The sequence below is a fragment of the Corvus cornix genome, chromosome Z (assembly GCF_000738735.6).
Source record: "Corvus cornix cornix isolate S_Up_H32 chromosome Z, ASM73873v5, whole genome shotgun sequence".
Taxonomy (NCBI): domain Eukaryota; kingdom Metazoa; phylum Chordata; class Aves; order Passeriformes; family Corvidae; genus Corvus; species Corvus cornix.
The window spans coordinates 19568730-19712908 of NC_046357.1; the positions used below are offsets into that span (position 1 = coordinate 19568730).

The following is a 144179-nucleotide window of genomic DNA, read 5'->3' on the forward strand; positions in this document are numbered from 1 at the left end:
AAGAATACCTGAACTCAAACCTCTGCCTGGAGATCTTTGAACTGAAATGAGTGAGAACAGCATACAAGGAAAAGAAAAACGGTGAGAGGAGAAAGTGCATTTTACCACCTTAAAGCATTGGTTATTTTCTCCTGTTTAGTTGGGTGGGCCAAACTAAGTTCTCAGAATCAGAGAGCCAAGATAAATTTTGAAAATATCAAACCAGACTGCAGTGAGAGAGTTGAAGACGGAGAAAGAAAAAGTCTGGCAAATTAAACATCCTGTAAACCTGGCCAGTGTGGAACGAGTTGCTGTTTCCACTACAAACACCACTTTATCCAGCAATATCTCAGCATTAATCTACTTGAGAGACCTACTGGAGTTCAGACTTATAAAAAAGACATCTATTAGGATGCACTGAAATATATACATGGAGTGTATGTGGTAAAGGAGGTACTGTAAAGACACAGTGATGTTCAAAGAGGATGTTTCAAAATTGCACGTAGGTGTTCCCAGCACTCTCTGTCCAGAGGACAGCTGCACCCAGATATGCAATTTATCTGCACCTATCTGCATTTTCATCATTTTTCTTTAACTTGAAAACTATTTGTTCCCATGAGGAAAGATAATTATACAGGAATACTATTACTCTCCAGCCTTGGTCTTGCCCCTTTTTTTTTGAAAGTCCAATCTCTTTTAATGTCTCCACATAAAATAAGTTCTATATTCCCCTATTAATTTTAATAGTTCTTCTCTGTAGCCACTCCATTTTGAATTTGTCTTTTTGTAGCCATTAGTGCCTGTAAGTTACTGTTAGATTTTTTTTGTACTTGCCTTTCCTGTAGTTGCATCACTGTAATGATTCACAGACATCACACAACTTCTATGAAGCACAGGTTTTTCCCCTCCCTCAATAATAACTGATGATCTCTCTTTTTAAATCAGAAGTTGCTAAGTTACAATTCCTCCTAAGCTCATGAGTGATACCACAGAACTGGTTCAAAAGGAATCCTACCAGCAACCTTGACGGAAAGCCCACACTCGACACAAAGTTTTTATAAACTCCATTTACATCTTGGTTATCTCACCCTTGGCCATGCTGAGATGGATTACTTTCTATTTAATAAATATTCTCTTAAATCATTCCCTTAATTACCACTTGAAACATAGAAATTCTATATTACAATTTTCTGAATTGTGTGTTACTTAATCACCAACCTACAAAGAGCAGATGCCTTACTAGATACATCACAAGGACCTCAAGGAGATGAGGTCAGGGAGAAGTAAAACCACACACAGCGCACAGAACACAACTGCCCCAATAGCTCTAACTCATAGAGGGGTATCCATGGACACAGGGTGCTTCACTGACATACTCAATTCCCAAAAATGCCATTAAAACTTCTGTTTAAAGGCTAGACCACCTAATAGTAAAGCTAACACAACTGTCACTTAGATTTTCCCATCAAAAAGCTTCTAAAGCCTTAGATTTTTTTTGTTTCCAGCTCTTGACATAAGGGATATTTTTTAATCTTTTACTGCATTTTCAATTGAAGGTTTTCATAAAATGGCAGAAAAAAAGCCACAGTGAATCCTTTTCCTAATTACCATTAACACTAACATTATCATTGTCATTATCTGATGCAGAAGTGAGTTCTTTAGCTTTTTACTAAGGCTTCTTGCCTCTCTATATCTGTGAATGACATAGGACAGGCTTTTATTGGAGGTCCTGAACAGACTCAGAGAAACATTTTTGTATCAGGGTGCTAGGCACATTTACTCAGTGAGTTCCAGGGATCCATCTTTAAAATAACTGTGTCTTTATAGTACTAAAATTCTGCTGTTTCATTACTGACATAGCTTAATTGCTTCACAATCAGGGGAAAAAAATTAGAAATAAGAAGAAGAAAGAAAGAAGAAAAGCAGGAAATACCTGCCTGACTTAACTACTTTAAGCAGCATGGTGCAGAATATAACTTAACAGTCCAGTGAACTGTCAGTGGCAGAAGTAATTGCAAATTGGTGGGATAGTTCTCTATGTGATGGGGATAGGAGTTTTTCATGCCTGTTTTTAATGGGCAAACAGCTCTCAGGGCAGCTTCATATTCTGTCATTAATTTGTAAAGATCCTTTATAACGTAGAAAAGTTAAGATAGCAAAAAAAAAAAAAAAATCCAATTACATGTTTAATGACTTGGCATTTGTGGTAATGCTATCTAGCACAAATTCACCTGTTAGAAAACAGTCTATCTTTTAGTCCCTGGGGTTAATAGAGTGCAAAAGCCTAGTCTTATCTGAGGGTGGGAGAAAAGTGAGTAATTTTTTCCTACCAATAAGAAAGAAAAGCAATGACAAAATTGATTATGAATCTTCAACCTGCTTTTTTTGAGCTTAGCACTTCTATTTATTATTAAATACTTTCTAAAAGAAAATAACAGGTTTCTAATTGCTGGTGTCTGACTCTTCCCCAGGATTTTGCAGAGGCACATGGGACTTTTTTCCCTTTGTAGCCAACATGAGCACCCACTGGAGTGAGGCTTATACCCGTATCATGTCACGGGGCTGTAGTGGCAAGGCTGCAGAGCCTGCCCTTGAGATCAAGGCCTGCTTCACTTCCATATGGAAATGGGATCCATAATAAATATGGTTCGATCACTCAATAGATAGATGTAAGGATTTATCCTGGCCTCAGCTGCATGCTCATAACTACACTCAAATCAGCAGTGGATGCTTAAATGGGACTAAGAGCAGAATTTGTTCCACAACAGCAAAGAAATACAGCTTATGCAAACATACATATTCATTTTCATGTCTCCCTTTATCAGTCACTGCTTTATTTGCATCTCACCCTGAATAAAAGGTTAGAGAAGGCATTAGTAATGAACGCTCCCATTTTAAAACATTTAAATAGCCTGCAGTATAAATTGCATATTCTAACTGACTGCTCTGGTGTCAATTTCTGAGTCCAGTGAAAGGAAGAGAGGCAGAATTTGGTGTGTTTATGCAACAACTTCTTTGCTTAATACCAGATTTGTCTGTGTCACAGCTAAACCAGGATTAGCAGCAGAAATACTAAATTATGTTACAATTCATACACTTCATCTAGCCCATGTAAAACATGGAAATACTGTAATGTCAAAGCAGCAAACAAATAAACAAACCAACCAACCAACCAACAAACAAAAAACCCCCCAATTCTCATCAGTCCAGTGTCTAAAACCAGGAGTTTAAAGGTAAGTTCTGTCTAATGCTGGAACACAAGCCCTGCAATCAAGACTTACCACCCCTGTTCCTAAATCAGCTTGCAGTTCGTCTGGCTGGAGATGGCTAATGAAGGCCAAATACTGAGCATCCAGACTAATGAAATCCAGTGACTTCTGTAACCTTGGGTTTTCTGAGCAAGAACCCCCACAACTTGTACATGAACACTTTAGGGTCAATTATGGTTTTTTCCTTAATGTTGGTTGGAGAGGAAAACATTGAACTTCCCAGTTCCCCAGCATCTTTCCTCTGTGGCACAGAAGCTACAAAATCCAACACACCCTGAAAAATCTGGACATGTCTGGTGCTTGAAGAATTAACACTTCCAGCATGCCCTTTAGTGATGTGGAGGTTACAGAAGAAATACATAAATTTCAGCTAAAGGAGGGGATTCACCCCATTTAATATTAGCTTATAAAAGCAAGGTTTAATACAAGTATGTCATCTAGGTTCCCTTTACAAGCTTTTTGAGAAAAGCAGGACTGCAGTGGGGGTACATCCTGACCTCACACAATTATTGAAGGTGAGTGTCGCTGTCTTGCTCTTGAATATTACTGTCTCCTTCCCTTGACTCTAATGCAAGGGGAGACCAGCCCAGACTAGGGAAAATTACATATTCCAACATGGCAATTTAATTTAAAAGAAAATAACAATCTTTTTTTTTATGACCTGAATCCTTATTTGTATTTAGATGCTATGAAAATGGAGTCTTCTGTAACTGCATGGATGGATGGATGCATGGATGGACTTAATTTTATCTTTACTGTATGGTCAAAACGTATGTTTGTGGGTTTTACGTTTATGGAGGTTGTTTTGTTTCATTTTGCTGGTTTGTTTTTGGGTTTTTTTGTAAAGTTGTTATTATTGTTGATTCTTATTTGGAACAACCTAAAAGAGATGTTCAGCTACTTTGGGGAAGCATGGGGTGCAGAGTCAAACTTGTTTTCCCCAAGTGAGTTGAAAGTGATGTGCCCTCATTCCCATGGCAAGGAACATTTCCTTTAGCGCATCTGACAAGTTTTTCAAGGTGTTTCTGCACATTCTGTAGGGAAAGCAAATTGTCATCAAAATTGAAAATTCAGAATATGGGGGGGTTTTTTTGCTTTTTTTTTTTTCCCCCCTGAAGGTCCTTAGGGCTCTTGAAATGCTAAGTAGAAAACTGAGCTCAATGCATATGGAGGAGATTTTCATATTTTAAAAGTCAGACAGAGTGTCAGCCAGCAGACACAGCAACTCCAAGAATCTTCAAAAAGGCAGAAGCAGGAAAGTTTACTGCTTGTTCGGCGGACACATTATTTTAGCCTGTGTTCTGCAGATTGAGAGGCAGATTGCCTAGGGTCAGAGGGTGACCCTGCCCTGCAGCATGAGTATTTTTCCTTCTTTTTTTTTTTTAAGTGCAAATTTACATTTGGCTGCAACCTGCCTCCTTAATGATGGATCAGCCTTTTGTGCAGGTATAAGCTCTGATTGATGGGGCACGGGGATAGGAGAGGAGAATGGAGAAAACAAGTTTATAAATTTGACATAAGATTTGAATCGCAGCAGGAACTCTGCCAGTCTCCTTAGGCATAAAATTGAACTGGCTGGAGGTATGTACTGCATGTGTGATGTTTCAGCACTTATTGCTTTCATTATATCTTTACTTACTCAGTTAACAGACTACTAAACTTGCAAAATCTAGCAGACTGGGTTTTTTTTGAAAAACAAATTTTATGATGGGGGGCAGGGGAGAAAGAACTGAAAAACCTAAAATTATGTAACTACATGCTAGGACTTGATCTGAGGTAATGGAATACAATTTACTTGATTTCACTGAAGTTTCACTGATTTTCTCTAGGTGATGACCTGACTCAGTATTCTTGTTCAGCTTCCGCTTTTTCTTTTTTTTCCCTTCTGAATTGGCTGTGCTGTCATTTCATGTTTCCTATTATTATTATTCCTTCCCCTTCTTTGTTTTGGGAATTATATGGCTTATTGACTAAACAGCATTAGAAAACTAAAGTTAATGGGCCAAACTCTTCCCTAGTGCAACTTTATTGAGTTCAAGTTATATAGAGATGAATGAGTTCAGGGACTCTTCCAAAGAGAGTTATTGCAGAGGCTCATCCTATAACAAAAGGAAAGTCAGGAGCTTTGCTGTCATTTCAACAACTTCAGTGTTTAAAGAAATCCAGTGCTTCATATTCAGCTGATGTGATGAAACCTGAGCATACTAAGAGCAAAAAGGTAAAATCATACCTTGTTTTAATGGATTAGAACAAATATTTCATCATTATCAAGAATTCATTTAATAATACTCTTGTTCATGTCTACCTATTCCCTGGAGAACTCAAGTTGTAAGGCCAACCAGAGTGCCCATCTTCTCCATAATTTCATTATTCTTGGAGGGATTTTCAAGACATGGAGATGTGGAACATGGGGACATAGGTTAGGAGAGAGTTTGGCAGTGCTGGGTTAATATTTGGACTTGATGATCTCAAAGGTCTTTTCCAACCTAAATGATTCTTTGATTTTTATGTTCTATCAATGACAACTGAGGGCTGGGCTGACTGACTGGTATGACAAATGTCCCAGGAGCAAGTGGAGACTGTGAGGATCTGGTTCCTTAAATTAGCAAAAATGCAGCACTAATCTGTATTGGGCTCAGAAAAAACAGACCTCTATGTCTGTGTCAAAATAAAAAAGGTTGTTTCTAACCAGGAGTTAGCACACCCATCTCATGGTCTTAGTGGAGCTTGTAAAGTGGAACTTGCTGCGACAGACTGAGCAGCTGGTGCTGGTAACAGCAAAAGATGGGACTGAGTAGGTGAAAAGACACCAGCAAGTCCTGGGTTCATCTGAGCACAAGGAATGATGCTGTTGTTTTTGGACACAAGGATGGGGAAACAAGAACTTAAGAAGGTTTGTTTACTCATAGGGTGACTTAATGAGAATAGGCTGAGCATACACTAGGACTGTACTACTTAGCCATGGAAAAATAGAAAAATATAAAATCAGGTGGAAAGTGAATCTTGTTAGGTAAATATCATTCCACAAACCAAAGCAATTGGTGCTCCAAGTCTTCAATTAGAACTTTACACATTAATTTGTGTTTTCTGGATCAGGATCCACAGAGCCACCTTATGTGAGAGCCCCAGCTCTCTGCAGGGGCATATACTGCTGGCTGAACACTCTCTGTTAGACCTTGGACATCTACTCCCAGCTCCCTATCATCTACATCTGAATTTGTCTGAACACATTACAAGGACAGCTTTGTTCCAAGGCTAGAACTGAGAAGAATCAGTTTTTGGGCCCAAGTGGTAAAATGAGGTTTGAATTTAACTCCAAAAGAACTGTTTCTTACATACACTTAAAATCACTCAGCATCTACAGTATAAGAATCAACGACCTTTTAATGTACTTACAAATAAATGTAAAACATACATTTGGGGAAGGGAAGGGAAGGGAAGGGAAGGGAAGGGAAGGGAAGGGAAGGGAAGGGAAGGGAAGGGAAGGGAAGGGAAGGGAAGGGAAGGGAAGGGAAGGGAAGGGAAGGGATCTTTTCTAAAACTCCATTCTTATCCACTTTTAAATGAAATACAATAACCATGGCTACCCACCTCTCCATTGTGGTTCTGAAAACCTGACCATCACTATTTGAATAGCAGAAGCTCTCTCTGCTGTACATCCAGCATGAAAAGTCTTTCTCAGGATATTACTAGAGGGAAAAAAGGCAGTTGCCAAGTCAGTTTTGTTCCAGTTCATTAGTGACTGAAAGTCATTATCATCTGACAGATGCACTAAGGGTTATGTATACTTCCTAGTTGTCTCAGTCCAGTTTTTACTGGACAGATGTCCACATTCAGGAAAGACAAAATGAGTCTGACAACACAGCTACTTTCAGCAACTTTGCTGAAAGTCTTTACAAGGAACGTGGGACCTGGCTGAACATCTGATCAGTCCCCTTGCCTATTGTGGTAGCCCCTCTAGCAGAAAGTAGATGGTATATGAGGAATCAGCATTGTCCTCTGGAAGATTGCATATTTTTCTTGGTGGGATTGAGAGGTTACATATTTCTCTGTGTCTATCAGTCGAATGTGAACTGCGAGTGACACTTCTGCTTCACAACAAGAAAAATAGCTCCATTCCCTCCAAAGAGAATCGTGTCAGCAGCAGACCTCTCTATTGCTCCCACTGTTTTCTTGACGCTTCACCTCATCAGACTTTTGGGAGCTGACAAACTATCAGACTGAAAACCAGAAGAGGGGTGGGGGAGATTCTAATGCATGAGCAGAGCAATGAAGAGTGTCAATCTCATGCTTGCTATATTTTTTCCAATGACAAGAATGGCATAATAGCAGCAAGTAACTAAACGTAGGTGTAGCTAGCCAGTTACTTATAGTCTTCAGGAGAAAAAAATCGATTTCTCTTGATATACTTTTTTCCAAAGAACTTGTAAACACTTACATATGCTGAGTTACATTGGTGTTTCAAGATCAAACATTCAGGTAAATGTTAGAGCACTACAGCAACATGTGTCTGGGCTGTCCTGGGGGAGAAAGCCAGGACCTATCCCACTGCATCCACCTGAAAAAAGGGAAGACTTGCAGTGCCACCAGGGCAGGTCCAGACTGGGACATCAGGCACCTCTGTGGGGATGGGACATTAGTCTAAGAGTGGGAATTGGCTTAGTGGAGTCCATGGCTGGGCCAGGCAGGGCTGTTTTGGAGCAGGAGACTGATTTCTATGGCATTGCTGGAACACAGAACTCCTTGAAATGGGGTTGTGGGCCATAAGCAGGAGGAACTGGCCACCAATAAGTCCTCAAAGTCCCTCATGTCTCTCTCAGCTTCACCCCAAGCCTAGAAGGGACACATGCCCCTTCTTCTGGTGGCACAATGAAGGTCAGAATTGGCTTCACAATGCAGGTGGAGCACCAGGAATCTTGACACTCTGGTTTGCTTCCAGAACTTGTTCCTGCTATCGACATATATGCAGTTGCCTGTACAGTGTGCCCACCAGCTCACTCCCAGATTCCCTTGTGGGATGTATCTATTAGTCTCCTCAAGGAAGAAACCCAGAGATGCCAGGAGAGTTTGCTTGTGGGTGTGCTGCAGATCAGCAACAGGAGAACAGATGCATCTTGTTTGAAACACAACACTTGGAACAATCCTGCCCTACTTCAAGAGGCCAAAAACAGAAACATTGCAACCACCACAAAGTGCCCTCATGATGTGCCCTAGATATTACACTATAAAAAACCTTCCCACAGGCAGTAAAACAACCCTTATATCACATGCAATCATATAACCAGAGGATGGTTGGGATTGGAAGGGACCTTAAGGATCCTCTAGTTCCAACCTCCTGCTCCCCTGCCATGGGCAAGGACACCATCCACTAGATCAGGTTGCTCCGTCCAACCTGGCCTTGAACATTTCCATGGATGGGGCATCCAAAACTTCTCTGGGAAACCTGAGCCAGAGCCTCACACAGTGTCTGCTACGACATCAGGCACTTTGAGCTGGAAAACGCACACATAAATAATCATGTATTTTGGCCACAGGAGTGGTCACTGAAGCTTAGAAGAAAGAAGAGATGGACCACTTGGGATATGGATGGACCACTCTGCAGGGGGCAAATCAAGAGAGGGTAGCTGTGAGTCATATGAACTACTCAACTCAGGGGCAACAGCCCACCGTGGCTGCTTTTTATCATTTAGTACGGATGTGGCCACAAATGTCAAGTGCCCCGAAGGACATACAGAAGTGGCAGCAGAGAGTAAAACAGGATAATGTCCTTATCTAGCTCTGCATGTGCTCCACAGGGAAGGGCCCCATTCAGCTCTACTTGCTGCAGGTGTGTGGCACTACAGACACCCATCACCTCCAGCCAGAGCTGTCAGAGCATAGGCAATGGTTCTGGATGTTCATTACCGCCTCTTCCAGGTGCGTCAGGACCCTTCAAGGTGAAAAATACTCTTTCTATCTGCCTTTGTGGCAGTATTTGAGAACCTAGAAATGTAAGGTTATTAATATGAGAAAGTAGTATAAAGTGACATTTCTGATTGAAATAGAATCTTTCTTCAATTTTATTGTCAAAAATGTCTCTCCTAAACATTTTTCTCTTCTTTTGCTTCACCTAATTTGCTTATCTAGTTAGACACACTGGAATCTGAAAAAGCTGGGAGATAAACCACTTCAAAAACTTTTTTTAATGTTGATTTCAGAGGCCTGCTATAATTTTTTTCCCCTTATATTTTTCCCTTTTTTTTTTTTAACAAAGCTTCAATAATGACCCAAAAATGCCTGCAGTGGTGAAAAATAGACTGTGACTGATACTACTAATTCCATTGAGAAAAATTCTAATTTTTCCTGACAAAAAAATCATACCAAAACAGGTACACACAAATGAATATACTTGCTGTTTGTGCACACAGACATACATTGCTTAGCCTTAAAACTGTGAGATTTATTTGTCTTTTAAATTTTTACAGTTTTATGTTTTACTTTTTCTTCACACCCAAGAAGAAAAATATGCTTGTTTATTCCTATTAGGGAAAGCAGAGATTTTATGTAACAAAAAATAGGGCTGGACCCAAAGGAACAAACAAACAAAAGCCATCAAAAATTATAAGGCAAGCAACAAATGAATGGCAACTGCCAAGGCTGTTGAAACTGTAAATATGATCAGAAAGGAGAGAATGAAGATAGAAAAATATGGATAAAAGATCACCTTTACTGCGAGGAATTTGTTAACTTCATTATATTTAAGTTATGTTTTGCACTCATGATACATGCCAGTGTGGTAGTGCCGGAAAGCAAAGACTTCGTTTTAGTGATACATGGTTTTGGGTCAGGAACTTCTCTAGTTTCCTGTTTGTTTTGTAGAAAAAGGAAGGAAAGACTTTCTGGTCACAGCACCTGAGAGGGAAAAAAAAGTCCTCTTTCTCTTAAAAGAAGTGTTCACTCCCCTGCTTTGGCCTCTTCCCTCATAGCTGCTTGCAGGAGAAGAGGACTAGCTGAGATGTCCTTCCACATCCACCTGTTAACCCTGTCCTGATGTGAAAATGGAAGAGAAAATGCTGTTTCCAGGTGATAATTATCTTTTTTTTTTTTTTTTTTAAAGTCTGAGCTATGCTGGGAGAGAGACCTCTGTCTGGGTCCTTCCTCAGGACCAGTACTGCTCTAAGTATAGTGAACTAGACCAAAATAGCACATTTTTATACTTTTGTTCAGCAGTCCTGAGAAGTTCAGCAGCTGTGATGGATCAAAACACAAAACTGTTTGTCAGTGCTAGCTGCTTTGCCTACATAGACAGAGCAAGTATAGCATAATAATGACTATATGCACATAGTATCTATATTTTTGTCACTTAAAAGTGCCCACAGTCTGTATTAATTCTCAAAACACTAAATAATTTTTGAAATCATATCGTTATTTACAATATTTTAGTTGTGGGCAGTTTCTGGTTGTGTCTGCCAGATGTAGAATCATTGTGTGACCCCTGCCCTGGTGAAGACCCTTTCCTTGAGCTGAGATTATTGAACACGTATGTAAACTACTTAATTAATCATAATAGATGAGCTTTACTAGAAAAGTTACTACCTCTGAACTTCTGTTCATAAATAATGGCACAGTTGGATAGAGCTCTGAGCTCCGGGGGGAGCCCTGGTCTAGGGGATGGAGCCCTGGGCTAGGGGGAGGTGTCCCTGCCCATGGCAGGAGGCTGGAAATCAAGGAGCTTTAGGTTCCCTTCCAACCCAAACTATTCTATGAGGGTCCAAAGGAGCCCACAAGGATGGTGAAAGGTCTGGAGGTGAAGTTTTAAGAGCAGTAGCAGAGGTCACTTGGTTTGTTCAGCCTGGAGGAGACTAAGGGGAGACCTCACTGTGGTCTTCAAGATCCTCATGAGGGGAAGAGGATGGGCAGGTACCGATCTCCTCACGCTTGTGACCAGCAATAGGACCTGGAGGAATGGCATGAAGCTGAGTCAGGGGAGGTTTAGGTTGGATTACAGGAAAAAGTTTTTCTGCCAGAGGGTGGTTGGGCACTGGAACAGGCTCCCCAGGGATGTGGTCACAGCACCAAGCCTGTCTGAGTTCAAGAAGCCCTGGGGCAATGCTCTCAAACACACGGTTCCTACCACACAGTTGAGGTATCCTGTTCAGGGTCAGGAGCTGGACTCGATCCTTGTGGGTCCCTTCAAACTCAGCATACTCTGTGATTCTATGAGGCTGTTGCCAGGCGCCATCCCTCTCCGCCCTCAGGCGGCACAGGAGCCATCCCGCGCGCAGCCGGAGCCGCAGCCATCTCGCTACTGAAGGCTGCCGCCGCCATGTTACGCTCCGCGCACCCGCGGTGGTGGGGGCGGTGGGGGGACCCCGCGGGCCGGCGGCCATTTTGGTCAAGGGCCGGCACTGCTCCTTCCTCCCTTACTCAAGATGGCGTCAGCGGCGCATGCTCGGAGCGGGGCCGGGGAGGCCGGCTGTGCTGCCCGCGAGCGCTGAGGGGGCGGGCGGGGAGCAGCGGCGGCGGCAGCCATGGGCGAGACTGAGAGGCTTTATTATGTGTACAGCTGCGACCTGGACATCAACGTGCAGCTGAAGATGTGAGTGAGCTGCGTCGGGGCTTAGTGGGAAGCGGTCGCTGCCGCTGGGGGGGAAGAGGGGAGGTACCGGGCCGCCCAACCCCTCGGCGGGGTGCGCTTGTGCCGCAGCCCGGTGGTGCCTGGGGACAGGCGGTGCTGGCTCAGCTCCGGGTGCCGCGTCCCTGCCAGCGTCCCGGCCCGCGGGGAGACGGCGGGACGGGGCGGGCGAGGGACCGGGCTGGGGCTGTGCTGCGACCGCGTGTCAGATGTCCCGTGTCCTCAGGTGCTGTAAGACAGCAATTGTCAGTGCAGGCTCCCATAGCTTCTCACCTGTCATAGAATCACAGATTGGTTTGCGTTACAAGGGACCGTTAAAGCCTGTCCTGTTACACCCCTTTGCATGGGCAGGGACACCTTCCACTATCCCAGGTTGCTCCAAGCCCTGTCCAACCTGGCCTTGAACGCTCCCAGAGATGGGGCAGCCACAGCTTCTCCGGCCAACCTGTGCCAGTGCATCACCACCCTCATAGTAAAGAATTTTTTTCTAATTAATCTAGAGCTATTCCGTCTGAAGCCATCCCCCCTTGTCCTGTCACTACATGCTGTTGTAAATATTCTCGCCCGTTCTTTCCGATGAGTTTCCTTCAGGAAGTGAAAGGCCAGCACGGCGTCAGAGCTCGCTCCTCAGTGTTAAGGGAAGGAGACAAACTGGTGACACTCTTGCTGCTTGCTTCCATGCTCCTGTGAGAGCACGGTGCTCTTAGTGGGGTGCCTTATTGTAGGAAGATCCAGGTGGTGCAGCACATAAATATGTTCCTACCTGGGCATGCGGAAGCACTTTTGTTGAAGCTGGAGTTACCACACAGTGGTGTAATTTTTGGTTTGTTTTTTAAGCTACTTTTGTTCATCACAGCAATGGGAAGTTTTGTGTAGGAGGGATGCTGATTCTAAAATGTAGTGCACCCAATGGTGCTGTGTTAAAGTATGTTCCACTTTTCTGTCAAACTAACTTGGAGAAGCTTATTCAGGGTTGTTTGACTTCTGAACAGGTGATGGTAGTGGAAAGTGGCCCTGCTCATCACAGGGGTTGGGACTGGATCGTCTTTAAATTCCCTGCCAGCCCAGATCGTTCTGTGCCATCAGGAGCCAGATTCATGTGACCTCTTTGACAGTTCGTTCCACCAAGCAAAATTATAACTAACGTTTTTTTATTTTAGCACAGAGAAGTGTATGTCATCCTTAGAATGTGCAGTGCCAGTTCCTTGCAAGTAACTTGTTTGTTTACTCTGAAGTAGTTTTGTGAAACAAATAGATTTTTTTTTGGTGGAAGATTGATCTTACATGTTTTCCCATCACCACCACTACAGTTCCGTGTTTTTTTGTTTAAGATGTGCATCCACAGTCAGATATCTAATGTGCATGATTGTTTTCATTGTGGTATAGCTGAAGCCTGAGAAATTCCATCAGTTCCTGTTAACAGTAGCAAAGTGTTGCAAGGCATTAACCAGATTTTATTTTAACAATCTGCTTAAGTGAACTTTATTTTGTTGTAGGTTGGAGAGATGATTGACTCCCAAATTCAGTCATACATTTCATAGATATTAAAAATTAAGATTTACTTACCCTAGCTGTTTTGTTTTATTTTTCCCGAATAGTGTTCAGAGCACATGTAATCTGATGTTTATTTTGTCTTTTTTAATAGTAGCAGCACATGTAATCTCATTTATTGTTGCCCTACTTAAGGGCTGTCTGAAAATCCACAGGTTGTACTAGAAGTTACCTCCATTTAAAAGACAAACAAGTAATTCTTGCCTTCCCTGCTCTTCCCCCCACCCCTGCCTAAATCAGTACAGCAATAATACAGTTTGTGTTTGCTCAGCATTTTACATCCCAAGTTCCTCTCTGGTGTTTGGATTTCACTACCAGCAAGTAATGCAAAGTGAAAATAGCCTCAGAACTGGGTAATTTAAATATAAGCTACGGAAATGCAATAGGATTTCCACTATGGATAGAATAAATTTGGGTTTATTTGTGTTTTCTCTTTTTTCCTCTTCCTCCCTTGCCCTCTTCCCCATAGAGGAAGTCTGGAAGGGAAAAGAGAACAGAAAAGCTACAAAGCTCTCTTAGAAGATCCAATGCTGAAGTTCTCGGGACTGTACCAGGAGACCTGTTCTGACTTGTATGTAACTTGCCAGGTGTTTGCAGAAGGGAAGCCTCTTGCTCTTCCAGTTAGAACTTCCTACAAAGCTTTTAGCACTAGATGGAAGTAAGTGACTTGCCTTTTATTTCATATTCCTCCTAGTTACTGGGGCATCAAGTTTTTGTTTCTATCACAAAGATTTGTTTTCTCTTGTGTTCTACAAAATGGCTTATATTTCTTCAAGTGTCTGTATGGTTAGTGTTATACTGACAGCACAAAACCAACCTTTTTGTGTAAAGGGTAAGCGATAAAATTGCTACTTGTGTGCTTGGGCATGTCTTGCTGCTTAAGTAACTTCTGGGGCCTGGAGTGGCACATTTTCATGCTGTTTGCTGACAGCCTGATCCTTGCTACACAGTCATCAAGCCAGAGTATGTTTCTTTTGGTCTGTAGCCTTTTACTCATGCTTCAGACAGGTGTTTGTATGGTTAAAGCCCACAGGAAGACAGTCCATCTGCCTTAAGAAATTTTTACTCTGAGGAGAATCTGGGTTGTGTAAATTAACAGAGAGTAAGTTGAATTCTAAAGTTTTGTGACTAATAAATAGTGTTTCTCTGCAGCTGGAACGAGTGGCTGAAACTGCCTGTGAAGTATCCAGACTTGCCTCGCAATGCTCAGGTGGCTCTGACCATCTGGGATGTGTATGGACCTGGTAAAGCCATTCCTGTGGGAGGAACAACGGTCTCGCTCTTCGGAAAATATGGGTATACTGCTTTTTCTTCTCTGGTGCACATCTGAAGCTCACCTGTGAATAGTAAGGTAGCAGGGGTTATGAGGGATTAAGTTTTTGAATCCTTTGTAAACTAGGTTAACAATTCCACGTTTGAAAAATCAAGATACGTAGGTGATTTGCTCCATTTATTCCTGAGTGTAATTTCACACTTGCTGCAGTGTTGTATGAAATAAGTCTTCTCTTGTAAAACACCAAATTTAGGCTTTGTTTTTTTTTTGTGGTTTTTTTGTTGTTTTTTTTTTTTACGATCTACAAGCTTGGATTTTAAGATGGCAAGTGCTGAAATCACATCTACACCCTTGTAATGCATGGATGCCAGTACTGATTACTTAAAACAGTTTATTTAATTGGCTTGCAATTAGTCTGTGAAAGCAGTGTTATTTATAGGGAATAAAATGTCACTCAGTAAATCAGCACCTTTCAAAGCTGTGATCCAATAGAGGGTGTGTTCAGTAAATTTGTGGATGGTAAGACTAAGGTGGGAATGATTATAAGTGTGCTGGAAGGTGAACAGTACCTTGAAAGGATCTTGCCTAAGTGCAAAGGTGACTGAAAAATAGGTTGTGGTCTAAGGAAGATTATGCGGCACAGGTACTTTCTTTTTGCAATTGATTGTTATCACATACAGAGTGGGGAGCAGCTGCTGAGGAAAACAGAGGAAGAGACTTGTAGTTTAGAGTGATTCTTTAGCTTTGTGTGGTTCAGCATCGTCGTGCTCTTGTAAAATGTGCAAACAACATTGACTACATGAACAGTTTACAAGTATGTGCATCAGAGACACTGCTGTATCCTTTTTCCTTTCTTATCCTTTCTTTTTCCACTCAGCTGGGGTATGTTCTGTTCTTTGCAACCAACTCAAGCTTAAGTTTCTGACTACTGGGAGTCTGTATCATTGAATATCTAGCAAACAGGTGTGATGGAGGAGGTGTTGAACCTAGTGAGGCTGAAAAAAAGAATGTAGGAACATTTTTCTAATATGTACTTAGTGTTGGAAAATGGGGAGAAATAGCCTGTTTTGTCTTGCCGGTGGATGAGAAGTAATAAGGTTATACTGAAGTGCAGGAAAAGTTTAGATAATCATTAGGAAAGCTGCTCTAATGATGCCTGAATGCAGAAAGTGACTGTAGAGAGAGGTTGTATCTCTCTCATTGAGAATGCTGCTTAGACAAAAAAGAATGACATTGCCTTAGGGCAAAAAACTGAACTGGATCAATTGGACTGTGCCCCAAAGACTGCTGGGAGCTTTTAAAGCATTAGAGCACAGTACCTGGAAAAAGATAAAAATAAATTTCATTTATAAGTCTTACTTCCATCATGTGGGACTTGGATGAAGTAGATGGAGAAAAACCAACAAAACTGTTTTGAATTTTGTAGTTTGTAAATGAAAACCTTTGCAGTAGTATTCCACAAAGTGTAAATTCAAGATCAGATAGTCTTTCTAATTGTTATTTCTCATTTTTAATGGTTTACTTTTTAAAATGTTCCTATCAGTTGTATTTACCTGAACTTGTTAGAGTTAGGTGATCAGCTCTTGTTGGCAAAGGTAATGCACTTTATTTCTTGGGGCATCTTTTATGGGTGGATCAGCTCAAATATGCAAGAGAAGCAGCGTTTTGCACAGAAAAGATATGGTCAGTTACCCTGCAAATTTCTATTCACTGCATGCTTTCAATTATCAATTCAAGTTCAAGCATTGGTGGAGAAAGTGGTGTGTGGACGGTTGTGGCTTTTTTTGCTTGGTATATATATTTTTTTTTGTTTGGCAGCTCAGAAGGCTGCTTTATTTTTATTGATCTTCAAATGCAACTAAGGTAGTTTTTTAGTTGATTATTTTCATAGTGGCTGACATAGAGTTACTATTATAATTTGCAAGTCAAGAGGAATACTTTCATTATACAAGAATACAAGAGGAACACTTCATTACAAATAATAAAACTGTGAAGGTTGAGTTTTCTCCTCAATTTGCATTTGTACCACCCCACTGACTTTGGGAGTGACCTATTTTACTTCCACTTGCCAAGTAAGTTATCTCAGGCTTCACAACTTTCTTCTAAACTCCATGTTCCAGTAAAATAAAGGCTGTAGAGGGCACAAGGTGCAAGGCACTTTTGCAGTAGAGTTCAATTATGCAATTTTGTAGTTTTGGCAAAAGAAGCCCCTTCATTTTCTTGCAGCTGCTGCTGAACTTTGATTACTGACAGCTGTATTATTTTGAATTTACTGAAGTGATTCTGCATTTTTCCCTGCAGTATGTTTCGACAAGGAATGCATGACTTGAAAGTCTGGCCCAACGTAGAAGCTGATGGCTCAGAGCCCACCAAAACTCCTGGGAGAACCAGCAGTACAGTCTCTGAAGATCAAATGAGCCGCTTGGCAAAGGTAATGGAATAGCAAGTAACCTTTAAAATGTATGTGACAAGCGTGCATTTCACTGGAGTGAAGTGAAGACAGCTTCCTTTCTGCTTTCTCACATGAGAGCTCTCTTCCTTTGGTTATTTAGGTGTTTCAAAGGATTTATACAAAGGAGTAAAGCAGGTCATATTTAATTGCTTCTGAAGTGTTTTTTAAAAGGGGACATTTAAGTACCTTCTAATACACACAGCATTCTGTTGGAACAACTTAAGATTTGAATTCTTTGTAAAGAATTAAAACATGAATATGCCTTGAGGATGCTTAAAGCTAAAATTCATCAGGTTTAATAAGAACATCTCCTAACAGTAACTTGTGAGGACAGTCTGGTTTCTTTCAGAAGCCATCCATTAACTTTGAGGCTGTCTGGTGTAGTGTTCAGAAATGTGTGACATACCTCTACATTAGAAAGAGCTTGAATAAAACTGAAAAAATTAACCCAAGTTTCAGTCATTTAAGCTCATGAATATTTATGTTAGTATTTTTGCCTCCAAGCTTTTGATGGCAGAGTATATTCTTGCCATCAAAACTACTGGAATTGATCAGAGTGTGCTAGTTACTGGATGGTTTTACTAGCTGATCTCTGATTATTCAGGTAAGCTTACCCTAAGCTTTCCAAACTACTCAGTCCACTTACTCAGTGAGCTTTCTTCTTAATTTTGGCTCCCAGGTTTTATCCAGACCTTTGTGCAACTCCCAGTGAAAGATAGAACCATTTTCTCATTTAGAGATTTATGACAGCAGTAAACTAACTTTCATTAGGGTCCCTGTTTTATTAGTGTAGCTTTCATTGAATTTATAATGGGAAGCTTATTAAAGCCAGTGGTTCCCCATTTCTTGATCATAGTAGAAGAAATGTCCTCTGGCCTAAGGAATCTCTGTAGACAGACACTAAAGATCAAGTCTTGTTTACAGTTCATCACATGGTAATATGATGGATGCAGTGGGTTTCTGAGAAAGGCTTTGACAGTGTACGCCATCCCTTTCATGTTAGTTGTTACGCAAACATTACCACTCACACTCTCTAGCTCAAAAAGCACAAATAAAGTAGACTACTTCAGTTTTAAAATAGGTCATTCTGTTTTAGCCTGTTATTTTTGCATTTGGAAGATGATGGCTCAAGGCCTCTGAGGAATAGGAGGGAATTCTCTCACATCCCATTTGAGAGTTGTAGTTAATGGCTAACAGAAAGCTAATAACATCACTGCCCCCATTCTTCTGAAAGCTGTTTTGGGAGATGCTAATTTCTGAAGGATGAGTGTTTCCACTGATATTTTGTTGTGCTCCTTTTTATAAAAACATTTTACCGTCAGACACTAGGGAAATTAGTAGGGTTTCTGGGTAGTGTGTCTATGGGAGCTTTCATTTGCACAGCTGTTTACACAGCAGATGAGGTTCTTGTGATGTGTCATTCCTAAGTAGCCATTGTTCAAACACAATCAGCTTCAGTTTTTCTGTGTCTTACTCATCAGTTGCTAAATGACTCCTCATACTACTCTCTGTGAAGGTATATTTAAATACAGGTAAAAGAACTAGGACTAGGTACGTACAGGGTGAGTTTGTGTGGACTTTGTTGTTCTTGGTTTGGTTTTTTTTCTGTTTATTGAACAGACTCGTCCAGTGTTGTGCTATTGATTGATATCTGGTACCAGAGCCCAAACTAGACTCCTCCAGATAACAGGTAACTTTTGAGAAGAGCTTGTAAAAGATCTTTTCTCCATCTAAAAGATAACTCTTCTCTTGACATGCTTCTGAGTTTATGTCTGTATGTGTTTTTTATAATTACGCAGAATTTATATAAAACCAGTGTCTGGCTGGTCAAGGAGTTGCATCCTTTTGCCTTAAATAATTGATATTGTGGCAAGTCTCTCCTTTCATGTTGAGGTGCTATATGGTTGTGCTCTCACAGAACACATGAACGTTGCTAGTAAAATTGCTACTGATGAAAAAGCCATGGCTTTGCATTCTGGAAGCATTGTGAATGCAGATTTTTTGTATAGTAAGGAATATTAATGGGAAGAGAGTGGAATATTTTATCATGCTCCAACATTAATGACATTAAGATATTTCTCCTGTGAGTGGTGTGTTAATTTATTCTACTTATGCTTAAAGTACTCTTAAGTTCTTTCTGATCCATTCATTTCCCTCACACCTTCTGCTGGGTGAATGAAATTAGATAATGTTGAGATACTATCTAAGGGGATGCATCTTACTTAGTAGCAGATGATGAATGCTTCTTTCCCTCATGGGGATACACTAGCTTTTCTCTTATTTTAAGCTTTAAATATTAATCCAAGACAACAGTTTTTCATGTGTATCTTTATGCCCACAGATCTTCCAGGTCTTGTATGCAGACCTAATAAATTGTTGTATTATGACTTTTTTCCTCTATAAGGCAGGTTTAGAGGTTTAAAATATTAATCAATTTCTTCTGAAACATACAATATTACTTCTATTTTCTTTGTTCTCTAGTGCAGTGAACAAGAAAATGAACTAAGAATTTGTGACCAAATTTTTTTCCCCAAGACTTTGGTTAGATAGACTTCAGCCCAACATAGTTGTGCTTGTACTGTTAAGACATCAGTTTAGTGGGTATTTGAGAGAGAATAACGAAGCAGTACAATTGGTGCAAACTCTTTACTTCTCTATTTTCTTTATGTTTACTAAAATAGTAAATTTTATTTTTGGTGTACCTCTAGTGTTGAGCTGTGAAATGTCTAGTGCACATATCTGACAGACTGCAACCTGGACATCTCCCAGTGTATGCCAAGTCTTAAATCTTCTTTGTTGTTTTTTTGTACTAATACCATCTCCAGTTCTGTGTGGAAGCAGCAGGCTGCTGTTGTGTTCTCCTGTGTCCAATACCTTCCATTCCTACTCTCTGAGGTCTCTGTATATTGCCTGTCCCACAGCTGGGCAAGAAGTGACAGTGGGTGTGACTGTATGGCCTGTTCCCATTTAGATACTCACGGGTGGGCAGGCTGGCCACAGAACAAAGTTATAATGCAATAATGGTTGTAAACTTTACCCTAAGAAGAATAAATTTGAGGGGTCTCTTTGCTAGCTATTTTCTAGGCAGATACTGATTTCTCTGAGAGATGAAGGAACTTCATGTCTTCTAGTCCCTCTGCATCTTTTGCATTCTGCAATAATTACTGATTTCTTTTGAAGAACACGTGATTTCTTAGGAGTTGAAGGGATGATCTTCTCATTTGTGTGGTTTGCTGCTGGATGTTTCATAAACAATTGTGTTAGTGTATCTGAAACTGCAAGTAGTATGCTCTCATCTTATCTTCCATTCTTAATGAGTCCTTTAAACAACTTCCTTGCTGTTGCTACAGCAATTTGTAAACTTAGCAATAAAACTTGAGCTACTTATCAGATGACTGAAAGAAAGAGAGAGCAAACTGTCTGTGACTTGCTCTAAGATCTTCAGTTGATGCAGTTATAGACCCAGTCTGGAAACCTGTTTAGGTAAGGCTGACAAGGGCAGAATTATTCAATATGGATAGTTTTTGAAATACTTTAGTTTTGTTTGGCTTGGTGAGTTTTACTGTATGAAATATAGTAATACAAAAAATGGAATGTCTTTCTCACATGACTTTAGTTTAAAAATATGTTCCTGTTTTTGCTATGTTAAAAATGCAAAGGTGATCTGCTTGGATAATTATTATGGTCTTTGCTGGGATTGGTATTTTAGATAGTAGACTTATTTTTATGTTGTGGTTTGTCCGTTTACAAGGTGTGTACTATGTTACTATGTGTATGCTGTACAAGGTGAGGTTTTTTTCAGTTCCTTTATTTTTTTCCTCTGATTTCATATTAGTGTCTCTGTTGCAATTTTTGTGTTCTTTTTGTTGCACTGAGCAATTTAGCTGTTATCATGTTTTTTTCATGCAGCTCACCAAGTCTCATCGGCAAGGTCACATGGTGAAGGTGGACTGGCTGGACCGACTCACCTTTAGAGAAATAGAAATGATCAATGAGGTAAGTCATTGTACATCAGATTTGGAATTTTGGAGGGTTTTATCTTGCTAATATGAACCTTCAGTTGTTCAGGAGACTAACTCTTAACTGCTTGTCCTACTTTTCTTCAAACGCTAGTGCATATGATAAAGGAAAAAGTAATTCTTTGGAAGCCTGAAGTTGATTTTACTTTAGCACCAATGAGAATCACAGAATAGTTTGGTTTGGAAGGGACCTTTAAAAGCCATCTAGTCCAACCCCTCTGCAGTGAGCAGGGACATCTTCAATTGGATCAGGATTCTCTGAGCCCCGTCCACGCTGACATTAAATATTTCCGGAGATGAGGTTTCTACCATCTTTCTGGACAATCTGTGCCAGTGCCTCAGCACCCTCACAGTAAAGTCCTCTCACTCCATGCCCTTGTCTGAAGTGCCTCTCCAGCTCTCTTGCAGGTCCCTTTTAGGAACTGGAAGGGTCTCTAAAGGCCCTGGAGCCTCCTCTTGTCCAGGCTGAACAACCCCAGTTCTCCCAGCCTGTCTCCACAGCAGGGGCACTCCAGGCAGTGGAGCATCTTAGTAGCCTCCTGGACTCCCTCCATCAGGTCCACGTCTTTTTGTGTTGAGGTCCCAGAAGTGGATGCAGCTCTGCATGTGGGGTCTCACAGCACAGAGGGGCAGAGTCCCCTCTCATGACCTGCTGCCCGCCCTGCTGAAGAGCAGCACAGCACAGAGTTGGTTTTGGGGCAGCCTGTGCACGTGGCCAGTTTACGTCCAGTGTTTCATCCACCATGGTACATAGCTGTCTTACCTGTTTTCAGCTTCAAGTGAACTTGATCATGGAAGACAGACTTTATTAATAATTTGGAACAGCTTGGAACAAACACTGTTAGGCATGACTAACTTAGCTCTAGGATTTAGATTGTGATGGGAAGCTTTTTAGACATATGACCTGTTCCTTGGCTTCAGACTTGTTCAACTTTATTTTTTTTAACTTTGAGTGCTGAGAAAAGACATTTGTAAGATTTGAATGGATATTTTAAAAAAAGAGAATAATCTGATAATTTAATGCCTGAATGAGATTTTAACCCTCATTGGGCACAATCAGCTCAAACTGTTTAATTTGTTATACTCATCTTGCAGCAAAGAACTCTTTTTTGTTTTTGCTGAGATTTTTGTTGTCTTATCTGTAATTAAAGCTTTGGAAATCAGATTCTTTTTTTAACTGAAATCTGTGTTTTTATAAATGTCACAAATACTTTGATGTTTTTTAGAAATAAGCTTCTCCTCTTTTTTTTTCTTTTTTTTTCCTCTTCACTGACAGTAAAAGTACAGCAAAACAAAAATTCCTAGACTTGTGCTTTAAATAGAGAACCGCTTTGCCTATGGTGGAAAGTCAAGCCATTGTGAATGCATTAAATGAACTGAAATTACTCATTGTTAAACTTTTTCTTGTTTCCCATCTAGATTTTAAAATTCTAAGCTCAAATTTTTCTAGGTAAAGCTTTTAAAAATGCATACACGAGCAAATCTTCCTGTGAAAGTCAATAAGCTGGAAATATAATCTTGTAGTCCAAGTTTGATTTTTGTCTCTTTTATGGTGTTGGTTTAAAAAAATTGCTTTTTCCATGTCTTCTGTTTTTTTCTTTGGTGTGCATAATTATGGGTAATGATTTAGTTTAAAAAAAAAAGCAAACACCAACTACCCAGTGGTCATCTGATTATTCCGGATTGCATTTTTTAATACCTTTAGCCCACAGCTGGAAACTGCTGATGAAAATAGGTTTTCGTCTGTTAAATGTGAATGTGTATTATGAAGTGGGAATGTGAGGTAGTAAGAATGTCAGGAAGGAGGCGATATGGTCTCAAGTAGTTCTATGAAATGATTAACTAAATAATTGCTACAACAGCTGATAACCTAATTAATCAGTTACAGCACAAAGGAAGTAGGGCAATTGCTGTATTGAGAATGCTTATGATTGATGCCCTGCAATAAATGATACGCATCTGTGGTGGCTCTTTCCTCAGAGGGAAAAACGAAGCTCCAATTTTATGTACCTGATGATTGAATTCCGTTGCGTCAAGTGCGATGATAAAGAATATGGAATAGTTTACTATGAAAAGGTATGTGCTCTGCAGGCTTTATGGTTGTCTTTAAAAAGCAGCATATGCACCTAAAATGAATGGGTTTTTCTGCTGAGATGAAATATTCTGCTGCAGTGTAGCAGCAGACAGCTGTCAGTGGCAACTATTTATGTACATACAAATCAAACAGTGTAGATGCAACAAGATTGCAGATGTCAGTCATTTATGTAATAGAGTTCCAGATTACAGAATTTAACAAGTGTGAATGATTAAAAACTTTCTGATTTATAGCTCCTTCAGTCATCCAGCAGTACTTTCAGGGTAGCGGTATGTAAAATTATGACTTAGATCAGGAAGAAATGTACCTGTATTGAGTGGTAACTTTATAAAAGATGAGTTATTAAAACTTTGCACAGAAGCTCTGCTGGTGAACATTTTCTGTAAAATGAACAAATACAGAAGTTTAGTCTTCCATAATGAAAATGCGGTGGAGTAATTAAGTAAAACACTTCTGGATTGGAATGTCTTGTATCTTTTCTTGCTCTTTATGAAACAGATCTGAAAAGCAATGCCCTCATTATTTTTCGTAAGTTAAAATTTAATGGGATGGAGGATTATCAGTGAGCTTCGCAGACATCAGTGTGGTACTGGAAGGCATTATCAGTACTCTTTAAGGACCTGTGTATGACGAAAGACTCACTGAGATGGAAAAAGCAGTGTATCTATAATCTGGTTTCAAAGAAAAGAGTTTCTTAATTTTTTCAGCGTGTTTAGATTCATAAAAAGTCAGAAAATTACTTAATAGTACAGCTTTATGGGAGAGAGAAAGAAGGTGGAAAAAGAAACTGGAGTGCTCTTGAGACCAGAGGCACTAACTTTTAGCAGCATTTATTCTAAGAATTTTAAAAAGCTTAATTCAGTACACAAAATGTTAATATAATGGAAAATGGATTACAAGTATTTCTGTGTATGTGATGATATTACCTGTTGGCCTGGACCGAAAGAGCTGTGATCTAATTTAAAATTCTTGAAGAAGGCAGTGAAAAATACAGTAACAAATAGCAAAAAGCAGGATTAAAAAAAACAAATCTGAGAAGACACAGATCAGAATCTGCTTCAACTATTTGATATGTTTCAAGTTAAGACTTGGTGCTTTTTGACTCTCAGGAGTGTTTTCTTAGGACATTGGTTGGTTGAGGCTTTTTTTGGGTTTTGTCATGTGGGACTGTTGATTTGATTTTCTTTTTGTTATTTTGTTATAGTTTAGTTTCTTGGTGAATTTTGGTAATTTTAGTGAAAGTGTGTCTTAGGCAGCTATCTAGGTTAGCTGTTTAGTATTTCTTTTTGGGGACTGTAGTTGACAGTGAGACCTCTCTACACATTTCAAAATCTTTTCACCTTTAGAATAGCTTTTTTCATAGTGCTTCTGTACGCATATCCTAGAACCAGCAATTGTAGAGGACTGTGCTGTTGCAAAACTCTCCTAAGGTACAAATCACAATGAAACCTACAATGTATCAGATTTCCCCATTAACAAAATGGAGTAATTTACTTCTGTGGAAATCAAGGAAACACTTGTCTGGATAGCCTAGCAGAATACGATCAAAATATTGGAACTGTTTACTAACAGCTGTCTTTTTACATGAGGATATGCTATACCTTTCACAGGTGCAAACATATGAGCATGTGTGTTTGTGTCCTCTTGGCTCTTTTCTTTTTATAAATGAACATGACATTCCTAAAAATGATTTTTCTCCGTTACCTCCAGCAGCCTGCCATTATAGATGAATTCTTCCTGATTTACACACGACTTCTTTTTTTTTTTTTCCATCATTGTGGTTTTATAGATGTGCATGATACAGGAAAGGAGATTGAGACTCCAAGCATGCATCTTTCTTTTCATAGATGTTTCTGAAGCATATTAAAAGTGCGTGGAACAGATTTCTTGTACTCGTTGCTCTTGCAGAAATAAAGTAATTGAATGTGTAATAGTACATATTAGAGCTATAACTAACTGCAGTTTGATGCATTTGTTGATACAAAGTAGCTTTCCAACAAGTTCTTGACCCCTTTCTGACAGCAGTAGGAAATGGTACATAAATTAGTGCCTGTTTGCTCAGTTCTGTCATGCTTCCAATTACAGTCTGCCGTCTATGTATTGGGCATCACCAGTCCAGTGCACCACGCATAATGAAAGAAGGTTCTGTTGTCACCTGCCTGTGACTGATAGTCCAAGTGGAGATTACTTGTCACAGTTCTGTTGATATATTTGTTTTCGAGTGTTTAGGAAGAACTAGCCTGTTAAACAGGGGCTGATAGAATTTGAGGTTCTTTGACTCGACATTCAATTACAATGAAGTGAGGTGGCAGTGTCTCTTCCCATGTTCTGTGTTAACTTCATTTTAATGCAGCGTTCAAGATGTGAAGGATAGGGTCTGCTAGTAATGACAGCATCACTTCTGATTCTCCATTTAGGCAGAAATTCAGTGTGACTTACCAAGCACAAATAACATCAGCATTTATCAGTAATGTATTTTTGTGCAGGTTTCAAGAGAAACGTGTCTTTGGGTAAATGATTGCACTGCTACATCCAGTTTATTAAAAAAGATAAGTAAATTTGATTATCAGAGACCTTTTCATGGATTTAAAGGAAGAAAAAGTAGTGTCTACACCACTGGTTGTCTGTCCATTTATTTCTTGTGGGGGAGATGTTGGTTCACATCAGTGTTACTTCAAATGGTGTTTTGGTTAAAGAATAAGATAAATAGAACCTCCTTACTAAACTGATTTTCAGGCAAGTACACAAGAATGTTGCTGGTTTGGAAAATTCTGCAAATTTTGTGGACTGTCTTAAATGGACTCTTCATATTTATATAAAGTCACACACACTGACCTTATTGTAGTGAAATACCTCTAGAGCTCTGTAACACTGCAGTCTAAAGCAAGTTAGTGCTGTTTAGTATTGAGGTTGCTTTTGTTTCGTGGTGGCAAAATAGCAGGTCATCTCAGGTTCTGCCTGTGCTAGGCAAGTGTGGCAGCCAAGAGGAGCAGATTCACTCAGGGACTGTTCTTGTGCTCAGGGCTGGCTTTCATCACATCCCACGTGGTTGTTGGCAGTTGCAGGATGTCAGGGATTTCTGAGATTTCCATGACATGAACTAAAGCAGGCTACATGGGCATGAATCAGGAAAGACACTTCAAAAGGCTTCACTTGTCCAAATTCATGTGCTAATTTAGGCACTGGTTTAGTAAGTTTGTATGGTCAGGGTTGTGGTGCTGCACATGATGCTCTCAAGATATAACAGAGAGTTACAGAAGGGTAGTTAAACAGCTGACTTCCTTCACAGTAGAACTAACGCCATTGTGCCATCTTGAGTATTTCATTAAACAGTCTGTTTCAAAATGTTCACTCCTGACACAGTAATTTTTCCCATGAATACTTGGAAAAACTTCTTACAGCAAGTTTTGGTTGAGCTTAAGGCTTAGTTCTGTCATGCAATGAAACACTAGGAATGGTTTTCCTGGTGCTTGAACTGAACAGGTAGAACTTGTCAGCTTCACTCTTCAGCATGATCTGACTGCACTGAAAGAGTTTAAAATAAACAGTCATTGTCATGATTCTTTTGAGAGCTTCCTAAAAGAGTCGCCAGCAATGAACGTACAAATCATTCTTTTAGCATTAGTCTTGGAAAAATACTCCTTAATGTTCATTTATAAACATTTGGACATGACACACTGGAAGGTCATGCTCATTTTTTTTTTTTTTGTTTTGTTTTGTAAGTAAGCAAACTTTAGGCAATAGTGCTTTTGTCATTCTCATCCTAGTGTGTTTTGAATTTTGAATGGCTGCCACAGGGTTCTAACTGTAGGGTATGTGCTCCACTTTTACCAGTCTGAAACCTTTCCTTGTACAGTGAATGTATCTGATTTTTTTTTTTTTTTCCCACTGAGGGAAAGATACAGCAATGGGTGTTACTATTGCTTATCCCTAGAGAATCCTCATGGGGCATGGATGCTATAAATGACTCAGCAGAGTTTGAATGCTTGTTAGTAGCAACTTAGTAGCTTGTTGCTACTGAATCCCCTCCTGTGTCAAGTTTTTCATACAGGGTTTTCATGTGAAAGTTCTAAATGGAGTGGAGAATTGTCGCTGGGACATTGGAATCCTTTGTTGTTTTTATAAAGGCAAAGTCAGATTGCAGCCTTACTATAGTTTTGAATTGAAAAATAAAGAATTGGTAGGTAGAAATCGGTCTGTCATCAGATGTGTTTATGAAAAGAAGGATTCCCCCCACCTGCAACAATTTCATTGGTTTTTATATAGTTAGACTTTATGAAACTACAGTAACATGATCTGAGCATTCTGCTCGGTGAGATGGCAGAGGCACAGTGCAGTGTGAATGCTGATCTGGCATTGTGACTCCATCTCTGTTCAGTCTACTGTTAGTGGTGCAGCATATTTTGTTATTATGGAAATACTTTGATACTGTTATTTCTGTGCAGTGAGGTCAGAGCTAAGTTCATTATTGAGGCAGTATGCATTTAGAGCAGAGATACTGTAAGAAAATTTGCTTCTTCAATGTTTGCATGCATGCTTTTTTAAAAAGACTAATGAGAAAAGCAGCCTGCTTGTGTTCTGTGACCATCACCAGCCACAGGCAAGACTGTATGTTTATTTCCCTTAACTAGGAAGGATGAGTGTGTTCTTACTGCTTTTACTTTGACTTTTGTCAAAATTGTTACTTCAGAAAGGGATAGGACACTAGTAAATGCAATTAAAAGTGTCTTTCTGAAGAAGCATTTTATTAATAAGAAATATTTTACTGTAGTCAGCAACACAAAATTTATGTAGCTGGAAAAAAAGATGTTTCTCCTGGGAGGTTAATGGCAATTTTAACTCATGTATCATGTTAGTGACTAATGATTCTCCCTCTTGAAACAACCTCTCCTTTGAAAGCTGTCTCTGAAAAGTATAAAAGTAAAGCTGTCCCAAGAGGCATATGTGATTGGAAAAGCAGGAAAAAAAAAAGAGGGTGGAGGTAGAAAGAAACCTGAGCAAGTTACCTCCAAACTGTTACTGAGGGAAGTGTTGGTATGTCAAAAATATTCTGATCTGAAATTTACAACAAAAGAAATGAAAACAGCCTAGGTGTAAATATAGGAGAGCACATATACTATGTTGATCTCGTTTTGTTTTGAGTTTGACTGTTTTATTCTGTATTTTAAATGAAATCTTCTTTCATAGCTTTTATTAATGCTTACTTACCCTCGTAAGGTTAAAAAGCACAAAACCACGCTGCTGTGTGTCTGGAAGACAGAGTTGCTAGTTTTGTCATGTGGTGGCAGGCTTTTAATTTTTTTTTCTTGTGTCTGGTTCAAACAGGAATCTTTTAGCTTCTCTCTTCCATTGTTCAGGCAGCTCACTAATTAGACTCTAAGCATGTAGAACCTCTGATAGATAGGGTCACATATATCTTGCTATATTAGTCTGTGTTGAACTTTTAGGAGATACCACTGCAAGGTGGTGGTTTTTCCTAGGAAATTGTTGGGGTTTGGTGGAACTGCAGACCTTTCTTTTGTTTCTCTTCACACTTCCAGAGGACGCATGTGACAATAGTGGCAAATTTCTCCACTCACCTGTGTGCCAGCATAGTAGTGAGTTGTCAAGCCGCATCTCTTCTGGTGAACTTCCATCTGTCTTGCCACATAGTTTGTCATCTGGGAAAAAGACAAACAAGGAAAATAATCTGTTTATTATTTTCTTTTTTCCTCTTAAAACTGTCAGCTGTTGCATCATTCTTTCACTGTAGTAGAGTTCACAGTGCATTAATATGATATGTTTTTTCCCTAAAACTGGAGGTGTTTAATATGCCTTCAACTTTTTGTCATTCAGGATGGTGATGAGTCATCTCCAATTTTAACAAGTCCTGAAATTGTTAAGATTCCAGATCCTCAGATGTCTATGGTAAGCATGCTCCATGTAATGCCATCTGTATTAGAGTTACTATTGAACTTGTAATAGATGTAGAGGAAAGCTTGCCATCTTAAGTATTTTAAAATTCCAGTAGAAAGACATATTTGACCAGCTGCAAAATATTGGTGGTTTTTTTAATTTTTTTTTTCTTTTTCTGCTGCTGCTAGATTAAAATAAAATAATTGATTTAGTGCTTATGTTCACCTCCTCCTTTCCATACCTAGTGTGCTTGCTTCTGAGGTGTAAGAAAGCAGACAAGGGGGATTGTTGGCAAAAGAGATCAGAGGGTGGGAAGGTAACAGGGAGCTGAAGAAGAAAAATGTAGAATTTAGAGACTGGTGTGGTAACTCTTGGTGACTTCCTCTGTTAAAGTATTTTCTCCCTGCACTCTCTTGTATGTTGTCTTTCATGTAGACAGTGCCTAAGTACAGTTCTAGAAAAGATTTCCATTATTGTGGATGCCAATTCAGTGGGACTGGTATTGGCAGCTTTGGGAACCTTAATGTAAGTGGGCTTGTACTGGCAACACTGTTTGAGCACTGTGTAATCTAACACTGCAAGAGCAAGTCTGACAATGCTGGAAATTGTCTTGGCTGCTGAAATCTTGATGGCACTGTGGCTCCTATTGTGGCTCCTACTGTTGCTAACATGGTATTAACAGTGGGACAAGTTTTTGAGATGTTTTTCTTGCATACAAAGCTTTATGCTGCAAACATCATCCTAAAGAAAATGTTTATGAAGTGCCTAGCACGTTTGAGTGCTGTCAATCACGGATGTGTTGACTGAAACGCTTACATTTTGCAGCAATTCACTGAAAGGCGAGGTGGAGTTTGTTAATGTTAAGTCATAAACTGAAACAGACACTCAAAACTCCCAACAACCCTCCACGTATTATTAAAGGAGTTTTTTTGTAAAACAAACAAACGAAAGCCATAAGATGCTGTACTTTTAGATTTGAATTTTTATTGCCATGCATTTTTCAAGAGACTTGTGAGTCTTCACTGGATGGTTTAATTTCAATAGTAGTTTTGTCTGAAATTTAGTATTTATAAATACTGACTTACCCTCTGCGTTTAGGAGAATTTAGTAGAAAGTAAACATCACAAACTTGCTCGAAGTTTAAGAAGTGGACCTTCTGATCATGACCTGAAGCCTAATGCAACTACACGAGATCAGCTTAATGTAAGTCAGTCATATGATGGCTAAGTTCAATTTTATTAGGTAGGTTGGTAATAATATATGGAGACAGTTTAAGGAAAATGCAGTTAATTTCAGTTTATAGAAAATCATGAATGAAATGTTTTCCGTGCTTCTTAAGAGTGCTTAGTTAGAAGGGCCCAACTCAGGAACACAAGGTGCTTGTTAATTTTCTTTTTTTAACCATTTTGGGAGGTTAAGAATGTGTATTTTTTTCATGTCATGTGAGTGTGAGTGGTACACTTAAAGCAACTCTGTTTGCCTGCACTGTCAATTCAATCAACCATGTAACTGAGGAGCATCACCATGATGCCATAACTTTGTGTTGTTGGAAAGTTTTGGTTTTTTTTCTCAGCTGTTTTTGTGTGTTGTCAGTGTTGTGCTTTCTCACAGTATACTTTGTTAACTTGTTGATTATGCCTGTTCACATTTTTAAACTCACTTTCTGACTATGTATCAATTAGATCATAGTGAGTTATCCACCGACAAAGCAACTAACGTATGAGGAGCAGGATTTGGTGTGGAAATTCAGATATTACCTTACTCATCAGGAGAAGGTAAGTTGAGTCCTAGGATGATTTGGGCTGGAAGGGACCTTGTCACTTGTATCAGTAAGCTTTTCCAGGTCTGTGCTTACATAAATATAATCTGAATCTAGTTCTACCTTCGTGTGAGACAATAATTTTTGACATAATTCCTTATGGCTGGCTTTTTACTGATGAATTGTCCAATCTCCTGTTTAGGCCTTGACAAAATTCCTGAAGTGTGTCAACTGGGATCTACCACAAGAGGCAAAGCAAGCACTGGAGCTTCTGGGCAAATGGAAGCCTATGGATGTGGAAGACTCTCTAGAGCTTCTGTCATCTCACTTCACCAACCCAACGGTGCGGCGCTATGCTGTTGCCAGGCTTCAGCAGGCTGATGATGAGGTATTCACTGGTCTGTGGGTACATGGAAAAATCAGCTTGTCTCAAGATTTTTAGAGTCATTGAATCCTTGAAATGTTTGCTACTTCTTAAGACATTTAAGTGAATATTAGTGAAGGAAAACAAAGAATTCACTGCGTTGCTATTAATTGTAATCTTTTTGGGGAGCAGTCTTCACATTATTAAGTGTCACACATCGATAATTGTCTTAACGTGAACAGCCGGTGGTAGCTGGTTTTGTTCAACAAGGTAAAGCAACAGTAGGCCCTCACCAAAAAACAGTGATCAATTTTGACTGTTAACCTGTGGGACTGCTCTGAGCTTAAATAGTCAACTGAAAGATTTTCAGCAGATCCATGTCGTGAATTGAAACGGTATATCATCGTGCTCTTTTGCTAAAGAAAATGAGTTAGAAGAGCATCTGTGGAAATGAGGTTTTTCTAATTGTATACTGATTAGAGTGTGATGAGCTGTGATTATGAATAGAGCCCACTTGAAAGAATCTCATCTGTTAAATTTCAGTGATTTATATATTTTATTTTATTTTGACAGTTAAAAAGAAAAGCAAACCCACGTTTGAATGTTTTGCCGTAACTCTTGAATCTTTGGCAATCAATAGAGTTTAAAGTAGGGAGCATAAATATATCATATTTTTTCAAGCCTACTTCAGCAGCCAAGGTCATACTGCTTTGGCTTTAAAAATGTACATTTTACAAAGTGTAAGGTAAGGTAACTAAACAGAACAAGTTGAAGAGTAAAAGCAACAAGTTGATTTTAAACAGCAAGTGGTTAAAATTCTGTTCTTCAATCTAAAATAGATTAGATATGTATTTTTTCTCGTAGATCCCCAGCTACACAAAGGATAAAAAACAAATAGTCCATAGGAGAACAGAGAATCTCTGTTCTTGATACCATAGCCTAGATTTTATGCTTGAATTTTAAATTTCTTCTTGTGAGACACAAATTGAAAGCTTTATTCTGTGGATGCTGTAAGCAATTAGTGCTGCTTATCTAAAGAGAATTTTAGCGTAGTAATTGCACTTAAATATTCACTAAATTAGCACTTACTGTCTTTGAGTAACAGAGAATAGTAGAATGATAATTCAGTATTTTTTGGGAACCAAACTGCATCCAACACCAGTTTTGCTATGGTATATCGCTTGTTACAGAGACATCAGTTTCTGTGTTGTTAGAGGTCACTAAATCCTGACTAAGTTTATCTGTAAATTAGAATTTTGTAAACAGAAGGAGTTCTGGTTTGTTTTGACTGATACCCTTATTTCACTTGGTTTTTTTTTTCCTAAATGAGGATTTGCTGATGTACCTGCTACAGTTAGTCCAAGCACTGAAATACGAAAACTTTGATGACATAAAGAATGGCTTGGAGCCTAGTAAGAGGGACAGTCAAGGTTCCATGTCAGAAGCGATGACGACATCTGGATCTAATCCTTCAGAAATAGACAGGTAAGAAGCTTAGACTTTGAGCAGAAAGGCAGAAACATGTGACATTCTAAGCCATCAAATTCTTTCTTCTTTTTAGGGGAGAATTGCATATTGAACATGTTATTTTATAATCTGAAACGTTAAAAAAAACCTAAGAAAACCCCAACAAATCCTGAGCATTCATGAACTGAGTTTTTCCTGATTACACATAGTTCACAGAGCAGTGATGAAGTAGTGGCCTTTGACCTTACTGCACAAAAGGAAGAAAGCTTCTGTAGAGCAACACCGTCGTTGCATCCTTCTGTACTTGCAAAAGTTGTCTTCACTGAAGTTATATGAGGTTCCACTTACCACTTTCATCAGAGAATGTGGTTCTAAAAGTCCAGTCAGTTTGAAGTGGAAAGAAATTTCATCCTGCTCCTGCAAAAAAAGGTGTGGGGGGAGACTTGTGGAAGCACACTTCCTATATACTTGCAGGAATCCAAAGATACCGAATAAAGTATTAAGCAAAGTGCAAACGAACTTGGTAACGAAAGTCTTCTGTGACTATTTATTACAGATTTTAAGGATTTTCGGTCTTAAGCTTCTAATGACTTGTAACATGAGAGTGTATTTTTTGTGTTAAAATTCTACAGCTTTTCATTGATCTTGCTGCAAAGCTATAAAAGTGAGTGTGGTGGGAAGTGTGCTTTGAGGCTGCAATGATACTTAGATGTTAGGAGAGCTATTTAATTACTTCCTTTCAGGTAAATTCACCATCTGAAAACTTTGCCTTGCAAATAAGCATTTGTCTACTACGTTATGCATAGTTGCATTACAAAGACTAGTGCTTGCAGGTGTTGTGTATTAGCAGTTTCATCTTACAGCATTTGAAAAAAGCTCCTGAAAATGCAGATTTGTTAAATTCCTATCTGTGTCTGCTTATTTTGTATGGAAGATGAAATAAAATGCAAAGTTTGTTGTAAGTGAATGTCCTTCACAGGCATAAACTGTATAGCTTTCTAGGCACAGATTTTTGCTGTTTTCAGGAACTGCAGAACTGCAGCTGCCAAAGTTGCTGTTCACGCAGTTTGTTCTGAACCAGGGTTGGGATGATACCTTCAAAGATACTTTTTTTCCAGTTCTCTGAATTTATTATGCTCTGGAAGTGAAATTCATTGCGATTTCCATGCATGCTCCCTGGCCCCCAAGCAAGAACTTTGAAACTTTGAATCATGCCAATTACATGCTTTCCTTTGTGTAGTTCCCAGATTATGAGTCCTATTCCACCTGTTTCTTCTCCACCTCTTACTTCTAAGACAAAAGAGCTTGCAGAAAATGAAAACCTTGATGTAAGTCAGACGATTTACCTTGTATTTATTGTACTTTTCTAGTGACCTGGTACTGTTTCTTGCTTTTGTTTGTGAATATTTGGATCCTTTGGGTGTATCTTCCTGAATATTTAAAGTGCCCAAAGAATATAAATTAAAAGTAAATGCCACGAAAATAGCAATAGCTTAACTGATTTTTTTTTACAGGGCGTCTGTTTATGTACATGATCACAGTATCCAAAATTGGGGGACTGGAAATTGAACTCTTCATGAAATTAAAGTACTCTTCTGTAAAGGAGAAAATTACGGCAAAGGCTATCACATACTGATTAGACACTGACAACTGCATGTGTTCAAGGTGTTTTAAAACAGTCTTTTAATAGAAAACAGTTGTCCAAATATTCCAATCTCTGCAATCTGTTCTTTCTGTAGCCATATTCTTTGGCATGTCATCCTTTTTGAACCTAAGTGAGACACTGTGTTGATTTACTTCTGCCAAGGACTATATTTGGTTTATCCCAGAAGTAGACAAGTAATAGGAATGGGACTGGAGGAAGGGAAAGATAGAAGGTAAAGATATTTTGAGGGAATTTGGTTTTAATCTGATATGTGGATTAATTGGTCTTTGAACTAAAGATCCACTCCCTGTTGCAAATTGTCCTATTTGAGTCTTAATATTGCATAGAAAATAAGCCTCAAATTCAGCATATCAGTAAAGATACACAGATTTCTTGCTAGCTGGACTGTTAGACCTTAAAGAAGCAGCTAAATGCTGTGTATCCTATACAGATTTCTTAAAACATAGAACACCTTCAAGATTGTTAGATGCTCTGGATACAAAACAGAATGGGAAATCTCTTTGGGGATTGAATTTTACAGCATTTACAGCAAGATGTAATGGCATAGGAAGAAAGAGTAACATAAATAGAAATTACATTAAAGGTTTCTTTTTGGAGAACATTGTGCTTTTTATATGTTGATAAATACATCACTGGAGTAGCAGACCTTTTACTTATAGTGGTGTTGCTGGATTTAAAGTAATATTTAAACTAATATGATTTAAATATTAGGTTGGATTGGACTCATATTCTAGAAGGGAATATATCTCTCACAACTCTTACATTTACTTCGTGTTTTTCCTTAACTTTGTCTCTCTCTCAGATGCTTAGATTTCTTTATAACATTTTTTTTGTTTTTTTTGGTTTTTTTTTTTTTTCTGTTCTTAAATCCCTTCCAGCAAGACCTTTGCACTTTCTTGATATCGCGGGCATGCAAAAATTCCACGTTGGCAAACTACTTGTACTGGTATGTTAGAAACTGTTTATTTATACTGTATCAACATGTAACTGAAATCAAAGCTATAATGCCCAGAAGGATGCTCAGCAAAAGATGACCTGTCTTGAGAGCTTCAGAATCTCAGTTTTTGTCAGGGTGAAGTAGTAGATTTAAAACAACATGCATTTGAACATGGTAATTTATAAAAGGAGGCTTTAAAAATGCAGAAATATGCTTTAGTGTTACACAAAAGAAGGTGATGTTTAGGACATTAGGTTACAGTGTTACAAAAAGCAGCCTAACTGTGTTAAAAGTTTCATTCAAGTTGTCTGTGGTATTGGGGCAGAGATTAAGTTTACCTTTGCGCTGCTTTGCTGTCTGTGTGCTTGTAATTTTTTGTGCTTATAATTTGTTGGCTAGAATAATGAAGTTATGCACTTAAATATTAATAAAAGGTGTATTTTATGAAGGTTCATAAAGCACTGATTTTTTTGTTGTAACCTAATTTTTTTTTCCATTTGTGATTATGAGCACAAACAAAATGTCATTGCATACATGCATTCTTAAGGGTAAGAAGTTGTAATTATTAGGTCATCTATACAGTAGAGAGGTAGGATTGCTTAGCTTTAGGATCTTGTCTCATCTCAGTGGTTTAAGAATTAAATTAGATGCCTGAACTAGTAATCTGCAAGCCTTCCAAGCAAGCATTTGCAGGTAGGAATTTTTTCATTTGAAGCAAGCTGAGATGAGTAGAGCTGTATTGTGTGAAAGTGTCTGTCTGTGTGTGTACTAATGTACAAATATCTGCATGTGCACAATATTCACAGCTATTTACTTGTATATACACATGTATTTTAAAAGCAAGAGCTTAGGTACCTTTTACATGGCTAAACCTAAGTCATATGATTCTCATTTGTAACTTTCGTAGCTTCATCAAATAACTAAAAATGCTAATGCATATGATCATATTTTAGTGTGCTAAGAGCATTAACCACAGATAAGCTGTGAATTGGAAACTAAGTGTGATATGTGATGTAAACATAGCAAACTGTTCTTATAAAATTCTTACAAGAAACCTATAAACTATGCTGAGAGATTCTATTTATAACTTTTTAAGTTTTATTGTTTAATTATTTTTAGTAAGTGGAATTTTAAGACATTTAAGTTCATGACCTATGTACATTTGCAAACAGTAGTTATTTCTGTTGCAGTGGTCAAAGATCATGCTGGGCTTCATTAAAAATTGTTATTAAATATAAATGATTAAAATAATTGCAGGCTGAATTGGTGTGAGTAGAATCCAAGTGCTTGACCTAATCAAATATTCTTCATTAAGATAAGAGTTGGTATCTTAGCTTATTTTCTATCAGGGTGATAGAAACTATTCTCTTGCATTTCATACATCTCAGACACTCAGTCTACAGAAAGTTCAAATGTCCATAACTCTGAAGTTTTTCACATATGACTTAAAAAAATTCAACAAAACACCCAAGGAAAGTCTACCAAGACAAAAACTCTAGTCAATTTATTCTTTGTTTTCTTTCCAGACATCTCAATTTCTCAGTGACAAAATACAGATGTTGCAGCCACTGTTTAAGGTGACGCAGCCATAAATCCTCATGGCTGCTGATCAATTGTATGTTTCAACTATCCAGACACAGCATGCACCTGAAATAATCAATGGAAAAAGTACAATAACCCTTGAAAATGAAACCTTGTGTTCAGTCACTTGTCATTGTAAAGCTATCCTGTCCTTTAACAGTGGCCTCAGAAGTCAGTGCTACTGCTTTTTCTGACACCTACCCAAGTATGAAGCATTACTCTTAACTCCTTGTTTCAGGATAGCTTTGAGAAACTGTCCAGGGCTTTTTAAAAAATGAAGATTAAAATGGCACGTTTCAATTCATTACTTCCCCTTTTCCTTGAAGTTTAGATGCACAGACTTTGTAAAATACAGACTTTTATACACGTATTGGTGAGGGAACAGTTTATAACAGTGCATTAGCAAAGCCCTAGAAGGAATCTTTAGTTACAGATTTCATTGGTTATACACATGGAATAAGTTACATTTGCCTTATTTTAGTGGATGTAATATATTGTGCATTTATAAATAAGACTACTCAAATCTGATCAGCTGCACATGACAGACCTCTAGTCTTGTCTCACAGTTACTCTGTCACAAAGAGATTCTGCACAAGTACATAAGGAAGGTGTAATTCTTGATGACAGTGTTAACGTCCAAGAGAATGTCCTGAATTAGTCACTTTTGAATCCAAATGCAGTGTTTGAAAATTGACTAAAATGCTAATTTCCTCATTTTTTTAACAGTGTTTATTATATGTTTTTACTTTATTATATGTTTATTGCATGTTTTTGCTGGGTAGTATTAGGAGATACATTGGCCAACAGAAAGACGACCTACAATACATAGCTACTTTTTTCTTGTCAGTGCTGCAAGTAGAAATTTACACAAAAGCATTCCAAATGACTGCTTAACATCAAAATAAATTTTCAGTATAAGTGTTCCAGATTGTACTATTAAGTTTTGTATCTGATTCATAATTTTAATAATGGAAACTGGCATGTAGACTCTGTGGAGCTGCTTTAGGAACAATACCTCTCCTTCCACTGTTTCTAATGGTAAAACAGGGAGCAGGTGGGGTGAGATTCTCCTTGTATTGCAGGTACTCTTGAATAGCAAGTTTGCAGCCACTACATTATGTACAGGTGGTATCACAGTGGAAAACATGCTCAGTTGTACTTCTTGTCTGGAGTGTTCATAAGATTTGGACTTCAGGCATGTCATCTTTGAGTGATGACACTTTACTGTAAGTGAAAAACCGCAGAAACTTTTATAGACTCTCCTGATCCAAATGGAATTTGGGGCTGTGCAGTTTGGAAGAGTGCAGCTGTTACTTGAGCTAAAGATCTCATTCAAAGATTGTCTTAATTTTTATCAGGTCTATAATACAGGGCTACTGTGTTTCACTCAAATTGTGTAGCTCCAAGAGTATGGTATAAATTGGGTTGTTTTTATGCTGCAGGTATGTAATAGTGGAGTGTGAAGACCAAGATACTCAGCAGAGGGACCCAAAGACTCATGAAATGTACTTAAACGTGATGAGAAGGTTCAGTCAGGCTTTGCTGAAGGTAACGCTTCTGTGTAAGGAAGTATGTAATGGCCTGGGATAGTACTTCATTTAAAAGGTGAAGGTGTCTAAGAGGATGAGTTGGGTTTTTTTGTGTATGTATGTCACACGCCATAATAAAAGCTTCCACTTCTGCTTGAATTTTGAATTTGTAGTAAGCTGAAGAAACTCCCAAAAAGGAAAAGAACAAATTTGAGAACTCTTTTCTTCTCTTTTGCTTGTTCCTGTTAGTAACGTACTGGTTCTAAAACCCTCTGCCTTACATTGGATCTAAAACCTTCTAAAAGCCTTGTGTAGTCATTGTGGTTTGTTTACTATTTATCTGTTGGAAACTCTTGTCCTTGAAGTGTGAGTGGAGAGGCCGATCGGGAACTCTGAAACATCAATTGCTGTTCTGTGTGTCGGCAGCAGAGGGTGCTGGAGGAGCGGGGAAAAAAAGCGAAAACAAAGCTGGAAAAACGTGTGTGAATTGGAAGTTTTACTTTGTAGCAGATATGCAGTCTTCCCTGATTTTCATCTCTCTCACACTTAGTGTTACTATTTCCAATTTTAGGGGAGTTACTTGAATCTACGCTTCATAAGAATGTTTCATACTTATCCTTACTAACTTACTTTGGCTGTGTGAGTAGTTTTGTCATGCATGACTGTTCACTACTGAAATTGTTGAAGCAAATTGAAGTGCACTGTTAGGTCAGATAATTGATTGCCATCTACAGTGACTGTGATTGTGTTTTACAGAAAATACCTTTTGAATTGACAGGAAATTGATCATTATTCACTTAATCTCTTAAAAGCCCAAAGGTCTAAGAAAAAAGGAATGATTTCTAGATAAAATAATTATGGAACAAGGAACTAATTTTGTTTCTTTTCATTCTCTTAGGGTGATAAGTCTGTCAGAGTTATGCGCTCGCTGTTGGCAGCCCAGCAGACATTTGTAGATCGCTTGGTTCATGTAATGAAGGCAGTGCAGCGTGAAAGTGGGAATCGTAAGAAAAAGGTAACTAAAGGATTGGAAAGCCTGTCTGTGGCTTGAATTTGAAAATGGGTAGGAATGTTAGCCTTTCATTAAAGTTCCTTAGCGCTGAGATTTATAACAGATGTCCATCATTCTGTACTAATTTTGGTTAACTGTAAGCAAACTTTGGAAAGTTTTTCGTAGTTCAAAGTTCCAATGTGTTTTGAAAGTTTGAAGATAGAAAACAGAAGAGGCCCTTGAGAACACTCTTGGGATATTTTGGCAAAAGAAAGATATGCAAATAATTAAATAGTTGATGATATAACTGAACATGTTGTGGGGGACATGGGAAAGTATCAGGTTATTGTAATGTGTGTAATATGCCAGGATAGATAGTGAAAATCAGTTAGCAGCAAGGTTTTGTTTGTTCCAAGAGCAACAAAACTGTTCTTCTATAAGGTATTTATCAGAACTCTGCTTTCTATTGGGTCTTGAGGAAAAGACTTTCTATTACACATACATTTGAAGAAACTTTGTCCTTCTTAGCTGAAGTGTTTTGAGTGAACCTGACAGGCGGGTATGGGAAGGAAATGGAAATGTCAGAGGAATTTCTGTTTGTGTATATATTACCTTTTCCTTTGACACACATCAGTATTTTTAAACATGGATGTTTCAGCGTGATGATTTCTTTAAATGTATGGGGTGTATTTATATAGAAAAATAAAACACTTATTAACAAAAGTGAGACAACTTGTTTTGTGTATCAGTAACAAAGGCTAAAAGAGGAGGAGGACTTTCCAATTTGTAAGATTCTATTTTCTGCTTGTGCAATACATTGGTAGTGTTCAGCTTATATTCTTTTAGGAAATTTCTGTAGAACTAAGAAACACTTGGCTTTTACTTTCAGACTGCAACCTAGCTAGCAACAATTAACCACTAGAAGTATTCCTAACAGTTGTGGGCCTCTTGGTGTCTGTTTGTGTCTGTTATATTCAGTAAAGGAAAAGGCTAGAGATGTTCATGTATTCAACCTTTACTATGTAGGGCACCAAGTGTAAAGCACTCAAAAATTGATGAGTGTTGTGTTTCTGGTAACTACAGATGTAGGAATGTAGAGCAAGCCTGGAAATCAGATTAGTGCAGGCTATTGGCTGTTTGGTTCCTTGGTGGTAGGGAATTCCTTGGTGGAATCGAGGGATATAAAGTTTCTGAGTTCGACTTGAATCAATTGCTGAAGCATAACTAACATTTAATTTTGGTATGGAAAACAAATCATCCTGTGGTTTGTGCAGGCAATTTAGAAATTAATTTTTCTCATACTATTATATCTGGAACTTAGAAAATTTCTTGACTGTACAAACACTACATGGAATATCTCCTTTCTTATTGGTATTACTAAAAGTAGAGAGTTTTTATTTTCCTGGATTTTATGAGTGAAACCTTGATTCTTTGTGCATATAAAGAATTGAATATTTGTTAGTAATGCATCCTTTGTTTATGGACTTTATATATACCTAATATGTATTTTATGTTTTGTGGGTTTTTTTCTTAAACAAATTTTCATTCTTGTAGAATGAGAGGCTTCAGGCACTGTTAGCTGATAATGAAAAGATGAATTTAGCAGATATGGAACTTATTCCACTTCCTCTGGAACCTCAGGTGAAAATTAAAGGAATAATCCCTGAAAAAGCTACACTCTTCAAGGTAAATGAGATCTTCTGAATAGCTGAAATACAAACAAATCTTGTGAGCACTGAGCATAGAAACATCAGTTGAAATATTTAAAGGGACAGAAATAGTCAAGGCAAAATGCAACTGTAGCATGCTCTTAAAGTGGTTAAACAACTCCTTATTTTGTTTTTCAGTTTAAAGTTTTTAACTTTAAAGCAGCTTTTATAAGAGTGATACAGATTATGAAGTTCAGAATTTCCCTGAATTTTGTTCCTGTGTTCAACAGGAGTACCGCTTTAAGATCAAAATCATGCAAATCAAGGCAGGTGTGCTGTGTCTCATTTAGATCTGTGGGTCTGTTCCATTGCTAAATAAAGCTTAAGTTCATAGAGAGTGGAAAGCACTAAGGTGGTCCATTTTATGCAGTTGCAGTGAGTTGACAGGTAAATCCTGTGGCCCCATGATTGGTAAATCCTTAAACCAAACTGTAGCAGCTGCTTGTGACCATAAAACAGCTGATGTAGTGTTGAAAGGGCTGTGGTTATTTTGTTTATTTTACTGCTTGAAATGTAAGTTAATGTTTGCAGTGTAAGTTATTAGCTATGCTTAGTGGTGTTGGACCTTTTTATAACTTTGTGTTCAGTTCCTGTAGGTGACTGCAGTCTAATTTTAAGATGACCAAAATTTGCCGTACCAGTCAATCCTACATCCAGGAGGACTTCGCCAGCTAAAAAATTCATACAGGCTGCTGTGACAGCCAGTGTTAATCTGTCATCTCTGATAGGTCCTGAGTTTATTATGTGCAGTAGCTTCATAAGGCTGCTTATTATAATTTGACTGTGTTATAATTTGAGTTTACTTAAAATCAGAGGTGAATCTTTTTTGCATAGTTTTCTACCAGTTTTAGCTTGCATCTCTCTATACCAAGTTATAGTCCATTTGAAGGATAGGCTTCTGCAGTTGCATGCTCTTGCACCTTTGGTTGGAGGCAACATTGAAATGGTTTTGTCAGGAAAGCAAACTTTTGCAAACTCGAGTCATCGTTTTGTGCGAGTATGATTTAAGAGCTGGGGAAAGAATGTGGACAAAAAGATTGCTGGAACAGCAACTGAATGTTTCCTATCAATAATAATAGCTGAAGTTCCTCAGGACAAATTCAAGGCAGTCTTTTACATATTGGTCTTCTGTAACTATGCAAAAAATGTAGGACCAAAAACGTGAGAAGTAATTTGTTTCAAAATCAGATTTTTTTCTTCTCCTGATTCTGAAAGCTCACATAGTTCCATTTAATATCTCATTCTAGCCTATGGCATAAAAACCAAACAGACTTAAAAAGGGAAGAATTATTAATTTTTGGTGCTCTTGGACATCACATTAGCTTTTGTAGGACTATGTAAAGAATAATTTTGCCTTTAATTATGGAATGTAATAATTTTGGAATACCGGTATGAAAATCTAATCCAACTGCTCAATATTAAACTCTGTATCCTCAATTATTTTTGTTTGGTTTGCTTTGGAGGGAAGTGACTGGGTCAGTTGCAATAGATTGTATCATTCATGTAGGTAATTGATCCCCTTTGACCCATTTTATGCAGAAAAATTGCAAACAATTAAATGGGCTTTCTCAAACAATAAGGTAAAAAGCCATTTTTTCTTTTGCTACATAGATTAAGGAAGCAATTAATTGTTTAAGATGACTTGCCCCTAGGAGTTCTTTCTTCCTTATCCTATAACTGTGTCTCTTTTTGATCTGATCAGTTTAAATTTGTTTTGTTGTGACCTTTTGCATGGTACTTCTTTGTTGATTGTAATTACATGCACGCAGAAAAAAAAATGAATACTTCTGTCCTTTCCTCTTCTGCTACTGTGGTGGTGCAGGAGGGGAGAATGTATCCTTGATAAAAAAGGAACAAAAGCATTAAGGTATTTTTCTTTTTAAAATACAGTTACACTTTTGGTGAGTGGAAATGGTACTCCCTTAACAGCTGAGGCAGCACAAATACAATGCAAATACTTGCATTTCTGAGCTCCATTGTAGCAATGTGTTAATATGAGCACTGCTGTGAACCAGCTTAGTAGAATATTTCTTTTTCCAGAGTGCCTTAATGCCTGCTCAGTTGTTCTTCAAGACAGAAGATGGAGGCAAATATCCTGTAATTTTTAAGCATGGTGATGATTTACGTCAAGATCAACTTATTCTTCAAATTATTTCACTCATGGATAAGGTGAGATTTATCAGTTGACATCTTTGTCGTCCTGTTTTCTTGATTTTCCTTGTCAAAAGCAAGACTGTTAAACTGTGTTAATGCAGCTTATATTGCTAATATGTTCCAGAGTTCTCAGATCTTGGTGGCTTTTTTCTTTTCTTTATAGACATACAATTACCCTGTGTAGATTAAGGAAAAAAAAAAAAAAAAAGAATTGCCAAACAGGCTTTCACTCATTATCAGTTTCAGTGAATAACAGTGGAGATCAATGTCCTGTACACATCCTTTTAGTAATAGAATCTGCCTTTCTGTTGAATTCATCTTCGCCTTTGTATATTGCTTTTTTCCAGCTGTTAAGGAAAGAGAATCTGGATTTGAAGTTGACGCCCTATAAAGTGCTGGCAACTAGTACGAAACATGGTATGAATACGTTTATTTCCTAGAAATACAGTATGGAGAAGAATATCTTCCCTGTGTTCTTAGTGTGTAAAAACTCTTGTTACAGTGTAAGCCATGGAAGTAAACAGTCTGAGGCACCACACCTATTCCATAGGTGACTCAAACATTTTCATAAAAGGAGCCTGGTCTGGATTTTAGGAGTATGTGACAATGTAGTTATCAATCTTTGCTGCTGGCTTTCTGTGTGATCATGAACAAATAACTTAACACTCTTATTTAGAGATCTTTGCATGAAATGGAGGAGAAAAAGAAAATCAAACTTAGCTGCTTTTGGATACATTCTGGATAAATATTTAGGAAAGCCTTCAATTTACTTTAATCGTCTCTTATCCTGAAAATTTGTAACAACACGCCTTTTGCAAGTTAATTTGGTGTTAATGACAAGTTGTTTTAAAAATACTGAAAGCAGGAGATTGGAACATGGGAAAAAAGTGAGGTTTTTTGCCTATGAGAAGCAGTGGAATGACTGTGTATTAGTTCTGTCCATTCATAAACATGTATTACAGAGTAGCTTGAAAGTTGGCTGTTTTCTGTCACAGGTTTCATGCAGTTTATTCCGTCAGTACCAGTTGCAGAAGTTCTTGCTACTGAGGAAACTATACAGGTAGGTGATGGGGGAGTTGTAAATTGTCTTCTGATCAAACAGTGTGAGCTGAAGGCTTAGATCTTGTGCAAAATTCTTTCAGTCTCTCAGGTGATTCTTTGGTCTGTTAGAAGACATATTACAGCTGGAAACATTTGGGGTTATTACAGCAGATGTTTAACTTTAAAAGGGTGTACATAAATGCTCACTTGAGTGTCTCATGTTCTAAAAGTAGCACTATTTAAATAAATTACAATGGAGTTTAGTTATGATATTGAAATCCCAGCGTTGTCGTAATGATGAGTGGAATACACCTGACACGTTTTTCTGCATGTTTTCAGAATGTTTGTCTTTCATTCATTACTTTTGACATTGTCAAAATTAATTTTGATTAATTTTTTAATTTTTTGGATGAAACAACTAAATAATTCATTAATATAATTTCTGAAGCTTGTTTTCCTGCAAAAGTGGATGTATAGGTGCTGTAACTTGGTTTTGTTAGCAGATTTTCTTAATTCTCATGGAGTTGGGTGGAGACACATAACTAAATAGTAGCACACAAAACTTACTGGTTTCAAGCACAGCACACAAGCTAGGTAAAACATACCAAACATATCCAGCACACAGCTGGATAAAAACATACCAAATTGCTATATGAGGTGAGTAGCTGATAGGTTTTTTAATGAAAATAGAGTATATTTATTTGGATTTGATTTTTCATGGTAATTTTTTTCTTTTTTGTGGATGGTACTGAAGTTTGTATTTGTAGCTCAGTAACTGTGAGCCAAAGCAAACTAGCTGCAGCTCCTGTGAACTATATCTGTTAAAAATATGAAGATTTAAATTGTTTATCATTTTTCATTATCATTTTCTTAACAAATAAGCTTACCAAACACTTACCACAGTAATGCTTATCACTGGTCAATGACCAGCATCAAGTTGCTTAAGTTGTTTTTCTATCTTTCGATTCCACAGAGGTTGTGATAAGGTACATCTGCGCAGTCAATAATCTCACAGATAGTAAAGTGCTTTCTTGACAATCCTTTGTAATCTTGGAAGTGTACTATTCATGATTCAGTCCATTACATGTTTTTATAAAATAGTATGTTTAGAAATGCCTGTGAAACTGTTATTTTTCAATTACTTAAGGCATCATATTATGACTGGAAATAGGTACCCTATTGTTTCAGTTGCTGTGCTGACATAAGGAGCAATATTCCTGTGAAGAATTATTAATCTAAGTAATGTGCCAAAAGAATGAGATTTCCTGTGCTGGGGCATGATTAATATAGCTGGGCATTGTAGGCCAAGGAAATGAAAAGTAAATGAACATTTTTAGGTATTGTGGAAGTTTGGTTCACTCTTTATGAATGTTCATTTTGGATTTCACAGCTGTTCTAGTAAAGATGATCACTGTATATAAATATTAATTACTAAAAGATTTAAAGCAATTAGTCCAGTACTGCCTGGTAAAACGCACACCTGCAGGAAAGAAAAGGTGTTTTGATGTTTCAATGTTACTTACCTTTTATCAACAACCTTAAAATTAAAGTTCATGTTTTAGAAGTTCATAGACATAATTGTCTTAATTTTTCATTATGATTTTAGTCACATACCATTCAGGGGACTACCATGTTCCTCTTAGAGTGCTTCCTTAGATTTTGCTTACTGGAAGAAACTTTGCTTAGGCTTGGATATAATTGAGTTTTCTTTTAATCAAGAAGGTTAAGAGTTTTCTTACAGCTGATGGGAGGATTGTTTTGCCCTGTCCACATTTCACAGGAAATTTGAGTTTTCCATTTGATGACTTAGGCTTATTTTCTTTCTAAACTCAGTAGCAGCAGTTGGTTTTATTGAGGAATAGGGAGATATATAAGGATGATAAACCCTGTAAGAGCATGTTGCCCAAATGTAGTTATAAAGCAGGACTGTTAATCCTGTTTTAGTTTTTGTTGATACGACCTAAACAGTTTGCTTTGGAAGTATTGTCACTCATAGTTACTGATCAGTTACTTTTCAGTTCACTGTTAATTTTCTGAAACACTTACTAAAGGAAACTGCTTTTCAATTTCTGTGTCAAGTATAAGAATGTGATGATTGAGACAGAATATAAATAAAGTGATACTAAATTAGATTTTGCTAGGTGTTTTGGGGGTGGTTGTTAGTTTAACAGATTGTAATAAGGGCCATGTGTGGTCTTGATTTAAGTATTGTTTTTTTCTAAAGACCCAGTTTCATATCATGTGTGTATGAAGTAACTAATGGAATAAATAAATATCTTCATGGCATTCTCTCCAGAACTTCTTCAGGAAGCATGCCCCTAGTGAGACTGGCCCTCATGGAATCAGCGCAGAAGTGATGGACACGTATGTTAAGAGCTGTGGTGAGTTACAGTCTAACAGCTGGTAACTTCTTAGGTGAAGTCTGAGGTGGATGAGGTGTTAAGATATTTCAGTTTAGGTGACTGCAGACAGGGCGCTGTGCATGTGCTTGCTGTCAGAAGTCCTGTGAAAAGAATAATTTTGAGCCTGGCATGTTACACACAAGCCTGCTCTTTGTGGTTCTTGAAGGAGAGTATGAGTTAAATACTCTCTGCTTCTAGCAATAATCTTACCTCTGCCCACTCTGCATTGTGAGTTGGGGTCTTCAGAATGCAGGGACATGTTAAGCATTTAGATAATGATAAATCATCTGTATCAAAATTCTAATTGGTTTTGAAAATATAAGGTGTTTTGGGGGCTGTGGTTACATTTGTATGACAAGGAAAAATGGTAGTGTAGTTCATGTTCAGTATACTGATGGCCATGTTAAAATACCACATTTGCTGTCTATAAAATTAAAAAAGACTTCCATTCTAACAAAAAAAAAAAAAAGATTATTCAGGTGTGACTCCACAATATCTTTTCCTTTGCCTTTCTCTTTCTGATGGTGCACTCTTCAGAGCTGCTTCAAACTCTTCTGGTTAGTGGGTAAAAGCAACAATTAAAACAGTTTGCTCTTTGTCACTGCTGATCTTGTGAATGCTGCTGACATGTTTATCCAGGCTCATATCAATGCCTGTTGCCTGTTTACAGTGGCCTTAAAATATCTTCAGTTCAGAACATATACATTCACTTTGCTCAGAATATTTCACCTTTGTTTGAAGTACCTTAATCCCAATATTGAAAGAATTTAGTCTTTTAGGGTTAGGTATGTAATTGTATAGTAAGTAATTGTATAGTAAGTAATTAGGTAATTGTATAGTAAGAAATTAAAATCTAGGCAGTACAGAATAAGTTTCAGAGTTTTATTACTTCAAATATTCTTCATAGTGCTGATAATCTTGATTATTCTTCACCAGCACCACTCCTGCCCCAAGTCTCTGTGGTATATTTATTGCTAGTAAACTAGAGCTAAGATAATGTAATATGCTGCTGTTAATTGTGTGGAACTTGTTGCTCTCCAAGAAAGGTACTTATACTGATGTTTACAATTTACTTGTTACAGCTGGTTATTGTGTGATTACTTACATCCTTGGAGTTGGAGATAGACATCTGGATAATCTGTTGCTAACAAAAACAGGTAATTCTTTTTAGCAGTATAATTTTATATCCACAGTTGTTTAATTTCTAATGTGTTGCATTTTCCTTGTGAATATAACCCACTGAGTACTGCAGACTAGATTATATTTTAAAATGTAAGTTATATTGTCTCATTTAAGGTAATATTTGCTCCAGTGTGTAAGAAGAAGATGATTTCTTAACTAGAGGAAATGAAGGATGTGAAAATAAAGCTACTTCAACTATTATAATCACTGTTTTGGGATAGAGGGAATTTCAAGTGTTTTCATTGAAAATGAGTTCATGTGTAGCTGCATGAGCTTCACAAAGTTTTGACAAATAACAATTCTTATAGGGGAATGTCTTTGAATTTTTGTTCGGCTTATTTTTACTTGCTTGCTTACTTTTGAACTACCGCTTCCCTAGGAGTTCTGATTGCTTGAATACCTTCATTACATAGTGGTGGAGAATTAAGAGTTGTGGTTAAGTGTTTATTATGAAGCGAAACATTTATTGAATGAGAAACATTTAAATAAAAAATGTTATTTGGAAAAAGAGACCATCCACATGGAATGTTTGTTAGTTACAGGTAAAGCTGAAGCATATACTGCTTTTCACCATGATAGTCTGTCTGAAAGAGCAAAAGATTAACAACTGGCCGTGATGAGGGTAAAAGGTCTTGCTCTAAGCTCATGGGGGAACAACTAAAGCATGATTGTTTTACCTTAGCTGTTTGAAAATGTAGAAACAGTCATTTAAAGATCTGTCTTGAGAGGTCTCATTTATCTGTGGTGGTGAATATAAATCTTTTCATAGCAGGCTCTGCTTGCGTGCCGAGAGTAATAGCTTAGTGTTTTGATTTGGGGTAAAGTGCGTCTTACCTGTCTGTGTTAAGAAGTACAGCGCAGTTGCTTTGCTGGAAGAATTTGGGGAGTACAGCAGAGGGCAGTGCAGATCCATGGTACATTCCAAGTCTGAAAACCTGTGCTCTGTCACAAACAGAGAGCTGTCGTGAGCTATCAAGAGAAATTGTAATGTTCCCTATGTTCCAAGTACAACAAAGACTTGCTACCAAGGCTTGCTTCTTGCTACTGAGAATCCTTTAGCCTTAAGTTGGAAAAAGCTAATTTCATTCTTAAAGAATCATGCTCCAAGTACCTCCTTCAAAATTATATGTCTCTATATACATGCTTTCTTGATGATACTTATTTAATGAATTGAAGGTTTCCAGTAGGCTAAAGAGTGCTGGGTACCACCTGTGGGTTCACATATTTCTTGTATATGATTACATTTTATTTGGCTCAACATTTCAGTTCGGTGAATGTAGCCACATCTCTTAAGACTCCTTCCAACAGAATTGGTGCATCACCTCGTAACATACAGATGTCTGTGCTTATACTAGATACAGTATAATTTAAATATTAAGCAATGGATACTGAAGTTCATAGAAACAAATCTTTTCCTACACATTAGAAATTTTTTTGCATGAGATGTCAGTTATCTAATTAAATAATTTCTGCTGTCTTTCATTACTCTTTTATGCCTATAGTTCTAGAAATCGAGTGACTTTTTTTGTAGTAGTAGTCTTAAACAAGACATCTAGATTTTCAGGTTTTTAAGTGCTGTGTCATTATACTTCAAGGACAGCTGTAAAAGTGTGTTTGGAAAGAGATGTGGGGAACCTTCAGTCAAAACATCCTTATCTGTCAGTAATGTTAAAAATTACAGAAAATACTTGTATCAGTTTCATAAATGTGCTTTGGCTGGTAACCTAAAGGTCACATTACATAGTAAGTATTGCATGATAGGGATATTTATTTTCTCTGCAAACTTTGAACATTCGACTTCTGGAGACAAAATGCATTATCAATTGCTCTGTGTTTTAAAATCTTGTTTCCAAATCTGTAGCAGATACTACTGTGACTTGTAAATAGCAAGACACTATTTTTCAGCTCTGTGCCCAGGTTTAGGCAACATCAGTGCCTCCTTTTAGGATTACAGACTGATTTATTTATTGAAGCTGGCATCTGGTTTAACAGCTAATGTTCCTTTACTTGCCGTGGAAGGAAGATCTCGCTGGTTGTGAAACTGGATTGTGATATACGAGGTATAGCATGTTCAGTTAACTTCCATGGAATATCCACAGGGCTAGTATATTGCAATTATGCCATGCCTTCCCCTGAAAACACTTTGTTCTACAGTTCTTATGTTCTCTGATTTGATTGTAGAGTCAGCGTCTAGGTACTAACAAAATACCCAGATACGGATGTCTTCATATCTGCTAAGCCTTTTGTAAATGCAAGGCAGTTAGTACAGTCGTAAGTAGAGTTAGAAAGTATTTCAACTTTCATAGATAAGTGAAGTCTCCTGTCCCATTAGAGTATCTTAATAATCTCAACTTGCTTTATAAACATGGAAAGGTCCATAAGTTTTCACAAAGGTCCAGGCTATGTGTAGATATTTTAGGATATCCTAGACATTCAAATGGGTTTCTTGAGTAGCAGTGACTTTGTATGCTTACTCTCACCCTAGTGATGGCCAGCTTATCTTTCAGTAACCTTTGGTCACCTGCATGAAAATTCAAGTTCCCAGTACGAGTTCCCAAAGTACAGGGGTTTTGATCTGAGCTGTACACTTGAAATTGCTCTGTACCAGGAGGGAAAATTGCTACATGGATAAAATGAGGTTATTGATATTTAAGAGCAGGTCAAAGACTGGGTGCTCAGAACTTGAAAACCACATTTGCTTTTGGCATCGTGTAAAATAGATGAAAGAACTGGGCTGTCTTCTAATCCTTAGAGGTAGAAGTGTGGTTTTTCTTCAGTGTGAAGTACACCAGTTGACACCACATTTATTCTTCAGTCTTGCTTAGAGAGCGTTGTCAGGTAAAACAGCAAGGACCTGAACAGATTCATATATAAAATGACACCATGTGTTTGTACTTCCTGTTTTTCAGTCAAAAAAATCTATCCCAGAGCAGGTCTGAAGATGGTAGAAATGGAAAACCTGTAGGATTCAAACATTCACTCTGTATCAGTACTTAGACAAGTACATTGTTAAATATATTTATTAATGTTACAAAATACTGTAGTATGTAAAATACAATTTTTAGAGATTTTTTTATATGTTACTGGTCTTGATAGAGGGACATCCTTATTTTTAAAAAAATGAAAACTAATGCATACTTTTGTCCTTCAGATTTCTCTCTGGAATTCCATTTTCTATGGTGCTTATTGCAAGAAGAACATAACCTTTTAGCTTTTGATCTGCTAAAACACTTTCTCTTCCAGGTAGCTTGAACAGCATTTGTCATCTAGGAACATATATATCAGACTTATTTTTTTCTTATAATATGCCTGAATGGAAGGCATTTTGAGAATGGACAGCTTGGGGAAGAGACGTGGGTTATATGTAATGCTTAAGACAAGCTGGGCTCTTACCAGTTACATGGGTGACAGTGATAAACTTTACGTCCATCTGTTGCTGCATACTGACTTTGAAACCTCTATCCTGAATAAGTTCTTAAAAATTCACATTACTTTCATTGTTGTGTACTCTTGGAAAAGTTGTAAGATGCTGCTGATGAAAATTATCACAATAAATTAGGCATTCTGATTTTTTCATCATGCCAATGCTCTGTTAGCAAAAGAGAAATTTTGACAGTAGCATCAGAATTTCCTGGGAAAGCCAGAAAAACACCCCGTCCATCCAGTCGTTTTCATCAGAGGAGTTTTTATCCTATTGCTTCAAATTTAAAATAGGAATTCAGTTAAAATAATCACTAAACTGTACATTTTTTATATAGGCCAAGTTAAAATAATAGTGGTGCTTGAGGGTTACAGAAAAAATAGTGAAATTCTGGAGGGTTTTGTGTTTCAGTTTGTTGGGGTTTTTTTTTGTTCTTCCCTAACAATGGGAACACAGTAGTTTGAAATAATTTGCTTTTTTACTGTTAAGAGACAACTGCCACCAGAATTACTTTATTTCAGTAATTGCATCTAATTTGCTTTGTTATCTGCATTTTGTTTAAGGTTTTCAGAGTTCTGTCTGGTTTTCAGTAGTTTTTCCTAGCAAAATGAAACAATTGCTGTGCTGCTCTATAGGAAGTTTCTCCTGTATTAAAATCTAGGTATTAACAGTGAAAGTGATGGACAAATCACCCTCTCCACATGCAGACAGGTGTTACTGGCTGTTGCAAGCACCAGGTATCAATTTTTAGTCTTTACAGGTCCATGGTTCACTTAATCAAAGATCACTCTCAAGGCTGAAAGGAAGTCAGATGGACTTTGAAATCCCTGATGCCCTGACTGGTAGTCAGAGTAACTTCCATGTTTCGTGCCATTTCCTTGAAGTAACCAGTGGCCTGTCCTCTTTATTCCCTATGTTAGAAAACCAGGTGGTGAGTGGAAAAGGGTAGTCAAACTCATAGAATAAAATAATTTAAAAAAAAAAAAGCTCAAAAGTACCCAACAGTATCAGCTTTTAGATTTTGATTTAAATGATTTTATATGTCCATGCTGTTTAGTCCTGGAAGCTTCTCATTCTCTTAAAGTCAGTAAATGCCTTGTGTCTTGCTTTTTCTACAGTAAAATAAATGGAGAGTGCAGGATGATTTCTAGTGCAGTGTTTTAAAAGATGAGATCTGTTTCACCTGTTGCCTTAAGTAACTCCTGGTTTTAGTTTAAATCATGACTGAAACAAAAAAACCCCTCACCTTTATGATTTAGCAGTCATTTAGCAGTATTAAATCAAAGCAGAGGTCCAGTTTTGTCTGTAATTTATAGGAATGTCTGAAGATTAGGAACCCTTTAAAGTAAGATTTAATAAATCTGAAGAAGTTTGGTCATGGTAAAACGTGATGGTCTAAGAGATAGAAGTGTGTGTGTTATGACACTTACACTGTTACTGAAGGCAGGACATGTAATTGCTTTGTAAAACACAGTAGTTCAAAGCCTTTAGGAAAAGTAGTGTGGCACCAAGTTCACATGAAGGCTGTAGTACTGGGAGGATAGGTGTTTACTGTATATAAGTACCATTATATGAGTATGACCTGTTACTCACAGGGAGGTAACTGATACAGGTTGTAGAGAGGCTGTCCCTGGGGATACTCAGGAACTGTCTGGACATGGCCCTGGCTAAGGCACCTGAGTGTCTCTGCTCAACCAGGAGGCTGGGCCAGGTGTCCTCCAGAGGTCCCCTTATTCTTGCAATTGGTTTTATGCTCGGTAAAAATTGTCACATTCATTAATATAATGAAAGTGGAATATTCAGTGTTACATCCTGATAGAAATGGTACTTGAGATGATCACTTCATATACTTGCAAGCTTTTTATCTTAGTATTAAAAAAATTATAATCATTGAGTTTGTTAACTTGATAAATTTATTATTTATTAACATAAATAAGAATATAAGCATCACCTAATTTTCCTAATGAACTAGCCAATTTAATTTGTCCAAAGCAGGCTTGTTTTTTACTTTTCAGCTGTTAAGTCCTCGAGGGTAACATGAGTCAGGTTTCTCTGTCGAAATCTCTAGACCTGCAGTGCTCCCTCGGGCTGCTCCTGGTGTAGCAGCTTTTGACAGGCACCAGGGAGAGCCTTTTGTCCCTGTTCTGTAACATGGTGTGCTGGCTTAATTGATCTTGCAGGAGCTGGATTAAAATTAGTCAAGTTTGTGTTTAGTACACAGGTTTTAAATGTTTTATATATATTTATTTAAATATGAGCTTGTACATAGCTTTTGAGTCAGCCTAAAAATCAGCTGAATTTTGAAGTACAGCTAGGAAAGCTATAATGTTAATGCAGGTTGGCCTCATCTCTCTTTCTAAGTGTCTATCACTCAATTGTTGAAATATTTTTGAATGTTTTAGATGTCTTTGTTACCAATGTAAATTATTAATTATCATCTTTTATTCCCTATCTCCAAAGAAAACTGAAAAAAAAAATATTTACTGCTATAAGAGTTACTGTTTTATTCAAAATGTTGTCCCTTGACTCTTCAAGGTGGCAGGTTTGAATAACTGAACAGAAAGCAGGTCCCCAAAACTTTTTAGTTAAAGATTTTTTCTAGCTTAATGATGGAAGGGTTCTATATGTGGTTGCTTCAAAAAGTTGGTGTACAAAAATGAGCTCTAAAAGAGTCTCCTCTACCAGCCCAGAAGAAATGTATTGAAGGAAGGTGCCTTTTTTATAGCAGTTAGTTATGCAAAATGTAATGGTTGTGGCATTTATCAATCAGCAAATACTTTGCCTCTTGTTCAGGATCCTTGTGATCTCTCTCTGAAATTGGACTGTTGTGGAATTCGTTTCTTGGATTGAAGAAGAGTGCTTATGACAGATCTCAAGCAGCCTTTTCTATTCATACTACATTATTATTCAATGAAAGAGTCAGAGGGGTGTTTAACTGAAAAATATGACTGCTCCATTTTTTTCCAAGAGCACCAATAATAACCTAATCTTATGAAAATCTCAGAATGAATACAAATGCTGCAGGTTAAAATAACCCATAGCAAATACACCCCTGTCTGTGATGCTGTTCAGTTGCACAATTCTGAAACAAGACTGTATCTTCTCTGCTGTCTGTGTTTGTCTAGATAACAATCATGCTAATAACTTTCTGCCTTCTTGTTTAAAAGATCTTCTATCTTTTATCTGCATGCATATCTGAAGTCTCACCATCTTTTTGTAATGTAGTTCTGGTGTGGCCCAAGTCATTGTTTAAATTACACATTCCAAACTGAAAATACATTTGTAGAACACTTTCAAAGATTTTTTTTTTTGCTTCACATGGAGAATATTTTCCACTTAACTGAGTCAAGACTGTTCCTAAGAAAGTGGCCACCTAAGAATTATGAATTGTTCTACTTTTATTTCTATTAACATGATTTTTCTGTATTTATAAAATATTTAATCCAAATATTTTACGTTTTTTGAAGTTGCTCATAAACTGAAGTTTACTAAGAGAAGTTCAGTTATTCATCTTGCCACTGATAACATCTCATGCATTGTTGAGTAATATTGAAAGAGAGCACTCTGAATTTTCCCCAGTAAATGTATGAGCATTATGGTGAGCAGCACAGCAGGCTCTTGATAGGAAGGGCAGTTGCCTTGTGCATTTGAAGACAGGAGGCATATACAAGTTTTTGTCAAGTTAATGCTGCAGAAGTGTTTTAAATGCAGTCAGTTGAACTGAGAAGGGAAAGGCAGTGATTGATGCAATTCATTTTAGTACTGAAAAGGCTATGACAAACTTTTTGGTGGATTTGAGAGCCAGTTTCAAATTTGGAGTCGTAGTGATGTTTCTTAAGTGTATTTCAAAACTTCTGATCATTTTTGACCCTACTTGAACAACTCAAAAGACTTTTGAAATAGCACTGAAGTCTTTTGTTGTTCAGTTCTTCGAAAGATTGTTCATAGGATTATGAGTCTTACTTTCTCTTTGTTACATTAGTTGTATGTTAAATTTACCGTATTTCATACCACAGCAACTAAATGGGAAACACACGTTGCATTGCTTTAAGTATTAATATTTAAATTTGCTAACAAATTCTAAAGAATGTGCAAAGAATTAGTAGTATCTATTATGTAAACTGTGCATTTAAATATCTACTGACCAGTTTCAGTATTGGTTCAGTCTTTGTGAATATACTCAACATGTATAAAAATCAAAAAAGCAGGAAAACAGATCTTGTTAGTACTCTTAATGAATTTGAAATCAACTTTACTTCTTTAAAACCATCATTTCAAGTTAACAGCTGAATATAAAATATTTACTGTTATAAACCTTACAGAAAACTTCCTGGGAGCTGCTTACTATCTTCTTAATGATTTTATTTTTCTAAGTTTTGCATCAAGAACTGATATTATGTTCAGAGTTTGCCTTTCCATCTTCTACAGGTAAACTGTTTCACATTGACTTTGGTTATATTTTGGGCCGGGACCCCAAGCCCCTTCCTCCCCCGATGAAGCTGAACAAGGAGATGGTGGAAGGCATGGGAGGCACCCAGAGTGAGCAGTACCAGGAGTTCCGTAAGCAGTGCTACACAGCCTTTCTCCACCTCCGCAGGTAACAGCACTGGGTTTGTGCCAAAACTCATTAGAGCCACTCTAAAGCAGGAGAGGAGATGAGTAAATGAATTGCTGAAATGTTTCTGTTGAAAATTCAAAGTTTGTTTAAACATGAACACAAGAATTTGTATGAAACAAAGGAAAGAAAACATCACAGTGTTGGTGTAATGTGGACAGTGAATGTAATTGCTCAAGTTAAAGCTCCCAGTTTTGCTTGTTTAATAGCTTAAATAGCTTCATTTCATAACTCACGTGGAATATTAAATTATATTTATTTTTGGGTATGTTTTTGCCCTTAAGCTTCTTATTCTGTGATTATTGATGATGAAGGAACTGTCATTTTAATTTAAATCATTACTTATTTGCTGCTCTATTCTCCTCCGGTTCAAATCAGTGATGATCAAATTCTTTGGCTTGGAGATGACACACACATATGCTTAGTTCAGTTCAGCTCCTGTGGGACAAAAATTAGCAACTTGTAGTGACAATCCAGCATGTTAGAAATTTCTTTAAATACCCAGAATTGTGGCAGCTAAAAACTCTTTAGACTCTGTGTCTGTGGATCAACAGATTGGTAGGTCTCAGATCTCTTTTAAATTTGGAATCTGCTTCATTCTTTGGCAGTGACTGTATTACTTACCCATCTACTTTCTAAGCCAAGTAGCTCATACCTGTTCTGTTTGAACAGAACACAGGTAAGCACTCCTGGTCTGTCCAGGCATTTCATTTAGCGTGTCTTCAATGAAGAGGAAAGATTTTCACTTTAAGATCATAGATCACCTAATGTAAACCTTTGAATATGTGTAAGAATTTGGAAATATGGTAAGTTATGTGAAAAGTATATGTAAAATGAAAAGCAGCCACTGATACAAAATAAAATGCTGCATGTAGTTCTCCACTTGATAAGAGGAGGAAGACTAAGGAGTTGGTCTAGAAACTGACATTATTAATGAGTTAAAAAGCCATTCAACAGTTTGAAAAAACCGTGTCATGTTATCAGAAAGCAATATTTGTGGCTTCAGAGAACAATCCAACTTCTGAACTTTGCTTAAAGCTGTTTTTTAATGCTGTATTTCTTATTTGTCATATACTTGAGTTGTTTTTATTGTTTAAACCTAGCTGTTTCAGTGGAAATGTCTGTTGTGTCAGTGAAAGATTATTCATTGAATTAATTTATGTAATGATTTGCTACAAAGATCGTCATTAACTGTGTAGTATAGTGGTAATTTGGGTATACAACTAAACTGTAAATCAAGATGGTTTCATTTTTAATGTCTGGAATTGTAGTTGTAATTTTAGCATCTCCAGTATTTGTTCACTTTAATAGGAAAATATTTTTAAATGTTTCTGAATTCATATCCTTAAGGCTTTCAACAAAGATAATGTATGATAATATTAAAATTACTGTAACTATTACTTTAAGCAGATAGAACTAAAAATAATTAAGAATACTTGTTGAAAAAAAGAATAATTGGATGTGGAACACTTTAGTTCTAACAGTTCTGCATGTTGACAGAAACCCACTCACAGACGCATTTTCTGGCCAAGTAGTGTGAAATCATAACTTCTGATAGCAAACGCTGTCATCTCCATCAGACTGTGCTTTATTTTAGTTCTTTATTTCCATGGGGAATAACCGGTTCTCTACCTATTTCAAGTACTGTATCTTGTTGTATCAGGATTCCTGGTGGAATGGATGTTCCATAGTGAAAAAAAAATGTAAGGAATTTTAAAGTTACAAGTGAAAGAATAGTTTTGTTCGTTGTTTCTGGTTGTAAGCAGTTTGGCATATGATCATTATTGTATGTTTTTTAGTTAGTTTGGGGGATTTTCTTGGTGAGTAGGGGCTAGGGAGATGCTTTCTACTTTTCTGAGCAACAGTAATCAGTTGTGTGCATTTGTCAGCAGTGCTGTAGTGAAGGAGCAGGTGCTGCATTCTGAATGTGTTTCAGGGCAAATTGTGGCTGTCAGGAGGACTTGTATCTTCACGTGGGCTACGGCAGGCTTTTATGCTTTCGTTATAATTGTTGAGCCTGTTTAAAGATATTTAAATCCAGCTGCATGTCAGCATTTCATTTCCACCAACAATTCACTGCTTACACATCTTTATCAGGTTCCACAGAATCACAAAATGGGTCATCTGTCCTTCCTCCCTGCTTTAGCAGGGTCATTCCAGAGCCCATGGCACAGGGTTATGTTCAGAAGGTTCTGGAATACCTCCATTGAGGGGAATCTCTACACCCTCTCTGGGTAATCTGTTGCAGCAAAGAATCCTGTCACAGCATTTCAGAGTGTTTTTTCCAGAGTGAGGCTCTAGATTGTTTTGTTCCCTCCGAATTCCTTCCAAGGGTTCCCCTGCATTAGTCCTGTGAGAAGTTTGCTGTTCAGTGTGAGTTAGTGGGCATAGGTAAGGGCAAAGGAGTAGGAGGTAACTAGGGACAGAAGTAGTAGTTTGGGCTGAGATTTTTTTCTCTGTGTGGATGGGGTTGTCCAGCTGGCTGGAGCAGAGTTCTTCCCCAGTCTGTTCTCAATTTAGTGGATTGAGGGTGCTGTCCAGATCTGAATGGAAACGCTGTAGGCAACAAGTGGAAAGCTGTGCTGTTCCTTTGGAAGTGCTGTTCCTTTGGAAGGGTTGTAGCTAGGCAGTGTAGGGTCTGGATAGTCTTCTAAAAGTTGGGATTAGATGGTGAAGAGGGAAGAGCAGAAGTGAAGCTGAGTGGGATCAGGTCCATATTCACTGAGTTTGGACTGCAAGAAAGTACTTTGGGAAGAATAAATGTCATTTATTATAGCTAACAGTGCCATGACAATGATTAGGGAGTATACATGCTCTTGAAAAGAAAAATGAGTCGTGGAGGATCCCATGTTCCACTGAAAGAAAAGTAATATCCTTAAGGCATTTTAAACTTAGGAATTTTTCAGTTAGACCAGATAAGCAGGGCCTTAGTTTGGCACTGCAGATAACTGTATACATTCCTGTCCTTGTCTTTTCAGTGGATGTTTGTAGCTTCAAATTTGGTAGAGTGTTGCAAAGTCAACAGCCTAAATATTTGATTGGTTTAGGACATCTGTATGCAAAGGGCTGGTAAGTATTGAAAAAAATAAATAAAAGAATGCTGAGGATCAAGCAGGTATTTGAGATACTAACTCCTTGAAAACAAAAGTTGCTGTTCTCAGAAAACATAGCAATGAGAATTTGACCTTTTGTCTGATGTGGGTTTCTATTTGATATATGAGACCTCTTCTAGGTAGAAGTAGGTTTTTTGTTGAATTTCTTTAACAGTACCTCGTGTTCAAACCAGAAGTTAATCAACCTTCAGTGCAGCTGAATCCTCATTTATTTTGTGAGTTAATTTGTACTGAGTTTGAGGAAAGCAAAGAATTATGTGAGAAGGATTTAGGTTTGGGTGTAGGTACTTAATTAAACCTCCTCAAAACTAGAAAAACCTGGTTCAGAGTTTGTTCTGGACGTGGATGGATGTCAGCCACTCCACAGGCCTTTGTAACATAGATGTCAAAGATGAGTGATATCCCCCGCTTGACAAAGGTGTTTGCTTTTTACAAGTCAGACTCCTAACTCAGGTGATTCAGCAAAATCTCTCCTCTTAGATGAGTTTGGCCTGTCAGTTCCCCAGCTGTGAACCTCATGGCTTATTTGCCAAAGATGGTGCCTGTGAGAAGGATGGCAGTTGACTACTGAGTTACAGAAATGCTGGGGGGAGGCGCAGAAGGCAGACCTGTCGATAATATAGTGAGCAATTCTTCCTTAATTTTTAGGGGGTTTTTCCACTCCATACTCCCCCTCAGAATGATTTTTTCTTGATTTTTTTTTTTTTTTTTTTTTTTTTTTTCCCCCCAAATGAGGTTCTTCAGATGATCATATGCATCAAGAATCAGAAGACTTCATTGTGTGGAACAGAACCATCTCTTAACTGGCATCTAACAATGATGCCTAGACATTCAAAATCTTTTTTTACAAACCTCCATCACATAAATAGCTCCGATACCCTGTAGTAAGCTCTTATCCTCTAGGCAGTTGAAGAGCAAAAGGAACTCTGAGACTTTGGATTCTGGGTCAGTTTGAAGGGAAAGCTATTGACAGAAAGTACCAATAATGTAGGAAGAGACTTGAGAGTGTGTACCTGTAGCATTTAAGCGCGTTTAAAAAGAGATTTGCTGGTTTCAGGCAAGCAGAAGAAAAATTCATTAAAATCTGTGGTGTCTGTTTCTAGCAGCAGAGCAACCTGACTGACTGCCAGATTTCTTAGCCAGACCCGAAACAAAATGGTAGAGTTAGCTTTATCTCATTTCTTTTAATTTGTCATAAAAGTAATTTTCCTGACTCTAGCCCCCTGACCCTGGGAAAGTGAAGCAGAACTGCTGAAAGAAATTAGGCACTGAAGATTTCTAGCCAAACCATTGATTTTAGGTGCTCTTGTTATAATGTCTTAAAAGTTATATTGGAATATGTTAGGTAGTGTTTGTTCCAGATAATAATTAAGCATCAAGAGTTTTTGTTGGAATTAAGCTTTTCTAGAGAGATGGTTTTTTGAGCAATATTTACTTTGTAAAATACAGCTATGAAGCAGACCTTTCATTTAGTTGAAATACTTCGTATTCCTTGTGGTTGTCAGCTGATATATATTCAACAGCTTCCTAATAAACAAGTTTTGCTGCTAAGAATTCATTTTCTGTCATCTGTGAAGCTCCTGGTTCTCTTACCAAAGCAATATTTCACATGGTGAAGTCAGTTACATATTTTGTGTCTTAAAGGGAACTAGATCTTTTTGCAGAGGAAGGGGAGTTTCAGTTTGTGTTGAACAGCTTGAAAATTGTGCTTTGAAAAAGCAACTGACAGCTAATTTTCTGCAAGGGCAAAATGGTGTTCTTTAGAAAAAATAGTCATGAGTGCTTCCAACACCATTTTAGAGCTGAAAACTATTCCGTGATTTGTCTCTTTTAATGGTTATAGATGACATTTGTACTTCCTAAGTGTACTGTTCTACCACTATTATTGGAGCTTAACTGAGCAACTGATGACTTGGATCTGGTCAAATATTTAACTTGTTATGTCAAAAGCCCTTGCAGTGATTGGAAAAATAATTTTTCTGTTATTATGAAGACTTCACCTCTTTGAATATATATCATGCTGCTGTATGACTTCTTAATAAAAAATAACCTTTGAATCAGTATTCTAGCGTGTTTGTCCTACCAGAGGTAGAAAATGGCATTAAAACTTAAAATATATCACAGTTTATATTTGATGTGTCTCTGAGTAAATGTTCTGACAATTTTGGAAAATTGTAACAAAATCAGAGCACTTTATTCACTTTTGGCAGTTTGAGAGATTCTGAAGGTTAAACTTTTATAGTTAATGTCAGTATCTTATGTTCTTTAACATAAATACTTTCAATTAAAGTATTAAAAAGGGATCTCTGAAGCATTAGCAGTTCACTGTAAGATGATTTCTTAAATTGTTTACAAAATGTCTTTTGTACAGTTTACAAAGTGCTTTACCTCATTTGCTCTTCTGCTTAGGTATTCCAACTTGATATTGAATCTATTTTCCCTCATGGTGGATGCCAACATTCCAGATATTGCTCTTGAACCTGACAAGACTGTAAAAAAGGTAACGGTGAAGCTTTCATTGTCTTTCAGTAACCCAGGTCATCTCACTATGAAATTTTCAGTCAGTCGTGATGACTTATTTGTGTCTCACCTGGAAATACTTGCTCCTGTTTTATTAGCTTTGAGCAATTTCTAGAATCATTGAAGTTAAAGATAGGAGAGTATACTTGGAGAGCACTTAGCATATGTGCCCATGAATACAGAATGGCTTTTTGTCGTCCATGCAATGCTGCATGCTCTGCTCTGTTCCAGTGGGTATTTTAGCTAAAAATAGTGTTCCCACCTTATCAAACTTAGGATAAGTGAAGTGGTCAACACTGACTATATCATGAAAGATTGTTCAATCTAGTCTAGACCTTTAAGTCATGGATGGTTTTATAAAACTAGTCTTATTCTAGAAATAGAACCAGTCTATCAAAGATTTAAAACCAATAGGCTGGTATATCTTCATCACCAAGAAACTTTTGTTTATTTTGAAGACAGACTTGTGTCCCATAATTCTAACTTTGTCCTTTACACCAGCTTGAGTCATTCTTCTCCATTTGGTGTTTGAGCAACAGTTGACGTGAAAAATACTGTATACATGTTCATCTAGATTTCATTACACTTACGTTTTAGACAAATGTTGGCTTTTTTATAATCTGATTTATAGTGAAGGGCTATCTGTTGTAATTCCCCAAAAGACTTTGTGGAGCCTTTGTATCCAATGGAAATTAATTCAGTGTAATTTCTATTCAAGAAGCGGTTTGTCTCCCAGATAGGCTGTTCTTCACTGTTTTCAATAAGCTATGATAGCAGAGATTCAGAATCTTCAAATAAATATTTCATCTTCTAATATAATTTCCTTAAAACTAAATTGTGACTCACACAAATTTTTCCTTTTCCCTTCAAGGATCCAAGCATTTCTGTTTAGAGTTTCTTGGTTTCGAATTGTTACAAAGAGTTCTTGTAGCTATTCAGTTTCATTTCCAGGAAGCTAAGTTAGCCACAAGTGCTGCATTTTGGGGTAAAAATTACAATCTTCCCTCCACTTGACTGTTTTCCTGAGAAAATGACAGCAAATTATTTCTTCTTACCAATATTTGAACCTCACCTCTGTCCCTATATGTCCTACAGATTGAATAGGTTACTTACATAGAACATGAGAGAAAAAAGCCTAAAGTAGACAACTGAAGTGGTTCAATACCTGCCAGGTTCTGGAAGTAACTACAGTTTTGTAGAGACACCTTCTTCACAAGAAAGAGATCTTCCCAACAGTATGCAAGTCCTATCTTATGAATTTCATCTTTATAAAGAAGATGTATTTGGCTCTGGCTACCCATTGGAAACAATGCATGATACAGTAAGGAGGGGAAGATCTTTTAGATTGCAAAGTTTACAAATAGATGCACCATAAATCGTAGTAAAATTTGAAGAATGCATCAACAGGCAGAGCAGGGGCAAATTTGGGCCAAGTTTGTGGTTGACTGAAACAGTCATCGGGAGTTCAAACCAGTGGTTTCATAGAAGTTCAGAAGTGCTGGTTCTTCAAGCAAGTTTGAGACTTGGCAGTGTACTTTAATCTTACTCATTGTGAGTGCAGAGTTCCTTGTCATTTGATCACAGAATCCCAGAATGGCTTGCGCTGGAATGGATTTTAAAGATGATCTCGTTCCAACCCCCTGCCATGGGGCACTTCTAGGCCAGGTTGCTCATGTGACAGTGTTGTTCATCCTTGCATTCTTGTGAGCTCTGATGTTTTTTACCAAGAGTCTTCCAGCACTTGCTGCTAATTAATATGCAATATCCTTGTTTCTTATTAGTATCTTGGCATTGCATTTTATGGTGGAAAACTCTCTAGAATTGCTGTCCAAGGGTATATGCTTTCAGTAATTAATGATAATAGGATGTTGGGTTCTGTAAAATACTTGTAAGTAAAATACTTGTAAAGGATGGTTTTAGTATAGCCATATTTGAGTATTTCAGACACTTCTAAAACTCTTTTACTCTCTCTAAATTTCCAATATAATTTTATTGACTTAACAAATCAAGATACAGAATTGAAAGCCAGAAAGTCTTTTCTACAGCTGAGAAGTATGTTACAGTTCACTTATGTGCAATAATTAAAAATCAAGATTATATAAAGCATGACAGCATCATGTGCATTTGGAGATCATGGAAGACAGCAAAATGTAAAAGGAAATTCAGAATCATAGAATATTCTGTGGTTGGACGGGGACCCACAAGCATCATCGAGTCCAGCTCTTGAGTGAGTGGTCCATGTGGGATCAAACCCACAAGCATGACATTACCAGCGCGCGTTCTGACCACCTGAATGCTGAATTAGATCCACTTTGCTAATTCTAAATTCCATTACAAAGTAGAAGTGCTTTCTTCTCATGAAAAGCTTTCTTGTTACATGACAGATCACTGTTAGATGAAATGCAGCAATTAGTTACTGGGATCCTGAGCTCTGACAGTGCTGCAGCTTGGTGAACTGTGACTGTTATCCTCATGGGAGGTTCCAGGCAGTCCATTCACAGAGGCTTTAAAATGTGAAAGCAGATAGAACTGAACCAGTAAGGCAAGTGTTTCTGATAAGGAATGCAAATCACTTTGAGAGGGAAAGATCCTACTTCCCTGGTTCTCTTAAGTTAATTTACAATATGCTTGTTCCTTTAAAAAAAGAAACAAAACCAAACCCACACAGTAAGGAAGATAGACAAATAGTTCAGCTCTCTCAAGTTTTGTTATTTTATATGAACTTTCAATTTTTTTTCTGACAGCTTATCTATTTCTGATCCCTGTTGACAGTTCAGGTTTGGTCCTTTTGGTTCAAAGCTATCCTTTGAATATACTCCTTAAATCTGTGCAAAAATAATCCATCATCCTGGGATCCCTAAAGAGTGGGTGAGCAGAGGAGCCTTCCATAAAATAGTTGTTGATATTATGATTTACTGGATGCATATGACAATGTTCAAAGTTCCTGGGACAATAATTGTTTTCTTTAATTCTCAATTTTTCATTTTACTATTTCACTTAAAAAAAAAAATCCCTGAAAATAGCTGTAAATGGGCTAGGATCAGAATGACCTTAATCTGTTATATAACAGGTCATTGTTGTTTGGGTTTTTTTTAAAAACCGTGCTAGAAAACTCGTTTGGGGTATTAAATACCCGTTACCCCATCTGAAGTCAGTTATAAGCTTTGTTGGGACTAATAAAAAAAAGGAACAAGGTGCCTTGCATCTCTTGGGGTGAGTGGCAAGTTCGTTCAGTCATTTAACGAGGTAATACTGTACTTTGTTGTAGGAAAATTGAATAAATGCTTTCAGCATCTCAATTGATTTTTATTTTTTTCGTTAAAGCTTTAACAAAAAATCCATATATATTTCAACAGACTCAAATTAGGTAAAGATCCATTTTGGACTGACCTGCAAAATTAAATTACCTTTGATGTGTGAGACAAGTCAATAGCCATTTCAACCATGGTATCACTTTCATGGAAGACAAAGGTGGAGATTTACAAGTGTTTCTGTATCTAAGAAGGTGTCCTGGTGAAGAGTGGAGGTGAAGTTTGTCGCCAGCATTTTCCTCATTGGGGCTGTAGTTGCAGCACTCATTCTCACTTTTGTGTAGAGCCCTTGTTTTGCTTTAGGGTCCTGGAGCCATTGAGGCTCTGTGCTCGCAGGCAACAAGATAAGTTAGCTTTATCTCAGTTTGGAGATTAATTGGAGTACTAGTTTTATGATTAAACTGCAAGGAGAGTAATTTTGGGGTTTGTGAAACAAAGGACTGTTTATTGAAGTACTCCATATATATTACATAAATTATAATTCCTGTTGAAATACTACACTGCAATTATTTTGTCAAACAATTTGTTTGGCATAGAGATCTTTGATACTGGAACTTTTCAGTGGGTATAGCTATGCTGCTGTTTTGAAGTAGGCATGAATTATTTTAAAGGCTATTGCTAAAGAAGGACTTTAATGGTCACAATTTTGCTTCCTCAAAGTGAAAGCATTACAATATCAGATGGTAGCTGAACTCCCAGTCTAATCTTTGTCTTCACAAAGGGACATCCTGTGCCACCAGTAGGCAGGGAGGTGCTTTGCAGGAAGTGTCTGCCTGCTGGTTACAGTAAGGTATAAAAACTGCATTCAGAAATAATTTCTGCGTTCCCCTTTTCTAAACTTCCATCAAATAATCGACTGTGCTCTTAGAGCCAGAATGAAAGTTTGATTTTAGTAATCATATACATATTCTAAATAAAAATAAAATTTGCCTTTAGCATATGGTAGTGATGCGTAGAATAAAATAAATTGAAATAAAATAAAGAATACCACTTTGATTTTCCATGTCTTGATTTCTTGTGTTGTCTCTTGTCATTTCCTGTAGTGCATAGGTCTATAGTGCATAGGCAATGGGATGCTCAGTAGTTAGTTAAGAGAAGATGTTGGAAGTCAGCATCCTTGGACTTTCTTACATTCAGTCAAAGACAGAAACCAAGTAAGATCATAAGGAAACTTCAGTGAAACATGTCCTCTTCTGTGAGGCCTTGTTTGAATTGAGTTGTGATTACATTTATTTAAGAATTTCATACTGATATGTGAAATTAGACCTTTTAGAAAAATCTGAGTAGAGAAAATATTCTTAAAGACTATAACTACTAACCTGAGGAACACAGACAGACTTTTTTTTTTTTCTCCTTTTTTTTTTTTTTTTTTTTTTCAGAATTATCGTCTACCATCTAATAACAGCGGCATATCCCAGGGAACTCACTGACAAAATGCAATTGTATAATCAAGCTTAAAATCTAACAGAAGGCATATTGTCCAAGTGTTGTTTCTGTCCAAAAGTTGTGAAATGTCGTGCGAGAAACACAGATTGAGTGGAGGCAAAATTGGAACAGCAGCTTGTGTCATGTACAACGGTCTGTAAAATAAGTACAGATTGCACCTCTTTGACAAGGTTTATTGGCACAGGATCGTGTAAGCACATCTAGGTGCTCTGTTCTTACCCTCCGTGAAGGAACTTCCACATTCTTCTTGTTCAAAAGAGAGCAAACTACACAAACCGATTTTACTTACCAGAGAAAGATGTCAATGGGGATAATTTTTTCCTGCTACCATGAAAAGAAACAGAAATTCCTGAGGGCTTCACCTGAAGATACAGATTTAGAGCACATCAGAATTTGGCAGTACCATCTTACTTGCTTTGAATAGCATTTGTTTTCAGAAATTAAATCAGTGTTGACCTTAACAGTGCATTCTCACAGCTAAAATGGGACTGAAAATGTGTGAGTCAGCATTGACCTGAAAACAAACAAAGCTCTGTTTGAAGTTTCACAACTGTTCTTGGGGAGCATATGGAAAACTGGTTTCTGAACCAGCTATCTGCTGGCAGTGGGTATACACAATATCACCCAGTGAGTATACCCAGTATTTATGGAAAAATAGGCAGTACCTTCCAGTTGCAAGAAAAGCTTGTTGTGCTGACTCACTTCCCTCACTCCAGGTTTTGATCGCTACTTTTTCCTATAGGAAACCCCAGAAAACAGGTATTATCAACTGCACAAAATTGTCTCCTCAAACCTGGAGAAAACCTTTTCAAAATCATGATGTTTAGTTTTATAGTAAAAAGCTTGTCAATTTTTGATCAAGAAAAAGTAACTGCAAAGCTTAAAATTAGTTGCCTTTTTGATCCTTTCATCTCCTTTTGTCCTCTCCATACTATTTATAAAGAAAGCTGTCAGTATAGTGTGCTTCATCTCACAGTTCATGACACCATCTCCTACTGCCACTCTCTGATTTAGGCTTTTCTGAAAACCTGGCTCAAAAATGTCACAAAATGAAATTAAATTGAAAAGTAGCAGAGGATTCTCCTCAGTTTGTGTCTCCCTTTCTGTGGCCTCTGAGATAATTGCCTTTAAATTTTCCACTCTTTGCATATGCTTTTCCATTTCTCAGATTTCAGGATAAAGACTGGACTGAAATCTTTATATTGACTTGTCAATGCATAACTGATAATACAATGAAGATATTTCTACACTTACTTTTTTTCCTGCCACTGCTCCTTGCTTTTCCATTTCCAGGACAGCTGCAGTCCTAATTGCTAATTGTTGGGCTTTTTAAAATTAGCCAGTGCTATAAATTCTAAGTAGTAATGACTAAAATCTGGAGTCAATTATGTAGCCAGTTTTGCATAAGGAAGAGGTGCACTATCACTCTTCAGATGTAGCTAATGGATTCAGCATTCGTCACCTCCTAACTAAAAAGGCTTTTTATTTTTGTACAGGAAAGCCAGATGGTTTTTATCTGTCCTTCATAGCAGGTTTGACCTTTAAATGAGAAGTCATCAGGGACCAGTGATTCATTGGCAGACAAAGGACTCAGCAGGCATTAAAGGACAGTGTCCTGATTGACTGAGCTCTGTTTCAGATGTCCATTGATTAAAGAAGGTGCTGCAAAGATGCTGCATTACAGGCGAGGTTATTGTGTGTACAGATAGCACAAATACCTGGCTCCCATAAGCAGGAGCTTAACTGCTGTTTGTGAAAGTAGCCCCATTCATTTTGATAGCACCTTGGGATAGACACAGAAAAGGCTGAAATCAAGCTGTCCAGAAGAGAGGAAAGTCATCTATCTGTGGGCTGTAATACTGAGAGCACCCTCTGTGTTTCCAAGGCTGTGTGAACACTGATGGGGGCTCACTGATAAGAAAATGATCAGTGTAACTGTTTGGAAAGTAGCAAAAAGAGAGAGCAGACATGTTTTGTTCTTTTAACATTAAATATATCATCAAAGTGAAGTTATTTTTGTTCTACAGGTATAAAAGCTGAAGCAGAGATGTGGCTGGAGGTACAGAAAGCTTCTGAGCTAACTTTTTTCTAAACCTGAGCTAATTTTTCCAGGTTTTTTTAATCTGTCTTGTAGTGAAACTCACACTGCTTTCCCCCTCCCCTGTGCTCCCCAGTCAGCCAAAGGATAATTGAGAGTTGAGTTCCCAAATTAGTGAAATGGAAAGGACTTTTTAAGTTGGAGCTTGTTAAGCCTTTTTAGACAGTGGATATCTGTCCCTTTGCACCTGACCGAAAATACCAGTATTTGTTAAAAGGTGGTGCTAGGAAATCTTCCTGAGATTTATTAATGCCAGTAGGAAATTTACAGGAGAAGTAAAGTCACTTTTACTTGATTAGAGTCTGTTTGTTTCTGTAGTCGTATTTTCTTGCTGCTCTGGGGAGGTTTATGCTTTGTAAAAGTGTCACATTGACATGGAGCTTATTTTGCTTCAGCAGACGTTCATCTGTCTGTCCATTTGGGTAATGACGCTGCAGCTGCACACCCAGCTTTTTTGTTTCTAGGCTGTTGATTTTTCATGCATATTAATTCATTTCAAAATACTGAAAAAATATTAAAGTTGGAGTAAACACCAAATCATGAACCAAGTGTGAGAACACTCTTGTGCTTCTGTTGCTTTATATCACAGTCTCTAGTTGATTGTAAGTTTTTGGCCAGTATGATAAGATTCTGAGCTGGAACAGTGTCACCTTTGAGTACTTAGTGGCTGAAACCCTGATTGTCACAGAAGTTCAATTTAGACATGTTCGCTAACATCTTTGTTGTCTTTTATTTAAAAAAAAAAAAAAAAATTAGAGAAGTCTACATGGGCTTGTTTACCGCCTTTTGTTCAAATTGAACCCTTGGAAACAAAGACTGTTGTCAGAATAGTCTCTCAGACAAAATTGTTCATGCAAATAAAGCATCTGAATAGTTTATGGTGTGAGTTGTTAGGACAGGAAGCAACAGGAACAGCAGGAAAGTATTTACTGAAAAAGATGAAATGTGGTAAGGATTAAGCCAAGCACTTAATGCCCATTTCTGCCACATGAATATTGCATGCTGACTACATAATAATTACAAGGCAAAACAGTAAAAATAATCTTGAAAACTCTACTATTTTTTCTTTTTTTGCTGTTAATTGATCTTTGTCAGGTTTTAGTAGTACTTATATCCCATGTATATTGTGAGCCACTGGAAAAGGACACTGAAGTTTCTCATTAAAGCAGCTGAAGTTAGAATGAGCAATCCCATACCAGTGTGATAAAATTACATCAAACACAAGCAGTGTTGTTTAATGCTGCTGAAAGAATACTGGAGCAGCCACCAGTCTTCAGAATGGCTGACTTGCAATTTGTCTGAAAACTTATCAGGGTTGAGAAAGGGTTCTCATATGTACACCTTCTGTGTCACCTCAAAACACATTACTACTTTCTTCAGTAATTTTGCAAAACAGAGCTACAAGTGTTCATGGAAAATGGATTTTGATACTGCTCTAAGAGTATAAAAGCATCCACAGAATTTCTAAAGTTAGTCATAACCTTTAGCCTTAAGTACCTAATCCATTTCAGGTAATGTTTTACGAGTGAGAAGATGGTTGCTAGTGAAAAAGAAAAATTCCTGAGTTTAAAATGGTGACTGTGGTCCATATTGTACAGTAGGTCAGATTTGAGGACAAAAGAAAGTCCATACAAATCTGCTCTTTGGTAGAAGGGAGGGAGCAGTCTTGTGCTTGGGGAACAAAATGTTCAAGTGAAAACTTTGGAACTCTACAGGGAAGTGCACTTACCCACAGTAGTACTATTCCCAGCTGTGTCTTCATATGATTTCTCAATCCTAAGCCTGTCACACTTCCAGAAACACAAAATAGCCAAAGACAGAAGGTTGAACTTGGAGATTCATTCAGCTGAATGAAGACACTGGCCTGCCATTTTCTCAGACCTTTAACTACCATTTTTAGTAAAATGATTAGTGTTTTCTTGAATATTTCATCTCTTCTTGTCTTCCTTTTCTTTGTATTTTACACAGTTCTGTGGGGGTTACTGGGAGTTTTCTGAGTTTTCTGTCAAATCATCTTCATAGGACATCTTTGATGCCATTTTCCATACAATACTCAATTAAGTTCTTCGTGAAGATACTTCAAAGAAAAAAACAGAGTCTGAGTTTGCCATCAGTTAATGTTGCCTGTTATTCTGGTAGATGTTGTGCTTCTTCCTCTGAGTTAGCTTTTTGGGATAATCATGGTGTGAAGTAGTGTTTCTTCTTGTTGCTGTAAAATATTTTTTCCCCTTTTTTGGTTTGTTACCTTGCTTAGTTCCCATCCTCTGTGAGATTGTGCTGCAGGTGATGATCATCTTCTTTTTTCATTAGCAGTTAAGCCATTAAATTTTTCTCCCCCCACCCTCACTCCCCCATATTTTCTTCTTAACTGTCCTTGATGTTCTTTTCCCCTTTCAATTTTTGTCTTTTCAAAAATAGAAGCAGTATCAGGGTAACTGACAGAACTTCCTTACAAAGTGCTTAATATTTAACTGAAGTACAGCAAAATTTCTAGTCAAACAGTTTCATATAACTCTTCAATCTGCTTTTTGTACACTTTGATACTAAACTATCCACTGTTTAGGGGGATAGGAAGTGGACAACTTTAGTTTCAGATTGAATGTCAGTATCTTGATAGACTATACTTACTGAACCTCTTCATCTTTGGAACACTCAAGTTCTTGTGTTGAGATTTAATGTTTAAAACCAGTATTTGTGTATCATGTGGGGTTTAACGTTTCCTTTTCTGGAAACAAAGCAGAAGTTCAGCTAGATTCATCAAGCTTATTTCTCCTCTGTTTTACAAATCCTGAACTATAACAATGCACTTGATTTAAGTATCAAAGTGGGAGCTATAAGTAAATCTTCAGGTGGGACATCTTTGATGCCTTCATGGTGGTCTTCATTTGTAAGTGTGTAGAGTGAGATAATTGTATCTCATCAGAATTTCAACCCCCAAATTCACCGTTTTTTTTACCACCATGCAAAAATCTCTTCTGTTGATCTTCTCTGTGAGAAACTACAGGCTTTTAGAATTCATCCCACATTGGAATTCAAGAGATTTCAATTACGAATTACTATTGCTTTCCTACAGGAACTGTAAGTCAGTGTGTATTAATCTTGCTGCTGTTTCAGCTCAAGAGGTAATTTGTAATTTTTCTCATCTAGGTTTCACCAATGAGTTTTAATGCAGGGCTGAAAAACTTGCATGCAGAGATCTAATACTGGGCATCATTTGATCCTTCTGTTAATTGCCAGCTGATTGCAAGATCTAACCATGGGTGAATTTCTTTGCATATATATCAGTGTGCCAGTGTGTTTTGTGGGAAGTGGGTTTAATTTGTCATTAATTCCATAGAATGAAGCTGCATCTTGATGTAACTAACTGCAAAAATTCTGAGAAGATCTGGCATGAACAAATGAGAAGATTGCCAAAGTGTTTGATTACTAAAGTTGTATAAAAGAGCATTACGGTGATTTTTTTTCTTTTTTTGAAATTGGAGTTAATGATTTTCCTGAATTCTCATTAACATCACCTTTTCTGTGAGCACTAAAATAGATCTGAAAGAAATCTGTGCTGTGATTTGGGGATGTATTTAAGGTTTCGCATAATTGCAGGCATGTGAGTAGTCCATTAAATTCCGTTGGATTCTACTGTGCGTCATTCACTGTTGAAAATTTCTGATGTGGGAGTTAATAAACTTCTTTCTCATCCTGTTTGTTATGAAGATAAAAGTTCTTCATAACAAGAACTTCTTGGAATACCTGCTGAATCTCTCAGTGTTAACATGCTTCATTGAAAGTTGGAACTTTTTTGGCTTGATCCATTCTTTCCTACTGATCAAACAGCTTTTGGAGAGGAAGTTGAGGAAAAACTCACTTTATGCTTACTTCAAACAGCCCAGCAACAGAGTTACAATGGTATTTTGAGTGAAGAAACTTCATGATTATAGAGCTCTTTTCCAATAGAAAGGATTCTGTAATTCTATAATCTTTACATACTGTGCTGGCTAACTTAGCCTTTTTATTACAGTGCTGAAGGGCACTATTTTGGAATATATTGCCTTTGAAAGGAACACAGAGTTACAGTAAACTGAAATCAATTAACACTGCACTGAAATCTTGGAGCATTTTTGTTGTCATAAAGAGGGTGTTTGAATATGTGGTATCCTTGGTGCATAGAAAGCATACAAAATAAGACATAAAGGTAATATCATCTCACAAATTCAACCTTATTATGGAAATTGTTGAAATAACTTGGCTCACATTTTTGTCAATGGCTAAAAAACAGTGAATTCATGGAAAATGTTCAGGAAAGACTAAGATTCTGTCTTACAGTCAGTCACGAGAAGGTTAAGAAACAAATCATTTGATATTTCCCTATATGAGAGAGATTTCTGATAGACAGCTCTTTAATATAAAAAGTTTTAATGAGCTCAACTGTTTGAGATGGAAATTGGACAAATTCAGATAGCAAATAAGTCACAGTTGTTAAACAGGACAATTAATCTTTGAAACAATTTACCTAGGATGTGAAACATTCTGACTTGGCATAAAGATAGGGTAAAAGAGTTTGTTTGATACCATTTTATCTAGTTCATTATGCAAGAGGCTGAAATACTTGAATATTATCATCTCCACAAGAGCTTGCATTGTTTGAGATTTATCTTTATGAGAATAAAGCGACTACATGGCAGCAATAAATCTTCTGCAACTAATGTGAATTTGCTGGGCAATTTACATATTGTTACCAGCACTACTTTTCAAGGTAACTAGTACTTCAAATGATGAGGATAGTACTGCTTAGGCAGTGCTAGGATCTAGGCTCATCAGAAGAGATTTGGAGAGGGAAAGGGATAAAACCAGGCTCAATGGAGTTAGGGCTGGGTAGCCCTGTCTGTTAGGGAAAGTTGCCATCTGGATCAGTTCTGAGTGGTTTTCTTGGAATTAGTTGGAAGTCACAGAAAGGCATCTACTGCCCCTTCATAAATGTTCTTGGCATTGCCAGGATGGAAATAGGAAAGTATAGGTATTGCCATATTCTTAATTATTGTGCATTCAGCTTTTAACTCACATACAAGTTGCAAGTACTAAGCAGAATGTGTTACTGGTACAATGTTGCTGTCAAAAGGAAAAACCATGTAAGGGCTAGCAGTGTCTCCAACCAACTGTTCATGGACGGTGGATACAATCAAAGTTAATGAAATTCACACTTGCTACACAAAGGTCAGTTTTGACAGAGGTGGTTCGCTCACACTTTCTTCCCATTCTGTATTATTTACTTAACTGCGTTACAGTTTCTGAAAGACAAACAGGTTTAGAGTAAGGAACTGTTACGTTCTTTCAAAAATCATTAGGATCATCCAGACTCTTCCAAATTTGTATTTAATATGCAAAGTTGTGTGTTTTTTCTCAAGTGGCATTTCATTCTCCAGTGAATGTTGAATGTATTCTCTTTTTCTCCTAAGATGCTTGTATTTCCATGTGCTTCTCTTGCCTTTCTGACCTTGAGCTTTGAAATTACTAGTTTGAATGAGAGGACTGTTTCTTGCTTATTTAAGCACTATTTTTATTAAAGGATTTTAAATAGGTGTTTTAAATAACATTGTACATTTCCAACAATCTGCTGTAGCTTAGAAGTAAAAGAGAGATTCTCCACTAAACTTTCACAGCCGAAATCACTATATACATGGATAGAATAATGCATGTTTTTAACCATTGAACTAATGTAGCCATTTCCACTCCCATTCCAGGTGCAGGACAAATTTCGTTTGGACCTGTCTGATGAAGAAGCTGTTCATTATATGCAGAGTCTAATTGATGAAAGTGTCCATGCCCTCTTCGCAGCTGTGGTGGAGCAGATACACAAATTTGCACAGGTGAGATATTTCCTTCTCAGTTGCTGGTCTCTGTGACAGCTGATTAAGGCGAGAGGTTGCAAGTGGTAGGTTTAAAGCATGACTTCACTGTGACATTGTAGTTCATTTTCCTACAAGTTAAAACTGTGTTTTAGCTGTCAGGACTGGTGAGCAAGCTCATCCTAGAAAATTTTGGTAACTCCTTAGCAGTCACACAAGGTCTGGCACCTGGGACAAGGCAGTTTTTGGGTCAGTTCTGGCTGGGGAATGAACAGACCTAGAGCAGCCCTGCCAACGATTTGGTGCTGGTGAGTGAGAGGCTGGACATGCCCCGGCCATGGCACTCACAGCCCAGAGAGCCAAACGTGTCTTGGGCTGCATCCAGAGCCCCGTGGGCAGCAGGGGAGGGAGGGGATTCTGCCCCTCTGCTCCGCTCTGGTGAGACCCACCTGGAGCACTGCATCCAGCTCTGGGGTCCCAGCACAGGAAGGATATGGAGCTGCTGGAGCGAGTGCAGAGGAGACCACCAAGTTGATCAGAGGGATGGAGCAGTTCTGCTAGGGAGACAGTCTGAGAGAGCTGAGATTGTCCAGTCTGGAGAAGAGAAAGCTCCAGGAAGACCATACAGCAGCCTTCTTGCTGATGATCTGAGTTGACAATAAACTATTGCCTCTGTTATTTTTGTTATTACAATATACCCTGTGTGAAGAAGGAAGTGTTTAACCCATCTTACTCTGTGCTCTTACTACAATCCACAGTAAGACAATAAAATACTTGATTCTCATGTTAGATAAAACTGTATTCACAAAAGCATTTCTGCTTTGAATTTCCAATGGTTTTTTTTTTCCTTCAAACCATCTGACATTTGGTTTGTGTTTGTCAGGGATTTAAGATATTACACTGTTTGCCTTAGGTATTAGACTCTGACAAGAAATGGAATTAAGAGGAAAAATTAAACTGCTCTGAAAAGCCAGTCATTATCCTGGGTTTTTTATTGATTCTTTCTTCAAAAGGCTTATCAAATTCTGATACGAACTGAGGAGAACTATTTTTATGGCTATCCATTTTGGTAAAAAGCATCTGTTCTTTTCTTCAAGCTTAGTTTTTATTTTCACTATAGTGCAGGATGAGAAGAAATAATGTCATTTCCATCTATATATGTATTCAATGAAGGTGATCTTTCATGAGATGTGAAAAAAGGAAGTGTAATTATGTGGAAATGATGCAAAATTTGTTGTCATTCACTGTGGATTACTCTGAACTTCAGAAGGAGGATGGTAATTTCATAAGACAAAGTGAAAAATGCCTTGCATCTACCTTAGGCTTCAAATAAAAAAACCCCAAACTATTAGAAATATTCAAAATTGAAGTTTTAAGTTTGTCCAGTGTAGACCTTTCTTTTCATCACATACGGACAGTCACTTTTTTAAGACATGTCTTTTCACTTCATTGGCCTTAGGTGACTGCCACACTCTCCAAGATAATTGTTACTGCATTTGTAAAAATGTATTAGTAAGTCAGAGTTTACAGGTTTGATTCAGGGGACCTTTTCTTTTTCCATTCAGGCTTGTTTTTGCTTGATCTTTCTTCAGTTGTTAACACTGCTTTTAAAATCACAGGACAGATTTGTTCAGAATATTTAAAAGTAGCCAAGAATGTTACTCCAGGCTTCTGTGGAATTGGGCTCTGAGCAGCCTGGTATAGTGGAGGGTGTCCCTGCCTATGGCAGAGGGGTTGGGATTAGCTGATCTTTAAGGTCCCTTCCAACCAAACCATTCTGTGATTCTGGATTCCGGGAATGGTGTTCTAAGCAAAAAGCTGGCACACATTCCAGCAGGCACTGATTGCATTTTCCATTCGTATATTTGGGAGTTAAAGTGCAAGCCCACTGGTGTACTACACTTCGGATACCAAACAAGCAGATGTGACAGCCACTAATGCAGGCCTGATCTAGTTATCTTGCTTTGGGTTTTTTACCTCTCTATGCTGAATTTCAGCACAGAGGCATATTCCTGTGGCTCTGAGCAATCTTTGTGCACTGCTGCAGAGTGTGCAACCTATGTGCTTTTAGCTTTCCTTTCTGCTTTGGGCATCTGGTGCCTAGAATGAAAAACAAGTGTCCTGATTTGTGAGTGCTAAAGCATCTCTTCACTCCATGTGATGCTAGTTTTGGAGTTCCAGCTATTGCCTTTATTCATGCTCTAAAAAATTTAGGCTTGCAGGCTTTCTCCTGCAAAGATACTGGATTGCAAGTGTGAGGAGGATGCAAAAAGAATAGACACAGATTAATCACCAGTTGGCAAGTCTTAAGAATCTGTGCCCTGTTCATGTATTAAAAAAAAAAAAACCCTCAAAAAAAAAAAACCAGTCAAAAGTAAGTGTAATTAATGTCTGTTCTCTCTATATTAAGGGTGAAATAGGATGTTTCTTAGCGATATTTAGTACTTCATCAGTGAAAATCATTCTCTTTCCTTTTTGTCTGAGGCACTCCTAAGAATTCGCTGTTGTAGTTTTCATGGAGTCTGCAAATCGTTGAACAAAACAATTAATGGATCATGAATTTGCTGTAAAGAGGTCATCTTACCCAATGGCCAGTTGAAGCTTTCAGTTTGTTCATTTATAATTCTGCGTTGAATTGCCAGTGGCCTTGCTCTTCATAGTTGTCTGGAAAAACCCCCAGCGTTACACAGGTGTTCTGACACAAATGTAAATAGCAAATTTGGCCTAATGCTACACAGTATTTCATTTAAAATGCTGTTCGACACATTTTTTGTTTATCGGTAGATATTTATTCTTTTACTGCCTCTGAAATAGGCTTGCAAGGAATCTGTACAGTCTACTGCTGCACTTAAGAGCTTTTTAACAAGGTTGGTTATTATAGTAACCATGGTGCTTCAGTATTCTATATGTCACTCTGCAGTAGGTAAAGCTCTTGGATAAAGTACTTTGGATGTTTTGGAATCAGCTCAGTATTGTTCTTTTATAACAATATTCTAAATTGAGTTCAGTTTACAGCTGTGTTATGAAGCCTTTAGTTTAGTTTCTAATGTGTCTCTAATCTGTTATTTTATCAGATATTTTCCAGAGCTTTTCATGCATTGCCTGTCTCCTTCTTAATGGTTATCAAAAAAACGTTGTCTCAAAAGTAAATAAATTCAGCATTTAGAATAAGCTAATGGTGTTGTACAATAGTTCTCAAGAGGAGGAAAAAGTGCATACTAATTTTAGTTGATCCTAATGAAGACTGGATAGCCATTTCTCCCTGGAGAGTCATTTTCATTTTAGCAGCATTATTTACTTCTGCAGAGGAAGGAAACAATCTACTGTTAAAAGTGTCTAATCTTGCATTTTATTTCCCTTGTAAATTTACAAATCAAGTCAGTTGCATTCAGGGCTGAAGTGGTAGGCAGTGATTAGGAAAGTAAAAGCTTGTGGTGTCTCACCTAAAGTGTAACACAGTTTTGAGGGTTTATTTATACTTGACTGATACCTGTTTAGGAGCAAACTCAGTTTCAGCTATAGAAGTTGCATGGATTTAGAATATCTCCAGGCTGCAATACCAGTGCTTCTGCATCACAGAATGCAGGCACCTCAGCAGAGGACTTCTGTTTTTCTTCCTATTGGATGCCAAAATAAAATAGGGAATGTTTACCAGCAAGATTGTGTGTATTGGATGAAATAATTTGTGAAGGGGCATACAGAGTTGCTTTCCATGCTGCCTTTTCCCATGAAAGGTTGTGAAAATCATCTATCTTTAGGCATTTTGCCATGTTTTTAAACAGAGTTCAATTTGAGCATAACATTTGTTCTTGGAGAGTAAGCCAGATTGAGTAATCTCTGTGCTGTGTGTTTTTTTCTTTTCTTTTAGTATTGGAGAAAATAAGCTTTTTGCCTGCTTATGGTGGAAACAAGCAACTGCTCAAGACAGCAAATTTCTCAAGCCCTTGTGGTCTTCACCAAACAGTTTTGGAAGGAAAAAACTGCAGATTTATTAGCATGAAGAACTGAGAACTCAGAAGGTAGAGAAGCTTTTTGAGTCTCTGTTCATTAAAGGTTTAAAACCAACCAGTTTTTAAAGGAAGATGATTGTTTGTACCATCGTTGGGAGCCTCAAAGGTTGAAGTAAGAAACTTCCTCTCAAGCCAAAGATAACTGGAAGAGGTTGGATTTAATGGTGAATTCTTGTACGTGTTAATATATTTTCTTATTTAAAAATAGAAGTAGATACAAAGCTGAAGCAGGGAAGCTACAATTCCTCGGTGCAGAAGAACCCCTCACAAAACTATGGCAATCCCCTCTCATCCCTCCCCACCCACTTTGTTCCTTGAGTAAGTTTTAAAGGTAATTCATATGATCCTTTATTTCCTGCCTTGGGCAATGTTATCATTCAGAACGGACAATCATTTTTTGCCTGCTTACAAAAGTGTTTTTAAGTGCTGATAAGTTACCCCAGCTGTAGGCAGCCAATTAAATGATCACTAACAGGCTCAGCAACAGGAATGCACAGTGAGCAGTTCAGTATTTCACGCTTTAACTCTAAATGTTTTCTGTACAGTGATTATAAATTCTTTATCTTAATAAAACCTTTGTTGTTGCAGAATTGAGGTGTTCTGTTTTGTCTTTTTAATCTTACCTGCTGAGACATGGCACACTAGAGGATTATATTTATAGTTGCTGGCTTTTTGCAAGGATTTTCACTTCTCAGTTCACTTGATGCTAGAATAAGGCCTCTCATGAAATGACTTTTGTGCCACATGTTGAGTTCGTAATGAATCTAGTTTGTATGATCAGCAATGTAATTAGCTCTTCATAAATGTGTGGCTCTCTTCAAAGGGCGCTCTAATACTCCTAATACTGTTATTTTTTAAATAACATTTTAAGTCAGAAAGAAATCCTTCGCAATTATAAAGATAAGAGGGACTGATTTAAATGTGAATCTGACTAGTATTTGTGAGTCAATCTTGCTTTGTGCTTTTGCCCCTTTTTTCCCCTGTATTGGTGATTTAAGAACTGCATTACCCTACTTGCTTAGGGCTCATGTTATCTGGAAACACACAATGCCACAGAGGAGTCACAGTAGTACCCGTCTTACCTTTAGCTCACTCTTCTTTGGAGAAGTAGTAATTACCATTTTCCTGTGATTTGTTGGGGGTTTTTTCTGTCAGACTTACATATTTCTTCACTACCTCTTTTTTGCATGAATTTGTTCCACATAGGGTACTTTGTGGTATCTTCCAAGTAAAATTCTGAGAGCGTGGACTTCTCAGACGGTCAGAGACAATTCTGAAAAAAAAAAAAAAGGTCTTTTTCCTTTTTTTAATATCTTTCAAATGTGCATCCTACGTGCTCAGACAACTTCTGATCTTTAGGAAGCAGCCACACTTTATGTGACTTGAGTTCTTGTTTCAGATCCTGCAGCCCTTTCAACTGTATATGTTGTAGAATTTTTCCTCTGTTTCTTTTGAAGAAAACTTCCTGTTCCTCCTGCTCAAGTCTAATTATGAAGGATATGGGCATGACTCACTGTGTGCCAGTTGACCAGACAGGCCAAGGTTGTCTCCTTATTAAAACCCAAAAGGCGTCATCAACTTGATCCTACAGCACATTTCACTTTGCAGAGATGTTTATAAACTGTTAAATATTGATCTTTATATACATATTATGAATTAATGCATGGTTATTCACTATGTCTTGTGTTTTAAAATTAACCTGTTCATATGCTGGACTACGCAAAAGCCTATTTTAACTGTACTCTTAAGTGAGTACATGCATGTGAACCCAAGTGGAATGTGATTACAGTAGGTAAGGCTGTAGGAAGAGCCTGACTTCACTGTAGTTCACTGTCCACATTTTAAATGGAGAATATCAGGCACAGAAACAGAAAAGCTTGCCCTAATCAGGGGAAAACAGTCCAACTGGTGTGTTCATCCGTGTTGCTGCATGTTGAGTGACCTACTGCATATATTTTCAGTGTATTTTCCAAAGAATTTTTTAAAACAGTGAGCCCTGACAAACTAACTGGATGTGTCTCTCATCCAGCTAGTGGCTTTTTTAAGGCTGATGTGCATATTCTGTTCCTAGCTCTTACAAACCCTTAGAGAATGAAGAACAGGACAGTACTGAGGCTGCTACAACATACTAGATGTAAGTAAATTTATACTTAAAAGCCTTTTCTTCTAAATACCAAGTATTGTGGAAAATTTAAAAACATAAATAGGTTTATTTTTTTTAATAGTCTTATACAAAGTTCTGACTTTATTTTGTAAAATCTGATGGCTCTTAGCACTTCATGTGGCATCATTTATTTAAAGTAAACAGACAGTTAAGAAAAAACAAGCTGGGGTACTGAGGGGGAAAAAGTTACTTTGTTTGAAATGAAAGGTTTTCTTTTTTTGGTATGTTATCTAAATCGTTGATTTACTGGAGTTAAAATGTGTGATAGGTTATCTATCATGGCTTGATATGACTATAATACCATGAGTGTATTATGTGTCTGTTGTCTCTAATAAATTCTGAGTCCCTTGAATAGCTACTGAAAATTCTGTCTTTAGGACTACAGTTCTTAAAGATCAAATTCTTGTATGTTTCACAAAGGTAGAACCCCTGAGGGTCCCCACGGGAATGTCAGACAGGAGTTTTGCCCTGCAGTTCTGTTTGTGTAAGTGCATAAGCAGGGGGTAAGCACACACACGCAGCTCTGCATGGAGCGAGGTGGTGAGCTTGGTGAGCTCCATCACGTGTATCCACGCGTGGTGCAGTGTGTGGTAGGAAACCAGGCTGTGCCAGTTGTGCCACAGAGTAACTTGTCACAAGTTGTTAATTCTTTCCAGGAAGCATTACAGACCAAAAGAAGTAGAACAGTCAGTAATTTTGCCGTGGGCTTATTTTGACCAGCAGTTGTATTTTATATAGCTAGAAATAAAAAGTACAATAAAACTACCTTGTGGGTGCTTTATTTGCCTTTCAGCATTTGTCTTGGTCTCATCCTGATTTGATTTTCTTACAGACTCTCTAGTGGTTCTTTGGGATTGAGGGTGGGAGAAGCAAATGAAATAATTTCATTTTTCCTTCCCTACTGTCATTGCTTGTTTTCAACTACCAGTGCATCAGGAACAGAAAGTGCCACAGTAGGCTTTTCTTTTGGGGGTGAAGAAACAATAATTGCCAGAGTAGTATTTTGGGGGAAGGTAGGCTAGGGGAATGAGACAGAAGTTAATGTGCTCTGTGCTTTCAACGCAAAAGGCCTCTATCCTTTTGGCAAGAAGCATGCCTGTTCATATATACAGTTACCTGGTTTTGTTGTTCCTGTGTGCAATTTAAAATAAAAAGTGCTTTTGCAAGGCTTTACAGGAATAATGACTTTGGAAAAGGGAAGGAGGAACAGTGAATGGGAATCTTAACACCTCCTTGAAGAGTGGGGATAGCAGAAGAGAGGTAGTCTAAATGGCCTGCCTTTTGTAGTCAGGAGAGGTTTTACTCACAAGACCTGGTATCATCAGCAGATGGTAAAATACTGTGGTTATTATGAAGTATCTGAAGCGTCTACATTTAAGGAGTCTTAAGGGAGTCATTGAAAACAGATTGCAGGTGGGTTGTGTTAAAATACATTTTTGTAACCTCTTCAGTGGATGTGATGATTCTTTGTAGTAGTGTAACTTTGAAGTGTGATATTGGTGTCCTCCTGTCCTGTCATTTAGATTGGACCCTGCCAGGGGGAAAGAAATTTCATTTTGGAGGATGAAATGCCCCATCCCAGTTGCTTCCTGAGTATTAACAGTGAAGTGGTTCACCTGCCTAGGTTCAAACCTGAAACAGTGAGAACACTTCTTGGGGAAGAATTCATAGTTCATCTACACACAGGCATTAATCACTTCAGCTGTGTGTGGGACAGTTCTTTCCAAAGGGAATTAAGCTGTACCCTAGGGAGGTACTTAAATTCCAAATAAAACTTCTCTGCAATTAGAAGCTGTGCAAAATTTAACCGCTTTGAATTTACTTCCCTTGGTGAAGAGTGTCCTAAATTTTTCCCTACCCTATTCATCAGTGGTGTGGGATCAGAAGGTGGCAGTTTACATAATATAACCTGCAGTGTAAGAAAAGTGATGTGAAGGTGTGGCTGAACCAGTGTGGGCACTCTGGGTCGCTCTGGAATCCTTTCTTCCATGGTCCAGCCTGTAGTCCCCACAGTGACTGACAGATAATTCCACTTTCCTGTCTTGCTGAGTGTTTAGATGTTGATTGGATTATGTAATAGGTATTTCATACAGATACACATCCTGCAGTGCCAGACAAACTGCTTTGTCTCTAAACTGGGAAGATAATTTGCCTGAGTCTTTTTTTTGGTGTGACTTACTTCTCTGGGTGTCAGATTATAAAGTTAATTGTAACCAAAGTGTTTTCTCTCTCAGGTCTAATGTAACATCTCTTGCTGATGTGTCTCTCATCTGACTGAAAAACTCATGTTACAAAAGAAAAATGACATTTTTTTAAATAAGTTTATTTTCTTGCACAGATACATAAAGTTTTCTAGCTAAGAAGATGAGAAGTAATTAGGTGGAATCTGCTTTTAACATACCATCCACAAATTTCTTCCCTTTGAACTTAAGGTGGGATAACCTAAGTTCCATGTCTGGGTGCATGTATAGAGGGATGGCTGTGCATCTTGCCTACCTGGTAGCATAGCATCTTGTGATGGGACACTGTGTCCTCAGGGCAGTGACAGAGCTTTTTTTATTTTCCAGTAAATACTGGATTGTTTCTTTTTTCCCTTATCTGGTGATGTCAGTTGTACTCATTCAGTGCATTCAGCTGTCTTGTTATTTTTCTAATGCTGTACTTTCATTAACTGACATACAAGTGAGAGATTTCTGATGAAAGCACAGCTGGTCTAGTAGCAGAGTGTATTCCCTGAAGTAGGCAGCTTCCATTTCAGATTAAACTTGGAATTTTTCTCCCTTTGTCTGTCCCTGCTGGGAGCCATTCTTGTGTAGATAACTGCCCTGATCCCTGCAGTGACAGACTCAGATGAATTTTCTGACCCTAGGGAGGTGAAGGGGGGATTGTTGATGCAATGATGGTTGTTTGAGTCATTCACCAACCTCAGGGGTGAGGACTGTGCTGGCATGGCAGGAAACTCGATCCTTAAAGGAGTGGTTCAGCTGAGGTCTCTGGTAAGGTTCTGTTTTTCCAAGGGAGAGCACAGCTACAAACCTTGGGACGGTGAATGAGGTTGTCTTAAAAGAAAACTACATGGCAGACACCTGGCTACAGAGACCTGTAAGACAAGTACAGACTTGTTGAAATCCTGAATGTGGAAAAAAAATGTGGTTGTATAGTTCAGAGGTGTTTTGTGTAGTTAATCCACAAAATTTACTAAAATCTGTAGGTGGTATCTTTTCAAGGATATTGGGCAATATTGCACTTACCTTTTCCAAGTTGCAGCATGCCAGTAACAAGGTGCTGTGTGGCATCTTACTCTGCAAACAAGGAGATGACAGGTCTCAGCTCCTGTTCTAACTTGACAGATGCTACTTCTGAAATGAGAACCGAGGGCTCTGTGCTACAATCATGGGATGTTGTCCATTGGCCTTGAAGATTTTTTGCTTCTTGAACTTCAATTTCCCTCCCAGCTCTGTAAACTCAGTGGTGCAGAACCCATTTTTAACTTGTCTCACACAAGAAGTACCACAGCTTGGGGCTTTAATTTGAGATGGATCTGGGAAGCCATTATAACTTGCCAAATAGCAGTGTTTTGATTGCACTTTATGTTCAGACTTGGTTCATTGGCTTGTGTTTATTCCATACCTTAGAGCTCAAAGGTGCCTGAAGAAATGTATTTGCTGGAACCTCTGTTCCTGTCAGACTGTGTTCTGGCAGTTCTCTCCACTCTTCTGTCTTAGAAAGCTCTAGTAAAAACAGGAAAAATGAAATGTTTCTGTGCTTTCATTAATTAATCCTACAGTTCATTGTACATGCGCAAGTAAAGCTGAACTGAAATACAGCAGTTTTTCAGCAAGCAATAGCCAAAAGACATGTTGCAGGCCTTTTTATCAGTGTACATGTTTCCTGCATCTGTGTTGTCCAGCTTAGTGTGTACCTGATCCTGATTTAATATGTTGTAACATTATTTCATTCAATTAAGAGATCCAGACAGGGTAGCTAAAAGCTATATGATCTTTTTTTTCTAGTTTATCATCTCATGGAATGCAAATGGGGCTGTACAAGAACAACTGAGAATTATGAGTCCCAAGGATTATTTTCTCGTTTACAGTTTGAGACGTATAAATGAGCAAGAACAACTCATTTAAAACTTGGAAATCAGCATAAATCAGAATGCCTACAGCTCAGTCTTACATCTCTATTATGTGTGTATACCAAAGGCTTATTTAGCATGTGCTCCTCCATATTTCATTATTTGGTTGCCCATGTTTATATCCTTGGTCATGTACCTACTAATATTCCCCAAGCCTTTTAGTGTTGAGCCTTCTGTTCAGTGAAGGTTGTTGTTTTTTTTTTACTCATACAGAGTTCTGTTGTAGCTATTGCCATTTTTCAGCCCTGGTGTTGGTGCTGGGGCAAAGGCGGGCACAGCTATGGTTGTCAGGTTACCAGCTGTCCTGGGTTTTGTGACTGCAGTGTCAGTCTTGGATTAGACTCTCTCTGAAGATGCTGTCCCTGGTTAATTCTTGAATTCGGTTTGCACAATGTATTGTAATGTAGGAGCATGAAGAAGGAATTGGACCATTGCAGTTGCTGCCACATTGACACAGATTTGGGGCAGTTACCCCTATTTTGATTATACTAGATTAATGCTGCATGCATGTTTTAATCCTGTATGTTTCAGTATCTACAGGATCCTGTTCAGTTCTTCACTGCCCTTGGATAGCTACTCAAGAATCTCTTCCTTCCCACTTGCCTTGCCAGGCCAGCAGGTAAGGATCACCAACCTTGGCTTTATATTTGGATCACAGATGAGGATTTCTACAGGAAGTTTGTTCAAGGTAGGTCCTCAATTTAACTACTATCCCTCCTGGACTCTGGGTATTGCTCTACAGGAACATGGATTACCCATGTTTTCCGTGTTGTCTTTGTCACCCTGCCATGGCAGTCTTGGCTACCTCAGGGCATTTCAAATGGCAGTGTGTGCTTCATTTTAGCCAAATTGGATCAAGGCCCCTGTGCCTGCTTTAATACAGGCTGACTCTGAAATTACTGAATTCCACTGACAATACTGAATAGATTCCCGTGGACCATGCTGGGAACTTGATGTAGGTATTTCTCTGACACTGAAATATACGTGGCAGTTTTTTTCCAGTACTGGCATGTTCCTTGCAAGGACTGAACAGAGGGCATCCCTAACTGGATGTCCCAGCCATGGGAAGTTTGGACAATTTTAAGGGAGTTGGGTCTTCCTAGTTGTCAGCAGAGAGGTTCAAGGTACTGGGCCATCTCCATCTCTAAGGGGAGGTCATAGCCATGGGCATGCAGGCTCTGAGCAGTGGAATTCACTGTGAGGTGTGGATTAGGTGTGCATGCAGCTCACATTTAGGCTTTAATTTTTTTGACTCTATAGTCACACACTTGCTTTCCAAGAGGAGTCACAGGTATGGGAATGTTCAGGGAAAGGGTTAATCCTATCACATTTTCATCCAGCTTGTTAAATTTGTTTCCATGAGCCCAAAAGGTCTTTCTTTCCATGGGCCTAACTTAGAGCAGAAGTTAAGACCTTCACATACAATAAAGTATAAGGAGTATAAGCCCCATCACTGAGCACTGGGATACTTCTCCTACACTCAAATGCCCCTGGAAGGGGCTTGGAGCAACCTGGGCTAGTGAAAGATGTCCCTGCCCATGACAGGGGGTTGAAATGAGATGATCTTTAAGATCTCTTCCAACCCAAACCATTTTGTGATTCTGTGATAGCTATAATGAGCAGTCCGTCCCCCCCCCTCCGCCCCAGAACCATAGGAGGTGGTGGTGTCCCAAGAAGACAGACTGCTTTTCTCTAAATTTATTAATGGATGATGTTGCAGCAGAGAGCACCACATTCTAGAAATGCCAACTTCTCCAAAGCTGGAGCAGAGTCAAGTGTATTTCACACAACTGGGCACATCAACCAAGCTTAAATCACAGAGGAGATAATTACATGGCCCCAGGAAATCAAGTAGCTGTTCTGTTGTGCCCAGCTTGGGCTCTGAATCTTCCCATAGTATCCAGTTGCCACGATAGCTAGGCTTCAGATGTGCTTTCTCTGATCTCTCTTATTTACCTGCTTTCAGGTGTTTTGTGAAGCTTAAAATAGCAAATGTGTTCAGTTCCTGGTAGTGGAAAGATGCCAAGTGAGGCATAAATTATTAACTTTCCTAAGGTAGAGATTTGCATGAATTATGTGAAGTTAAACATGAATTTCTACTCATATTGCAGTTCTCAAAAGTCGCTTGAGAATTTTATTATTATTCCCTTCATATTTTGTTTAATTCTGTAAAATCCAGCATGACTGAGGGTGAGAAGGAGGATTATTTTTCTTATTAGTATTTATTTGAATAAATAAAAAAATTTGAAGAAATGAGGTTTACTTGAATTTAAAATAATTAAGGTGAATTCCTGCTGGCACAATAAAGGACAGACTTCATCCCAGTGCTCCATGGATATCATGCCAGCTGTTTTCCATTTCACATGTAGGAAGAGTTTTGCCAGCCTCCTTTAAATCCTGTACACCTGGCATCAGGTATCAGATATCCAAGTGGTTCTTATTTCATCTGCTGCATCCATCTGTGTTCTCTTCTCTTGACCTTTTAAATCTGCAAGGTCTTCTGAGTAAGGATCATATCATCACATTTGCATAGTGATTATTACCAAAGGTCTGGAATCAATGAGTGTTCCTATAATACAAACTCTTACGGAAGAAACCAGCAATCCAAGCCCAAATGGCAAGGCATTTGTAAATAACATAGCTAGATCTTGACAGTGAAATTAACTGTAAAATTAGAAGGGACACTAGTTAGCTGCATAAAAGCCTGTGAAGAAAATGTGTACTCACACATTTTTACTTTGGTCATCCTGAAAATACAAGAAAAAAAGTAAGGTTTTGCTTTCTAATTCACAGTGAGAAGAGCTGTCAACTATTGGTTTTAAACCAAACTGTGTAAGCACACAGTAAAATCTTTTTAGTCAGCTTGCTTCACTGTGCCAAATGACTTCTGGTGGAGAACAAAACAGGCAATATATTCAGAGACCTTACCATTATACAAGATGGAGCTGGAAAGAAACTTCCAAAAGCTGAGTCTGAAAAATGTGATTGTTAAGGAGGCAGTAGTGCCTTCCTTAGACTGACTCCACCCCATGAAGCTGTGTGCTGGATTGCAAACAGTTATCCAAGGTTTATCTGTAACAAAATGATGGAATGATGGAATAATTCGAATTTAGATGGACCTTTACAGACCATCCAGTTCCAAACCCACTGCCATGGGCAGGGACACCTTCCACCAGACCAGATTCCTCAGAGTCCTGTCCAACCTGACCTTGGACACTCCAGCGATGGGGCAGCCACAGCTTCTCTGGGCAACCTGTGCCAGTGTTTCACCATTCTCATTGTAAAAAAATTTTTCCCAGTATCTAGTCTAAAGTGACCTTCTTTTAGATGAAAAGCACTATGCTTTTTCCTGTTGCTAGAGGTCTACTAAAAAGTCTGTCCCCATCTTTCTTATAAGCACTCTTTAAGTTTTGAAAGTCTGCTCAGTGGAGCACCACCATCACCATAAGGAAAAACTGGCATTGTACAGCTCCAACTCTTAAAATGCTTATTCAGGAAATAGATTTCAGAGTTCTAATACCCAGAATATTTTTAGGAAAAATCTTTTCATGCTCAGTAGCAGTCAAAGAGCAGTTGAACATTAGGATTTGTTAGAATTAGAGAATGTACAGAAAACATTCTCATGCTGCTGCATGTGTGCATGTGCATCCAGACATTCCGTGCAAGCAAAGCTATGGTTGTCCCATTCCAAAATGGGTTGGGCCTAGAGAATGGGAAGATAAGTAAAAAGCATAAGCAGGGGAAGAAAATGCCTCCTAACATAGGACCAATAGCTGGACCAGGGAGCTTCAGTCTAGGAAAGTAATGAATGAAGAAGGACATGAAAGAGTTCTTTGAAATCTGCAGTCCCATGTCCACTTCTGGGCTACCCATTACAAGAAAGATAAAACCTTGCTGAGGAAGGATTTTTACTTAGTAAGGAGAGGCTGAGAGAGGTGGGGCTGCTGAGCCTGGAGAAGAGAAGGCTTAGGGGTATCTTATCCACAGCCAGTGGGAAGAAGTGAAGAGTAGGGTCAGACTGTTCTCCATAGTGCCCAGTGGCAGGACAAGAGGTGTGGAAGTGTTCAGATTTGGGGACAGGTTGCCCAGAGAAGCGTTGAAATCTCCGTCAATGGAGATGCACAAAACCCAACTGGACAGCACATGCTCCAAGTGGCCCTGTTTGAGCAGAAGAGTTGGACCAGGTGGTCTTGAGAGGGTCCTTCTATCCTAAGCTATTCTGAAAATCCTGAGTTGTAAGGGAAAAAAGCGGTGAAGAAGAAATTACTGTATTTTTCTCTTTCTTAGTGAACAGATGGTATCAAAAGGAAACTAACAAGACAAAGGTTGGAAACAAATAAAAGAAAGAGCTTTTTACACAGTGCATAATTGAACTATGGAGCTCTTTATCATAGTGTTTGTGGATGCTAAATAGCAATTAGATAAATGCATGGAAGAAACATTTATCAAGGTCAGTTAAGTACAGTATTACCCACTATTCGTGGATTTACTGAAACTACAAGTCATTGGAAACTGAGAGAATAAATAGGGAAATATTCATATATTCTTACCAACACAGTCTCACTCTTCTTTTGACTTTTGCTACTTGTCACAGTTGAGGACATGACATGATACAGCTGACCTTGCATAGCTGGTTCCATCTTTAGAAGTACAATGCATGTGCACTTTGTGATCTATTTCATTGTAAATGCTCTGTTAAAAAAAAAAAAAAAAAAAAATAACATAAATCAGTGTTTGTCTTAGAAGAAGAAAATATGCCTTAAGAAGAAAATTATTTGCATAGAGGTCAGGTTTGTTCAGCAAGAAAGTTCCGTTCTCATATCTGCTTTTGATGAGTTCCAAGGCTTTTTAAAAAACTGATATTTAATATATAATGCAGTAAATTCCATATTGAAAACTATTCAAGCGCAAGTGAATATTTAATATGCTTTTCGGAGGCTTGGTGTACTTCTAAAGTATAGATGTATAAATAAAATTACTTAAATGACTTAATGTCAAATGGGAATTAGGAAATCTGTGACTTTTACAGAACACAAGAGTATATTAGGAGACTGAAGACTTTCCTGTTTAAAAAAGCAAATCTGACAGTTTTAAGAAAATCTGAAGCATATGCTGGAGAAATGTTTTATCATAATTAATTTTTAGGCAAAATAGGGAAGAATTTGATTTGCATAAGGCAGAAGACCAGCTATCTCTGTAATGGATTAAAATTGAGGAGATTGAACCCTGGGGGTTGTCTTTAGCTTTGATTATGACAAATAAACAAGTTAATAAGCAGCTACACCATTGGCTTGCCGTGCAGGGAAGGAAAAGCCCGGGTAAGAGTTTTTGTACTTCCTTTTTTGCTCAAGACCTATGTGCTCAAACAGAGAAGAATAAGTGGATGTGACAGGATTTTGTGCAAAGATTCTGTACAAGGTTGAAAATGTTGAGAAATTGGACAGTGTGGGGATTAATTGAAGTCTGGGCAAGAAAGTTTTCTCTTGAAGATGAGAGCAGCTGAAGCTGCCTTTGAACTGATATCAGTGGGACATTGTGATTAAACACATCTTGTTTTTAAAGTGCTGCTGGTCCGTGTGAAGCAGTGATTAGGAATCAGATCAATTATGCTTCAGTATTGGTAAAGGCTGCCTTCTTTTTTTGCTGTTGCCTTCACTCCAGGTCTTTGAAATGAGATGGTAAGAAAGGAGTAACTCCAGATTTCTAACCCAGGAAGGCTGTTAGTTTTGTTTGGGTAGGAAGAATCCCATGGAATATCATATCTCTTCCTTCCTCTAACTTCATTTAGAATATTCCAGCTTTGGGTTTTGGGGTTTTTGTTTTGTTTTCTTTTTTTCCTTTTTTTTTCTTTTTCCCCATATCTGCCCTGGGTGAGTACTGACTTCTGTTGCCAGCACCTGAGCCTGATATACACTGTGTCTTGATGCTGTTCTGACTGAAGGGTTGAACACAGCTGTAACTGTTCTAAGTCCCTTTGTCTGCAGTTTGATTGCTTTGATAATATTCTTCAATTATGTGTGATGATAATTAAAGAACATTTAAAGCATCGTACACTAAAGAAACATGTAACTGTTCTGGAAGCAGGATAAAAGTTGCCTTTATTTAAATGCTGCGACTGTAGGGAAAGTAAAAGGAGGAACCCGAGTGCTCAAAATGGCTTTTATGCAGAATTTGAGTGTGGTGCTGACTCCACCCCCTAAGTCAGATCACTTTGACTAATCTCTCAGTCACTCTCTTTGACCTTAAAGTTTGTGCCTCAAGTTGAGTGTGATATGCCTGTTCTGCTGGGTTTAAAAACCACCAGCACTTAAATCAGGACTCTGAGAGCAGGTAAGCCTCTCAGTTTGTGGCAGCCTCAATCTGATGGGTTTGCTCTGAAGAAATATGAAAGAAAGTGCCCTTCAGGAGACTCAGACGTCATGCAAATTTTCACCAGCCACATTACAACAGTTGTCAGCTACTGCTGAATGTTCTCCAGAAGAAGAAGAGCCAAAGCCTATGTCCTTCCTGGGCTCCAGGCTGCAAACGAGAAGCTGACATCATTTCCCTGAGTACTGCTTCTTTCCATGGGCTGTTTTGTGATTTCCCTCAGAAATCTGTCTACTGACTGAAAGTCCCACCATACTCCAGGGACTAGAGCAAGGACGTGGCCAGAACCTCTCTGTGTGGCATAATCCCCCAAGCTGTTGGACTCCTCGTTCATTAGAGCTCACAAAAGCAGCTAGTTTTGATGACTGATTGATATTAATTACCTCTAGGATATAATCCCTCCTGTCCCTGACTATTTAAATACTCTTCTGAAAATTTAAGTGAGAAAAAAACGAAAAAATCCCTCTTGGAAACTGCTTCTATATCCACTATTCTTAGCCCACTGGCTGTTAATTATTCAGTCTGTGTGAGCTCACATTGTACCTTGCCGACAAAGCACCATGCAAGATGTTATCGATAGTGTTGATGAACACAAAGAGCTTTGTAAAACCACTTTTAGTCCATAGCAGTCAAGCCAAACCTATACTCCAGTGAGTCAATTGCCTCTCAGATGATTTGGATAGACTTTTCTAAAACTCAGCACATGGTAATTTTGTTCTCTTTAATCACTTTTCCACAGAGGGACTTGCTATGAAAGCAAACCCTGGCCCTGCTGTCAAACGGAACTGAGGGTATTGGGGTTTTCTCTCTTTTCCAAAAGAAGCCAAAACTACAGATACATTTGTACATACATATTTTGTTAAGGTTTGTTTTCAGCTCAATGTTTTCAACTGGTGGAGCTGTTTGATTAGCTGAAATTAACTATAGTATATGGAAATTATATCTGCCACAGGAAAAGACCCAGAGTGACACAGCAGGACATGAGAGGCTGCTCTGGAAGAAATAGTTTTCCCCTGAAGGCAGTAGAGCTCATTTTGGGATTCCACTATAATCATGTGCTGTGGTCTCTCAGTATGTAAAAAAGACCCCAATCAAAAGGGAATTACTGCCTGAAGATCACACAGTCCAAGAGACATGAAAAATGATGTGCTGCTTCCATGGGGAACGATTTACTGGCTCAGCACAGGTCCCTTAGAAAAAGGGCTTCTTTAATTTTGTTTCTTCCTAAAGGATGAGGAGAGGACACCTGTGCTGTGGCTCAGAATACCTCTTTCAGATGTTACTCATAGTGCATTTCCACAGGAGATTTTCTCTAGCAGCAAACCCATATTAGGACAGCCTTTTCTTTCTATTGTCCCATGGCTCGTTCTTGCCTCAGTGTTAAACTGTGAGATTGTGTGCAATGAAATCATACAAATTAACATGAAACACAGTGACAAATACAGGGTTATCCTGAATGAAGAAATTGGATGAAAAAAGTTTAACTGAGAGAAGTGACGAATTTAAAGTACTTCCAGTTCAGAGGAAGACATGCCTTGTCTTAAATGAAGATTTAATGAAATGCCTTCCTTAAATGAAGATAAATCAATTTCTGTTCACTGCTTAGAGCCCCCAGAAACTGTGATATGAGTGAAGAAAGCTCCCTACATGTTGAGGAATGCACGCACCTGCTGATCAGTACTATGGAAGGAAACAGAGACCCCAGAGTTCCGTCTTTCCCAGCCCTTAGGGACTATCTCTATATTTTGGAAAGGCAGCTGAGCTTCCAGAATCAGTCCAGTTCTTTCTCCATGATCCCATTATCTTCTAAGGACTTTCTGTGAAGGGCTGAAATGCTTTGGAAAAATTTAATTGTGGGATGAGGGTGATTTAGAAGATCAGTGCCCATTCATCTTGATGTCTATTTTTTTAATAGTCAGATAATCTAGTGGGATAAATGAATGTCAGACAGACATTTAATGAGAAGGATTAAAATTCTTGGAAACAACGGGTTTAATAGCCATTAAAAGTTATCAGGCTTCTTTATTTGCCTCAGGCACACCAGCAAAGTTATTGGAGACTACTGTGGAGTTTGAATTAGGTGAACTGAAGCTGTCTTCTAGGAGACATGCACATGCAAGTAAGCAAAATCACAATCAGTTACAAAAGGAGAAAAAAGACAGTGTTGACTTTGCTTCCTTCTAGATACAGATTGAATCCAAGGGGGCATTGCTTGGACAAAATAATGCACTGGGACAACTAACTGATTCTTTAAACACTGGAAGTGTTGAAGAATGGAAGAGACTGGTCTGCTATAGGGTGGTCACTCAGCTCAATTTTCTTGTGCCTGCCAAAGTGCAAATGGTGACACTATTTCTTGTTTTAGTTTGGGGTTTTTGTCTCCTAAAGCTAGGGGGATTATAAAAATTTCTGGTACACCTTTTCTGTTTAAAGATTCTTGCTCTCACACTGCAGCTGTTTTAATCAGCAGGGAAATTAATATGGTCTCCCTTCTTGATTAAAGATTCATTTCCATGAAATATACATTCATTAAATCTCTTTGTGACCTCCCAGTCCACCAGATATAGTTGAAACCAGCTGGCAGCTTCAGCAGTTATATTGTGAGGAAGCTCAGATGGGTGAAAAGTGATAACCTAAACCTTCTGGCACTGAAAATGTTCACCTTAACTTTGATGTCTGTCAGATAAAATTATGCTAGCTAATTTCTCCTCTACCAATCCCTAGAATAAGGGATATTAGGAGCTTGGATTTTATATTAAAAAAAATAATCTCTGAACCCAACATGGTATCATAATGAAAAATGCTGTTTTATCACCTTGGATCCAGGGGCACAACCATCACCTTTGGAAAGGACTAGCCCTCACTTCTCATCATCTGTACTAAACAAACTACTTTTTTAGACACTTTATTGTTGTTAATATTAAATTTAAAACAATCCACATTGTCTGTAGTTTCACCTTCCGTGTATGCCCTTCACACTGTCCTTCAGTCTCCCGTTGAAGACCGGGCACATTTGGGCAGCAGTTTCATGGATGCAATGGAAAATATCCATGATAAAGTCTGGACATATCCTCTCCAAGATAATCCTTGTCTACATTTTATTGCAAGCAACTTGAGCAGTCTGAGCCTGATGAAGGCTTTAAAGTCCTGCTCTGCAGCCTGAGGAGCTCCTCAGCTTCACAGACAGCTCAAACGGGGCCAAGAACTGCACTTGGCTGGGATTACACAAAGTTCAATCAAGGCACAGCAGTTATAACAGCCTTGTGCAACTTTGTGATTCAGGTTTCAAGCTTTCCAATAAATTACTATTTCTACAGCCTTGATGGTCTCTCCCTCTGAGAGAACCCATTTTTCCCAAGTTTCAACATCTGCAGAGAAGCTTGAACGGCTGCAGGTGAGACAAGGAGGCAGAAAATGATCCCTCCAGCTAAGGCAGTGATACAGTTAAGGGCACAGTAACCTTTCTCTCCTAGAAGTGATGGAAAAGCTCCATAATGGAGCAGACATTCCCTGAGCTGTGCAGATGTCACATTAATGCCATACCCAGGTGTACAGTGGGAGATAATTGAGGCAATTGAGCGGGATATCGGAGCGTCGCAGGAGTCACCAGCCCGGCACGCGGGACCCAGGTGTGCCACGGGAGCAAATTGGATCAGGGACTGAAGGCAAGACGAGGCTTTGACAGGGGAGGCAGCAGACTTGGGAGGCAGGAAAGACAAAAAGAAAAGAAAAATTAAATTAAGGAGTTCGGTACAGCAAGGAGGGGGGGGTGGAGCTGAAAAGAAATGCGCAGCGCATGGCTCAGCGCAGGGCTTTGAGGGCAGTGAGTAGGATTTGATGGAAACCCCAGTGATGTGTAGGGAGGGCTGTTTCTCACCCAGGCTCCCTCCTGCTGCTGCTGCTGCTGGTTCTGCTTTGGCAGGTGCTTGGCAGCAGCATTTGCTTCCTTCCATGAGAGCCAAGTGTGCAGTCTGGGATGGGAGGAATGGACTGGGGAGCTCCAGGGATGTATGTGCTCCTCAATCCCCATTGTTCACTCATTGAGGTTGGGAAAGAACTCCCAGATCATCGAATCCAAGCACTGACCCAGCACTGAGCTGAAACCTTCCTTGAGAAGAGAGGATATCAGTCCTGCCTTTCTGATAGAGGCAAGTGTCTAAAGCACTCGTTTCACCCCCATTTTGAGGCATTTTAACATTTCCTCCATTTTAAAGGCAGTCTGAAGGCTGTTCTGAGCTGCTTCTGGAGAAGAGACCTGCCCTCCATTGGAAAGTGTAGAGAGCTGGGCACAACAAGGGCTGGGTCCTTCCAACCCCCGATGCCAACTTAAGCTACATCCCACCCAGGGGTAGTATCTGTTTCTAATCAAATAAGTTTAGCCACCCAAAAGCTCTGCTGCATCATGCTCCTGTTGCTGTAGGATGTTGCAACATCTGCCTGGAGAGTTTGTTTGGTCCGTGGAGTTACCCACTATAATCTTTGAGCTGTTTGCAGACTGAGCAAATGCTTTGTGCATATTAAGCTGTTTTACTGCTTCTGCTTTCTGAGGTAACTTAACAATGATGTGAAAATTGTGTCAGTTCTGAGTTTCCCATGGAATTTGGCTTGTTTTGCCACCATCTGTCTGCATTACTGACTTTCAAAACTGTAGGCTGTGAGATAAAGACTGATAGTTTATCAAGCCACCTTTCTGATGTTCAGCTTTTTTCTGGCAGACTGATGAAAACGTGTGTTGAATCCTAGTCTTGTCTTAGAAGCAGAGAGTCAGCCCTAAAGAAATCAAGCTGAAACAAGTGGGGTTTAGATTGTATATTAGGAAAAAATTCTTCTCCAAAAAGGTGGTCAGGCACAGGAACTGGCTGTCCTGGGGCAGTGGTGGAATCACTGTCTTGGGAAATGTTTAAAAATTGTTTAGATGTGGCACCTGGGGATGTGTTCTCATTATGAACCTGCCAATGGCAGGTTAATGGTTGGATTTGATGGTCTTAGAGGTCTTTCCAACCTTAATGATTCTGTAATTCTAAGTAATAACTATTCTGTAATGCCCTAAAAAAAGTTAATTAACTGGTTTAGACCTCAGTGCACTGGGTCTTGTATGTCTCTATCTTTAAAGGAGAAGGTTCAAAACAAAATATACACAAAAGGCAGGGAGAGGAGTCGTTTATTTCTCTGAACAGTGGTTGCTTGAAAAAAGAAAAAAGGTTCTGCAGAGGATATGATGGCACTGTCTTTTTAAATTGGACCTTTTACCTGATTTCTGACACCTAAATATCAAGAAATACATTCAGCTTCTCATTCATCATAGGCACCTGGTGGTACTCACTTTATTGCAGATCTGTGAAGTGCTCTGGGCTCCGTATTTTTAGTTTACAGAAGACCCTGTAAAGGTGAAGTTTGTGCTGTTTTATACAGGAGTGGACTTCAGAGGGTAGGATTTCTAGCCTGCCTTCTACTTTGTTGTTTGCGGAGGCACAAAAGTGTTTCCAGTAATAAATTGAGCATTTATCTAATTCACAGTAATTTTAATGACACCTTGTCTTGGGTCTTTAAGTGACTCCTCGGATTTCCACTTCGCCTGTATAATTTCTTCTTATCCTCATTTAGATTCTGCAAAGTCAAAATCAGATTACAGACTCTAGTTTTAAAACACCATTTATGTACATTAACTCAGGGAAATAAAACCCCACCACACAACACTTTGGCACTGAGCAAGGTCCTAACTGCTGTACAATCACATTGAGCTGAATCTGTCCTAAAGTTTGTTCTCCCCAGGCAGAATGGGCACAGCAAACCATTTGTCTGAATGGCTCCCCTGGGAGTAGTTATATCCTACATTTTTTCTGCAGCACACGAAGTTCCCTGCCATCCCTTCAGCACTGTTGATACAGCTGCAGTTTAAACCAGGTCTCTGAAATTATTTGGGTTAAAACAAACAGCAAAACCTTATTTACTGCATCATTTTTATGTTTTTGCCTTGTTCAATATCACTGTAGACTCTGTTGGGAAGGGGAAGGGGAAGGGGAAGGGGAAGGGGAAGGGGAAAGGGGAAGGGAAAGCGGAAGGGGAAGGGGAAAGGGGAAGGGAAAGCGGAAGGGGAAGGGGAAGGGGAAAGGGGAAGGGAAAGGGGAAGGGGAAGGGGAAGGGGAAAAGGAAAGGGGAAGGGAAGGGGAAGGGGAAAAGGAAAGGGGAAGGGGAAGGGAAGGGGAAGGGGAAGGGAAAAAGGAAAGGGGAAGGGAAAGGGGGAAGGGGAAGGGGAAGGGGAAGGGGAAGGGGAAGGGGAAGGGGAAGGGAAGGGGTGTTTGTACCTCTGTCCATTTATGCTGTGCTCTTTTCTTTCTTGATAGACAAGGGTTTGAGCTGGGCACAAAATTAATAGCCAGTTCCCTTTCAAAGGGAAAAAAGACGAACAGTGACCCCCAAGTTAGGAGGGAAGCACAGGAATGCTGTGTAGTGCATGCATTTTCCTGGCACATATGGCAGATTTGTTTTTAATACTCCCAGCATTTTGTAATTTGAACTACTGCCTGCTATTTCTTTTTACTTAATCGATGTCATTTCTCTGCGTTTATTATCTTCCTTCCCACTGTCCCTTAAGTTTTGCTTTTCTATCCAGCCTCCTACAATATTAGCAAGCCTTTTCATGAAGGGAGAACTGTGTTTGTGGCGAGAGAAAACTTCAATAAATTAACCATGCAATTTGTAACTGTCAGAGTACAAAATACAAAGTACTTAAAAAAAAATAAATAAAACAAATGTTTGCATTTACATTCCATACTGGGAACTTTTATTTTCAGCTAAAACTAAACCCTTTATCTGAACTGTCAATGTTATAGATGGTGCCTTTATATATTTAAAGATTTGCATAGTTTTTATCAAATTGATGCACTTAACTGATTTAACATTCCAGCCATTTATTTAGAAAGGGGGAAAAGATAATATTTTAGAAGAATATGAAAAATGGATCGCCTTTATTCAGGTCGGTTCATTAATCTGCCTTGCATTAGTTCACTTCAGACACAGCAGCTCTTTTTGGTGTTGTTCAGGATATAGTGTCTGAAAGATGCATTCTGGGATTGATCATCCATCTTGGTTTTCAAACTCTATTTATAAATTGTCACTCCTCCCATGCTCTTTTGTTACCAGAAGTCCACGCATGGTGATCAATGCCCTGACCAACAGTGAAGATTAATTCAGGAATCACTAGTTGAAGCAAGGAGGTTTGGGTTGGTTTGGTTTGATTTGTTTGCTTTGAAGCAAGTTCAGGATTGCATTTTCAGATCTTGAGATCAGCTTTAACCTACTGGCTACTGTGTGTTTTGTGACCATTCTGCACAGATGGTACAATTCTACTGTGGTTCCCCAAAACTGCAGATTCCTCACAGCCTAACTCAGTCTGTCAGAGCTGCCTCTTCCTGTTCCAGCACTGGGTAAGGCCTGTGCCTACCCAGTTCAGGCAGCAAGCCAAGAAAATCCTGATCCATCACTTTTATAGTATTGGACTTCTTATGGCTGAACTCACTGAACTGATTTACTCAGCGAGCTCAAGAACACCAGGGGTGGTGCAAGTGGGTCAGGGTGTCTCTCTGTGTCAGTTCCAGTTTAACTATCTGGCCATGGAGCAGAACCTTTGAAAAACCTCAGACTCTTGGTACAGCAGATTTTAGTCCTGAAAGTGCCCATTTTGGTCCCTGGTGTCTGCTGTGTGATTGTTTAACAGTCTTAACCAGGGAAATGATATGAAGGAGTATTCAGTCCAGTGCACTAAAGCATAATAAAATTGGATAGCAGGAAGGTTAGGTCAAATAAATTCAAATGGAAAAGAATGAATTCAGTCAAGGTGTTTTAAGCACTTTGTATGCTTGGCAAAGAAGGTGGTAAATTCACAATGGAGCGTTTACACCAAGACTGGATGTCTTACTTAATGATAAGCTATAGTTCAGCCACCAGCAAGTTATTGGGCTAGATTGTGTTCAGTTAGGGAGAAAGAAAGAATAATTCCCTCCGCCACAGTAGGTGAAATCCTATGGCCTGTGTTAAACAGAAGGTCATGCTTGCAGAGGGCTATGATCAATTCACCTTCGAGATCTATGAATCTCTCTGGTAGGTGTTTCAGGTTTCCATTTGCTCTGTGTTTTACCAAATATGTGAAGGGAAATCCCAGACCTCTGTATGTGAAATTGGTTGCGGCTGTATTAATCTCTCAAAAGCTCTCTGGCCTTTGAAAACATACACCTCAATTCAAATAGTGACAGACTGCAGTGTCATCTAGGCACTCCTAGGTTGCTAAAGCCCTAGAACTTGTGTTACAGTATTAAAAGTTTAAATCCTGTTTCTGAGAAGGAAGTAGAGATTTGGACAGAGGCTCTTTCAAATTTAGACTTCCGTATCCCATCCTCCAAATGAGTTTTGGACCCTCAGTATTAGGCAGCCTGGATTCACACCTGGGAGAATCCAATGACTGAACAAGTGCAGCAGAGAACCCATAGCAGGTGAGATGTGTCAAAAGCAGTGGGCATGTCCATCCATGGAAAGGCCAACTCTGGGACTAATTTTTCTTTTTTTTTAACCTCATGAAGTGACAGTTTCTGTTCTTCTACCTGATACTCTGTGTTATGTCACTCAGGAATGAGAGTTCAGACTCCACCTGGCTGAGCTGGTGGAGTTTATCCACAGGATTAGGCATCATAGGATCACACAATATCCTGAGCTAGAAGAGACCAACTGGATCACTGAGTCTAACTCCTGGCCCTGAACAGAGCCATCCCCAAGAATTCCACCATGTGCCTGAGAGCATTGTCCAAACACTTCTTGAGCTCCGTCAGGCTTGGTGCTGTGATCATTCTCTGGGGAGCCTGTTCCATTGATAAACCACCCTCTGGGTGAAGAACCTTTTCCTGATATCCAACCTACACCTCCCCTGACACAACTTCAGATCATTCCCTGGTGTTCTGTCCTTGGTCACACAGAGTAGAGATCAGTGCCTGCCCCTCCTCTGCCCCTCACAAGGAAGTTGTAACTGCAATGAGGTCTCCCCTCAGTCTCCTCTTCTCCAGCTGAGCAAGACCAAGTGCCCTCAGCTGCTCCTCACACGGCTTCCCCTCAAGGCCCTTCACCATCCTCATTGTCCTCCTTCAGACACTCTCTAACAGCTTTAAATCCTTCTTATGTTGTAACACCCAAAGCTGCCCCCAGCACTCAGGGTGAGGCCACCCAGGCCAGAGCAGAGCGGAACAATCCCCTCCCTTGTCCAGCTGACAATGATGTACCCCCTCTCTCCCCCCGCAAAAAACCACCCCAGACAAAAAAAAAATCCCCCGCCACAAATCCAACCAACCAACCAAACCAAAAAACACATACACACAAAAACCCCCCAAAGTCAATAACACCCATGCTCTCCATTTCAAAATTAAACACTCCCTCTATCTTCAGTCTTCAGTGAAGTCTCTGCTCTTTCTGAAGCCTCTCCAAGTTCAGTATGAAGCTAGAATTAGAATTCAAGTGTTCTTCTGTCTGCAAAGCTGGTCTTCTTCTGTTGCCACAAGGTTTCACATGGAAAGAAATACCAACCGAGTGAGTGCATTCCTCTTTCTGTCTCTCTCTGACAACTTCCTCTGAGCATTAATGACACTGGAGGACCCACAGGAATGTGAGAGAAGTGTTATGAGCTCCCATGCCCTTTGATCCCTTTGTACCTAATCCTTGACATCAGGAGTTAGCTAATTCATGTAACAATACTTGGTTTCTTTTTTAAAGATGAAAATCTCTCCTTCTCAAGTGCAAAGAAGAGTTCACAATTTCCACCTGAGAGGAAGCTGGAGCCTCCAAATTGCGACACAAGGATTTTCTTTTTTAAATGTTGTGATTATTAAACTTGATTTCACAATTTTTGGGGTGGTAAAGGGTAGACCAGTACTGTTATCCAGCCTCTCTCAAATGCCTCTACCTCCTGCTATTCACTGCTGTTCCAGAGAAAAGTGAGTTTTACTACTTGTCAAGATTATGTGGATCCAATACAATGGCAATTACAATGCGTTATGGCAGCTCTGAGCACAGGGCTGCAGTTCTAATGTGGGCAAAATCCCCCACTGCTCTCTCTGCCACGGCAGCAAGCATCTCATCCATTTTCCTTGTTTCCTCTCTTTGATGTTCTTACTGAAATTAATCACTTGACAGCAGCAAAGGCTTGCAACTGGCCTCCTGTGACTTAGCTATCTATCATGGATTTTATTTAATATAATAGTACAAAACCTTCTTGCATTCAAATCTGTTTTGATGTTTGTTTAGGAAGTTCATGAGTTATTATCTCCCTCCTGGCACCCGATGAAGCTATGCAGAGCTTAGGAACTGCAGGTTGGAATTGCACAGTCACAGCCATGGTGGCCGTCCAAAGTGCTTGTCTTTGGAATTAAACTAAGCTTGTTAACTAAATTAAACTTCCTCCTTAAGCCCAGTTTGCTGCCTTTTTTATCTCCTGGCAGAGATAAAAGGGAATCTCTTTGACAGGGTTGCACAGAGCCTGTGAGACAGACCAGGACCGTAGCAATTCTGTCATGGGATGCATATTTGGGTCTGGGAATGGTTCTCTCCTCCGTGTGTTTGCTAGGCTGTGATCTCCCTGGAGCAAAACTCCTAGAGTTTTTTGACCCAGAGCAAGTCTGGAGTGTAACTCTCTGTGAAAAGGCAGGCCTGCTTTTCAGGTAGGGAGCCAGGTGCACACTACCTACTTTAAAAGGTAGAAATTTATTCAAAGTCAGTCATTTAATGGGGAAGCAGATCTGTGGTCCTAAACAGATGCCAGACAGGAGCACAAGGGGCCTGTTTGAGTGTCTTGGAGCTTGGTATTAGATAGGGCCCAGAGCAGCCTGGTCTAGTGGGAGGTGGTCCAAATTCATAGAGTTAAGTCTCTTGTATCTGGGAGAAGCCTGAAGATCCTTGCCAGTGCCTGACTAAGAAAGTCATTGCCTCCTTCCCCATCCCAGTGAAATCAGTGGGATCTCAAACTGCTCTCATAACTGAACAAGTGACCAGTAAATGGAGACTGTCTGGGAATTTGTCCCAAAATCATGCCACAGCTCCAAAACAAATACTTGTAGTCACTGCCAAACAAAACTTGATAATCTTGTTTTCTTTTCTTGCATTAATATAGCAAAGGGATGTGTTGCTGCTGGAGACAGAACAAAGCACCAAACCAGTTCTCCCATTTCTAGACCACAGTCATCTGCTCCATTCAGTAATACCACAAGGCAAAGAAATGTGTGTATTTCCTCTCTTTAAGCAGTTGGCTCCCAAACCTGTATCTTAACTGATGAAATAATATCTGAGCACTAATCCTGTGGTATTGAGACACTATTTATTTTTATTGTTTCATTTTTATATTTATTATTCCATTATTTGGTTTTTATAAAAATGTATTACATTTACTTCATTTTCTGAAAGTGTTTTAAGAGGAAATACCTATGAGAACAGATGAAGCGGGTAATTAATGGCATAAATAACTGGGAAAAATAATATTTAAAATACTTATAAGTGTTTTTACCACAAGATTTTCATAAGCGCTCTTAAAAACAGGGTAAATTTCCAGTCAGACGGTGGAATGGCAGTTTGGCACTATTTAATTCTTTGTGAAAGCTTTGTCACTTGTTAAAGAGAGAGGACTACCTGGTCAAGGAGTTTTGGAAGTTAGGACCACAGCTCTGCAGTGATGAAAGATGGAAAGAGTGGCATATTTTCTAAGAGAATGAAGATGGTGTTTGAAGGATCAAACCTCTCCGTTTTAACCGCTGGACTCTGCCTAGCAGGCTGCTGCTGCCTGAGAGCTCAGCGAGGGTTTCCTAGGGCCATGCCATTAATCACATCCCAGAGTCCATTTCGGACAGCCCTGTGATCTGGCTCTGGCAGCCAGCAGCGTTACAACGCAGTGGATGGCAAAGAAGGTAGAGAAGGGTCTCCCATGAAGGTTTGAGATGGCTTTAATCACACCTCATCCCCAAAATGTTCAGAGGCAGAGAGACAGCGTGGTCTGGGTGCGGGGTGGTTTGTCAGGGGCCCAGGGGCGGTCCCTGGGCGGGGTTAGAGTACAGCAGCAAATAGGGAGAAACTGAGGCAGTGGCCAAGGCTAGGGAGGGAACAGGCCACCACACCTCTCATCTTTGATTCAGTTTGGCTGCGTCATTTTAAGTGGTAACTTTGGGTTACTGATGGGGAAAGCCAAGTTAGATTGTAGTCATCTTTCTGTAGTCCGTGGAGATAGGTGCCCTCAGAGGAAGAATGGGGTGAGTAGTGCTGAGTTTGGAACACCCTGTCTTTTTTCATTAATATTGCAAAGAGTCCATTGAGCAGGGGAGGAAAACATCTCAAATGTTGTAATCGTATACAGAGCATATGCTGGTAAAAATATAAAAACTTTTGTAAGTTTTTTGAGAGTAAATGCCATTAGAATCAGTCATTAATTTCTGCTCCTGGATTTTTATCTAAGAAAAAAATAATATAAAGGTCTCAGTAGTGTATATTTATTTACTTGATTTCCAAGTTCTCACGCCTGCTTTGTTGGCTGAAATATTGTCACCAAACCTTTCTATCAAACACCTTTAACTTCTTCAGGACATTACCTTTGCTGCAGCTTCTGTGGCAAACAGAAATGGACAAATTGATTCTTGAGTTTTCTTCAATGGCACAAAACCTTTAAAATTAAAACGCATTGACTGAAGTCCTGGACCATATTGAATATTCAGAGCACTTGAGTTCACGTACTTGTTGACTCCAAAGGCAAAGCAAGAAAAATAGCCCTTATGAAATCTAGTGTTTTGCAGAAGCAGCATGATTCTTGTGTTATTTCATATTGCAAACGACTGAAAGCAAATTCCATGTTTTTAATTCATTTAAAGAAGGGTACTGACAGGTGTTTAAAATAACACTGTGAGGATAGTATTGATGTCACCTCAATAATTCTCTAAATAAACAGAAGCTTTTAGTGGTTTATTGAGTGGATTCTTCTGTGTTAGAGAAAGACTGTTACCCAAAAGCTCCACTTACCTATGTCTAAATCATCAATTCTGGTGGATTCCTAAGGGAGACTCTGTGTTACACTGCAAAAACGGAGGGTGGTAATTAAGAACAACTGCAGAAAAGTGTTAATAGCAGTGAGAATTGAGGAGGGACTGTTAAAATCAAACAACAAGACCTGTATTATTTTAATCGAAGTGTCCATTATTGTCTGTTAGATTTCTCCCAGGGAAATCTACCGGGAGATTAGCAGAGCCATAGATGAGGATATTTGCTTTCTTTACCTGTTGGGCCAACACTCTTGGTATCAACACCAATGGGGCCTTCCTGGATGGAGAACACCTCTCTTCAATTCAGGAGAAGCCAAAGACTAGTAATTTAATCTGCTATCAAGCCCATAATTTGATTTCATTATGTATTGTATTCATGCAGTGATTTGATCATTCTGAGTCTAGTGATTTACTGATTTAATTTTAATTGTGACCTCAATTTGACCATTACGTTGTTCAGTCTTTAATTTTCCCAGTAAAAATGTTGTATATTAGCTCACTAATAGGTGCTCTTAAGTGAACATTTGCTTGCTCATCCTTTTAAATAAATCCATTAGAAGTACACAGAACTGTTTTATTCTGCCTGCCTGCAATGTAGGTCACGCGTTCTGAAGAGACAATTAACCTCAAGTGAGAAATTTGCAAGCTCTAAGTTATTGCACTGAAAAGTAAAACCAAGATTTTTTCACCTCATTATGTAAGACACTATAAAACCTTCAGTTTCTTGCTAGAGAGAGAGAATTCCAGAGCAGAGATTAAAAGATAGGATGAAATTAATAGAAACACTGAAGTTTGGGGTTTTCTTTTTCTTCTTCCCTTTCCTGTTAGGATATCACTGAGTGAGTACAGTTCCACCGAGGGCCCATCTGGTGGCACTGTTTGCTGAAGTCTTTATTTCACAGACAGAAGGACAAATCCTACACAAGGAAAAGAGAAGGAAAAGGACAAATCTCGCTAATGGAGCTTTTCATGTTGCAGTGGTCAAGTGACACGGTCAAGCCTCACTTTATGTGCCTGTACCATCGTGTTCTTTTCAGTCCCATTCTCAGGATTCCTGCACAGGGAATACTGATCTTTTTCTTTCTCCTTTTTTTTTCTTTTTCAAGTTACAACAAATACTAGAGAACAGAAAAATATCTATTTTTAAATAAATGGCCAAGTGTGTGAAAATCTACAGATATTATGTGTATATATTGCATCTCTTTTTTTTTCCCTATCAGAAATATGGTAACACTCAGGCTGTTAAACTTATTAACATTCCTAAATAGGAGCTCAGAAATTTGAAATGCAGATGTGCTGAACACATATCTTGAAATTTCTTGTTTATTAGTTTCTATTTTTTACCTTAAAAAGCACTCAATATGTTCCTACTTGGAACTGCTTGTGAAGACACTTTTGCTCTCTCACAATTTATGCAATTATTAAAGAGTTACTATATCCCCTTTTTCTTGGATGAAATGCAGCCCTTTAAAGTCACTGATATTACTGAAATTTAGTGGTATCACTTGAGGTAGATGATGGAAAGATTCAGGTGCCTAAAGATACATGTCCAGAGCCATTTTGGATGCCATGGAGTATCCAAGACACTCCCGTGGGTCAGACACAGGAAATCTGGGGCACCCAGGGTCCTGATGGAAAGCCTATGGGCACTGCAGTGGGAAACCACATGGGATTATCTCTCTCTAAGTGTTACAAGACCTTTGTAAAGTCAGGATGCATCAGCCTTCGAGGGAAAGGGTTCAAAGGCTGCTCACATCAGTGTGGCACTGGGGTAGGAGCTCCTTCCAGGTTTCCCTCCTGGGTGTATCCTCCTGTCATTTGTTTGGTGCTGCCTTTGGCATTCTTAGGACCCCTGTCTCAGGGCAGGAAAGAGTGGTAGGAGTTTTCTGCTCTTTTATTTAATAAAATTGGTACAGCAAAGGTCCAGTACCAGCTCAGGGGAGGGTGGGACCTCATGGCTGTGAGGAAGGGACAAGAAAGAAGGATGGAGACCTCCACTTCTGGCATCAGAAGTCCATTATGGTATTTTGTCCATTTGAATCAGCACCTCTTTTGTTTTCCCCAGAGGGCTTTGGTTCACTCTCCAGCAGGCCAACTGGCTGTTTTCGGGCCCCAAGCCAGCATCTCTCCCCCAGATGTGATGTGGGAGGATATTTGGCGTCTCCCTCATCATGGCTTATACACCCTGTGGACCTACCCACCAAGCTTTGTGGTGCTGGGTGAGTCATGTGGATTTTAAAGATGGGGTTCAGCTGCTTTTATGTGAAAAGTATCACACAAGTAAAATTGCAAGTAGGTACGTTGGGACGTTTCTGAAAGTATCAGCAGACTGAGCACCCAACACCAGATGAACACTTGTGAAAGTCCTGTTCAGAAAGAGATGTGATAGCTCATCATTTCCTACCCCTCTTACTTCCATACTCCCCCCCCAATATATTCCCAGTTAAGTAGGGATAGATTTCATTTGTGGTCGCTGTGGAAGTTTAGCCAGGTTTAGGATCCACTTCCTAATCAAGCCATTAACTTTTAAGATGCAGCAGAGAGGAGCACAATGTAACAGCAATAAAAATAATTAGGGTTGGAAATGAGTCTTTGTTGCTGTCTGGGAATTTGCGGAAGAAACCTGAGTTTTGACATACGCTGTTATTGTCATGCTGTATTAATATTCAGACTGATGGTTGCTCAATGAATCTCTTCTTCTTCCAGTATAATGTGAGACAAATTTGCACAAGATGAGAATATCTACGTGTTCAAAATGCAGACTTTCAACCTGATACTGTAAGAAAGGAAGTTTGTAATTGAAAATTAATTCATACTGGAAAGTGTAGTCAATAGACAATTACTGAGATACAGCTTGTGTTTATTGCTTGAGGAATTTTACACAAGATTTATAACAACTAAAACCAATTACCTTTACATGTAAAGAACAGTCTAAAAAGATGAAACTTAATTAATGTAGAAGCCTTCAAACATTCTTTATCTCATGCAAGTAATCACCAACCAAACAGTAATTTAAAAAAAACCAAAATAGGATGTGAAAGCATGTTATTCATATTGAGAAAGATTACAGAATATCCCCATATTGTACACAATTCTTGTCCTATTAGTTTTGCAGAAGTGTTACACCACCACTCTACTCCAGAAGAGTAGGAGGTGAAAATTTGTTATAATTTTTGTGAAATTGAAGTCAAATAGGCACAATTTTTTAAGAAGTATTCAGGTGCTTTTCTGCCTCTTCCATCCTCTATACCCACTCTCTAGACCCCACTGAAAACCCCGGAAACTTGGGATTTGCATTCTTCATGCAGAGACTTCAGAAGGAGTTCCCCTGGATGTATTAATTCTCATTTGTGGGACTGGAAAAAAGTATTCTACTCTTGGCCCAAATCAGAATCAATATCCTGTTCAGAGCTCTGACAAGAAATTCCTGATGACATCAAAATGGGATTCTTATACCAGAGACCACTCTTCAACCCCTTTCTCCTGACCTGTGGTCATGTTCTTGTATTTTTAAAATACTTCCTTGAGACAAGTTACAGTGAGGACAAGTTTCCTGCTCTTGGGAGGACTATGAGCTACCTTGGAAAACATTTGTCTGGAGTGCTGTGTCCAGGTCTGGGCTCTTCAGGACAAGAGAGACATGGAGCTCCTGGAGTGGATCCAAAGGGCTACAAAGATGGCAAAGGGACTGGAACATCTCCCTGATGACGAGAGGCTGAGGGGGCTGGGGCTGTTCAGCCTCAAGAGGAGCCCCAGCTGAGAGGGGACCCCATCCTTGTGTGTCCCTGTCTGCAGGGAGGGCTCAGAGCAGGGCCCAGGCTCTGCTCCAGGGGCCCAGAAATGGCACCAGAGGAATGGGCAGGGACTGATCCCAGGAAGTTCCACCTGGACATGAGGCAGAACTTCTGTCCTGGGCAGTGACCGAGCCCTGAACAGATTGTCCAGAGAGGGTGTGGAGTCTCCCTCACTGGGGATATTCCAGAGCCCTCTGGACACAATCCTGTGCCCTGTGCTCTGGGATGGCCCTGCTGGAGCAGGGAGGTGGGACCAGATAACGCCACTGTGGTCCCTTCCAGCCTTAACCCATTCTGGAATTCTGTGAGATACTGAATGCATTGCATTTCAAAATGCATTTTCAATACTTTTCCATATAACAATATTCTTAAAAATCTCAAAGATAAAGGATCTTAAAGACATAAAGCCAAAGAAATCAGATCAACCAGGAGCCTCAACAGCAAGCATAGAAATGGTTCAGAATATGAAGACCACCTCAGCATAGCTGGAACCCAAGGGCATTGGCCAAATTGGAATAGTATTGAAGAATTCTAAGGTGAAACCTCTTTTGCCAGAGTCCTGGACTGTTTCTTGTCCATGCACCCAGAGCCAAATGTCTGCTGGGTTCAGGTCCTGAAAGATGCTTTCCCTAGACGTTTTTTCTGGGAATTGCCATTTTGGTTCAGATTTTGGAGGAAGTATGAGTCTTTAATTTTTTTTTTTCCTTTATCTTGTGACTCCCATTCTGAACAGATCTTGGTATGGTAACTGAAGAGCCTTTGGCATTAGCGATATCTTATTTTTCCTTTTACCTCTGTGAAAGAATAGTTTGGACTCTCAATGACTGAAATGCCTACCTTTAACTGAGGTGTGGGATCAGGGTAAAATATGGAAGACACAGGCAATGGTCTGTAGAATGCCAAAACTCAGATGGGATAAAGTAATTATTCCTTTTCTTTCCCCTTTAAAATCTGTGAAATTCAACCTGTGTACTTTGGTGTTTTAGTGAGTTAATATTTTTGTAATATGTTCCTCTCTGTCCAAAAATCCAAACAGAACATCCAAAATGAAGAGCATGAAAATTGTCTTCTATTCCTAATTGTTATGACCTTAATTAACTTTTAGATATGCATTCTGCTTTCTTTTTTCTTTTTCTTTTTTTTTTAAAAAAGAGGACTGATATATGAATAAGTGTTTTTTGCCTCTTGCTTAAGATGAGGTTATCCAGTCTGAAGCCCTGTGAGTAACAACATGGTCATTGCAGGGGAGTTTTGCCTCCATGCACAGGCACAGGGAAGAAAACCAATGAGAATTGCAGTAATTTTCACCCTGGAGTGCCAAGAAGCTGAAAATTGGTTATATAGAGAGAAATAAGTGTGTGAGAGGAAATTTTCCACTGATCTTCCCTCTTAAAATTATTTATGAGTTTAAAGAGTAATTAGAGTGGGGGAAAAAAAAGCCACAAGTAGATTTATTGGTATGTTAGTCTAGACCTTGGGGTTTGTGCTGCTTTTTTTGGAGCTGCAGCAATCTTAGGGTTTATTTTAGGTTCTAGGAAGGCACCTAAATCTTTAACACCTGCACCAAACAGAATTTAGTGCTGAAGTGACCCAGGAGAGGGAAAAATATGCTGAGGGGAACTGCAGCCTGCTTTTCTGTGTGAAACGTGAAAAGTGCAGATCTCTCCTGTCGAAGTCACTCTTCCCCTTTCTCCTGTGCAAGGGTGGGATCAGGACCTGAAAGCAGGACAGATTTGGTGCTTTGTGAGCAGTTTTGGGCACAAAAGACAAAACATGTGTGTGGGCTATTATGCCCAGACCTCCTGGGTGACTTCTCAGCACTTGATTACACTTTAATTATTTTTGTAATGCGAAAGTGAGCCTTCTCTCCTGAGAAGAAAGTACTGCTTCTATTAATCTATCAGGTTATAGCAGGGGATCAGCAATTAGCTGTGTGCTTTCTATTATGCTATAATTATTAATGAGCAGCCTACAGGAGCCACGTTTTCCACAGCAAATCCCATTCCATCCAGCAGTCGGATGGTTTGTTCTGGTCTGGGTTTGAGAGATGGATCCAAGGCAGTGTGAGCTGTGCTGAACTGAACAGAGCCTGGGCAGGCACCTCTGCCTGGTGCATCCCCTGGGACATGGTGGCACCAACAGCACCAGTCCTGGCAACTGCACAGACAGGTTCAGAGGAAGTAGAACACAACCCACAGCCTGATCAAGGAGCTTCCTTCCTTAATTTCTGTAGCTGTTATTAGCAGCACAGATGGTGTCTCCAGCATTTAAAGCTACCTTCCCTGCCTTTCAGTGAAAGCAGAGGGGGAGCATTTTGGGGGTGTATCATAAGTGCTGGTCCTGTTACTCCCCAGTCATCTGCCAACAGGCATCCTGGGGGTGGATGATATGTTGAAGGTTGGACTTGATGATATTGGATGTCTTTTCCAAGCTCAGTGATTCTATGATAGGTGCTCCTATTACAGCGCCATATTTCAAGGTACCAATGACCTGCCCTAAATTTATTCAGCCTGAAGGTTTCCAGCCCAGCTATCTACAGCCATGTCTCACAACAAACTCAGGGAGAACTATTTATAAATATTTCTTTTTTTAAAAAGACAAACCCCATTCTTACCACTGTTTTACTAAAAACATGCAATTACTCAGAATTTCTCCAGGAGAGGCTGAAGTGCCACTGGGGAACTAACTGCAGTATCAGAAATTGTATATGTTGGGTCTGAAAAATGCCACAGGTGCAAAAGCAATTTTGGGAACCATATTTTTGACACCACCATTTGGTTAGAACATGCCCCTTTAGTAAGTTTTCCTTTCTCAACTGTTGCGTGGTGTGAAAATTTAATTTGTGGGAAAGAAAAAATATATATGACCAAATAACATACGCATACAGAACAGACTGTGAAATAAATCCTCAGTTCTAACTTATCTGAATTTTCCAGATCTTGATACTGCCACCCGATTTTTTATTCTAGGAGTGTTTTTGGCAAGTGTTTCCAGACCAAGTAACTTCCCAACAAAAGGGAGAATTTAATAACTGTAATTTTGTTATGGAGTCCTGCTTGTATTTGATAACTTCTGCTAGGAAAAGAGCTTTATAAGATTAGTGTCCCTCTGAGCAATTAAGTAGCAGGGTCCCCTAATCTCTGAAGTCATACACAAAACAAGTAGAGTAGTAGATTTTGCTTCTCTGGGATCATAACAATTATTTATTGCTTTTAATAAGTCTGAGCTTTCTTGGATCTGTCAGAATATCCTTTTGTACTAGTGTCAACAGGAGTAATTGCAACAGTCCATGGTGCTGATAAGGTGAAATCAGAATTATGACCAATGTATTTTTAATTTCTTGCATCATGAAGGAAAAAAAGAGCCTAGAAAAACTCTGTGGAACTTCCAACCCTGTGAATTTCTAGCCCATTCATAAAAACATGTTGTTTTTAAGTTTCAACTTTATAGAGCTTCTCTCAATTTTCTACTATAGAGCAGGTTTATAGTGGACTTGCACTATTCAAAGTCTTTCAGGACAGAAAACCACTCACATTGATCTTTCGTGGTTTTGTTTTGGTTTTGGTGTGACCAGGAGGGTGGGAAGGACCTGCCAAGGCTGTTTTCCTCTCACACAAGTCAGGCAGGTTGTTCCTGAGGAGATGGAATGAGATGTGCTGCGTCAATAGCTTATCACATGCTGCTGTACTTTGTCAGGAGGGTCATATCCCAACATATGAGAGTCAGTCACTCCAATAGTCCCTGGAGGAATAAGCAGGAACAAAAGTAGTGTGAATGATGGACCTGGTCATGGATACTCCTCTCCATGTTCTCAAGCAAGAAGGGGGCCTCCAGCTCTGTGGAATTTTTGCCCTGGGAAGTTGCACCACTATCTGTGTCCAGCTTCATTTGATTTAGCTGTTTCCTCACCTCACTTGTCTGGGCAGGAAAGGTTCTTGCAGGTGGGTTTTGGCTCAGTTGTGCTTAGTCTTGGAGCCATTTGATATCATCCACTGGTGTAACAAAACTCTGTGTACACAATTATTTGTATATTTGCTTGTGTTTTTAATATACATAGGTAGTAGGAATCATTTCCTAGGGTCAACAGGATCCTACCATTCTCTGCTCCACTGTGCTTTGTGTGCTGTCTTTTATACACAATGATTTTCCATGTATTTTCCTATATTTCTGTAAATTTCAAAGCATTCCCCAGCTCCTGGAAACTCTCTCCCCAAAAGCCAACACTCTGGATGAAGCCAGGCTGTCCTGGAAGAGTGGATATGTTTGAAAACATATTTTCACAGCCATCACAATAAATTACTTTCATGATGCAGCCTTCAAAACTTGTAAATTTTTCCTGTAAGACACCTGGGTAATACCTGAATGGAAGGTATGTCCTCCCATGCAAAATGTGTTCTCCTGGAAGCTTTGTGCAGAGGCACAGGCTTCTAAAGGAAATCAGTGAGGGACAGAAGCACCAGGCTCTCAGGGAGAGTGGGTTTCTCACTGCATAACCTCCGGCCTCCCAGTCCTGAGTCTCAAGGGAAAGCTGCTCTACACCCCGCTCATTGCAAACAAGCCCACACAAAATTGTTCAAAAAACAAATGTCTGAACTGGAATTCAGAACTTCACTAAACACTAAAAATCCTGGATTCAGGAGAAGCACTGGCTTGACATGTGCTTTGTTTTACTTCTCCCTTTTCCACCTCCCACATTTCCTAAAGGTGATGAGTCACTGGCTCTGCTTTTCCCTGTAGAGGATTATCACCTTTTTCCCTGTGAACACTAATTTTTGCTGTACAGATACCAGCAACGTTTTCCCCCAGATGATTTAACTGCTTACAATATCAAGTGTAACACAGAACAGTTGCTCTCCACCCGACTTTAACACTGACGGTTGCTGCTTCTCTTTCAGGCTCAGAGAAGAGCTTGTGTGTCAGCAAGCTTGGCTATTTCTCCACACATAGCAGATATTACCATTCCCTGAGCCCTCACTAGACCCTAAAAACACAAAGGAGCTCTAGGGCTGTTCTTCCGAGGCCCATGTTTCATGCTCTGAGAATTATGGCAAGCATTTTAAATGCAATTATTTTATACAGTGATTTCAAATTAATAAATTACCTTTCCCTGTTTCAGTCCAGGATGAAATCTTGATGAAGGGAACAAAGAACTTTGTTTCAAGGTGGCTCTGCTGACCCCGTTGGGAGTGCTGGAACGGGGGTCTGTGAGGCTGAACAGGTAAATATTGCCTGGGGGGATGCAGGCAATAGATGTGACTCATCTCATGTCAGGACTGGCCTGGCCTTTCCAGTTTGTACAGAGAATGAACTCACTGTCCATTGCAAATATTCTCTTTCTAGCACAGATTCTCTATGTGTTATTTGCAGTAAGAAGGGAATTTTTATGTCGCCTTTTTGATAGGTTTTTCTTCATTAAAGGCAAATGATGGTAAGCAGAGCTCTCCGGAGGCTGAGGTGAAGAAGGACACACAATTGGTTTCTCCTGAGACCATCAATGGGTCATCCCATTGTCCCTCCTCTGAACCTCACCAAAGGGAAACAACCAAACAAATTGTCCCCAAAACCATTTCAGACTAAATATTACAGGGTTCTGTGTGGCGTTGTGTTGCCTGCATGAATACAGGACCTATCATAGGGTGTGGGGGAAAGAGAGTTGGGGAACTGAGTAGAATTTTTGGTGGTATATTTTAAGGGTATTGTGAGCATGATTAAGCAATTTGGTGTTATGGGGAAGGACAACAGGTGGAGAAACTGTGCCACAATGTCCCACCCATTCTGGAGAGGAGTTTGTCTCCCTGTTTAAGTTTGCCAAAAGGTTTATGTGAGGTTGTGTGCTGTGATATCCATCACGTTTAACGGTGTTTAATATGTAACTGCTCCAATAGCAAGATGCTGCTTGGTGAATTTTATGCTGAAGTTTTCCATTAAATCCCTATAAACAGGGGTATCTGCAATTGCTGTAGCTTTTTCACACTCGCAGTTTAAATACCAGCAAGATTAAAAGTGCTGTAGAACTGAAGATAGTGGATCATTGAACTGGATCACATGGGATTGTTCAGCTGTCTGAGCAGAGGGCTGGGCCAAGCTCCATGAAAGCACATGGAAAACTCACCTTCGGCCTCTGATGATGTAAAAGTGGGCTAGATCACAGAATCACAGAATCACAGAATCACAGAATCATAGAATCACAGAATCACAGAATAACAGAATCACAGAATCATAGAATTTGGGTCAGGAGGGACCTGAAAGATCTTCTCATTCCAACCCCTGCCATGGACAGGGACACCTTCCACTAGACCCGGCTGTTCAGAACCTCATCCAACTTGTCAGAGGATTTCAGGGGTTTCTGACCTGTATTAACAAATGGAATTAGGGTTGAGGCCAAAACAATCAATTTTGAGATTCTGATTGTGAGTTCTTCAGAAAGAGCTGCCCAAAATCAACGTTCAGGAACTGATTTGCAGATACACCACTATGATAAATTTCAAATGGGAACCCAAGCCATCATTTTGATTTCTCCATTTAGATACGTACACAAACATTTTAAAAAAAGTTGAACACGAGCCAGCTCATGTAAAAATCAGCAATCATCAGCTCTGAAAATCCACCTCTTCTCTCTCTACACTGCCATCGTCTTCTTTTACCTGCTCTGCTTGTTTTTCATTGCATTTGTTAATGCAATTTATTAATGCATTAAAAAATACAGTAGACCCAGACATGCACCATCTGTTTTTAGCTGAACTGCAGACAAACCACTTAGAGCTTAGAACCCAGGACTTCTCAATTCTAAAAATGAATTTTTTTTTCTCCACAAGCTTCCTCCTCTGTATCTCCCTTATTTACCTTTTAGTACTCTCAGAGCAGATAAAATGGAAGGTGACTTCTAGCCATGTTATTTTTCTCCAACCAAGACAAAAGTTTCCTTCATCAGCATTACTTAAGCTGAGGTCTTCAAACAACCCAGGAGGTGATTCCTAACCAACTTCCAAGATCACAGCAACCCGTGCTGTTCCTTTCCAGATAAAAATTCTGACACTAAGAAAGTGTGGTGGTGCAGGAAAAGTGTTGAATATTGACAGTGATCCACTGCTTTGGGAGATTTGATAAAGCTGCCAGTGGCTTGTCATTGCTGTTACACAATTCTTTCTCTGTTGTGTAATTCAGAACACATTTAAGATGGGTAATAATTGTCATTTGAAAATATTTCAAAAATCTGTTTTAATGGGAAAATTATCTATTTAATAATTTTCCTTAAGAGGCACTTGTCAGAGACTGAGATATTATAATTTATGACTTAAACATTTTCTTGAAGGACTTTTAGAACTGTGTTACAAAAGCTGCAGAGAAGACTGCCGCTGTTGGGGTTTTGGGAGATCCCCTTCAGTTTTCTTTTTTCTCTTGAGGAATTTTCCCCATATATATTGCCAGGGCAACAAACTGCTGGGTGCTTAGGAGAAACAAGAGACCTGGCCACTGGCGGAGGGGTCCAACGGGCTACTCTTTGTCACCTGGGCTTGTGGGCTGTTAGTTCTTGGCATGTGGATGGAGAGAGAGGCTGGAAGGAATTCATCAGCACGGCAGGTTTCTGTTTCTTTTCAGCTGCCTTCCTTCTACCGGAGAAACTCTGGGATCCCAAGCTCGCCTTCCCTGCCCCGCTGGGAGCCAGGCCATGGCCGCCGTGCCCCTGCCATTGCTTCGAGCCTTCACTACGTTGTAGCCTCACTCACCCTGCCTGCCCAGACCTCTGGGGGTTCCCACCGCAGCTCCGCAGTTCAATACATCTCGTCTGCCACCCGGGATTTGTGCTTGTCCCTGACGTTCCAGCCTGCCATTCCAGCCTGCTGTTCCTGAGGGTCCGGCCGGACACCGGGATCAGCTGCCCAGGGGTTTGTGAACCTTTTTTGTCCCATCCCTTCCCGGGATCCCAGGGCACCGGTGCCGCGTGCTCCCCGAGCTCGCTCCGGAGCGCCCCCTGCAGCCGCGGGGGAACCATCGCACCTGCCCGGCTCACCGGGAGCCGCCAGCGCCCCTGCCGGCTGCGAGCGGAACTGCACCCGAGGGGAAAGGGCCCGACAGCCGAGAGGGCTGGGACTGGGTTTGTGGTTGTTTGCTGTTACTGCCATAGCTATTGCTGTTTGTTTGACTGGTTATACACATATAGATATTTAATAGTAAAGAACTGTTATTCCTATTTCCCATATCTTTGCCTAAAAGCCCCTTGATTTCAAAATTATAATAACTTGGAGGGAAGGGGGGTTGCAATTTTTCATTTCAAGGGAGACTCCTGCCTTCCTTGGCACACTTCTGTCTTTCAAACCCAGACAACCACACCCTGAATGGGGCCCTGACTGAGGCCTTACATCACTCGCTGATGAAGATAAAATAAAGTAACAACTCAGGGCTGGGGACATTCACTGAGCACAGGCTTAACACCTCCAAGGTGGAGACCACAGCCCCAGGGCTATCAGCTGCCAGGCTCGCACAGACCTCTCACCAAGGAGTGGAGGGAGGAGAGGCTCTGGGTATCTGGGAAAAGCCTCTGGTCAGAGACGCAATGACTGCCCATCCTCCACTGTGCAGAGGAGCCCAGCTGAGGGGTCCTCACTGGGGGGGGGGAAGCTCATCCACAGCAGAAGGGGTGACGTGGCCCATCACAGGGGCTCCCCTCAAAGGAGTCCCTGGACCCTGCACCAGAACACCAGAGATGATGCAACAGACCCTCAGTGTTGCAAGGGACGCAGTGTCAAGCCAGCCCCTGCAAGGACGTGGGCGTTCCCACCTGGCCCAAAGTGTGCATTAACCCACGGAATTCTGCACTCTTTGGCGTGTGGTGTGGCAGCGTGGCCACAGCGGTGACGGGGGACCCTCACCAGCAGCAGACCAGATGGAGGGGAGCAACGAGACGTCATTGGGACCCTCGGATGGGTGATGTGCTTCCATCCAACCACTGCCACCTCTCCCTGTTCCCCCACCCCCCACGCACACTTCTTTTTTCCATTTCTTTCTCTCTTTCTTTTCTCTTCCCTTCTCTTTGCTGCTTTTACTATTAAATAAAATACATGCATTTTTTGGCATCAACATCTAACCTCGTTTGGTTTTGATCTCATTTCTGGGAATATTTTGAACCTTCTAAGTTCATTCCAGTTTATGCACAGAGACTCAGCTTGCTTTTCTTTTCTGGGTTTAAACCGGATCATAACAGCACTAGGTGTTTCAAAGTTCTTACTTTTTTTCTTTGCAGATATTCAAGTTCTGTGTGCCTGTTTATGCATATCTGTGCAGAATCATTTTCTTTTCCTCATTACATAATTTTTTGGGGAGAGGAAAGACAAGGAGAAAAGAAAATATCCTACTATAAACATCATCAATTTGAGAGAAGCTGTAAAATTTTTTAAAAAAATGTAAACTAAGCACCAGAATCTTTCCAAAATTACTTAAATAGGAAAAATACTTATTTTCTCCTTTATTATTTTAAGATAATTTGTGATTAGTTTTATTCTATTTATCTCAAATGGCAAACATGGGGATGATACATGCTGAAAAACACCCAAACTCTGGGGATCTAATTTGTTGGCTAATGTGATCACATTGGACAAGCTTTATCTAAAATCTCTGTGCCTTCAGAACATGCAGTGATTTCACCATTACTCAGAGTCTGGATTAATTTCATCCATCTCTGTTTCTTCCTGGAATTTAGTGATGCCCTTTGTAGCAAGGCTGTTCTCATCACGGTGGTGTTGCTATATACACGTTGGCCTTTGATAATATAGTCTTGTTTCCTGGATGGTCTGCATCCATTTGAAGGGGATGCTCTGATCTAATTACAGACTCTTACTGCACTGGTTAACCCAAAACCACAGAGCCCTGAGCTTCCCTCACTCTTCCTGAACTGAAACAGATTGTTTTTCAAGTTTCTGAGTTGATTTCAAACTGAGGTGGAGTAGCCAGTTGTACAGCCTAATTTGCAGTTATCTTTATCTAGAATCATAGCATTGTTTATGTTGTAAACGACCTCTCAGACCATCAAGTCCAACCATTCCCCAGCATTGACAAGCCCACCACTAGCCCAGGGATGGGGACTCCACCACTGCCATGGGCAGCCTTTGCCAGGGCTTGACCACACTTTCCATGAAGAAATTTTTTCTAACATCCAGTCTACACTTTTTGTCAGGAACTAGCTGGTGCTCCACACTGAACAGGGGTAAGGAGAGACAGGACCTCTGCAGTACTGCCCCTGAAGTTATGGAAGACTTTGGCTGGGAGCCACACAAAATGTGGCATTTGGGTGGGGAGAAAAAAAAAACAGGAAAAATCAATATATAGAAATTAATGTGCCTTTGTGAAGATTCAAAACAGATGGGGAAAAGGTCAAGGATTCTTTGTTGCTAAGTGCGTTTCTATGACAACTGCAATGCGTATGTTATGAGTGAGCAGTCATTTGTTCCAGCTGCTGGATCATTAAAGGGGCTGCATTTCCCGCAGAACTGGAATGTTACACATGGATTATTTACTTTTTGCTTACCCCTCTGCAAACCAAGTTTCAACAGGTAGGACTCAGCCAGGGCATAAAAGCTTCAGCCAGTCACAGCTGCAGAGCTACACCACAGGCCTGGATGAGCCTGGATGAGTCTCGATGGCAAAGTGCCTGCCTTAGAGGATGCTGGGGGAGATTTGTAAGAAATCCTGGGGCATTATTTTGGATCCAATCATGCAATTAAATCTGTACCCTCATGATGAGATACTCTATGACTCCATGATGCTGCGCTGTGTTGGACGTGTTTCTGTAGGATTTCAGGCATGACCTTAGAGACATGTGTGACTTGTCTCACAGCATGTACAAAGGCTTACAAAATGTTTGGTTATTGCCTTAGAAAATGTTAATTAATTAGAATGATGGTAGAAAACTACTTGTTTCTTCACACATTAAAATAAAGGAAAACGCTGTAATGATGGCCTTGCCCATTGCTTCAACAGCATGGCAATGTGGTCCATGAAGCACAGATTTTATTTTTCATAGTGTGGTGGGTTGACCCTGGCTGGGTGCCAGGCATCCATCAAAGCCATTCTCTCACTCCCCTTCACATGAGGACAGGGCAGAGAAAGTATAAAAAAAGGCTCATGAGTTAAGGACCAGAAGAGACGACAAGCCAATTATTGTCACAGTAAAAAAAAGACTCAGCTTGGGGATATTAACTGAATGTACTACCAATCAAAATCAGAATAGGATAATGAGAAGGAAAACAAATCATAAAAAACATCTTTCCCCCACCCCCCCTCCTTCCCAGGCTCTCCCTCCTCTCCCAGTAGCACAGGGAGATGGGAATAGGAGTTATGATCAGCTCATCACACGTTGTTCCTGCTGCTGCTCAAGGAGAGGAGCTGGAGTCCTTCCCCTGCTCCAGTGCGAGGTCCTTCCCACAGCAGACAGTTCCCCATGAACTTTTCCAGAGTGAGTCCATCCCAGCAGCAGCAGTTATCCACAAGCTGCTCCAAAGTGGGTCACTTTTCCATAGGGTCTGATCCTTCATGCCCAATCTGCTCCAGCATGGATGTTATGACCTGATTTTTACGGAGACACCTCTACCCGCATTAAGGTGCAAACAAGACCTTATCCCAAAGACAATAGTATGGATTTTATTTAACAGCAAATATGAGGTAGAAAGAGAGAGAGAGAGAGAGAGAAATAAAAAAGAAGTGGGGTGGCGGGGACAGAGAGGGTGAGAGAGAGACGATTAAATAGAAAAGATATCGCCACCCATGGATCCAACAGCGTTCCATTGGTCCTTCTTTACCTTGGGATTCTCAGTGGTGGGGGTCCAGAGCTTTTCATTATTTATACATTTTAGCAAACAAAGGAATTAATACTTCTTGACTTAACTTACAGTCCAAGTTCCAGGAATCCATATTCAGGGCATATTTGGGATGAGGGGTTGTGCTTCTGTTTTTATTGGTGGTTGCAGGTGACATCTGTCCCATAACTCAGGGTGATCCCTGCCTGGCCAATGAAATGTGTGCAAGCAGCTGCCTCTCCACACAGTTTGCTGCAGTGGGGACCATTCTCTGGGTATATTACTCAGGATGTGCCAGGCCTGGAGCCATCACCATTCCACTGCTATTTTCTGTGCTTATCTCATGGCAAAGCCCTTCTGTGGTCTTAACACTGTTTGAAACAGGGAACTGTGATTTTTAAGCCTCTATAGTGGGTCCCTTACAGGGTCACAACTCCTACCAGGACCCTGCTCCAGCACAGGCTTCTTATGGGTTCACAACTTCTTTTGTGGCTTTGTGGTCTCCCTGCTTCAACACAGGCTCCTCCAGGGGTTGCAGGGGAGTCTCAGCTCCAGAGCCTGGAGCAGCTCCTGCCCCTCCTTCTGCACTGCCCTGGGCGTCTGTAGGGCTGTTCCTCTCATGTGTTCTCACTCCACTCTTCTCTGTCTGCAATTATATCCATGCAATAACCTTTTTTCCTTCTTAAATATATTATCTCTGAGGCTTGACTACAATCGGCTTGTCTTGGCCTCGGATGTGGCAGAAGCTTCTGGCAGCTTCTTGAAGAAGCCACCCCTGTAGTCCCCCCCCCCACTTCCAAAATCTAGCCACACAAACCAAACACAGATAGAAATTAAATTTGTGAAGCCATTCCATTCACCTAATTTTACTAATTTTTTCCCCCTAATGTTTGCATTAAAAAACCAGCCAACAAAACCCCAACCAAATAACACAGCAACACTAAAACAGAGGTGATACTGTGTCAATACCCACTGCCAGTTTCACTGAAAAATTTAATGGGTAATATTTCTGTTCTCTGACTAGTGAATCTGGAAAAGGTGACAGCTTCACTGTGTCTGGCACTGAAAACTGGGAAATAAACTCTTCCAACCAATTTGCTGTGTTAGAAATCTGACAGTGCTGGATGCATGGGGAATTCTCCTCAAAGCATGGACAGCAATCTAACAGACCAGGTTATACTCATGAAACTAGAACCTGTTCATCACATTTCTATTACTTATATATTACGTTTCTTGGATACCTACATACATGCTAATTATTTCCATGAACTTATTTGGATATGAGTAAGGGTCTTTTGAGGGTCTTTGGTGCTTGTTTGGGAATATCCCATTCCTCAAAATTCCCCCTTATTACCCTGGACCTTCTGATGAATCTTTTTCCTTGGGAGTATCTCTATTATGTGGTCAGGTTATGAGGCACTTCTCATCACTCTTTACTCCAACACTTTGTCTCTGTTCTCAAAACTAAGATATCAGTGAGAACATATTAGTCACTGATACACGTAAACAAGGAAGGAGTAGCTGGCACAAGACTTATTAGTCATGATGTAGGGAGTTAATACAAGGCCACATTAATCTCTGGCATTTGCACTAAGCACTGTGTGGCACAAAACGAAGCATTACCCACAAACACGGGGATTATACACAATGTGCTAAAGAATTTTACAGCATCTTCCCCAGCTGCTGCACAGATTTTATCCTAAAGAGATATAACCTGCTTGGTAACATCTCTGAGACACTGCTCATGGAACATGCAGCCCTCTGCCATTGCTGCCCTGAATTGCAGTGCTCCAGCTGACAGACAGAAAGTGCTGCTCTCTAACTTTCAATATGACATTTTGTTGGCTTCTGACTGCTTGAACAGTTTGCCGTTCTTCAGTAAGGTTCTTTTTTTGTTGTTTTTTGGGTTGGGTTGGGTTGGGTTGGGTTGGGTTAGGCTGGGGATTTTTTTGCATGTATCAGTGCAATAGATAACATAAATTTCTACTTATTGATTAAAAGACAAGGGAAAAGCATACAGTCACAGAATGCCCCCTGGGACTGATTGCTTCTCTAGACTGATAGAGAAGGTTTTCTAGACTTCTTTTCGATCTTGTCTAGAAATCAAAATGTCTTTGACCATTTATGGCTTCATAATATTTCCATTGGAAAACTGACTATGCAAACATATTGCCCCCAAGAAATAAAACTTAAAGGGGGATGGATGTGGGGAAATAGGTTTTTGCAAGAAGTATTAAAAATCTCTGAACTTGCATGATGGCAGATAGGGCATTCCAGTTTCCATTAAAAGGCTCGTTATCACATGAGAAAGAGAAATTGTTCTACTGCCATGCTTTCACCAGGCAGTAGAGTTAGTGTTATCTGGTTGGGAGGTTCAGTTTTAGGCCCCTCAGGAAAACAGACACACTGAGGGGCTGGAGCATGTCCAGGGAAGGGAATGGAGCTGGGAAGGGGCTGGAGCCCCAGGAGCAGCTGAGGGAGCTGGGAAAGGGGCTCAGCTTGGAGAAGAGGAGACTAAGGGGGGACCTTGTGGCTCTGAACAACTCCCTGACAGGAGGGGGCAGCCAGGGGGGGGGTCGGGCTCTGCTCCCAGGGAACAGGAACAGGAGGAGAGGAAACGGCCTAAAGTTGCACCAGGGAAAGATTAGATTGGACAGTGGGAAAATTTTGTCACTGAGAGGGTGGTTAAGTGTTGGACCAGAGTGCTCAGGAGGATGGTGGAGACACCAGCCTTGGAAGGATTTAAAAGCCGTGTAGATGTGGCACTTGGGGATAAGATTTAGTGGTGGGCTTGGCAGTGCTGAGGGAATGGTTGGACTTGATGACTTTAGTGGGCTTTTCCAGCATTAATGATTCTATGACCTATGCAGTGGAAGTTGCAATAAAACCGGGCCTTCACTATCAGAAAGTCAGGTCATAATACAGGCTTGGCTAAAACCTTTCCTTTGTCTTCTGACAAATATTTTTCTTCTTCTGCGCATATTTTTACTTCCTCTTGCTTTCCTTGTTGCAGCTGGTGGAAGAAGAACAAAGCAAATCATCTGCTCTGTGTTTTGGATCCTGTCCATCTTGCCTTGCTTCACCATATGGAGTGACAATGGACTCTGCTATTCAGATCTTGTTTTGTTCTTTGAGAAATATGTAGAGGGAGGCCATTATTAAATTCAGTCGAGAGTGTCAGGAGCAAGACTAAGCATCCTTCAGTGATTTAGCATCTCTGTGGTTGACAGTCTTTCTGGAAGACTGGATTCAGCTGCCCTCTGCAGCTCTTTATCCCTCAGTTTAAGCTTCTCACAGCCAGCCATAATGCACATTTCTCCGTGTCACCTCATATAATTTTGCTGATGCAAAAAGAGTTTAATCCCCACTTTGCAGCCACGGCCTGGTGAAACAACTAATCACATTGGTGACTTCATCTTGGTGCCTGTGCTTCTAGATACAAAGACCTGGACTCACATCTGCTTCAAAATGAGTACAGACAGAGAAACTTAACAGCACAACACTGGACTGAAACATCCCCATGGTTGCTCCTGTATTGGGTCACTTGCCTTTAGAGAATTGGAATAGGAGATGTGGGAAAAGATGCAGGACATCTCTCCCAAGAGTGCTTTTAAGGGAGAACTGGGACTAGTTGTACAAAGATACAGAGATGGGATGGAAACTACTGTACTTCTATCTCACCACATTTCAGATCAGCTTGTCTTAGATCAGCTACCCAAGATGAATGGCAGAGAAAGGATGCTTGGGTGGAATGAGATTAAACATCAGATTTGGAAATAAAGAAGTAAAATATGGGGAGTCCTCCAGACGATGAAGATTTCCAGAGTCTTCAAGGTGAAGTCAAGTTCTGAAGTCTTGTCATTTGCTGTCAGAAAGTCTCCCTTCCATGTGGGTTTGTCCAAAAAGATAACAAGACAGTTTATTTCTTCTTCCAGTTTTCCTCTAGCAGAAGTACCTCAGGTAACACAGTCCTGAATTTGATGGCTGGCTCCTTTAAAAATCTTGGAAGCACTTTTCATTTTCCTCTGTTCCTTTTACAATCACTAATCACAGGAAAACCTTGATTACGGTGTGTAAATCTTTTACCCTCACTATAACATCACAAGTACTGACCTCCTGCACCACTTTCTGCTTTATGGTGGAGAAGAACCAGGCTAAAAATCCTAATTATGTCGTTCCCAGTGTAGCTTAGGGATATTTAAGCTAGCTGAATATGAGTTGCTTTGAGCCACATGAAATCTACCTGTGTCCTGTCACATGGTGCCCCAGGTACCAAGCCTTAAGCTGCACCCAAATGTGGAACAGGATAGCAGGGATAACCTTCTCTGAAACCTTATTTATTAACAGTGAAAAGTTAAAGCTTAAGAAACTCTAATTTTCACTCTGTTACTGAATCTCCCACTACAACCAGTTCTGAAATGAAGAGAGCAGAAAAATGAAACATGAGTTAGCACAGTAATCAATGTATCTCAGGATGGAGATAAGCACTGAGTGCACAAATGTGAATATTAACAGGTGTTTGCAAAAAAATGGTAGTTATTTCACAAGGCATATGCTGTAAAATGAATTTTTTTTCAGTTAATAGAAAAGAAACATATAAAAAAAAGCAAATCCTCAAAATATATTAATCAAAACATAGCATAATTCTAAATGATTTATTGATTTATTTATTTTAGTTTTTTTATCCACTGCAAAACTCAGGGTCTCAGATAGGTGGAAAGATCTGATAAAAGCCAAAGCCAAAAGAGACAAATCTACCAGCCCACGAAGCAGTCTCACTCTCCTCTAACCTCCAAGTCACCTGGGTGGCTCCAGTCAGTTCCAAAACAAAAAATTGCAAATACTAATTAGCCCATAGGAGTTACAAGAGCAAAGTGTAGTAGCACTAATTAATCCTCAAATCAGGGTGAACCAGATCACGATTCTTAGGGCATTTGAGAGCAGCACTGCCATGAGGTGGAGGCCAAGCTTCAGGGGATGCCAGGAGGGACCCAGATCTGCACCAGGCATCTATCACTCCATCAGGCTTGGCAGCTGTATCCACAACACTGAAAGACAGCCCTGCCATTGGAAAAAGTGCCCAGCAGCAAGGCCAGAGGTTCTGGGCACAGTGTCAAGCTCCCAGAGAGTTTGGCAGCTCTTTTGGAAACTCCCAGAACAACCTCCTTAAGGGCTGCACCAACAGGTTGGGAAATTGCAAGCTGCCAGCTTGAAAGGAAGGTAACCTCAGGCAACATGCTTTGAATGTCATAAACACCCCTTACATTATTTGCCCTTAACCAGTTTTGGTTCATTTTTTTAAAAGGAGAAATTTCAGAAAAGATTTACTGTATTTATTTTGTTAATTGCCTGAATTTTTTATTGATACTCAGCTCTGGGGTCTACCTTTCCTGATTTACTGCATAAAATAAATTGTGAAATATTTTTCTTCTATTAAATAACTTCAAAATCACTCTCTAATGACAGGATGTTTTCATTGCCATCAGTAATATAATCCTCCTTAATTCAGAGGAATTTATAAGCAAACACTCTATGTGTTTCCAATACTTTCCTTAAAGAATCTTCTAATTCCAATTCCAAGCTTGTCACTTAAAAAAAAAAAAAAAATGTTGTAGGAAGCCCAAGTAAAGTGTCTCTCATTTAGGGCTTCTAGCAGAGAATTCAAATAGACCTAAGCTCAAAACAGCAGGAAGGAAAGAATCTTTGTGAAATGAAGGATGATGTCTCATACTTCAAAATTAAAACCGGAAGTTGTTTACTTTTGAGGAGCTAATAATCTTTTCATTAATCCAAACACATATTTTTCTTCAAGATATTATGAAGTTTAATTGTGTACTTCTGAGCTGTAATGTGCTAGAGAAATGCAGACTGGCATTGCAGCTTCTTAACCATTTAGGCTGAGTTTTTCAATTATCTAGAGAGGGTAATTACTTATAAAAGTACTGCAATCATAATCCTTACCCACCTCTGCTGATATCAGTATGAATTTCAGCTCACTAGGAAAGTTTTTCTTCTGCATATTATTTCCTTTGTCTCATGATTATCAGTTTCTTTCACATTAAGTTCAATGCATCTGCAATCACTAGAAAAAATTCATTTTTGCTGTGATGGATCCAGCAGATATTTTCCTCACAACAGTTGAACTTTGCAAGACAAAAATAAAATAAGTGACTGCCATGGTGGGTCTCTGGTTTGTTTTGCAAGCTGAAGCTCTCAGAACTATGAATATGAAAAGAAAAGTTTGTAGCTGATGGTACTGCTGATTTCAATAATGGACTTTCAAGAGTGGGTGTGAGTATTTGCAGAGGAGAAGTGAATACATTTGCTGCCATTTCAAGGACAAAAAGAAGAGGGAAAATGACCCGTAAGGACAAAGTGTCATTCATACTGAAGCAGTTAAGAGATAAAGTACTCTGGGGTAAGAATATGTCTATGAAGGTCTGAGGAAAGTAAATAATGAATAGTGAAACACTGTGATTGAATTGGGATACAGCTGACATGGAAGAAAGGCAGGTGAGTCCTAAAACCTCCTGGTGTTTAGTGCTCAAGGCCAGGCTTTGTCAAGTGTTCTGACAAGGGCAGGCTGCCCTGAGCAAGCTGGGTTAGTGAGGGGTGTCCAGGTCAGAGGGGTTGGAACAAGGTGATCTTTAAAGTCCCTTCCAACCCAACCCATTCTGTGACATGATGATTAAGACATGAACTACAACAGCTCAACCACTACTTTTGTTTCCACAAACTTTCATGATAGACCTTACCACTTCCATGGTGTGTGTTTTACAATATTTCTTTTAGAGTAATGAAAAAATGGCAAAAATATTCATTCATGTAATTAAAATATTGGATACCCCAGCTGCTGGTTACAAAAATTTAAGATGAAGAATATAAAGATTGATCTTAAAAAGTCTCATGAGTAAACCAGATTTTTTTCAAGAAAATAAGGTGCATTTGATAACTGTTATCTTTCTGCAGGCTGTATCAGAAGGGTGTAATATTGACTATTATTTAAATAAATAATTGTAATAAACTTGACTATTTCTAAGGTTACATTCCACTGTTAAGAGTCAGTATGTAAACTTCTAATGATTTTCAATACTCAGAAAGTCAATGTAATATGGTCATTTCACTGACAAATTAAAACACATTTTGGAGAGACCAGAGTGATATTAAGCCACACCAGCTCACCATCTGACTATCAGGCTCTCCAATAACCACTTTAAATTAACTGTTCAAATATCTTTAACATGTTTTAACAGAGAGCTGATTAACCATACAGCGCCTTCTGACTTTCTGTGTAGGACAGGAGCTACTGATTTCTCAAGTGCTGGTGGCTGGAGTCTTACAAGTGTAATGGGATGCGTACTATGCAATCTTTTTGCAGTCTTGATAAATTCAGGGGAAATGGCTCTTGACCAAGATTGGTGGCTACAGACACTGGGGGGGATGCAGGTGGTTGCCAGAAGGCAGGAGGAGGTGTTCTACCACCCCTAGCAGGACAAGGAATTTTGATGAGAGGAAGGTGGAGTTAAGCTAAAGAATTAAGGAATTTCACTGAAAAAGTTCCTTGGAGTAAGAGCAGGAATTGAAGGTGTCCAGGTGCAGAAGAAACTCTAGGAGTGTGTGGGACAGAAGGTTGAGGGCTTTCAGCAGATTAAGGGGCAAATAGGTCTTTAGGGATTTTGCATAAAAGGCATTCTTGACTTGGTGGCCCTTCAGTCCCTTGGGAAGTCCACATCACATCTCATTGCGTATTTGTGTCTGTTCAGGCACATCTTCCACATGCTAAACTCTGGTTTTGAGCTTTTTACCTTGTCATCTTCTGAAGCATTCTCAGCCGGCAACTGCAGCTAAATGCAGCTTTCAAATAAAGCAAGGATCCTAAGTGAGCAGATTTCTGTGCATGAAGGAGAGAAGAAATTACCTGTGAGGGTCTCCCCTGTCTCAGAAGTCATGATATGTTTTCTATCTCTCTTTTCTCATTCTCTCACAGTGTTCCAGGGTGAAATCCCACCCTTTCTGAAGCCAATGGAAGGTTTCCTTTCGACTCCACCCAGCCAGAATTCAACCTTTTTACATTGAGTTGCCTTTAGTCATGTTGGTTTCCTTTCTTCTAGTCCTATCACAGCAAAAAAACTCTACATTAAACCCAGTTAATTTAATTGCAAAAAATCTCCAAACAGTGAAAACCCAAAACCATGAAACAAAAAACCCCAGAATAGTTTAGGATAGTTTCACATCATTGTTTTGATGTCAGAAAGTCCTGGCTGAGGTTTGTTCTCCTTATGGCAGTATAAAATGAAAGGGTGAATGAGGCGAACGTGAGTTTGGGGGTTGGATCTCCAGAAACAGACTCTCATTTATAACAGGTGCTTTGCAACAGCATTAATGTGAAGCAACTTGGGTATTTCTTGTCATAGTTTACGTCCTTATTTGGCTCAAACTTACTTTTTACTGTACTCAGTGGAGCTACGTAGTCTTTAAAAAATCTTGGAATTTGTGCCTATTTACATTAACATTGAACAATGTTATGTGGAAGCCCAAGAATTTGTTGGACTTCTGTTGATTTCTGCATTAACTACTACCATTTCAATTGCAGCTAATAAAAAACAACCCCAAAAAGAATCCTAATATTACAAAGTAGAATAAATATTTCTTTCTACTCTCCAAATGAATGGCTTTTCACTGGTGGCGTGGTAACACTTATACAAGACAACCCACTACATTGACATGTGCAAGGACACCTTCATGAGTAAAACCCCTTATATACCAGACTGAAGCTCTGAACTGTGATATAGGTAAATAACTTGTTGCCAGCTTTCATAGTTTTATCTTGGATGTCAGTTAACCAGGTTATTTTTAAATGCCCCAAGTTAGTGGATAATGAAGTGAATTGAGAATTCTTTCTTATTTTGAAAATCGAGTGCAAAAAAGTCAGAGTCACAAAGCAAAAGCAAAAGCCTGACCCTTACCTAGGACCTCAGAGGAAGCACAGCTGCAGGTGCATGTTTTACTCAAACCACTGCACGGGTGAGTTAAGAAGGCTTTGTGTGCCTCAGTAGATTAAAGGTGCCTGTAAGGGTTGTTTTCTGAAGGCTCAGAGTTTTACAATAGAACCAATTTCCTATATACTTGGTATCATAGTGATAACCCGTCAAAAAGTCCCATTGTACCACAAGTACAAAGGACTAAGCTTGTTTTTAATGCCTTAGGCTTTTTCCACTCCTGTAACCGGTCATGTTGTTCTTTTTGTAATGATCTTGCACTCTTTCTTTCTGTTCCGTGGGTTTTGATTTTTTTTTTTCCCCTGATGTTTCAGTTGGGAATATCAAAGAGGAAATCAGGCAAAAATGCCGGGAGCCCTGTGTGGATGAACAAGGAGCTCATGGACAAACTCAGACACAAAAAAGGAAGCCTACAGAGGATGGAAGAAGGGACAGGTAGCCTGGAAGGAATACAGAGAGATTGTCTGAGGAGCCGGGGATCAGGCTAGGAAAGATAAATCCTGGAAGAATTAAACCTGGCCAGGGGCATAAAGGGCAACTTGGAAAGATTCTATAGGTATGTTGGTGATTAGAGAGAGATAAGGGAAAATGTGCTCCAGAGGGCTCCAGAAATAGGAGGTCTCATTGCCTGTGCTCCAGACACACTGCCCAAGTTGCAGAAAGCAAAGGGAGGAACTGAGAGAATGAAGAACTACCCATCGTCAAAGATTAGGTTTGAGACCATCTGAGAAAACAGATGGTCCATGGGGCCTGATGAGATACAACTGCAGATCCTGAAAGAAGTGGTGAAATTAATCACTAAGCCACTGTCCATCATATTTGTGAAGGCATGGCACTCGAATGAAGCCCCCACTGACTGAAGAAGGGGTTGCATAACACCCGTTTTTAAAAAGAGAAATAAGAAAGACCCAGGGAAGTGCAGTCTTACCTCAGTGCCAGGCAAGATCATGGAGCAGATTATCCTGGAAACTGTATTAAGGCACATGGAAAATAAGGAGGGAATTGGTGACAGACAACATGGCTTCACTAAAAGCAAATCACACCTGACCAATTTGGTGGCCTTCTGTGATGCGGTTACAGCTGTGGTGGATGAGGGAAGAGAAACTGACATGACGTGATTGGATTTGTGCAGAGAATTTGGTAGTGTGCTGAACAATATGCTTGTCTCTAAACTGGACAGACATTGATTTGATGGATAGACCACTCAGTGGATAAGGAATTGGCTGGATGGCCACACTCAAAGATCTGCGGTCAATGACTGTTTTTGTCCAAGTGTCCAAGTTGTGGTTCAAGTGTCAACCTGTGATGAGTGCTGCTCCTCAGGGGTCAGTACTGGGACCGGTACTGTCCAACACCTTTGTCAGGGACATGGACAGTGGGAGCGAGGGCACTCAGAAAGTTTGGTGACAGCACTGAACTGTGTGGTGCAGTCACATGCTGGAAGGTAGGAATGCCATCCAGAGGCACCTGGACAGGCTGGAGGGGTGGAACCGTGCGAACCTCATGAAGTTCAGCAAGGCCAATGTCATGGTTTAGCATAGTTTGGGTTTTTTTAGTTAAAGAGGGCTCCATCAGCCACGGAAGTGATTCTTTGCAAAGAGGTGCTTACAGCTTTCTCCAGACCCAATAGAACCGAACAATGGCTAGTCTGAATATTAAAACTTTTTAAAGCCATTTAAGAAGCTTGACACGCCTCTGTGATCTACATTTAAGAACGAACAAAGCCCAGGAAAGCTCTCTCCAGGTAACTGGGGGCCCGCGGCGAGGCCCAGCAGGGCCGGGCCGGGCCCTGCTCGAGGCGGCCCAGCCAGGTCGGCCGTGGGGCGGCTTGGCTGAGATCTCAGCCGCTTCTGCTCGCTGGACACCCGGAGCAGCCCCCTCAGTCTGGGCCGGGCCAGCCAGGAGACAGCCACCCTGGAGCCCCCGCGGCCCTGCTCCGTGCGGGTGGCCCCGCAGTGTGGCCAGGCCAGGCCAGCCCTCACCCAGTGCAGCCGAAATTCATCTGAGGCCGCTGCCCGGCAAAGATCGTGTGAGCAACAGCGAGAGGTGAATTCCAGCTGCAAGGCCTGGGTGAGATCAACCCTTTTAGTGCTGTAAGATTCCTCCAGAGCAGATGAAGCCTGCAGACATCAATCCTCTCCCGAGTCAGAGGAAGAGGAAAAGTGAAGGCACGTGAAGGAAACACCATAAAAACACCAAAGTCAGGGAAGAAGGAAGAGCTGAAACCCTGAGGGAGGAGAAAGAGGAGGTGCTTCAAGCCTAGAAGCTGAAATTCTGTTGTAAAGCTATGGCGGTGATGGACTGTGAGACATCAGAGCACCCATTGTAATTTCGTGAAAGCATGCAGGGTGGAGTGTTCAAACTGTACTTGTGAGCAAAAGTACCTGTGCTGAAATATGGAAATGTTGAAGTAGCTGTGATTTGATGAGAAGCTTGAACAGAGAGAGATGAAAGTGATGAAGACCGTTGCTTCCAGGGAAGAAGAAGACCTCTGTTCCTAGAGATGAAGATGCTCCCAGAGATGGGTGAAGAGAACGTTTGCTTCTGAACAGGTCATCCTTAAAATGGTACCCCAGTATCTCAAGATTGGACCCTTGAACGCAGTTGTGGGGAAAGCTGTAAGGGAAGGGACTTTCACATATGAGCAGAGAACCAACCCACGCAGCTGTCTTGCTGTGATACCAAAGCCATGAGACAACTGTTTCTTGTGGAGATGTTTCCATAGCATGAGCACTCTCCTCTCCCTAAGTGAACTGAAAAAGATTATTATAGAGGTGGTAAACTGACTGAAAAAATCTCAAGGGTTGTTTTTTTACATTGTCAGTGGGAGAAGGGAGAAAGGTGGGGGGAGGAGAAGTCTTCCGGAGGTTTAGTCTGACTTTTTTCCCTTTCTTTTTGGTCTGTTAATAAACTTTATATTCTTTTAAGTTTTGTGCCTGCTTTGCTTTCTCCTAATTCTTATCTCACAGAAGGAAAATAAGTAAGTAATGGATATTTTGATCCAAACCACTACACTTCATTGGTGTTTTTGCCCGTTTTGGACAAATTTGGAGGAAAATATCCTCTGATAGAAGGCAGGTTACAACCAGCCCTCCCCCACCAGGTTCAGGAAGAAACAATTTTCCTCGAAGGAAAGTGAAAGAGATAAAAACTATTTATTTAACAAACACACAGGAAAAGGATAATAATGCTAAAAAATAAAACTTCTTGCTGTGGAGAGAAAACCTGGGAAAATTTCAGAGTCCCTCCTTAGGTAGTCTCTCTCCTCCTCCTCGGAGCTGAGATGGGGTGGGCCCTCCTCCGGGGCCTTGATGAAAAAAATCCTCCCAATGTCTTCTGATGTTGAAACAGTCCAGAAAAAAAGAAGGGAAAAAACCAAAGTCCCAGGAAAAACAAAGTTCAACTCTCCGTCTCTCTCTCCAGAGAAAAGAGGCTGAAAGCTGGCTGAAAAGCAAGCAAGCTGCTTCCTCCGCTCTTGCTGCTGTTAGAAGAATGCAGAGGAGTCTGTGTGTATATCTCTGTGTCCTTGAACAACTGCTTTGAAAAGTTTTGCTCAGTTTTTTTCCTCTCCCCCCTCAGGATCAGTTTAAAGGCACAGAAAGACACAAAATTAATTTTGGGCATTGGGCAGTGATACGGGATACACATCATAAAGTCACCCCAAGACAGCCAAGTGCCAGGTCCTGCAGCTGGGTCAGGGCCATCCCAATCAGAAGTAAAGGCTGGGCAGAGAATAGGAGAGCAGCGCTGGGGAGAACTTGGGGGTGTTGGTGGATGAGAACTCCACATGACCCAGCCATGTGCACTGGCAGCCCAGAAAGCCCCAGCCATGTCCTGGGCTTCATCTGAAGCACCATGGGCAGCAGATTGAGGGAGGGGATTCTGCCCCTCTGCCCTACTCTTGTGAGGCCCCACCTCTAGTGCTGCATCCAGCTCTGTGGTCCCCAAGGACCTGTTGGAGCGAGTCCAGAGGAGACTATAAAACACCACAAGGGCTGGAGCACCTCTGGGTACAGGCTGAGAGAGCTGGGGTATTCAGCCTGGAGAAAAGTCCAGGGAGGTCTTAGAACCCCTTCCAGTGCCTAAATGGGGCTAATAAGAAAGATGGTCATTGGAACTTTCTAGTGGGGCCTGTAGCAGTAGAAACCATGTGTTTAAACTAAAAGAGGGCAACTTAGGTTAGACATAAGGAAGAAATCCTTTACTGTGAGAGTGGTGAGGTCCTGGCACAGGCTGCCCAGAGAATCTGGGGCTGCCCCATCCCTGGAAGTGTTCCAGGACAAGTTGGACTGGGCTTGGAGCAACCTGGGATAGTGGAAGGTGTCCCTGCCCATGGTGGGGAGTAGAATGAGATGAGCTTCCAACCAAAGCCATTCTGTGACTCTGTGATAATATTGGAATACTTTTAAAGTTAACCCAGATGAAAAAAATAATTGGCTTTTTTATTTTTTTCAATACAGGATATCATTACTGTGTGTTCAGAAGTGTGCAGGCAAATTGATGTGTCCAGTTATTTCATTTCTGTTATGTGCATAAGCTACTAAGAGCAAAAATGCTACTCTGGCTCTTTTTTAGGGAGGAAAGACAGTCATCTTCCATTAACCTATTAAAGTGCTGATAGCTCTTTCTAATATCTGTAGAACTGTTCAAAGAACAACTGCCAGTTCATTGATGTGCTAATACAAGCTAATAGAAACACCTTGTGTGATTTTAGATAGGGCTAGAAGGCAGGATTAATCAGCTGTGTCTGATGCCCCAGCACTGACTGGGAGATATAGCTTAGGACCTGATTATGCACTGAATGGAATCCAGTAACTGAGGCATTACTAACTAGCTGAGATCCAGGTAAGTGTGAAAATACTATGCCATCATACTACTCATCCCTAATTTTAAGAAATGTAATTTAGAACTCTTTTTGTATAACAAGCCTGCAATTTGAATAAACTTTTCACTTCTCTTCCCATCTCTGTATTCTGTTATTTATTTGTTGCATTACAGCAATGCAGAGGACAGGTGCTCTTTCTGTAGACACACATAAAAATACAAAACAGTTTGAAACATGTTTGTACTTCATTCTGTTGCATGTGGTAAAGACACAGACATTAGAATAAACTAGCACACAAAGACATCTGCCCTTTGAAATGAAATGTTACCTTCAGCTCCATGTGGTCAGCTGGCAAAAGTGAATCAGAAGAGGCAATGAGCAAATAGATCTGTTTAAAGGGAAAGTCATGTGGAAATAAGTTCCAGTCATTTGGACACATCTACTGGGTCTGGCTGTTTGCTCTTTGGCCTGAGAAGAGGCAGCAGTCACCATGGAGGAATCAGCTAAGTCCTAATATGGGATTTAATGATACTGCTCAAAGCACAAAGACCAGCTCACTGTGGAGCCAGGAGAATTTATGTGTCTGACTCATCTGTGGAATGGGGAGGAAGGTTTATAAAAGTGCTTGGGGCTCTTCTCACTGGATGTTGCACAAAAACATAATGTGTAGATGATGCTGACTCAAAAAGATTATTATTGAAAGTAAAACCCCTCAGAATTTCTTCTTTGTGGATGAGGAACTGAAAAATAGTCGTGACACCAAACTCCTGTGTTTTCTTGGTCCTGATTCCAACATGAATGCTCAGATAGTCTGAGCTACCTAAACTTTATTCATATTCTGCACTGTATAGAGGGCAAGTAGAAAGGCAGAAGAAAAAGTTGAAGGTCAAACCCTGCTCTTGCTCTGCCTCTGCACACAATAGAGGTGCAATGAGCTCGAGCCAGTGAACTCTGAGGTGATTGATCCAATCTCACCGTACTTGAGCTGTATGCTCCTAAAAGAGCACAGAAATAGCCATAAAAACCCTAAATCACTGGGAATTTTACATTTCAGAAGACACCCTCTTATGACAGCTGGTGAGGGGTCAGTAGCTCTGACCAAGGAAGAGGTGACCGGTCCAGAGAGATGGTCCCGAAAGGAATCGCCTTCCCAAGGTCCGGTGTCTTTCCTCAGCTGCTGACTAGGAAGGCCCGTGCAGAAGCTGTCAGCTCTTTAGTGATTGTCAGCTTGTGATTTCAGCTCAGCTCTGCAGGGCAGCCTCCAGACCAGACCAGAGAGAGATGAGAGGCTCGTGTAGCTGTTCTGTACGAAGTACCTTTATTGGTCCGTACTCTGGCGAAGGGGAGCCAGGGATGAGCATCTCTCTGCCCTTGCAGATGTGGGGGGCTAGCTTTTATAGGGATAGAGGGGGTGGGTGTCAGAGGGTAAAGGCCAATGGGCTACAAAGGATCTGCATAGGGTCTCCCAGAGGATTCGGGGTCTGTCTTCTCACCATAACTGAAAAGCGGTTGCCTTTCCAAGGGAGTTCTGCTGGGAGATTGCTCCATCTCCTTATCTCAGCAGACATCCCTCCAGGGCAGTGGCTGGGCATACCCTACACCCTCTTGACTTGGAAACTAAGGGCTCTTTTAACTGTGATATTAACTATTTTCTTAATTCATAGAATCAGAGAATCACAGAATGATTTGGGTTGGAAAGGACCTTAAAGACCATCAAATTCCAATTCCCATTCCCCTGACAGGGAAAGCGACACCTTTCACTAGACCAGGTTGCTCAAAGCTCCATCCATACTGGCCTGGAACACTTCCAGGGATGTGGCAGCCACAGTTTCTCTGTTGCATGCTTCCCCACCCTCATAGTCAAGAATTCTATTCCTAATATTTAATCTAACCCTGTCCTTTTACAGTCTGAAGTCTTTCCCCCTTGTTCTGTCACTCCAGGCTCTTGTAAAATGTCCCTTCCCATCTAACTTGTAAGCCCCCTTAAGGTACTGGAAGGCTGCAACTGGGTTACCCCAAAGCCTTCTCTTATCCAGGATGAACAATCCCAAGTCTCCCAGCCTTTCCTCAAAGCAGAGCTTCTCCATCTCTCTGATCAACTTGGTGATCTCCTCTGCACTCGCTCCAGCAGCTCCATATCCTTCCTGTGCTGGGACCCCAGAGCTGGATGCAGTGCTCCAGGTGGGTCTCACCAGAGCGGAGCAGAGGGGCAGAATCCCCTCCCTCCCCTGCTGCCCACGGGGCTCTGGATGCAGCCCAGGACACGTTTGGCTCTCTGGGCTGTGAGTGCCATGGCCGGGGCATGTCCAGCCTCTCACTCACCAGCACCCTCAAATCGTTGGCAGGGCTGCTCTAGGTCTGTTCATCCACCAGCCTGGACTGACACTGGGGTTGAGCCAAATAGCATGAGAGTTAGCTCCAGATTAAAACAGCCAATGAACATGGAGGTGTCCAGGTGCACCTCCTGCTGCGATCAGTGGTGGTTTAGAACTCAGCTGTTCACACAGAGATACCCAGAACCATCTGAGATGTCCTCAGGCATGGACTAACTGACTTTCAGAATTGTTCCCATATAGCAGATGCCATCCTCCACAAAGGTTTCCTGTCCCCAGAGACCTGCATGTAGGTAACTAAAGCCTGACACCGTCACTAGTTTGGTGAATGGCTCAATCTCCACTGAATATACAAAGCAGATCCCCACTGACCTGTGAACATCCTCATTCAGGTGTCTTAATCTTGAAATAAATCTCATGCAGGTTAGAGTCAGTCTTTGAAAACAATAGGTAGGTTGTGAACTCATTATCTTCTGCGTGTTAAATTCAAAGGATTTTGAAAAATACAGTTACTTTTTACTGTTTCATAAAACAAGTTGCACTTAATTACTCACTTGGAGCTCAGCCTCTAAGAATCATTTCTGTACATATCCTGACAGTAATTCTTCTCTATAGGGAACTCCTTTTGTTGTCTTAATAATTTTATGGAATAAGATTACACCCACACTGTTTCAAAAGCAGCCCTAAGGCCTAATTTGCCAGCTGTCCTCAATGTCTACTGTCATGTGGGGCTAGTAGTTAGGTTTCAGATGACCACCTGGTGCAAGAAGAGGGAAAACCTTTAATTTGCCTGCTGAGTTGAACTGCTCTCTGGTGCAACATAAATGGAGCTTCAGAACCTAAGATATAGTTTGTCAAAACCTGCTACTTCTCTAAATGCCCACAGTTGATGCTTTATTCCCTTACCAGCTGACTAGTTGATGGAGGGAAAGGACATAATTCTTGATCTCAGACCTCTTCTTATTCCTTTCTTCTAACCCTGAACAGATCCATAAGTGAACTGTAAGGTAAAGAGCAGCCCTTACTATGCACATTTTCTTTTCATAGGCTATTCACTGTCACTGCTCGACACAAATGAGTGGTTCGTGCTTACAAAAGATGAGACAAAAGCGTGAAGAATTCTCTGTTTAACAATAATTCTGATCAAAATGTCAAAAGCTTATTCACTGCTTTGTGTCAAACCTTGGAAATAATTGGCTTTTATGAAGAGAAGGCCATGATGCATCAGTGGTTCCCTGGGCAATTTCAGTGTCAAGTATGAACACCTCTGTGGAGTTTAAATACCTTTTCTTTAAAGCCAGCTGAGTATTTGCCATGTTAGTCCACTGCTCCAATAAGCTCAGTCTCTGTTCATGCCGATTTGTTGCCAAGGCACTCCCTTAGCAGGAGATGTTCCTGCTTTGCAGTGCTGCAGGCCTGGCACGGTGACAGCTGTGTCCCCAGGGAACTGTCACAGGCATCACAAAGAGAGGAGGAATGCGCAGTGCATCCCAAAGTCCTAAATGCTTAAGAAGAAGAGAGAACAATAAGGTTACCTCTCCCCATCCCTCTATTCTTGCAGGTTTACTTCCGGTCATATAGTCTCCAAACTAATTAGAAAGGTGTGAGCCTTAGGTCCTCACCTCTTCTCAGGGGGCAGCTGTTGCACAGGCCACACTGTTAGAACACTGAGTGAAGATATAATTTCAGTTTGGAATGATGGGAAACAAGGAAGAAAGGAAAAAATTCCACACTGTTTTACTTTTTCAGGGTACTCAACTATCTTGGCAATATTTATAAGTGGTTTAAAGAAAGTAGACGTTTTGGCTGTCCTCAAAGAATCATAGAACATTTAAGGTCAGAAAAGCCCTTTAGGATCATCAAGTCCAAGCATTAGCCCAGCACTGCCATATTCACCACTAAGCCGTGTCCCCAGCTGCCCCAAACACATGGCTTTTGAACATTTCCAGGGATGGCAATTCCACCACTTCCCTGGACAGCTTGTTCCAGTGCCTGACCACGCTTTCAGTGAAGAAATTTTGCTAATATCCAACCTAATCATCCCCTGCCACAGCTGAGGCTGTTTCCTCTTGTGTCATTTGTTACCCGGGAAAGACTGACCCACAGCTTTCTGCAATCTCCTTTCAGGGAGTTGTAGAGAGCAATAAGGTCCCTCCTCAGCCTCTTTTCTGGTCTAAAACACACCGTCCATACTCCCTACTTGTGGAAATAAAAAAAAAAAAAATCCACCAAGTAACACTGGCCACTTCTTTTCCACAATTAATTTACAAATACTTCAATTCTCTCTGACTCTCTGAACTTGGTGCAGATGGATATAGAAATATGAATACTAAGATGATGGTTAACCAGGAACAAGGAAAGATCAAATTCAGACTTCTGTTGGACCACCAGGAGAGAGGAAAGGATGAGAAAGAACTTTGTACAGATTGATTAAAAGAAAAACTACCATAAAACTCCAAAGCAGAGACAAAAAAGACCCAAAAACCAAACAACAACCCTGAATGAGTAACAGCTGCAGAACTGAAAAAAGAGACTGAAGAGGGAGAAGAGTTAATAATATTTCTTCATGCGCTGGTCATTAAAACAACAATGTAGAAAGATTTAGAGCAGAGAAAGAACAGCAGCAACAGGATCAGAAGACCTCCTTGATGCAGAGAACTTCAATGATAGTCTTTTTCATGAGCTTAAAGAGGACAAAAGTAGGCATATAGCTAGAAAAGGATAATGATTCATTAGTTTTCCCATGAGGAAAGAATAACTAAATATATCTGTATTTACTATGAAAAAATATCTATGGTGGGTTGATCCTGACTGGATGCCAGGTGCCCATCAAACTGCTCAAACAGTCCCCTCCTCAGGTGGACAGAAGGGAAGAAAATAAGATGATAAAAATTGTTGGGGTTCCTCCCCCCCTGCCATGTACCCCTGGGAGAGGGGCCCTGGGGGGGAGACACGGAGTTTCCCTGCCCCTGGTCAGCCTCGTTCCCCATTGGTTGTTTTGTGTTCCCCTGCGCGGGCAAGGACCCTCGGGTCCCGTGATTGCAGCAGTTTCCTCAGCATCCTCAGCCATGGAGCTGGGAAAATAAACATCTCTGAAAATATCTACCAAGAATCAGTCTATACATATTCTTTCCACGGGCCTCGTTGTCTGATACACGTGTTGCAGTACCCACACTGTAACAAAAAATCATCATAGTTCAAGGTATTTTAGTACAGCAAAAGCAAAAAACATTACACAGAAGCATGGGAAAGCAGAAAATTTATCCTTTACTTCCCATCGGCAAGGTGATGTCCAGAGACAGAATCAGAGAAGCACAGAAAAGTTTGGGTTGTAAGGGACCTCTAAAGGTCGTCTTGTCCAACCCCCTGCATTGACCAGGGATCTTTTTGACATTTTTAACTGTCCAGCCTGTCTTTCATGGGAAGTTATGCTTCAGTACACGTAAGACAAATGTAGTAATGAAGAACCCCCTTGTCTCCTTTCTCCTCACTTTTATTGCTGAACAGATGTCAGATGGTATGGAATGTCCCTTGGGTCAGTTTGGGTCTGTGTTCCTGGCTGTGTCCCCTCCCAAGATCTTGCTCATCTCCAGGATAGTGGTTCAGGGGGATGTTGGAGAGATGTCACTGGTGCTGTGCCAGCGCTGCTCAGAGTAGCCAAAACACTGGGGTGTCATCAACACCTTTCTGGCTCCCAGTGCACAGCACAGCACTGGGAGTGCTGCTGTGGGGAAAATTAACTTCACTCCAGCCTGACACAATACAGCAGGTAAAATAGAAAATTACAAGGAAAGGTTGCAACTACAGCCCATAAAATCCATTAAACTCTATGAATTGAGCTTTGTGAAGTCAGTGAAAGTCAAGAAGCAGTGGTGATGGTAAAAGAGGAGGAGCGGAAGGTCTTGTGTGATTGTAATTACAGGTACAGAGCGCCTTCCTTTCCTCTTTTTTATCCTCACCATCACAGGTACATACCTGTAATCACAGGTACATAGAGAAAACCCCTCCTAAGTGTACTTGTTATTACAAAAGTACTATAGGAGAAGAGTGTGTTAGGTTAAATTTTAGAAAAAAAAAAAGGAAAAAACTAGCATTTCAGAACTCAAGGGATGTAACTTAGGCAGACTACCCTTGAAACAATTCTTTTCATTGGAGGTTTTTAAGGATAAGTTATATGAAGTGAGAATTCAGTTGTGCACTTTCACAGGGACCTGTGCTGTGGCTCAGAGGACTGTGTATGAGCTCTCACATGATCATCCTGAGCCTTGTGCTGCAAAGGGGATGTTCCCATCTCAGTGACAGGACACCTTTGGCTGGTGTGGCTGCTGCTGCTTACACAGCATGTACGATGCCCAGAGCTCATGACAGGCTCTTGAGAAAAAAAACAAGCCTTCAAGGCAACGGACATGATGTTGGTTTTTAAATTATTTGTTGGGTGAACATGGGAATTAATTTTTAGGAATATTTAGGAGCACCTTATTGCAGCACTGCATGACATGAGCAATCAGGAAACCTTTTCTTCAGAAAGAAAATTACTGCTGAAGGGATCAGCCCTAATGGAGTAATTGACACATTTGCAAAATTGAAGAAAAACAACCCATTGATCCTCATCCCACTTACATCCACAAGGCAGCAAGAAAGTCAAGCTGCAGATTGCTGTATTAGCTGGAGAAGAGCTTGATTTGCTCTTCTGCATCCATTTTGGGATAACTGTTCTTATTGGAATTCTGTCTGACTGTGCAAGGTGAGATGGTTCAATTATTTAATCATGCCATCACTCTCAATTTGAAAGGCCAGTGCTAGAACAAATGTGCTTTCTGTTTAATTTATACCAATACTTAACCTAGTTGGTCTGTTCCCTGTTTGCGTGTCTTCAGTAATGTATCAGAACGTAATGGTTATTTCCTCCATTTTTTTATCTGTCAAATTTTATGACTCTCATATTCCGTGGGTGGCTCTGAATATGAAAGGTTTGCTCACCTCTATGTGCTTTTTCCACAGACAAAAAGATCCTGGGGGAGTGATGGGAAACAGAGATCACTTTAAGTCTGTCCCCTTTCATACTGAGAGGCAAAGATTTGCAGTTTTGTTATACATCTGCAAGTAATTTATAAATGCTTGTCCTGGCTGATTATTTCCATAGTAATTAGTTTCATTTTGCAAGTATACTAGCTTTCTGTCAGTATTCTAGTGACTGAAAGCCTTTCAAATACAGGATTTTTCCTGTGTTATACAGCCTAATATACAGCCTAATAACACTTTCAGTTTCTGCTATAGACCTTTTAAGAATTCTTTTTGATGGCCTCTTAAAGTTTGAGTCTTCTTATAGAAAGTAAAATATTAACAGCAGAAATCAGGGCAAGAAGACAAGAAAAGCAGTTAGTTAGTTAGTTAGGTTGGTTGTTGGTTTTGCTAGAGAATATCCTTTACTTAAAGTCTACTTAATGAAATGTCACACAGAAATACTGAAAAAGGTAAAATTGAGATGTGTTTGGAGAAACCTCACAAGTGAGACTAAGAAAGAATTTGTAGGGTTCCTATATGTAGCTATGAGGATCCAAATATTATTTACAGACTCACAGAATGGGTCCCCACAGAAGGCACCACAGTGGGGTCATCTGGTCCCACCTCCCTGCTCCAGCCGGGCCATCCTAGAGCACAGGGCACAGGATTGTGTCCAGAGGGCTCTGGAATATCCCCAGTGAGGGAGACTCCACATCCTCTCTGGACAATCTGTTCAGGGCTCAGTCACTGCCCAGGACAGAAGTTCTGCCTCATGTCCAGGTGGAACTTCCTGGGATCAGTCCCTGCCCATTCCTCTGGTGCCACTGCTGGGCCCCTGGAGCAGAGCCTGGACCCTGCTCTGAGCCCTCCCTGCAGACAGGGACACACAGGGATTGGGTTCCCTCCCAGAGCTCTCTGCTCAAGGCTCAGCCTCTCCTCAAAATAACATGATCTCTAGGGTGATTGTGGAGTTGTGCTACATCATTCCTGGAAACAAAAACACACACATATGGACCTGAGGCAGGATGGGAAATTATTCTTATTAATTAATTAATATCAATGGAAAATTTTGATATAATGTATACTATACCAAAAATGAAATTCAGCTATACATTGTTTTAAATTTTAAAAACAAGAGGTTCCGATTTATAAAAGACAAAAAATAGTTCTAATTCCAAAATACCCTTCCATATTTTCTAAAAACATAGATATTTTCTAACATATCCTAAACATCTATTGATATAAGTCCATATTTAGAGAGAAAAACAAGACATATAAATGAAATTAAAAATAAATGGAATAGGTTGTAAAATATATACTTTTACCTTATTATGTTTCTGATACACTCTTGGTATTTCACAGAATTAGCTTTGCACAGGATCTGGAATAACTTTTATCAACCATCCTCAAAAGGTTTTTCATTTGACTGGGATAATAAAACTTCCTGAAATAATGTTCCTGGAAATCATGAGCAAAAAATTGAAATCCCACTGTAATCAAAATGTGTCTTTACATTATGACAACAGTGTTTCAGAGAAACTGCAAGGAAAGAGTAGTCAGGCAAAGGGATGAAGCTCTGACAATATTTTGGCATCCTCTTGGGACATTTTGGAGTAAAATATTTTGAACTTGTTTTTGAAGAAACTGTTCAAAGCCATGCTTCTTCCTCTATATCATAATTTTTAAACAAAGGCTGAAATCTAAACATTTCAAAACATTAAAAAATATGATTTTGAAGACATCATACTAATGCTTCAGATTTGTTATAATTTTAAGAAAACAGACTGAAATCCAGAGAGCAGTATTGTGTTACTTCTCCATAGTGTCACTTCCCAGCTGCTTCATGGCCGTGATTGATCTTCAAACCCAAAAATACTCAAACAACCACACTCCACATCCTAGCAGTCTTTCTTCCTGTGCACTTCTGTATGGAAATGGAAATGGCTGGAGTTATATCTCTTCAGTTCTGTGACATTAGTTTGCCTAGAACTGTACCTGTTCTGACTCCATGCCCGTTGTGTTCCACATCTGCTCTGTATTGCTGTGTCAAACAAAATTGAGGAAACACCACAGGGAATAGATTAGAGATTATTAACTAAAGCAAGTCAGGTGAACTGGTGCTCAAAAGGTCTGTCTAAATACACCATTTATTTCTGAATAATTAATAATTAAACAAAAAAAAAAAAGGCAGATTAAATCTGTGATTGAAGAAGAATTATCAACTCCAATATTTTTCAAAGAGGTGACAGAAAACTATTAGCCCTCTAATTTTAATGATTACTTTCCTTTGGTTTTAGGTACAACACAAACTTTAGTTTCCAACTGTTATGACAAGAATATTAAGGCAGCATGTTTTCTCATCTAGTGACAGCAATCCAGCTCTCTTGCATGGCAGTCCACTGGTGCTGTGAAGCAGATGGGAGGAGAACCACTGTGTGACTCTTTAACAGAGCAAGGAAGACACAGGAGAGGCTTATTTCAGTAAAATCCATGTGTTGACTTGTGTTTGGACCAGATACATGATCCCAGACCAGGGCCACATGATGGAAAATCTCTTGTGAGTACAGCAGAGTCACACTCACGCAATGTGAGTTCAAAGGAAGTTTGAAATAATATTTGGTAAGGGATGGAGAACAGAGACTGCAGCTGTTTGCCCAATAAAACAAATTCAATATCCAAATGAAATTGGAACATACAATCAATATCGGCCTAGCGAGAAAAAAAACAGTAATCTTATAGCTCTTTGGAAAAGGCATAGCTTTGTTCACCTTCTGGTCATGCTGCAAAGCCATCTGTTTTTCTTCTATTTTGTTAAAGATTTTGAGGAGGGTGTAGATTGAGCTTCCTATGCTGCAGTGATGACCTATTATTGTTTGTCTCTGCACTGATGCTATTATTTCAAAGTAATGAAATTATTTCATAGGAATAAGTATGCAGGAAGGACTGCAGAGGAACAAGGAGTACAGAGCATTGTTTTTGCAGAAATAAATGAACTGGTATAAAAGGACCACATAATTAAAAGTGCAGGCCAGTGGAAATGACAACTTCAAATGTTCCTGAGTGTTGCACAGAGACTTGCCATGGATTTTATATACATGGCAACATTTGTAGAAAAAAGGGAGACCTAGATTCAGTATGATTTTAACTTCATATTTTTCTATGAAATTCAACATAATTAATGATATTTATAAACATTTCTCTTTTGTTTTCGATCCTTTCCTCTACCCTTAAGTGAATTGAATTTTCCTGAGGTATTTTAAGACCTAACAACCTAGTTAAACAGTACATGTCATCCTTAAATTCAGAGTCAAACAGTGATTAAAAGCTACTGTTGGAAGTTCTTTAACCCCGGGGAGCTCTTACTTTGAAGAATACAGAGGCTCTAGAAGGCCATGAATTACACAGGTAGATC

The 144179-nt window shown here is 39.7% G+C and overlaps 1 protein-coding gene across 2 annotated transcripts; it reads left to right on the forward strand.

Annotated features, from left to right (window-relative positions):
- Positions 1-11684: 11684 nt before the first annotated feature.
- On the forward strand, positions 11685-78890 carry PIK3C3 (phosphatidylinositol 3-kinase catalytic subunit type 3). 2 transcript variants are annotated; one of them, XM_039566584.1, is made up of 25 exons: positions 11686-11826; positions 13883-14071; positions 14566-14709; positions 16988-17117; positions 21048-21134; positions 23138-23233; positions 29088-29159; positions 30246-30350; positions 30830-30922; positions 31109-31294; positions 32601-32755; positions 33978-34065; positions 35282-35349; positions 38364-38469; positions 39349-39465; positions 40996-41127; positions 43191-43319; positions 43652-43721; positions 44300-44364; positions 46642-46726; positions 47830-47904; positions 55779-55947; positions 61488-61578; positions 74186-74311; positions 78159-78890. In XM_039566584.1, the coding sequence occupies exons 1-25, from the start codon at positions 11759-11761 to the stop codon at positions 78171-78173; spliced, it is 2661 nt and encodes an 886-aa protein (XP_039422518.1). In that variant the 5' UTR covers positions 11686-11758; the 3' UTR covers positions 78174-78890. The 2 variants fall into 2 exon arrangements, with proteins under 2 accessions (XP_039422519.1, XP_039422518.1); XM_039566585.1 differs by lacking the exons at positions 74186-74311; positions 78159-78890 and adding an exon at positions 66289-66456 and having other exon boundaries at positions 11685-11826.
- The last annotated feature ends 65289 nt before the right edge of the window (positions 78891-144179 follow it).

Coding starts and splice junctions, on each gene's coding strand:
- PIK3C3 (XM_039566584.1), top strand. CDS start 11,759: ATGGGCGAGACTGAGAGGCTTTATTATGTGTACAGCTGCGACCTGGAC. Junction 41,128..43,190: donor AAAAAGCTACACTCTTCAAG/GTAAATGAGATC, acceptor TTCTTTTTCCAG/AGTGCCTTAATGCCTGCTCA. Junction 46,727..47,829: donor CACGTATGTTAAGAGCTGTG/GTGAGTTACAGT, acceptor TACTTGTTACAG/CTGGTTATTGTGTGATTACT.